The sequence below is a fragment of the Gossypium arboreum genome, chromosome 3 (assembly GCF_025698485.1).
Source record: "Gossypium arboreum isolate Shixiya-1 chromosome 3, ASM2569848v2, whole genome shotgun sequence".
Taxonomy (NCBI): Eukaryota; Viridiplantae; Streptophyta; class Magnoliopsida; order Malvales; family Malvaceae; genus Gossypium; species Gossypium arboreum.
This window is the reverse complement of record NC_069072.1, coordinates 6541848-6686026: the sequence shown is the minus strand read 5'-3', so window position 1 is coordinate 6686026 and position 144179 is coordinate 6541848. Positions and strand designations below refer to the sequence as shown.

Below are 144179 nucleotides of genomic sequence, written 5' to 3'. Positions count from 1 at the left end.
GTAAGTTCTTTCCTTCTTTCCTTTGTTCTTCATCCTTTTTTTTTTTTTTTGTGATGAAGTGATTAACCGCCTGTCATCATCACTAATCGATATATCTTATCTTATCAACAGGCTAAGAGGGTTAAAGATAGAAAAGGTATCCCATTAAGCAGCCATGGTAAGTTGTTGGATACAAGTGCTGATGAATCAGTAAACAAGGTTTCAGCCGCCGAGGGAGTTCAAGGTACTGTTTCAAAGCCTAACTCAGTCCCAAATTCAACGCAAAAAACAAGCAAACATCAAGAACCAGAGATGAAGCCGAAACAAGAAGGAATCCAGAAGAGTTGTTCAAGTTCAAGTTTAAGCAATGCCATATTTATGCTTGTTATTAGTCTGGTAGTGACCATATTCTGGGGCAAAATTTGTGCAATACTTCTTACATCAATTTGGCTGTACTTTCTCCCTCACCACCAACAGCCTGCAGGAGTTATTGAGAACCTGGAAAGCATTACAAAAAGCTCGGAAAAGAAGTCAAAAGATTATTACAGAAAGAAGGTCATAATGGAAGGGTTACTTCAAAGGAAACAAAGCAAAGGGGCATTCAATTTTTGACATTAAAATTTTCTGTTCGCAACAGACAAAATACACAAGCATCAGTTTCTTCTTTCTTGTGCAGTAAATTTTTTTTCTTTTTATTTGGGGAAGATTTCAGAGCATTCATTATTTATTAAATTCTTTCATTCCAATTCCCCTGTTCTTTTTTTTTTTTTTTTGGGGGACGAAATATATGGTTAGATATTGAAAGCAATACAAACAAAATCTCAAAAGATTTGTTATCATTAGAAAAAAAAAAAAACAAACCCAATCCCGTTTCAGCTTGCTGCTTGTTGACTCATTAAGGATTAAATACAATACGTGGGCTGGGAACTGAATTTCTGCAATGCGTATACTGTATGGTTTTGTTGTACTTGATGTACCTTAAGCTCAAGTTACTCAGACCCACAACTTTAAAAATGATCAGATGTTAAAGAATTTAACTAAAAGTGATCCAACTCCACAATTACTAAAGAAAACTCTACATCAAATTGGATACCATGAAAATATATTTGGATATACTGAATTTTTAGTCAAAAAAGATTCGTGTAATTAAGAAGAAAATTGCAGGGAAAAAAGGAGAAGAGAACCTGATCCTAAGTGAAATTCGCTTCAATAAGATTGAATTGCATGTTTTTCACCTGTTTTGTTTGTTAACTATTGACTGGGAGTATCCTAGTATTGTCTAATTTTAACTTTAATACCAACATGCTAATAGTATTTCTACTTTAAAAGGGATAAGGTGACATTTAGTATCTAACCTTGACAAATTTTCTTAATTTTGATTTATGTAATGATGTGACACTCTGGTCGTATAAAAATTATATATATATTTTTAAAAAAATTAGATGATAACATGACACAATATTAAAGGAGGATACCTTATTTTATCCCTCTTTGTTTATCCAGACCTCAGAAGCATTGAATCTGGTATTAAAAGAACGACATTTAAGCAGGAGTTAATTATTGATAAATCGCTGATCTTCAATTATTCACCAAATTTTCTTTGCTAATCTAGACGTGGAATATTATTTTGCTTGGGTTAGTGGGCATGCATGCATGCTGCCAAACATCAAACACATCAACTTTCGTTCCCATAATATAACTGGTAGGAATTTATAGGAAGTTGTCTGCCTTTTATAGTTTTAATTACATTTCATAATTTTGAAGTCCATATGATTTATTCATCACATAAATGAAATAAAATAAACTATAATAATTAAAGTATGATATAGAATATCATATAATACAAGTCGTTTGAATCTCAAATCATTTAAATTACATATATTACATATATGAGAGTGTATAATGACACTTTAAAGATGGAAGGGATGAATGAAGTTAAATATGATTTAAAAAATATTCATATTTATATAATTAAAAAATCATATTTTATATTATAAAATATTTATAAATTGTAATATATTTTTATTTTTTAAATATTAATATAAATATTTTTAATAATATATTATTAAAATAATATTGAAGTACATATAATTATATTAATAATTTGTTATATTATTATATATACATAAATGACTTACTTTTTCAAAAAAATAAATTAATTATGAAAAGAATTATTTTCTAATTATTTTCCACTTTTTATGGAAGCAGAAAATATTATTGGTAAAGTGTTAAAAGGAAAAATTTCTCATGATTAGTTACGTGCTTCCTAATTAAGGTCCGCATGTAAAGGATGCACGTCCAATGCGTATAGAGAAATTATAAAATAATAACTATATAAATACGACAAAGAATGAAAAATAATAATAATAATAAAGCTTTATAAAATTGAATAAAGTTGAGAAACAATGATCTTTTTCTTTGTACAATAAATAAATATCATCGAAGAGAGGCATAAGGTACTTTTCTGCCCCCATTCACAAAAGCTGCCAGATTTGGCAATCTAGTGTTTAAAATTAAATGCACCCTTAGTTATGTTTTATAATATATTTTCAAAAATTTTCTCAAAAATTTTAAAAAATATATTTTTTTTCAGGTTCTTCTAGAGAAGATTAAGGCGAAGTAGATGTGTATGCTTGTAATGTATATATTAAGTAGATGGTGTATATACTAAGCTTAATGAAAGAGAACCAAAAAAGGGAAGATGGTACAGAGACATTCAAAATGGCTTTAATGAAAGGGACATTCTCATATCTAAACCCACCATTATCATCACCACCCTCGCCACATATTTTATTTTATTAGATGAATATGAATCTCCAAATGTATAGAAAATTGTTTTTGAAAAAAAAAAATTATATAGGTTCTAATTATACTTCACAACTCATAAATAGGAGGATAATATATTTCAACACATCCGAACTTATATCTTCCTATATTGACAACAATACACATACCAATTGAGTTAAAAATCAATTGATTAAATTAACGATATCTTGAATTAATACCAAAATTAAAAGTAAGAATTTTAAAAATTTAAATTTGAATTTTTATTATGAAAAGAAAAAAACCAACCCTTGGGTTTCACAGGATTCTCGACATTTTGGTCTCTCATTCACGTATTGAGATATATATAATTGGCTTAAGCTCTTTTAGGACTTAAAAAATTGAATGGTATTGGTAAAACTTTATAGCTTGATACTTATACGCCTAATCTTTGATTCTTATAATAGAAATTCATTGGCTTTGGCCCGCTCTTTTCATAAGCTAAAGTTGTCATTGTAATTTGGAATGGAAATCAATGGAGATTATTCCTTTTCTTTTCCCTTTATTCCAGGAAAATAAAAATGAGAGGACACATTAAAAATGAGTTCATAATTATGAAACTGGGCATCACTCACTCCTATGAGAAAATGCTTGAGCGGTAGTAAAGCTGACAACACCCTTAGGCTAAGAAGAACCTCACATCTCTGTACGTTGCACTTTAGGCCCAACACTCAACCATACATCTCTTGTGAGTTTGGGGCTTAAAAATAAGTTTTATTTACCGTATTGTGATTACCGGTAGAACTGTTTATGGGTTAGATCACTTTCTAGACTAACTTGAACAAATATTTATTATAGTATTTAGAAACTTGGCAAAAAAAGTAGTAAATTACAATTACGAAAAATAATTCATTTAAATGAGGTGACCAAATTTTAAAGTTGTCGAGATAATATATGAAAAATGAAATTAAGTAACACTTCAATAGCCATTAAGGCAATTTAAATACTTGTCATATTTAAGTTGACAATTTAATGAATAAGATCTTTGGACGTGTTAATATTGTTGTTATATTGAAGTTACTATGGTCCATCTATGGAAACTGATTAAAGATTGTATTGAATATGAGTGCATCAATTCAACCCTTTGAATGTGGAGATTCGATTAAGATTACATTGTTGAATTTGGAGAACAAATCTCCAATTGATTGTGCTTTTAATGTTTATGTTGTAATAGCTATTTTTAATGAGTTACTCTATATTCACTTAGATTTTATGTTAGCAAGCCGAAATTGATATATGCTTTGAGGTTTGTTTAAGTTATGTATGAAAGCTTATTAAATGTATTCTAATATGTTCATTTGAGGAATTGTCTTTGTGAGAGAGTGCAAACTCAATTGTAAACATTGTTGAATGTTTACTACCCAAGTTCTTAGGGGAGGATTTGGACGCGAATGTTCTAGTTTTTAGGTACAAATGTGAGATCTCTATTGGTGAGTGATAAAGTGCGAATTGATGCACACATGTTAGAGAAATAAACAATAATGTAAAATATTTATTTAAATCACAAGATAGAACCTGAACAACATAGATATATATACATATACATATATATATATATATATATATATATATATATATAATCTGAAAACAGAAATAAAAACTTGATTGAAATGTTATACTCATAGGTAGGCAGGAAAAAACTGAATGGTAGTTGAGGCTTATTTTTACAGTTTCCTTAAGACAAATTTGACCGCTCCTTCGGTGCTGGAAAAACGCTGGTCAGCTATCTCCCAAGATACAATAATGAGATGAGCATGATAGTAGCATTACTGCAGTGATCAACGAACTATAGCCTTGCTTTCTTCTATAACCAAAAAAAGGTTTGAAATAGGCAAGGAAAAGATCTCGAGATTTTGGAAAAAAAATTTGTGTATCTTTTCCTGCAAATTATTTGATTTTAAATAAAATTCAAAATGTTTTGAAAATTTTGACTAATGGAACCAATAACTTCCGTGAACTAAGGAGCCATTAATGTTTGAATTAAAGGAGCCATTAACCTCAATTTTGTCCTTTTAATTTCAGCAGTATTTGAAGAGATAAGCTCTGTTGAGGAAAATAAAATTATGTATTGGGCTAAAATACCTGTAAGCCTGAAAGGGCCCGACTGGTCTAGACAATTCGCATCACCCACGTCGTATAGGTGTGCCCCTAACCCCGATGAGTTTGGATTTGTACCCCTCTACGCGTGAAGGAGAGCATTAGTTTAGTCATTAAATAACTACTAAGTTGGTTCATATATATAACATATTCCGCACTTGATATCTAACCAATTTGTGACTAAGCTTTCCATTTTTCTCAACATAATTCACAAGTGGCTTACTTTGAGCATCAATTTCTCATTCATCACTCAACTATTTTGAGCATATGATATACCATTGTAAAGGTCTCATGGGGTAGAATATAAAACCATAATTTTATGATTCAAATATCCACCTTTACTAATCAAGAATATGCCTCAAAGCTTCCAAAAATCTATTTTTTCCAACACGAATCACTTATCGTGTTTGTGAATAAAGATAGTGAAATTATCCACTGAGTTAGGCTTCGCAAACATAGGGAAATTGAACTACGCAAACAAATATTTGGTGTTATTTAGTTTTGTTGGCACAATTTTTTGCACTGCCAAATTGTAGTGGCCACTACAGTCAAGCACTTTTATTACAATTTTCATATTAAGTAAATAAACAACTTAAGGTAGTAACAAAATTCAAATGTTTAATGATGGACAAAAAGGAGGGAAATAAAAAGAAAATGGTGATGATTTTATTAACTAATAATAAAAATTTCATTGAAAAACACTAAAAGAAGTGAAAAAAGAAATCAATGAAAATAAGAAAAGCTTCCTAGTCTACAACATTCCTACATTACCAGCCATTTCTTATCAATTAAATCCATAACTAATATTCATTAAAAATAACCCAGAATGAATTATTTCATTCTTAAAGTTATTTAATCACCTTTTGGATTGCCTTAAAATGCAAACACCTTATTTTTCTTATCATCATCATCTGTTAATGATGATGAAGGAAGGATAATAGATTCATGTTGAGCATTGATCAAACGTCTAATTCTCTTCTTGCTCACACCAAATGCATCGGCAAGTTCAAGGTTGTTCAAAGTGTGAAGAAGGGAATTTGCACCCACTAGGAACTGAGGTCGGTTCTTATGTGATGAAGTAGTGAATCCCAAGAACTTGAATGGCTCTGATTTTGATGCTATTTGACAGAAAGGGAAGTATCTTGGTACCCAAAACATATCGCCTTCTTTTACATAGGTATCCATTGCTAAGGTTCCATTTGGATACACTACCTGAACTCTACCACTTCCCCTTAATACAATGCTGTATTCTGTCGCTCTTGGATTCAAATGCGGTGCTAACATCGATCCCTGACAGTTTAAGCAATATCAATATCATGAAAGATAGGATGTTATGGAGAGAAATAATTGTTCTGTATTTATGTTATTTCTATTATTCATTGTTCTGTTTTGATGTAGTGATGCACAACATTTTGGACTAAAACCTTTAGTCAAACATTGCGTTACGAGTCAATATCTATGTCAAGTTAAAAAACAATGTGTTTTGAGCATTATTAGATTAATGAAACAGTGCGTATGGGGAGGGTACAGTTGTAACATAACGACTCTTTCAACCAACCCTATAGCCGTTGTTGATTTCCATATTTAAGCAGAGGATTGAGGATGGTAAAACGGTTATGAAAATTCAGTGAAGAATTTTATTTTATTTTTTCTTCTCTCGTTCTTCTCCTTTCTCTCTATATTATCTTCCTCTATTTTCTTTCATATTAAAGGTACCAGAGCCTTTCAATCCTCAATGGCTGAAGACAGTGTGACAAATTAAGTGCAGAAAGACATGGCCCATCTTAAATAGGAGGTCGTTCAGCTTCAAATAAAGATTTCTCAGTGGGAAACTAAGTTTGATGCTCACTTGAAGGAACTAAGAGATGACTTTCAAAGGAAAATCAAGTCTGAGTTGAAAACTTTATTTGAGCAATAACTAGGTGGTCACTCACATTTTGTTATTACTATTAGATCTTCTTAGGATAAGAGGAAAGGCATTTTAGGTGGCTCTCCACCTAGTTTTCCCAAAAGGTGACTCTAATTGTCTCACTTATGGTGGATTTAAGAAGTGTTGAACCACCTTCTCAGTTGAACCACTTGGAAAGACCTATGCACACTTATAAGCTTGAGTGTCTAAGGTTTGGTGGCACTAACTTTAGAAGCTGGTGGTCTAACCTGGAGCAGTACTTTGAAGTTGAAGGTGTGGTCGATAATGCTAAGGTGGGGACAATTATGTTGCATTTAGAGGGAAAAGCTCTTGATTGACATCATTTCTATACCCAGAAGTAAGGATGATTTCATCTACTCACCTGGTACAATTATGCTCACAGTCTTAAGGAACAGTTTGGATCTAAATTTTTCCTAGATCCTATGGCAAAATTGGTCCCCCTTAAGCAATAAGGTTTAGTTGACCATATCATGATACTTTTGTAAGTCTCATCAACCAATTACAATTACTTGAGAATTATGCTTTGAGTATCTTTATTAGTAATTTGAATATGGAGATTGGACAATACCTGTAACTGTTCAAGCCTAAAACACTAAAGGGATTTTTAGTTGTTAGACAAGTTAAGGGCATTATATTGAACAATCAGAAGAAGGATCTTTCAATAAGAGTTAGGGGGCAACCTTAATTGCTAGCCTTATTCCCTACTACAAGAGTTAGCCCTACCTTGAATCACACTCTTGTCTCTATTGGGGTTCTCTTATGTACAAGTAGTTAGAAAAGTCATACTAAATCCATCACACAAAATGAAATGAAGGATAGAAGGAAGAAGGGTCTATGTTTTTGGTGTGTAGCCAAGTACACTCCTGGTCACAAGTGCATGAAATCCTAGTTGTATCAACTTCTGTTGGACCTTCAATCAGATGGTGATGGTGAAGTAAGGAGTCCTCAATCTGAAGAATTTCAAGACTATTAGGAGCATCTTAAGATCACTTAGTAGGAGGAAGAGGCCCTCACACCTCATATTTTATCCTTACATTCAATCTAAGGATCTTATGGTTACAATACCATGAGGATAGCAGCTCAAATAAGGACTACTTGGGTAATCATATTGGTAAACTTAGGTAGTACTTACAATGTTATGGATGCCAAGCTGGTGAGGAAGCTTTTCTTACCAATTAAGCACTCTTGCAAGCTAAAAGTCACTATTGCTAATGAGGCCAGTATGTCAACCCAAGGGCATTATAGAATAATTTCTTAGGAAGCACAAGGGAATCAATTTGTTACTAATTTCATGATTTAATATTGGGGATCCAATGGTTACTGCCCTTAGGGTCCATTCTCTAAAACTTTGCTTTCATTACAATGCAATTCTTCTATCAAGGGCACACTTGCATCTTACAAGGCATAATGCCTAGTGCAATTCAAATCTTGTCTGCGACTCAGTCCTTCAAGTACTTCTCCATGTTAGGACAAGGTTATTGTACATTGGAGTTGACTCCAAGCAATCAAGCATCCTTGGTAGCAGTTGCCAAACCTTCTAGTGACGACCTCCAACAATTTCTAGTAGAATATGATGATGTGTTTTAGGTTCCTAGTGGATTACCCCCTTTTCGATTACAGGATCATTGAATTCCCCTTAGAGATGAGAATATAATGGTGAAAATATGGGCCTACCATTATCCAACAATTAAAAAAAGTGAGTTGGAAAGGTTGATACAGGAGATGTTACAAGTTGGCATTATCAGATATATCAATAGCTCATTTGCTTCTCCTATTATCATGGTAAAAAAGAAAGACGGCAATTGGAGACTTTGTGTGGATTATAGGTAGCTCAATCAGCTCACTGTTAAAGATAAGTTCCTCATTCCAGTGATAGATAAACTACTAGATGAGCTTGGACATGCTACATTCTTTTCCAAACTAGACTTGAGGTCTGGTTACCATCAAATTAGCATGTGAGAGCAATACATTCATAAAACAACTTTTAGAACACATGAATACCACTATGAGTTCCTAGTTATGTCTTTTCATCTTACAAATGCCCCATCTAGATTTCAAGCCTTGATGAATGATGTACATAAACCCCTTCTTAAGAAATCGATTCTAGTGTTCTTTGATGACATTTTGGTTTATTCAGTTGATTGGTCTGATCATCTGTCACACCTTAGGACAGTTTTACAGTTGCTATGGGAGCATCAATTATATGCCAAGAAAAATAAATGTAGTTTTGGCACCACTGAGATAGAATATTTGGGTCATATTATCTAAGATGGATCAGTGGTAATAGATGCTTCCAAGGTTAAGAGTGTGCTTAATTAGCCAATACTAGTCTTTCAAAGAACTAAAAGGATTCTTGAGGCTATATGGTTATTATAGAAGGTTCATCAAGCACTATGGTGCATTGGCTAAGCCCTTAACTAAATTGTTAAAGAAAGATACGGTGTGGGAATGGTCCAATTAAGTTAATGATGCTTTGGCGTGCATGCAACCAGTCATAGGCTTGCAGGACTCCTCTATTGGAAGGGTTTATCAATAGATGTTAAATAGTGGGTGTGAAAATGTGACATCTATCAAAAATGCAAAAGTGATAACTCTGCTTACTGTGGACTCTTGCAACCTCTACCAATTCTTGATAGAGCATGGTCAGTTGTGAGTATGGACTTCATTGAAGGCTTGCCAAATTCAAGGGGAAAGGATATTATACTGGCTATGGTTGATAGACTAACTAAGTATCGCCATTTTGTGGCTATGTCCCACCCCTTTACTGCTCTGAAAATATCTCAAGAGTACCTAAATTAGATCTACAAATTGTATGGCACTCTAAAATCCATCATTTCAGATAAGGACAAGATATTCATCAACCTCCATTTGTTAATTACCTATCACCTTAAAACTTATGGGCAAATAGAGGTATTCAATAGATGTTGGAGGGATATATCTCAAGTGCGTGAATGGTAAAAGACCTGGTAATTAGATGCTTTGGCTGCCCATAGTTGAATGGTGGTATAACACCACCTTCTATTCAACTATTTACTCCACCCCATTTGAGGCTTTATATGGCTAAGAGTCTCCTTATCGCCTACCTTACCTAGTTGGTTCATCTTCTGTGGACATAGTGGATAGAAGTCTCCAACAAAGAGACACAATAAGGAAGTTGCTTAAGTTTTATTTGAAAAGGGCCCAAGACAGCATGAAGCAAGCAGTTGATCGCAATAGCAATGACAGAGAATTCCAAGTTGGGGATTATGGGTATTTTAAGCTACAACCTTATATGCATCATACAGTAAGGAGACTCTTGAACCAAAAGTTGTCTCCCACATTTTTTGGTCCTTATGGTACTGAAGAAAAGGTGGGAAATGTGGCTTTTCGGCCAAAACTACCATTGGGTTCTCGGATTCATCCTACTTTTCATGTTTCTCAACTCAAGAAATGTGTAGGTAAGGCCCTAAGTCATACTAGTTTGCCATTGGTGGGTACTGATAGAGCTATGACCAAAGAACCAATTTGAGTAGTGGACAGACGCAAGGTGAAGAAAGGGAATCAGGCTGTCATAGAAGTCTTGGTAGAATGGGCCAACACATTCCTTAAAGATTCAACTTGGGAGAATCTGCAAAACCTACAGCAACGATTTCCAACGTTTGATCCTTGAGGGCAAGGATCTATTTTGGGGAAGGAGTAACTGTTATGGAGTGAAAAAATTATTTTGTATTTCTATTATTTCTGTTATTCATTGTTCTGTTTAGATGTATTGATGCAGAACGTTTTGGGCTAAAATCTTTAGTCAAAGGATGTGTTGCGAGTCGGTGTCTATTTCGAGTTAAAAAATGATGTGTTTTGAGCATTATTAGTTTAATGAAACGGTGCGTATGGGAAGGGTGCATCAGTAGCATATCGGCTCTTTCAACCAACTCCATAATCATTGCTGATTTCCATCTTTAAGCAGAGGATTGAGGGTGGTAAAACGATTATGAAAATTCAGTGAAGAATTTTGTTTTCTCCTTTCTCTCTGGTATTTTCCTCCATTTTCTTCCGTATCATATGAATGCGCTAAAACTTGGTACATTGATTGAGATTGATTACCGCTGTAAGATTGACAAGAAAAATGCCAATTCCAGCATTTTTGAGAGGCTTATATTCAGATCCATCAACTTCAGTTCTCCATCCATAGTTGTTCTTGAAATCAGGGCTTTTCTGGTATATGTTGTAGGATTTTGGAGCTTTATGCTTCTTATTACTGTCTTGAATTCCAAAAATATTGGGTAACAGTTTCCACCATGACCATTCTTTCTCTTCTTCAGTTCGTTCTTGGACCATTCTCTTTACGTGTTTCAGTCTATCTTGTTGCTCAAGTAATAAGAATTTTGTCCAAATGCTTGATCCATGAGAGTGGGTCAAATAAACAATTGGCCCCTCCTGTTGTTTTCTCAAAATGCCACTCACTTTCGACGCCGAGACCTGTAAAAATCATGGCTATTATTATGCTAACATTAGTGCACCACCAACCACGATGGTAGTAGCTACAGCTATAATGTATTTTGCTTACGTTGAATGCTGTTGATAAAGTTTCAGAGCCAAACCCAGCAAGGACTGATGTTGGATAGGTTCCTCCACCAATAAAGAAAGGCTGCAATGCATATATAGTAAATGCCCATGTTAGATACATTTTTGGATTCAACCCTCGCATTCGAGTCGAGTAACTTGTTATTATACCTGGAAAGTACCCATATTGAGGCTCTCAGAGGGATCAATGCTACAAATAATGTGAAGTCTCTGAGATTCCTCTGTGTTCAAAATGTAGAACGTTGAACCAGCTCGGATCTGATACACATCTCCATTCTTCAATTCCCTCTCCACCATGTGATCTTTGTAGATCAACCCTACCGTGGCTTGACCTGCATCGGTTCAAAGTCCCACGAAGCAAAAGATGATCAAAACTGAAAAAAGTAATAAATTGTAATAGAATCACAAATGAGAAACAAAAACTGACATACCAGCATGAATGAAGAGTATCAGATTAGAGTCAAGATAAAGAGGGAGGAAAAGGGTCCGAGGCTCCATTTTAATGAACCCTATGTGCAATAGTTTCTCAAAAATCCTTCCTCCATGGCTTCTTACAACCCTCATTTCTCCAGCATCGGTTTTTATCACAGACTCTGAGTTTGGCAACAAGAACCATTCCTGTTTTACGTCTCCTTCACCACTCTTTGGTTTCTCTCCTTTGAACCCTATTGCCATTGTTGCTCCATAGCCAAGAACAAGCACTACCAGCAAAAGCCACAATCTTTTACCCATCTTTTTGTTTCTTTAGCAACTGGTTTGGTTTGAGCTGAGGTGATCGAAGTGGTTTATGTAGAGAAGTGGGGGGAGACGCGTGTAAATCATCCATGGTTTGTCGGTTTAGGTGGCGGATAATGATTTAAAACTAGGTGAGAAACATCAGTTCTTTGCATGACAAAATCGACGTATGTTTTAGGAGTAACGATCCAATCCATATTTCTCGCTCTTTCTTTTTGTTTGTTGATTTAATTTTTCATTGCATATTTTCCCTTGAAATTCTACACGCAACTTTGAATTTATTTACTAAATCACATATAAATAACACAATATTTTTGTGGTCTTATCCTGCAAGGAATTGGATCTTCTTTTTCTTCTTCAAACCTCCTTTTTCTTTTAAGTGTAAAAAGGAAAAGTAAAGACATTTCTTTTAAAAGATGTCATTTTTATTGCTTAAATCTACTTTTTCTTTTTTGTATACGTATCTTTGGATTACGGTCATCTCACGCTCAGAAGTTATAAAAATCTAAAAAATATAAGTCAAAAAATCAAAAATATATTTAAAAATTCAAATAGTTAAAAAAATAAAAATATTTTATAATGTTTCATAATAAAATCAAGAAACATTTTCAGAAACATTTTTTATAATTTACATGATGTTATATTAAAAGTATATCTTTTAATAAAAATAGAAAAAATTAATCTTTCAAAAAATAAAAAAATAAATTTTTTATTAAAACGATTTTTTAAATTTATAAAAATTAAATGAAAATCATGAAAATATTCATTGAGTCGTGTACCTTTTTTTATTACATGTAATGTAATTTTATGTATCTTTTAGATTTTTAATAAATTTTTAAAATTTTGAATGATGATATTATTGTGATGTCAAATATTAGTTTCATTTTGAAATAGAGGTGACCACGGTCGAGCCAAAATAAAAATTTAGATCTATTTGTTAAGCTTGGCTCTAAATATGGGCTTAAAATTTTGCCTAAATCAATCTTGATAAAAATACTAAAACTCGGTCCAATCTAACCCGCCCATATTAATTTTTTATATTATTTTTTTATATAAATTTTAAATATATACCAAGCAATAACAATAAAATAATAGCAACATAATAATGAAATAGTAGTAAAATAGAGAGAAAATAACAAGAAAATATTATTAAAATAATAAAAAAGTAGATTTTTTTGTCATTTAGTGAATTCGGGCTGGACCAGGCTTAGGGTAAAAAAGTCTTACCTGAGGCCCAGTCCATTTTCAAAACAAACCTTTTTTTTTTATACAAACTCATTTTTCAAGCTTATATTTTTGCCCAAAACCTCCCACTTTTTGAACGGGCATTCAGGTCGAGTTGGGTAGCCTAGCCCATGAGCAAGTCTATTTTGAACTGCATAAAAAATTTAATACTATTTGTCCGAAGTACCATTTGGTCCATTTTGTGTAATGGAAGTATTAATTAAAAATAAGTACCAAAATGAATGTCTAGACCAAACATAGATACTAAAAAGTATATTTACCCTTTTTGAAAAGGGGTGAAAACGACGTTGTGCTGAAGCAGACCCAAAGCTGAAGCAATCTTTCTTTACCGTGGAGAAAAATAATAATAACAAAACTCAATTACAAAATCTGAAGTAACGATTATTTGTTTAGTTCCAAATCCAACGGTCATTTCCCCGCAAAAAACTCGTCAGATTCAAAACAAAAATGACTGAGTCGCCTCCAAACACTCCTCCCAATTCAAACTCTCAACATGAAACGATTCCCACTATCCCGATCGAGTTCGTGAGTGAAGAAGAAATGGCTCTCATCGAAGCAGCTTATGCAGCAACTCGTTCTTCCCTCTCTTCCTCCAGTTCTTCTTCAATTTGTTCACCCACTTCCCGCTTTCAAACCCGCTCCAGGACAATCCACTCCATTACCCTCTTATCTAAGCGTGGTTTAAATGGTTCCAGCGAGCTTGATATAGAGGATTCCGACTATTTAAAGAATCCCCAGAAGAGGATTAGAGTTGCTCAATCCTTTTTGCATCGGTTTAGAAGAAAACGGGCGTTATCCGTCACAGATATTACTGCCACGGTATTGAAATTTGTTTTTACGTTTTCAAGGATTTTTAGATTATGGGTTTGGTTTGCTTTCCAATTTTAGTTAGTTGTTAATTAAATGGAAATCTGCATAGGAATGGTGTGAAAAGCAAATGGAATTTTCCCTCCTCTTTGGGAAACGAAAAATCAGTAAAGCTATGAAAGCTGGTAAAGCTCGCCATGAGAAACTTGAAGAAGAGGTGCTGTTTTTAAGCTCATGAATTTTCAAATTTCCCTTAAATACGACTGCTCTTTACATGTTTGTCCAGCTTACTTGACATGTCTCGGTTAGAATCTTTATAGTTTATGCATTTACCTTCATATTCTCAAACTTTGGCTAAATTTTCTCTTCAATTCATTAGTTAAATTTGTTTCCTTATACGGTGCATTGTATATCAAATGCTGTATCACCCAAATTCTTCACTACACTAGTTTTTAACACATATTCCATGCATCATTTCTGAAACTTACCCGGTTAATGGTTAAATTGGATAACAAAACTTGGGTTGAATGGAAATACTTCCAAGTGACGCTTGTACATAGCTCTGAGGTTTACTTTCAAGCTTAAATTACCCTATATGTTCTAAAGTTGTTTGTTTCATTCATTTTGGTAATCTTGTCTAGAGTTCCATTGTCAACTTCTTTTTTTTTTTTTTTTTATTGTTCACTTTAGAAACACTTAATGTAAGGATTTGACATAAATTGTGTTTCTTTGCAGATTGTTAAAAAAGTAAAAGTTCATATCGAGTCAGCTGAAGATAGGTGGGCATTGAAGTTCATTAACTTCATAACTTGTGCAAATCAATTACTATTTGAAGGAATAACACGTGAGCTACCACTGTAAGTTCCAACAGTTTATGTTATCTCCACAATCAAAATCCATCTCTGGCTTTTCATGCTTCACATAACACTCAGCCTTATAAACAATTTTACTGTGCATGAAAGAAAAACATTTCATGCTTCACATAACACTCAGCCTTATAAACAATTTTATTGTGCATGAAAGAATAACATTTCATGCTTGAGCTCTAGGTTATTACATCTTTCACGTAATTTTTTCTTTGACAAATTGACTAAGAAAGTGGTTTAAAGAAACTTTCCAAGATTTTGTTTTTAGATCCTGTGTTACTAGAACTTGGGTGTGTGTCAGATATAGGTATGTGCCCAACACAAATAAAGCTTAATCTTTTAAAGCTTTCTATGTAAAGTTCCTTGGATGGTCATATCCTCATTCTCATGTCTAGATATGTGCCAAATATGGGTACTTAAAGAAAAATGAAGAGTAAAAACAACATAATTTAGATCCATAGTTCAAGATTGTCATATCTTGATTAGCAGAATTTTTTTTTTCTCTTAAGCATGTACTGGTGGGTAGTCTAGATCAAATGTCTGTAAAACTCAGATCATATTATCAAAATAGCAATTTTAATGAAATCTGGCTATATATATGTATATATATTATTTTTTAATTACTTTTCTTCCAGTTAAACATTCAAGTTAGTTTTTTCTTATCCCAATGATGCTTCTGGGCTTAATGAAATTTGTATGTAGACGAAGCAATCAAAGAGAAGTTTAATACTTACAAATTTTAAATTGGCATAGAAATGATACTGCACAATTTTTTCAGCATGCTTTTGTTTATCAAAGTTTTTGTTTGTTGAAAAGGTTAGTGAAATGACATTTAAATAATGGTTTGCTACGCAAATAAGAGCTATTGGTTTTCATTGTAATTTCCCTACCATGGACTTTGTTGCTTATATAATATCAGAGTAGGCTTTGTGGAAGGCATATGGCTAGTAGGAGTTATCGATGAGTTGCGAATGCCTGAAAATGGAAGTGATAGAAACCCGATATTAGTAGACACAAAGACTCGTGTACGAGACACTCTTCCTGCTGAACCACAAAGCAGAAATGGAAGGTTGGATATTTTACTGGCTTCTGTTATAATGCAATTATTATCAAGATTTGATATATATACAATGCATCAGAATCTTTCTAATGACTAGCCACTAGCATTTTTATCCACTTCTATTATATTGCTTGTACCAAATTTCATGAATCTAACTTATTTTCTGTGGCAGGCTTCAATTGATGTGCTACAAGTATTTGTGGGACACCTTGGTTGCAAATAGCTTCGCTTCTGGACAATTTTTCGATTTCTTTTCACTGAATCGTAACTACATGTTATCGAAGGATATCAGAGAGAGAACTGCTAGTTCAGGTTTTCCAGCTAAGGTAACTTTATGTATCTTATTTATTTATTTATTGCCATTTGATCTGCAATGGCCAGGGTATTTAGAGGGTGATGTACCATCTTTTTTATTAGACAAAATTGATGATACTTCTATTCATATCTTTTGGTTTTGGTGTATTGTTCATCAATGAGGATGGGTTAATCTTCTTTTTTGGTATAAAGGAGGTCGCATCTTAGTTTGGGAATAAGGGAAGGGGCTGCAAATACTAATATTCAAACTCCAAAAGGCACATCTTAGAGGTAGCTGCATAAACCAATTGAAGTGAACTCTGAGTTCAAGGATGGGTTAATCTGTTGCAAGCAAATAATTCTTACTATTTTTTGCATTATGGTGAAGGGTGAAACATAGAGTTAAGAGTAACCAAGGTAACCAATTTATCTTCATGGCATCAAGTTTAACTCAAATAGTTGTTTTTTCTCCTTGTATTCTGTGCAGACACTTGATGACGTGATTCAATATTACATAAACACATGTAGCATGCTTCCCATCTCTCACGACCGGCTACTATTGAGGTGAGTGAAAAACTAAAGAACTTTGACATGATAGTTGAATATTTTTGTTTTACCAGTGACATGATAACATTGAGGATATGATAGATGGAATAAAATGGACAATTGTTTTCAAAAATTATATGGGGCCTTTGATTCAGTTTTGTAAAACATGGTCTGTTTTGACAGTTGCTGAGATTGAAGTCAAACCAGAAACAGCTAAATGTTAAAATATATTTTGACACTTAACAGCCTTGTGTGCTCCGATGCCACTTTAATTTCTGTTTCACTGATATCTCTTACAACTGTCTTGACAATAACATAAATATAATAGGAAAGTGATGGTCACTAAACTAACTATAATTACAACAAAGGCAAGTCCGTGTAGAAATGCCCAGGCTGTGTGGATCCTGGAAACAGCTCTATTCGTCCGATTTTGGCTCGTTTTTCGCTCCTTTTGCTCCCAAATGCTCTCCGAAGTATAGAAACATGAATTTAAAGGATTAGGAGCATCAAATTCACTAATTTACATCATTAATCATCCAAAAATGCATTAAGAATGACTTAAAATATGTTACTTTTACAGCTTATAAGAAAGTTAAGAAACCTTTGTTATATTAAGACAAGAAGCCCTATTAGTAAACTTTTTATGGTATGAGATATATTCATTTTGTTGCAACGGAGGAATAGGAAAGTTAAGAAGAACCTTGATTTGTTGGATGTTACTTTTCAAGAATAACTACGTGAACCAACTTAGCTAGAGTTATATGTAAACCTTTTTTTTACCGAGCTGTATGATGTGGTTGCTTTGAAGCAGATATGAACTACAAAAAGATCAGTCAGTGCTGGGTGAAGATGAATTTGCATATGATCCTGATTGGCTCAAAAGACAAATTCAAAGCAATCTTGAATTCTGGTTAGGTGAACGAGAAGCCAGTTACACCCCGCAAGAAGAACGTTGGAAGTGTCGCCATTGTCAATTTGCTTCAATTTGCTCTGGAAACCCATTTCCTAATATTCCGCGAGGCTCTTCTTCTAGCTCTGATTATGGCAGCTCTTCAAGCTAGAAATGATAGTAGACAGTTCAATCCTAAATGTATAGATTATATTTCTACATTTTTTCTTATTTACTTCTTATGTAAACATTCATAGGTTGCAAGAATTGCTGTAAAATTTGCTCCAAAAATGTATGTAGGACTAGGTGAACAATTGTTGTAATTTATACAGTTAATTGTTATTTATGAATTATACAGATTTTTATTAAAACTTGAGTTTAAGGATTTCTATATTAAATTTATTATTCATATTGAAATCGATTAGGATCTATAGATACTTAGTTTTGGCTACCGTTTTAGGAAAGTATATTACCAAGATCTTTGTTGTGTTTTCTAGCAGTTTCGAAATACTAGCATGATGTATTCTATGTTTGTTCTTTTTCCATTTCCATTTTCCACTGTATTATTCCTTTTGTGTGTGGCTATATTGAATTAACAACATTGACTCATTTTTCTCCTAATTGTTGCCTTCTTTCATCTAGAATAAAGACAATATGCTACTAAGCCCTTTAATATGAATTATGACTATATATTAGCAGGAAGTTTTTGCTTCACACCATAATATAAACTCTGATTCTTAAATCTCTAGTTTGATACATATTTTATTTGATGAGTCAAGGTTGCTCAAACTATGAATATGGATAGTTAACAAGTACACGATAGCCACTGTGTCCGAAACCATGATGCTTGTGCTAATTACCCTCCTAGGAATTAAGCTAAGTGTAAGCTATATTCACTGCCAAATATAGACATCATGCATTTGCTTTTAGCATATTGTTTTCTAGGCTCATGAACTCATTCAGAATGAAATGCTCTTACTTAGAGTAGCAACAACTAAAGTATGGCCTGGGCCTGTGAACAGCTTATCGTTGAGTCAGGTAAGAAAAATATGTTCTCCTGGTCATCACTAATTTCTTGTATAAATCGTGGAATAGGGGCAGGCTTACATCCATAACCCCTTCCAGGATTTGAACTACTCCACCAATCGATGGCCTTTGGATTTCAGATCTTGGATACACCAACAAGCTACTTTACATGTTCTTGAGAGTTCTTCTAAATTGGCATCTCCATTCAGTCTGCTATCTAAGAGTTTGAGGAGATCCGTGCGTTCAATCAATTGTCTAGCAACCCAAACTGGAAAGAATGCACCTTCTTCATCAATTGTGTGTTGGCAGTTTCTCCTTTTTGATAGAAGTTCCAAAAGCATCATTCCAAAGCTGTAAACATCAGCTTTGTCTGTTTATTTAATCTAAGCTTACTACCCGGGAGCCAGGTGTCCGTTGGATGATCAAAACTTTGCCACAATATTGCCGATGAATTCAGATAGTCTTTCAAAACAAGATTCCCATCATCTAAAAGAACTGCTACTATAGAACTTGAGATGGCTGAGCCTGAGCCTGAGCCTGAGCCTGGGCTAACATTTGTAGACCAAATTGGCACTTGAGACTCATTGAACAGAACTAAGTTACCATCAGAGATTTTCAAAACCGATGAATATATATCATGGATAGGTTTATCCCTGTTTGCAACCCAAGCTATAGTGAGCGGGGACACTTTTTTGAACCACATCTCTATATAATAGTTGGAAGACATTCCTGGTCTGAAGAAACCAAGCTGGAAGACTCCAGCTGAATCAATGGTTTTATAACCAGAAAGAGATTGGTTTCTGGAGATGGTATCAACTGCAAAGCAGACTTGGGTTTGTAAAGACAAACACATGAGCAATAACAACACTGAAAACATGAACCAGGCGTCCACTAACTTCCTTGGTCTTCATAGCTACAACTGCAAGATAATTCACAGCGGTGGCTACAGCAACAGTAATATTTATTGAAGAAAATGCGATACGTATAAAATATATATATTGCAATTCAATAATAAGACCGGCAACTCGCAAGTAAGCTCTAGCATCGGTCACATTACGGGATGGGTGAATTCAAAGCTTATCCAATGGTTTAGATTACGTATTACTATTAGTTACACTATAATACGTCTCTTAATTTGCTTCAAGAAACTATAATAAAATTTTGATGAAGATTTTTATATTAATTGTTTCAATGCATGATTGATATAAGAAGTAAATTTTGATTGTTGTCACTAAATTACCAATACAAACCAATGTCTCAGATGTTACACAATTTATCACTAAAAAATAAGGTAACAAACAATTATACTTAAAACAAAGCTTTATAACCATAGAAACATGCATACCATGTTACATTTATATATCGCATGCTATGAAGCAATGCTTCGCTCAAATTATGCAAGCAACATGCTCCAATCTCCATAAAGAAAGCAACTATTAATAGGAATGGCCTTGCGTATTAGGAAAATAATGTAAAAACAGCTCTGAAATTACAACATATATACACATGATGAAACCAAACTACCCTAACTTATTTCCGGAAAATGTTTTTCAAGATTCATGAACTCATTGATGATGTGTTACTCTTAGCCTGAGAAGACGCAGTTGAGGTGTAGCTCGGTGTCTGTGAACTCTGGTTCGAAGATGACTCTGTGAAGAAGACTACATGGTCCGAATTGTCCCCAAACACTTGTAGAAACCTCGGAATTGGAGGCAGGTTCACATCCAAAACACCCTCCAGGATCTGAACTACTTGACCCATTGATGGCCTGCGAGCTTCATCATCTTGCACACACCAACAAGCCACTTTACATATTCTTGATAGCTCTTCTTCAGGGGCATCTCCATTCAATTGGGGGTCTAATAGGGTAAGCACATCATCGTCTTGGGTCATTACGCTAGCAGCCAAAGTCGGAAAGAATCTAACTTTGCCATCTTCAGATTGTTCAGAGTTTCTCCTTCCTGACACAAACTCAAACAACATCATCCCGTAGCTGTAGACATCAGCTTTAGCTGTAACCGGGACTCCTGAAATCCACTCGGGTGCAAGATAGCCCCTTGTCCCTCTCATAGTTGTCAGGACCCTGCTGAAGTCCCGCCCAATAAGCTTTGCCAGGCCAAAATCTGCGACTTTGGGACAGAATTCAGCATCCAAGAGAATGTTCTCTGGCTTAATGTCACAGTGAATAATACAATCTCTGCACTTCTCATGAAGATAAGCTAAGCCTCTAGCCGTACCAAGTGCAATCTGGTACCTTGTTTTCCACGTTAAAGCTTTAGATTTCTCTTCATGGAAAAGATGGGCATCCAAAGAACCATTTGGCATGTAATCATACACCAACAGCTTCCTTGTACCTTCAGAGCAGAACCCTCGAAGCCGCACTAGATTAACATGCTGGATCGTCCCAATTGTGCTGACCTCTGTGCGGAACTGCTTCTCTCCCTGATTGATGCTCTCAAGCTGCTTCACAGCGATGACACTCGAATCTGGCAACGTTCCTTTGAAAACAGAACCAAAGCCTCCTCCCCCAAGCTTTTCAGAGAAATTCTTGGTTGCACTCTGTAAATCCCTATATCCGAAAGCTAGAAGCGAGCCTTCAACAGCTTTCGGGTTTATCGTTGTCCGCCGCCTCCATCTCCAGATTCCAAATATTACAAGGACCAGGACTAAACTCACCGACCCTGCAGCTGCTCCAATAATGATTCCATTATTGTTGCTGGAACTGGAAAATTCAGATGCCGCTAATCGGAGATATAGAGTTTTGCCATCGCTAGCATCATCCGCAAGTTGTTGCAGATCCAAGAGTTGGCCTATCCAAATTCTACACCCATCACTGTCATAAGCATAAGCAGTGCAAGAGCAATTCTGAAGGCAGGTTGATTCACATTCCGATATGCTCGTAGCGGTCATAGGCTGAGCATTTTGAGGCAATTTCACGTTGGGGCTTGTTAGAAATTTATCAGGCTTTCCATTAGTAAGGGTGCGATTCTCCTCACACTGCAGCTTGGTTGTCCTTTCACACCCATCAGAAAAATCGCTCAGATTCCAAGCGGATTGCGACTTTTGATGGAAACCTCTCAAACAATTACAGAAAGGCAAACCTCCCTCGGTGCAGCTGCCAAAAGCCCCACAATAAGCATAAACCTGGCATTGTTGTCTCGGCTGTGACCAAAACAAATTCCACTCCTTGCTACCTTCCAACCAAGACAGTTGCTTAATCTGCCCCGAAATATCCATAACAAATCGAGATATGGTATCAGGATTATAAAGCGAATAAGTAAAATAACTCTCGTTTTCGTCTGAATGAAAGCTGAAGTTATAGATATAATTCAATCTCATTTCTGGAACTAAAGTGAAAATCCTTGCTTGTTCATCCCAAGGTCCACTCGTCCAGTATTGTCTGGTCCTATTCCACAGAATCAAATATTGATTGGTTCCTTCGGGATCTAGCTCCAGAGAGAAGAGACCCGGCGCAGGATCTTCTGAATTTTTCCATGAAATAAGAAGTTGACTTTGATTGGTTCGTTTATTTAAGCTAATCTTACCACCGGGAAGCCATGTGTGTGTGGGATGATCCAAACTTTGCCACAAAGGTGTTGTTGAATTGGGACCATCTCTTAGAACAAGATTCCCACTATCTTCAAGGACTGCTACTACAGAACTTGAGCTGCTTGAGCTAATATTGGTGGACCAAATTGGTACTTTGGACTCGTTGAACAAAACCAAGTTACCATCAGATAATTTTAGTTCTGAAGATTGTGTATCACGGACTGGTATCTCCCTGTTTGCAACCCAAACTGGGGTCTGTTCAGAGACCTTGCCGCCGTACCATATGCCTATGTAGTAGTTGGAAGACTTACCTGGTGTGAAGAAGCCCAACACGAAGTTTCCACCCAATGAAACAATGGTCTGATTACCGGAGAGAGACCGATTTGCTGAGATGGTGTCTGCCCCTAAGGAGAGTTGGCTATTGAAAGAAAACCACATAAAGACTAGTACAGAAAGCTTGAGCCATGGCTCCATGGTTGTAAGAGGATTTCGTGGCAGGGGAAAACACAGATATTTCAAAGGACAATTCAAAAGGCTATTTAAAACACGAGACTAAACATGTCGTGAGGAATTAATGGCTGCTATGGGGGGTAGTTTTATTGTTGCATCTCAATCAAAGCTAGTTGAAAAGACAAGTATGGCCTTTGTGTTTTTCCTTACAGAACATGGGCATTTTAGTAACCTCGTATCGAAACAGCAGAGCCTTTCGACTACAGCTATGAGCTATTAATCATTCTCGGTCATCGATAATACAAATCGAGGAGAAAAGTCAAAGGAATAGGTTGTTTTGAAAAGGTCAACTGGACCGCGTAGCACTTCTTCCCCCCTCCTTCATATACTTATGATTTACTCCAGTGCTGTTCGTTGGTTTTACACCTGCAAAGCTTACCTCTATCTACCTTAAATCCAAGTGCTTCAATATATGATGACAATTTAGATTTATATAATTTAATTTACTTATTAAATTCGGAAATTATTAAAATAGTAATTCTATATGAATTATAAAACTCATGAAGTTAGATTTTATCCAAAAAAAAAAAAAGATTAACGGAACTCCATTAGACCTGCTGTCGGCTTCTCTAAAATATCTAGATAAACATGAATTATTTATTAAAATAAACAAATATCCTTGAGTAAAATTTTAACACTCTTCAAATAAAGTTGGATTAATATATTACTTATCTTCGAAGTTACCTAATTATTATTTTTGATATTTAAGAATTTTTATATCAATTTAGTACTTAAACTTTTATATCAGTTTGTCCTAACCATTAATGCCATTAAAGAAAAAAAAGGTGGCGTGAAGCACTCTCATACAAATGCTTAATTGTTTTTGTAAAATAATTTTTTTAATTTCTAGAAATTTTATATAACTTTCCATATATTTAAGATTTTTTGAATTTGTTTGACAATTTTTTTATATTTTCTCTTTTCTTGTGTTTTGTGTATTTAGAAAATTAAAATATATTGTAAATAATTGACAATGAATATCTATAACCCCATTAAACCTTTATTAAAGTGATAAGATAAAATTCTCTAGTTCATTTATAAATATGAGAGTAACCTAGATGTTTCAATGAAACAATTAAGGCACATTTGCTTCATTGAATGTAAATAAACTTATAAATAAAGTTCATTGTAAGTGAAATTTGAATACGAGAAAAATTCTCCTAAACTTTTCATTTACCTTTTACTTGTTACTATTGTTTTCTTAATTTTTTATAACACATTATCAATATGATTATTTTTTATTGGTATTATATAGAAAGTAAAGTTTGATCCTGCATACAAATAACTATTAAGACTTATAAACCACCATTAGGTTTTCAATATTAAACAATTTAAAAAGAACAAAGTTGGTCAATTTTATAGGTATCACTTCTTATTCTAATTTCTTAAATTTGCGGCTCTTCACATATTAGGCAAGAACTATTTGTCATGGGCGTTAGATGCTGAAATTTACTTAGGTCTTTGGAATATAATTACCCAAGGTAATGAGGCGTCTAAACAAGATAAAGCCCAAGCTATGATTCTCCTTTATCATCATCTTCATGAACGATTGAAAACAAAATATTTAACTATAAAAGATCCACTTGATATGTGGTATAGTTTAAAAGAAAAATATTAACATCAGAAAACGATAATTTAAGATAAAATAATGAGTATAATAATGAGTATAATACTGCAATATTTAAGATAAGTTCTCAATTAAAATTATGTGAAGAAAAAATAACTGATGAGGACTGATTGGAGAAAATTTTCTCAACTTTTCACGTATCTAATGTGCTCATTCAGTTGCAATATAGTGAAAAAGGGTTTTAAGAAATACTCAAAACTAATCCCATACCTTTTGATGGCTGAGCAAAATAATGAGTTGTTAATGAAAAATCATGAAAGTCGTCTTATTTATTTTGCTCTATTTCCAAAAGTGAATGTGGCAATACACATTAATTATATAAATGAAAGAAATCGTAATTGTGTTCATAGTCGTGGTCGTGCCTGTGGCCATGGATGTGGTCGAGGACACTATAATTATCGTTTCCAAGGTGCTAATAATTATTATGACTACCAACATAAAAATAAAAGAGAAAAGAAAGAGAAAGATGATTGTCCAAGCAATCCTTTAAAAGGCATTGAATATTTGTGACATCGATGTAGTCTGAGCGGGAATTGTTCATGTACCTACTGTATGTCTGAACATCTTCTAAAGCTTTATCAAGCCTCCATCCAAAGGAAAAGAAAGAATATTGAAAAAAATTTGGCATACCGAAATGATAATGTAGAGGCTAATCTTGCTCACAATGATGATGGTTTTAAAAACTTTGTTGATATAACCCATTTTGATGTAGAAGATTTCTCTAAGGCTAGAAATCAAGAATTTTAAAATATATAATAATATTTTATATTTCTTTAATGATTTTATAATTCTTGTTATTCATGTTTGTGTGACTTTAGTATGTTTTGTTATAATTTTTGAGTATTTATAATATCTCTTATGATGTGTTTTGTTTTAATGAAAAATATGGATCTTATGGTTGAGACCAAAATCAAGAATGAAAACACATGTCTTGTAGATAGTGTTACAATGCATGCTATACTTAACGATAGAAGATATATATATTTTCATTTAATTGCAAGCAATAAAAATGTCAACACTATATCTAGTAGTACAAAATTATTTGAAGGCTCTGGAAGAGTTATGATATTATTACCCTAAGGGGTAATGTTTATTATAAATAATACGCTATTTTTGTCAAAGTCCTGGAGAAATTTGTTAAGTTTCAAAAATATCCAGTGAAATAGATATCATATTGAGACTACAAATGAGAAACTTATTGAGTGTTTGCAAATCTAATAGTTATATTTGGAAAGAAATGTGTTTTTGAAAAATTACATGCCTTATCTTTAGGCTTGTACTATACAACTATTAGTACAATTGAAACGCATGTTATAGTAAACCAAAAGTTTACTAAATCAAATATATTTACTATTTGGCATGATCGATTAGGCCATCCCAGATCATTAATTATACGAAAATAATTGAGAATTCACATGGTCATCCATTGAAGAACTAGAAGATTCTCCAATTCAAAGGATTCTCATGTGTTGTTTATTATCTTGGTAAATTAATTACTATTGCATCAACAGTTAAGATTGAGATAGAATCCCTTGCATTTTTGGAACATATTCAAGGTGATATATGTGGGCTCATTCATCTATCATGTGGATCATTCAGATATTTTATGGTTGTAACAGATATGTCTACTAATAGTCACATGTGTGTTTATTTTCAATTTGCAACCTGGCCTTTGTGGGACTACTTGCACAAGTAATTAAATTAAGGGCACAATTTTCAGATTATGCAATCAAGACAATTCGTCTTGATAATGCTAGTGAGTTCACGTCACAGGCTTTCAATTACTATTGTATGTCTATTGAAATAAAAATTGAAAATCCAGATTATATACAAAATGGGCAAGCTTAATAATTTATTAAACATCTTAATTTTTTACTAGAACATTACTTATGGGAATAAAGTTTTCTAGTTTTAGCATGGGGATATATTGTTTTACATGTTACAGCACTTGTATGCTAAACCAACAAGTTATCATAAATTCTCCTCATTAAATAGGTTTTTGGTCAGAAATCAAATATTTCCCATCTTAGAATTTTTGTATGAGTGATATATGTTCCAATTGCTCCAACACAACGCACAAAGATGGGTCCTCAAAGGAGATTGAGAATATATGTTAGGTATGAATCCCCTTTTATGATTAAGTATCTTGAACCAATGACTGGAAATCTATTTACGACATGGTTTGTCGATTGTCATTTTGATGAAACAATATTCTAACTTTATGGGGAGAAGGAAAACAACTGGTAAAAAAAATTACATTTGATGCATCATTATCATCTCATTTAAACCCTCAAATAAATTAAAGTGAATTGGAAGTTCAAAAGATAATACATTTGCAAAATATTACAAATCAACTTCCAAATGCATTTATTGACCTAAGAAGAGAATAAATCTCATATACTATCTGAAACTGCTCCAATAAGAATTGATGGTCCTATAAGACAATCTGCTAGTGTAAATGAATGTAAGTGAATCCTCATAAAAATAAAGGAATAAATACTCAAGATGGTTGTATTACAAAGGCAAATGCCCAAGAAAAGGCCAAAGACATAATTGATCAAAAAACCCCAAAAGAGGTTCAAGTACCTGAAAGTAGTGATAATAAAGAGATATTGATAAGTTATGTCACTACAGGAAAAAGATGGAACTGAAAAGATATAATTGTTGACAACATTTTTACTTATAGTATTGTTGTTGAAATAACAATAGAAAATGAGGATCTTGAACCTACATTTGTTGAGTAATGTAGAAATAGAAAAGATTGACCAAATTGGAAAGACTCAATACAAGCAAAATTAAATCGCTTGCTAAATGTGAGGTTTTTGGACCTACTTGAAACACCCCTAATCCACATCCATCACCGGAATAGGGTTATCGAGTATTATTGAGGTTTACATATCAAATACAGTTAACTTATTTCATTTACTATTTATATCCAAAATCAAACATACTGTATCTTAAATAGGCTCTCGAGTCCCAAAATACATATTAGAATCAAGTCGAGACTAAACCAGAAACTTAGAGAATTTTTCGTGAAATTTCAAAATTTTACCTAGGTGCAGGGGACACACGCCCGTCTAACCAGCCACACGCCCAAATGACACACCCGTGTCTTAGGCCGTGTGGGTATTCCATGTGAGGCACACGATCATGTCCCAGCCCGTGTCCATACCCGTGTAACTTTTTGACTTAGGTCACATGGCCATGCCACACGCCCATGTGCTAGGCCATGTGAACATTTTAATTTACATTAATTAGGTACAGAGGCCACACGGCCAAGTCACACGTCCGTGTGCCAGGCTGTGTGCCTCACATACTCGTGTCTCCACCCTTGTGAAAATACCTGAGCATTCTGTTTTGTGATTTTAAAGATGCAGGGGACACACGGCCAACCACAAGCCCGTGTGCATGGTCGTGTGTCACACACAACTGAGACACACGCCCGTGTCTCTGCCCATGTGGACAAAGTAAGGCCATTTCCAAGCCTTATTCCTCACCCAAACTTGTCTTCCACCTACATAAATGTTTCAACACTTTTACCAACCAATTCAAGACATTTAAATCAAGCCAAAATCAAAATTTAAGCATGACATATTATCACATATGTTGAAGTGTCCAACTTACCCCTTTTTGATCAAATACTTAATTAAGTATGTTTGTACCTAATAAACCAATCCAAGCACACTCATATACCAAACATAATACAACCTCATGCATAGATACATCAAACATATTATTACTAGCCATTCCAATGGCTAATTACAACCAAAACATTTCATCATTTGGCTAAACTTAGCTTATACATGCCATTGTACTAAAAATAATTTACTAAATATACCAAAGTGAGCTGATGGATAATGTGATCTTACTCCAACCCGCTTCCAACCTTTACGAACTTCCGAGTACTATAAAACAGAAAAAAAAAATAAAGTAAGCATTTAATGCTTAGTAAGTTCGTATAACAAGAATTTAACTTACCAAACATGTTCAAGTAAGCATACAAATCATGCATCCAAAACATTTTGACCAATTGCCTAAACACATGCTCTTATCAAACAAGTTAGTCATGTAATTCACATGAATATCAAGAAAACATATATGAGCTCACCGTGTAACAATTTCCAAGTATTTCAGGGATATTCGAGAAATAATTCATTTAAAACTTATATTTTCTCACATTAGAATTTTTGTCTGTTGAATCATTGAAATATCGATGGATACCCAGGTAGTACACACGAGGTGTACAAATCAGTGATCCGTCAATTCATATTTGGAGGTGCTCATTAAAGCACATAATCGGGAAGTACTCTCTCGAGCATATAACAGGAAGCTCATGTAAGTCATGTAACGAGAAGCTTATCCAGGCTATATAATAGAAAGCTCATAAGAGCTATAATCGGGAAGTTCATGCGAGCCAATAACGGGTAGCTCCGAAGAGCCATTAATAGGAAGCTCCAGATAGCCATATATCGAAAAGTTCAAGTGAGTCATATCGGGAAGCTCACAAAGAGCCAATTTAATGGGAAGCTCACAAAGAGCCTTTAATCAGGAAGCTCACGAAGAGCCATATAACAGAATACTCACAGAGAGCTGCGGTATGTCCGCAACACGTGCAGGATTAATATCGATCAGGATGCTCATAGGAACCATATAACAGGAAGCTTGAGAGGGCTTATAACGAGACGCTCTTTCGAGCTGTGGTGTGTTCGCAACATATGCAAGACCACAACCAATTCGGGAAACTTGTATTCATCGAATTTCATCTATTCAAACGGGACTTAACATTTATCGGGCATGTCGGTTATATAATTGTTTTCATATACATAAAAAATTCACAATTTACATATACAACATTCAATTCAAACATGTGAATATCCACAAATTAATTACACGAACTTACCTCGATAATTGTTCGTGTTCGTAGGCTACTAATCCGATACTTTTTGTTTTTCTCGATCCAATTCCGAACTAGGTCTATCCGAATTTATACGAGTAAAATTACCTCAATTTAATACAATTCACATTCAATTCCATCCAATTCACATCCTAGGAAAAATTACCATTTTGTCCCTTACTTTTAATAAATGACAATTCCATCCCTAGGCTCGGAAAATAAAATTCATATAATTTAATCCTTATTCCAAACCTAGCCGAATTTTTCCTATAACAATAATAGTCCATGTATTTCACAAAATCAAAAATTTTCCATGAATTTTACATCTTTTTAATTTAGTCCATAAATCACAATTTCATGAAAATTTCCTTTACAAAAGTTGTTTATCTATCAACAACATTTCATTTTCTACCATAAATTTTAAAATTTCAGCATACACAGCCATGGTAAAATTTTAATACTTTGATAACTTTGCAAATTTGTCCCCAAAATAGCTAGATTAGATTATTACAATCTCAGAAATATAAAAATTACAAAATACGGGACAAGATTACTTACCCTATTAAGCTTGCTTGAATTTCTTTCTCTTAGCTAGGGTTTCCATAGAAAATTTGGGGAAGATGATGAATTAAAATGATATTTTATCTTTTAATTAAATTATCATCTTTTATTTTTTCCACGTTCCAATTTAGTCCTTTTCTTTTCTTAAATTTCCATGGATGAATCATCATAAATATCTACTAACTTCTCTTAATGGTCTATTTGCCTTATAAGGACCTTAAATTTTAAATTCCATAGCTATTTAATCTTTTTAGCAACTAGATTTCAACTTTTGTACCCTATGCAATTTAGTCCTTTCTAGCAATTAAACATGTAATCGATAAAATTTTCTTAACAAAATTTTCATACGTCATCCCTATCATAATGCAGACCATGCAATAATATTAAAATAAATTTTCTTTCTAACTCAGATTTGTGGTCCCAAAACAACTATTTTGATTTCATTGAGAACGAGCTATTACACTACTGCCAAAACACCTAAAGATGTAAAGCCGATTGGGTACAAATGGGTATTTGTGTGAAAACAGAATGAGAAAAATGAAGTCATTAATTATAAAGCATGACTTATGGCACAAGGATTTTCGCAAAAGGCCCGATATTGATTATGAAGAGACATATTCTCTTGTGTTGGATGCAATCATGTTTAGATATCTTATAAGTCTGATAGTACATGAAAAACTTGATATGCGTCAAATGCATGTTGCTATAGACTATCTATATGGCTCACTAGATAGTGAAATTTATATGAAAATCCCTGAAAGACTAAGTATCCTAGAAGGATATATAGTTTCCCGGAAAGATTATTTAATAAAATTAAGAAAATCCTTATATAGATTAAAAGAATCTGGATGAATGTGGTATAATCATCTTAGTGAATATTTATTGAAAAAGATTATATAAATAACTTAATTTGCCCATGTATTTCTATAAAAGATCTAGATCAAAATTTGTGATAATTGCGTTTATATTGGTGATTTAAATATTATTGGAACTCTTGCAAAGCTTCAAGATACAATAAATTATTTAAAGAAAGATTTTGAAATGAAATATTTTGGAAAAACAAAGTTTTGTCTCCACCTGCAAATCGAGCATTTAAAGGATGGAATCCATGTCTATCAGTCATCTTATGCGAAAAAGATTTAAAAGAAATTTTACATGGATAAAGCACATCCATTGAGTACCCCAATGGTTGTAAGATTACTGGACGTGAATAAAGACCCTTTTCGTCTTTATGAGGATGATGAAGAGCTAATTGGTCCTGAAGTACCATATCTTATGTCGTAGGGGCATTAGTGTATTTAGCAAACAACTCACAACCTGATGTAACATTTTTTTGTAAGTTTTTTAACAAGATTTAACTCTTCTCCAACATGTAGACATTAGAATGGAAGGAACAATTTATTTTGAGTTATTTTATTCAAATAATTTAAATTCTCAATTAATTGGCTATGCAGATCCTAGATGCTTATCAGATCCTCATCAAGGTCGATTCCAAATAGGATATTTATTTACATGTGGAGGTACAACCATATCATGACCTTCAACAAAACAAACATTAGTCGTTGCCTCTTCAAATCATCCAGAAATAATTGCAATGCATGAGACTTGCCGAGAGTGTGTTTGGCTAAGACTAGTGACTCAACATATCCAGAAGATGTGCAATTTACCTGTGACATCCCTAATTTGACCCTAGTCGGAAAGTGGTTTCGGGACCACTAAACCGAGTCTTATAAGTAATTAAAAGTTATATTCTATGTTTATGATGTTAGTAAATGCATGTGTGAAAGTTTCATGCATTAATTTGATCATTTCTATGTGAATTTATTAAAATGGACTTGTATGAAACATTGTTGAAAGGTGATAGGCTAATCTTACAATGGTCTAATAGTACATGCATGCAAAAGAGTGGTTTTGCATGTCAATTTGCCCAAAAAAGGGAAGAGTGGCCGCCATGACAAGAATATGGGCAAGGGAACATGTTTCCAACATGTTTAGTTAGTGGATTATGTAGAAAAAATAAAGAAATGAAAAAAATGAGCATGGATGCCCCCCTTTGTTGCCGTGAGTAGAGGAAAAAGAAAGGAAAAATTTGTTCATCCATTCTCAAATCTTGGCTGAAAATACTAAGGGAAAAAGGAAGGATTTTTGCTTCATGCTTGGTTTAGAAGAGAACTAGAAGGAGATTTGGTCATACTTGTGTCAAGATTAAGGTATGTTTGAGGTTGTGTCATGAGATTCATGCATGTTTTAGTTGCTAACTTGATGTTCATGTTAGCCCATGGTTCAAATCCTTGTTATGCCATGGAAATGGTATTTGGCCAAGGTTGATATTGTGTTAAAGCCATTGCATGCTAAATGTGAAGCTTGTTGATGATACATGTAATGATGGATTGACTACTCTTGAAATTTCTTTTAGCATTCTTGAGTAAGACATGGAGTTTTCTTTGTTTAACCATGACCAAAAATTGAAAGGGGATGGTGTGGGATGTATTCGCCATGGCATGCTCATAAGTGCAATTTATGCTTGTTGCATGATAGGTAAAAATTTGTGTTTTGATATATGTGTATATGTGTTTGTACATGATGTTACAAATGGATGTGAAAATATATGCTAGATTGGGAAAATTTGATTAAATGTTCATGAGATGAAATTAGGTGATTAAAAGATGTTAGTTGACATTGTACATATATATATATATTCGCCATTAAAGTGAGTATGTAGGTAATGTTGAATCAAGTTTTGGTGCATATTCGGTTAGGTGTATAATCGACCAAATGGGCGATTAGTAAGAATGGTTGCCGAATATACAAGCATACATATGCATGTGTAGTTGAATTATGAATGTTTAGCAAGATGGTTAAACTAGTGATTTATTGATTAAGCTCAAGGAGTTAAAGAAGGAGAATCAAGCAAGGAAAGACGAAGGTCATCGAGTAGCCGACTTGGAACTATTTTACCCAACACGAAGTAAGTCATTAAGCACGTATTTGATATTGCTTAAATGATTGTAAAATTTATGCAATTGTGTTTAATGGGATGATATATATATATAAATGAAAATGTATGTGTATGGAGTGATGACATTTGTTGAATGTAAAAGAAATAGTGAAATGTGTAGAAAGTTTGCTTTCGGCACTAAGTGTGCGGGCAATACGTGTGTACGGTGACGAGATCGGCACTAAGTGTGCGTGCTGGAAATATATGGCACTAAGTGTGCAAGCTGAAAAAAATACTGACCTGGGTGTGCGAGCTCGGAGGTATGGCACTGTGTGTGGGGCTTAAATTACGTGGCACTAAGTGTGCGAAATCAAGTAATAAGCACTGTGTGTGCGTACTCTATATATATGGAGGGTGTGTCTCCATTGAATTGAGTATGGACAGCGGATCGGGTAAGTACCTCGAGCTCATGACGAATAGAGAATACGTTCATGCTTAGGGTTGAATTTGGTAAGCCTTAAATCTATGTGATGATTGAAATTGTATGGTTGTGCTGGAAAATGAGTTAATGTGTAAAATGCTTGATTATCTTGTTGTGTAGAATATGAAATGTGGATGTATGAATTGGTACGAGATTGGACCGAAAGGTCCGAGGTATTATGGTATAGATTCGATATGGACGAGTACCTAGCCTCATTTGTTGTACATGTAGTAGTAACTTTATCAGTGGATTGATGAATGCTTATGACTTACTGAGTTGTAAACTCACTCGGTGTTTTCTTGTCATCCATTTTAGGTCTCTTGGACTCGTGATTGTTATGCGTGCTCAGAACCGTCGTTGAAGTCATCACACCGGCTGAAATCTTGTGGTATTGTTTTTGTTGTTGAAGAACATTTGGCATGTATAGGCTATTATATTTTGTCGAATTGTGGGTTGTAAACTTTAAGCCATGTGAAAATGGCCTATGTGGTCGTCGAGTGGGATGCTAGAACCTATAGCCACGAGTCTTAGAAACTCAAATTTTGATAAGGTGGCCATAATTTGTGTCATGTATGATGGATGATTAAGGCCAAGGAAAAATTCATGAAATTGGCATAGTCTACTGCAGTAACTGTTGCGGACAGCAGCAGTGGGATGAGATTGAAAAATCACTAAAAATAGTAGAAGTAGAATTAAATAGTGAGTAAATTATGGAACTGAACCTTGATGAATCTATTTTTATATGGACAAAACGAAACGACCATATGAGCAGTATACTGAGAAATATTAAAGTTCTCGTGAGACAGGGCCAGAACGGTTTCTGGGTCCCCTGTCGCGACTTTGAAAATTTACCATAAATTATCCAGAAAGAATTAGGAGTCATTCCTTATATGTACAGATTCCATTTTGAGTCTAGTTTCATTAGAAACAAACGGAACCAGTATTAAAGCCCTGTACAGAGAGATATTCAAGTTGTAACGCGCGAAGGTCAGAGCAGTCGATCCCTGTAACATGGGTGACTTTAACTAATAAACTGTACCAATTGGCCCAACCAAAAATTCTAAAAATAAATCCATGGATGGGTATATGAGTCTAAATTCAGGGAAAATTTACGAAACCAGTTTCCGAGTTTTGAAACTCGAGATATGATTTTTAAGACGACGGTGACGCAGTTTTCCAGCCTGTTCAGAAATGCCAAATTGGTCGGTACTTTAAGAGGATTTGTCTCGTTAACCCCTCGTGTCCGACACCGGCGATGGTCTCGGGTTTGGGGTGTTACATTACCTCTACAAGAAAAGGCGCCAACCATACAAAGATAATGCAACATGTATAGCTCCATTAAAGGGATGATACATTGAAGGACATAAAACAAAACATATTTCACCAAAATTATTCTTCACTCGTGATTTTGAGAAAAAAAAGTGATATTGAAGTTTAACAAATTTGTTCTAGTGATAATTTAGCAGATTTGTTTATCAAGACATTACCAATCACAACATTTGAAAGTCTGGTATACAAAATTGGAATGCGCCGTCTCAAAAATGTTAAGTGACATCATCATTAGAGGGAATCCAAAATATGTTGCTCTCTTTTCCTTTAATTAATATCTTGTCCTATTGGGTTTTTCTGAAAAAAGTTTTTAACGAGGTGGTATATGATGGGAGACTATTACTATTGAATGTAAATGAGCTTATAAATGAAATTTGAATATGATAAAATTCTCTAGTACTTTTCAAATACCTTTTTCTTGTTACTATTGTTTTCTTAATTTTTCTATAACAAAATAAATATTTTTAAAGTTCTAGGATTTTATATAATTTGTATTATTTTTATAAAATTTTGAGAATTTTTCTAATTTTTGCTATCTTTATATGTTTTTGAAATTTATTTCAAGAAAATAAAGTTCGGTGACATTATTTTTAACGGCATTAACAGCTACGTCAAATTAATAATGAATTGAAAACTTCAAGTACTAAATTAATATAAAATATTGTGTAAATACCAAAATAAATTGGGGCGAACTTAGGAGAAAAATATTACATTAACTCAACAAATTTAAAGAGAAACACATGTAGGATTTACAATATAACAAAAGTTAAAATTAAAGATTTAAAATATATCACTGATAATACTGGATAAATAAATTGTATTAGTTTTATCTTTTAATAAATATATTGGTCTCTCCGTCCAATTAATTAACTCATTTTATTACTTCCCTAGGCAGAAGATTCAAAAGAAAATATGTTACGTGTTATCAGAAACGCAATACTACTGTCTAAGTCAATATTATATTCCATTCAAGACCTTTTACCCAAAATATGATTTATGACCTTTTCTTCCACTATCAACTGCAGTCACCACAAGAAATCCATTCAAGAACTTTCACCACAAGAAATATTTTTGCATGGAATATTCACATGTAAATATTTAATTAATTTTTAAAATTTTAAAATTTTTATAAAAAACATTTTCATCCTTTTTAAATACTTTAATGATTTTAATTTTAAAAAATGTTTTTTTATATTTTTTAATTTTTTAAAAATTAATTACATACGGACATGTCATCTACGTGACAATCCATTTGTATGTCAAATCAACAAAGTTAAAAAAAAAAAGTTAATTTCTCCATCTATTTTTGGTGATTTGACAAGAAATGCAAGTTCAAATACTAAAAATTAAATTAGATAATAAAATGACGTTTATGCCAGTTAAATTTAATCATCAGCCTTTTGAGAACAAGTTGAATTGAATTTTTTTAACAAAAAAAATTAAAATGTTAATTTTTTAAACATGATGGCCCGCATGGCAATCTATGTGTACTTTATGCTAATTTTTTGAATTATTATGAACTCTTTTTTTAAATATTTTTATATTTTCTAAATTATTTGTTGACATAATATATGAGACAAATAATGTCATGTCAGCATGAAATGCACATGATCTATCATGTCAACATCATTAAAAAATTAATGTTTTAGTTAGCATTTCTTTTAAAGAAAAGTAATTTGACTATTTTAAAATGTTAATAGAAAAATTTAGCTCAAAAAAGAATAAGGGCTAAATTGATAGAAAATATAAATGATGAGGGTTAAATTTATCATTATGCCAAAAGACTTTAACTTGATCACTTTATTTTAAATAAACTTTTAGGAAGGAATCAATTTACACCATTGTAAAATTAAAGTATTTTTACACCAATTTTGTAGGATTAATATTTTAAAGATCCAATCATCATATTTTATATTTTATTTATATAGATCATGCATGCTAAATTTGATATAAATAAAATTTTCTAATTATTTATTTTGTATAAAAAAATTTCAATCATTCAATAAATATTAATATATATGCTATTTTAAATTGATATGATAGGGATACTGGATTAGTTTGAAAATTTGCATGCATGACGAGTACTATTATATCCATGATAGTTGAATTGTTAAAATATTAATCATATAAAAATATATTTTTTACACTAACGTAAGTAAATCCCATATCAAAACTTTTATATTTTGATATTTTAAAATGTTGTTAAAAATTATTTAAACACTATTGATTCATTCATTAGCCTACTTTTATGGTTTTATGCTATTTTAGTATGATATTAGATATCTTTGTTGCCCTGAGCTTAGAGATAGTGATGGTTGATAAAGTTCTTGGACAAAATCTAATTTGTTTGATATATCCTGAAAAAAGTTTCTTTTGTGTTGTTAGATTTGGATTATGCTAAATGATGAAACAATGAGGTGTTCCAGCAGGACTGCATTTGCAACATTACCCACCACACCCAAATATCACTCAACTGCCTAATTGACTTTTTTTTCCCCTATCTTGTCTTACATTAAACCAAATCAAACTAGGCGGCGCTACCAAGACTCTGACATGAATGCGTGGCGGCATGTATGGTCCTGGTGTGGTGAAGCCCAGCAAGCTAAACCCAATATCTGGTCTACGAAAAAAGCTGCACAGTGAATTTGTTGTCATTTTTCTTATTTGAATCTTTCATTATGAATGCTGCAATTTCATTTTCTATTTCATTCTCACTTGTTGAATGAGTTTGATTTCGACTAATTGCCTGGTTTTTCTTAATCGTTCGATAGGAGTAAATTTTACTTCAAATTTTTTAATATTTATTTTAGGAAAATATTTTTAGTTCAAATTTAAATTTTATATAGATTCGAAATATTGTTACGTGTGTTTACACTGACTATATCTATCTAGAAATATGGACCGTGTAAATAATTATAAGTACAAGCTAGCCACTGTATTTAAAATTAAGACTTGTAAAATTGACTGTGAGGTGAAATCCTATTGAGTTGAGTGACTCGAGCTCAAATGAAAAAATATTTTTAAGTTTGAATTTGATTAAGTTTATTTACTAACTTTTTAATTAAAATTTGAGTTTGAAATCGACACAAAAATTAAGCATAGGATTATTATCAAGTTTAAAAACAAAAAATTATTTAAAATATATATTAAAAATGAAAAGTTCAATAAAACTCACGAACCATTCAAATCAAATATTACCAAGTTTGAATGCAGCTCAATCAATAAATTGAGCTCTACTCGATAAATATCGAATCGAGTTCGAATTTTGTTTTCAGTATTTTGTTTCCATGCCTCGTGAAATCATTCCAGGATGAAAGACTTCTACTTCGGAGTAGCAACAACTAAGCATGCCCTACGCCTTTGAACTCAGGCTTATGGTTGAGTCAGTCAACAAAAATCAGTGCTCCTCATCATTACTAATTTCTTGTAGAAATCGTGGAATTGGGGGCAAGCTTACATCCATAACCCCTTCTAGGATTTGAACTACCTGGCACATTGATGGCCTTTGGATTTCATTATCTTGGATACACCAACAAGCTAGTTTACATGTTCTAGAGAGTTCTTCTAAATTGGCATCTCCATTCAGTCTGTTATCTAAGAGTTTGAGGAGATAAGTGCCTTCATTCACTTGTCTAGCAGCCCAAACTGGAAACAATGTACCTTCCTCATCAACTGTTTGTTCGGAGTTTCTCCTTCCTGATACAAGTTCCAAAAGCATCATTCCAAAGCTGTAAACATCAGCTTTGGGTGTATAGCCACTCCTGATATCCACTCTGGTGCCAGATAACTCACTGTCCCTCTCATGGTGGACAGGACCCGACTAAACTCTCGTCCTAGAATATTTGCTAGTCCAAAATCTGCCAATTTTGAACAATTGTCAACATCTAAAAGAATGTTTTCTGGCTTTATGTCACAGTGAATGATACTGTATACACAATTCTCACGGAGATAAGCCTGTCCTCTTGCTGCACCAAGGGCAATTTGGCATCTTGTTTGCCATGAAATCGTATACTAACAACTTTCTCGAACCCTCCAAGCAGAACCCTCGAAGACGATCGAGATTAATATGATTGATCTTCCCAATTGTATTGACTTCTGCACGAAATTGTTTCTCTCCCTGATTGATGCTCTCAAGCTTCTTCACAACTATAGTACTTCCATCTGGCAAAGTCCCTCTGAAAACAGTACCAAAGGCTCCTTTTTCCCAATTTTTCAGAGAATTTATTGGTTGCCTTGTGTAAATATCTGTATCCAAAGACCATGAGTGGACCTTCTTCCGGTTCTGGAGTGATATTTGTGTCCTTCCTTTCATAATTGCAAGAATCATTAGGCCTACAAGTAGTAGTCCTACTGAAAAAGCAAATGCAATAACAATCACTCTCTTCCTATTTGTGGAACTAGATTCATTAGAAATATTAGAATCCATCATCTTGATATACAGAATTTTCCCTGTAATATCATCGTGTCCAAGTTGTTTCAGACTCAAGAGGTCTCCAATCCAAATAGAACACTGATTGTCTTCCTTAAGCATAAGAAGTACAAGAGCGATTCTTTAGACAGGTTGATTTGCATTCCATGCTGCTACCAGCTATCGTAATTTGTGGATGTGCAGGGAAAGTTGTGTTGCGGCTTTCTAAGAATTGGTCCCCCCTGCCAACACTAGCATTGTCGCACTGCAATTTAGTCTTCCTGATACACCCTTCAGAACAAACTTATCGGTTCCAATTCTGTTCAGAAGTTGGCTGAAAGCCAGTCAAACAATCACAAGACGAGTTCTCATTGCAGCTGCCAGAAGCCCCACAATAAGCATAAACCTGGCATTCTTGTCTCGGCAGTGACCAAAACACATTCCATTGCTTGTTGCTTTCTGAACATGACTGTTGCTTAATCAGCCCCGAAATATCGATAACAAATCGAGATATGGTATCAGGATTATAAAGCGAATAAGTAAAATGACTCTCCGTTTTCGTCCGAATGAAAGCTGAAGTTGTAGATATAATTCAATCTCATTTCTGGGACTAAGCTGAAAATACTTGCTGGTTCATCCCAAGGTCCACTTGTCCAGAAATACTCGGTCCTATTCCACAGTCCTATTCCACATAATAAGATATTGATAGGTTCCTCTGGGATCTAGCTCCAGAGAGAAGAAACCCGGCGCAGGATCTTCTGAATTTTTCCATGAAATAAGAAGTTGACTTTGTTTGGTTCGTTTATTTAAGCCAATCTTACCACCAGGAAGCCATGTGTGTGTTGGATGATCAAAACTTTGCCGCAAAGGTGTTGATGAATTAGGACCATCTCTTAAAAGAAGATTCCCTGTATCTTCAAGGACTGCTACTACAGAAGTAGAGTTGCTTGAGCTAATATTTTGGGACCAAATTGGTACTTGGGACTCGTTGAACAAACCTAAGTTACCATCAGATACTTTCAGTTCTGAAGAGTATATATCACGGACCGGTATCTCCCTGTTTGCAACCCAAACTGGGGTCTGTTCAGAGACCTTGTCGCCGTACCATATGCCTATGTAGTAGTTGGAAGACTTACCTGGTGTGAAGAAGCCCAACACGAAGTTTCCACCAGATGAAACAATGGTCTGATTACAGAAGAGAGATTTGCTGAGAATGTGTCTGCTCCTAAGGAGAGTAACCAAATAAAGAGTGGCAGGGATAGTTTCAAACATGGATTATTATTCCTGTTGTCCAAGGCTGTAAGAGGATTCCTGGGAGGGGAAAAAACACATATTTCAAAGGACAACCACAAAGCTATTTGAGACAAGGAAGAACAGGTATCAATCAAAGGTGGTTGAGAAGACAAGTATGGCCTGCCTTGTTTCCTCACAGAACATGGGCATTTTAGTTATCAAATCTTTTTCGATAAAAAGTAATGCATGTAATAAAATACTTGGCTTACGGCATTCTATAATTTTTGAAGCGGCATTGGCATTTTAGTTTTACAAATCACACAATGAGCAATTTCTAGCCGAACAGCACTTTAAATGCCGTACCAGTAAACAAATTAGCGCAAAGGCAGCTTGGTTTCTTGAGCTTTTTCTCCATTAAAATGCAGGTGCAGCAACGCTCCGGAACTAGAGTTCTCACATAAAATAAACAAATTAAAATCACAGTTGGAAACCCAAATACCAAATCCAGGGAAAATAGCAAGGTGCAATGGCGCAACTTCAAGTTTATGGGCCTGGTGGAGAAACTCATGATATCTCTAATTCATGATATACGTTTTCTAGAAGCTGTACTTGATCTAAAAGAATAATATGTATATTTGAAAAAAAATTAAAGAGAAATATTTTAAATTTTCTAGAATTTACATATTTTGAATTTTTTTCCAAATTTTCAATTTTTCAAATATCTAGAATGTTTTAGTTAAAATTTCAAATATTACAAATCTTCTAAAATTTCTTTTAATTTTTTTGTTCAATTTCTAAAACTCAAAATTAAAAATAAAAATGTCGATGTAGCGCATTCTAAAATTGTGGACTAAATTAGGTAGCGGAATAATAAGTAAAATACTTTTAGCGTGACAAAATATTAAGTATAAATATTTGTATGAATGTTGTTTAAAACGTAGCGGGTTAGTTTAACTCATAAAAAAAAAATGTGATAATAATTTATTTTACTCTTTTAATTTTATAAAAGAAATATTTTAATTTTTTTTTACTTTTACATTTTATTTTTATTAAATTTGAAAAAAAAAACCTTTACTGCACGTGAGAAAGTTAAAGAAATATTGGATGGCCCATTCGATATATAGTTCCCATTAGCGGCTCCCCATTGTCAGCAGTTTTTAGAGCTCACCGAAATTTCTGTGATCTTCAATTCCCAAACCCCAAAAAGGTCAACCAAAAACCTTTGTCTTCTGTTCCGATGAATCCACAACAACCCAATCCATCGGAACCCGACCTTCAGGTTCCATCCCTCGCTTCCCTCCGAATCCAGCCCTCTTCCCCACGTTTCCCTTTCTCTACCCCCATCGCCGGTTCTCAGCGTCGCATCGCCATCGCCGTTGACTTAAGCGACGAGAGTGCTTATGCCGTCCGCTGGGCTGTCCAGAATTACCTTCGTCCTGGAGACGCCGTCGTCCTCCTCCACGTACGTCCGACTTCCGTCCTTTACGGAGCCGACTGGGGCTCTATCAAACTCCAAATCACCCCCAACTCCACGAATAATCACGAAAACGCCACCGCCATCAGCGGCGATCACTCCGACGAAGAGTCGCAGCAGAAACTCGAGAACGACTTCGACGTTTTCACGACAACCAAAGCGAACACGCTGGCCCAGCCGTTAGTGGATGCTCAGATTCCGTTTAAAATCCACATAGTAAAAGACCATGACATGAAGGAGAGATTGTGTTTGGAAGTGGAGAGATTAGGGCTGAGTGCAGTGATCATGGGGAGCAGAGGATTCGGAGCCTCTAGAAGAACCTGCAAGGGAAGGCTAGGAAGCGTTAGTGATTATTGCGTCCACCACTGCATTTGTCCTGTGGTAGTGGTCCGGTACCCTGATGAGGAAAATGGAAATGGTGGAGCTGAGAAGGTGACGAAGAAGAACATTGTTGAAGATGTGGAGCTGCAGCCGGTACCTGAAGAGGAACAGGAGTGTCATGATGCGGAGGAGGGATACACAGGTTTGGGTTTTCGTTTTTGTAATTGATTTTGTCTGTGTTTGATGGTTATCAACTGGTTCCATTTCTGAGAGTTTTTATGGCTTTATGAACATGATGAAATGCTTGGTAGAAGTTCCAAATACTATAGTTTATGACTTGTGAGAAGTAAGAAGTACCAGCCTGAATTGAGGTTTTGCTTAGTTGTTAGGGTATTGGCTGGGAAAGATAATGAAAATAATGAAGATTATTAAACCATTGAAGGGATAGCACTAGTACATGATATTTTAGCCTAGAAATCATGATTATAGACATTTGGAATTAACCTGATGAAATGGCCTATGGACTTGGAGATGCGGAATTTAGTGCATAACACATAATACTTTAGGCCTTACATGTTATGTTTGGTGTTACCATTGTTTCTAGAGCTGCAGAAACATGCAAGGCCTTAGTATTATTTGTTTTTTGTAATCTTTAAGTTAAACAATTATGTATATTACTATAAAAATTACTTATCATTGATTCATATTTCTTGTTATCAGATGCTTAATATGACTTGGAGCACTGACGAGTGCCTACTGATTCAGGTAATTAATATGACTCCAAGCTTTAATCTGTTTAAGACCCATTTGTGAATTCTTTCTTTCCCTTCACACCTATGAATTGCCTTTTAATAGTAGCAGAGAACAAACGCTTTGTTCTTAATGTAAAACCCATATTGATAATGTGCCATTTAATGCATTATTAGTTTTCAAACCTATAGTTTGGCTTTACTTCTGTATATATCTAGTGAACTCCTTTGCTAATTAAGTGTCAGCTTTTATTTTGAATTACCGGATGTGGATGATTGATTACTGATATGGCTCCTGCAATGATATTGCAGCAAATGGTGAAAGGCAATCCAAAATGTGAAGACTTTGTTGTGTCAAAGAAGAGTGAGATCCTTGTGTGGTGTCGAACATGTATGCTTTGTATAGATGGATAGAAATAGGGCTCTTGGGTTTCTCTTGTGTACTTCCTGCTGATTGTGTTTCGACAATTAACTGTTCAATGTATATGTATATGTATATGGTTTGCCGTACTGGATTTCTTTGCTCAGGCATGTTAATAATACCGTAGGAATACAAGATTTTTGTACTTCAAAACTGCACCCTTTTTCAGGTGTTGCACTTTGTTTGGTATCATCATGGTCGAGTGAGCGGTCATCTATCTTTGGATGGGACAGGGGTCGGCAGCTTCTGCAGCCTGGTCATTTGGTTCAATGACCATGGCTAACCATACCTTATTGATGCCTGATTTGGTTGAATAGTTGGACTAGTGTAGAACCGAAACTGGCTGAGAACATGTTCATGATATGAAATGTGACGATGAATGCAACTAGATATGTATTAGCATGCCGGTCTTTCACCCATGCGCGTAGTTCCACCCACACTGAATGAGCAATACCGTTGTTTAGGGACTGAGAGCAAATCAAGTGAAAAATTGTGTTATTTTATCATTCTTTAACTTGAAATAAAATTTAAGTCTATTTGAATATAATTAATTCTATATTTAAAATCATATATATTTGAAAACAATAATTTTTAGAAAATTATTATTTTATAAAATTTTAAATTTTAACTTTTTAGAATTTTTGAAAGTATGAATTTGTGAATTTTATAAATATTTTAAAATTTTTTTTTGTTGAAAGATAAATTTACTCATTTTTAAATTAATAGGGATCAAAGGGTATTTACATTAATTTTTATTTGAATTGTAAAATACTACTCAAAACTCGTATTACTTGTTTGAGTTGACTCGTAAAAATTGAATAATTTAATTGGATTAACTCGAAATTTGAAAAAAAAATTAATTTTTTCAAATCAAATCGAGTTTTGCTTACCCTAAAGGTTGCTTGCAACTAGATCAATAAGACAAATAGGGTTCAATCACTATCTTGGACTTAATCTTGATAACTATTTTCACTTCGAGATCTGAATTTTTTTTATCCAAGTTAGACTTTGAACTTTGTAATTGTTCTTACATTGAGTGCTGAATTTTTTTTATCCAATTTGTTTGGTATATCATTTAAATTTAAGGATTAGTATTTGATACACTGACAGATACTTTTTATGGTGTACAAACTTCATTGGTAACGTACTAAATATTTTCCCTAAATTTAAATGCATTATATAATTAAATTAATTGATAAAGTACAATATGATTTTAAATGAAATAGAATAAAATAAAAATAATTGAATTCATTTTATTTACTTAAGTTTCACATTTCTTTTTTTTTGTAAAAAGGAATTATCTTGTCATGTTTATAGTGAGTTATGAAACTTATTTAAGATAATTAAGCGATTAAAAATTTTCAACAAAGCCTTAATCCTCGGCGATTGAGGCTTAAATGGAGAATAATTAAGGTATCATGAAGAAGGATATTCTAATTTCGATCTCACATTGGAGCAGTGCAAGTAAGAAAGCTCCGATTTGTGAATTTTGTCACTATTACCAGCAACCAACAAGAGAGAATGCAGCAACTTATGCAAGCAAAAAGGGTACAAAACATAAGAGATGAGATGCAACATTATTGTGTTCCACACATTTTCCCGCATACAAATAAGAAACTTACTAACAGTACAAGTATGAGAACTTCCATCCCATTTTGGCAAAATCTACTCTAAAAATGTCTAGTCACACCAAATACCTTGAGTGACATTTATTGCAGTTACGACAACCAACTTAACTCGAATGTGAAATAGTCTAAAACCAGATTCCACTCATCAAAGTAACTCTACTTCATAGAAGCCCCAGAGTTCCCTCGCTTTGGGTCCTTCGCATAGAAAGCTCTGATTTAAAGTTGAGAACTTTGCTACCAAGATCTACATGATGATTTCGACGATTATTTGTTGCCTTTGCTCCACTAGGAGGATAGCGCCCATGCCTGCCTCTTGACTGCATCGGGGAAGCCACTTGACTTTTGTGACCACGAGTGGATGAAGAGGATGGCCGGTAAGTAGAAGTACCATGGCTGTTCTTCCTAGTAGCTCTGTGTTCTGATCTAAGGCCACGATCAAATTGATGGGCACTGATGCCTAGCCTAACTGATCGTTCTGCACCATCCTTCACTGTGCTGACTTTAATAGCCTGCCGGTTAAAGTAAACCAAATTTGGAAGAAGCCCTTGCAAATGCTTCTTCAGATTTTCATCTCCAACATTCTTCTGTGCAGGGTTACCTTCCAAGCCAATGGCTTGCAAGGAATTATAGTTTGCTGCAAGCTGGCCAAGACATTTGGCAGTAGAGATTTTGTTGAAACGCAGATCCAAAACAGTCAATTTTAAGAGACGATGGAGACCCTCTACCTCACTTATCTTGTTTCCAGCCAAGTATAACTCTTTAAGAGAGGAACAAGAAGCCAAACCTTCAATGGATTATGTGAGAATAACAGGAAGTAGATTAGAAGATTAAAATATTGGAAGGTAAACGAGTATTATAGCAACGAAAATAGAACAGCTAATCCCGTGCAGTTTGTCACATACCATGACCAATTCTAAATATCCGATTGTAGCTCAGATTCAGCACACGAAGTCGAGTAAGCTCACGTAAACCCTCAATGGTGGATATATTATTCCTTGACAGATTCAACATGTGAAGTCCTCGAGGAAGAGCACCAGCAGTAATCCTTGCTGTAAGTACATGTACAAATAATGAGAAAGCAGATTTATACAATAGGACAGTTCTGTATACTCCAAATCATAAGACTTCAAAAGATGTCAAAATAGAAGTTAAATCCAAAACTGAAACTATTTGCAGTTGAAGATACCTACCTATTGCATTTCCAGATAGATTAAGCACCTTCAAGCTGACAAATGCACTGAGAAACGGTATAACAACCAAACCATGATTTGCCAGTTGAGCTGTGCTTGCTGAGGTACTCAAAGAAGATATATATCTTTTTGCAGCTTCCATGCCAGGAGTTACCTTAACATCCACCTTTGCAGCAGTCAAATCATTAGAGACAGCAGGCTCCGCTTTTACCCGATCATTGGGATAGGATAATTCAACTGAGTCTTCTGATGGGCGGACATGTTGAAGACCACTTACCCAATCCTCAATTCGCTTAATCTTAAAATCCTTGCCAGTCAATTCATTCTGATTCAGAACCCGCAATTCTTCTTGCAGCATTTTCATTGGGCTTACATCATCTGAAACTGGCACTATCCAGTCTTTTGCTGATGCGGAACAACTATAAGATTCAAATCCCTCATAAGAACTTTCAAAGTTAGTTTTATGATTTTTATGCATGCCATCATCTCTTTCTTGTTCTCGCATCACCTCGGTATCAACATCATGAATTAAGATCTCCTTTTGTCTCATGCTGAGAACATGTACATCCTCAGAGGATCTTGTACGGCGTGCCAAACATTTTGGAGGAGAATGTCCTCCAAAAAGGAGTGCTGATGCAACAATATTTGGCATAGAACATGATTTTACAATCACAGGTGCGTTATTGGGTGTATGATCACCAGAGGCATTGGCACACTCACAAGGCAAAGGTAAATTAGAGATATCACGGCCATCCTTTTCTGGAAGTAAAGAGTCTCCTATAGAGAAAACCAGTTCGTTATAGACATGGTTAGAGCTTACTTGAACAGATTCTGAGAATGAAGCATTTTGGCTCACTGCTATATGCTTTCTGCCATCTTCAACCAACCCATGGTCATGGGAATCAGATGAAAATCCTTGATCAGTCTCATCATCTGTATCATTTTGTCCAGGAACTCGTCCTTCCAGGCAAAGGCCACTTCCAAGAGATCTACACTTCTTAAGATAATGCGGATTCTGAAGGACCCTGGAACTGCTATCAAGAATGACTCTGTCTTTTACGTCCTCTGATTTCCAGCTAGGATAAGGAGAAGAAGAAACCGTAACAGGTTCGACACTTTCATGAATCTCAGCAGTTGTTTGTGTCTCTGGACAGAATGACTCCATGTTTGCAGCTTTAGTCGACTCCTTAGGGGCTTGAACTTGAGAAAAATCTTCTATAGTTGTATGCATCGCTTCAACAGATGGCTGAACAGTTTTCTGATGGCCAAGTGGATACTTGAGTCAGGAAACACTAAAGTATACAGCCCAAATTTAACTTAAGTTGTCAAGAACCAATAGCAAATCTTGGACTTACCTTTGGTTTCTGACTTCCGATATGAGCATTGAAGCAGGAAAACCTAACCATTGTGGTGATACAGATTAGCAATACATCCACACGAGACCTACCTTTTGTCTTACATAGAAATCTAGCTTCAAACTACTGTAATCATTAAGGTTCCAAAACCAGAGGAAAGCACCTAATTCTACTACCGTTAAAAAAGAAAGATAAGGTACAATCGAACTTCTGGGTACTTTAGCGAACACGGACATTAGCCATAATCAAGCGAAAGACCCTCTGAAACACGTCGCAGTCTCCAGATATGGGATGATCTTGATCTCCTTAAAACACAAAGCAGAATCAGCTCTTTGTTGTCCCCCCACACCCACTTTGAGGTGCGAGAAAATTTTAGCTTCGTTGCAGCGGCCAGAGTGAAAAAGAGTCTTTCACAACTAAGAAAACTGAATCCCTAACAAGCATAAGAGACACCTGCCTGCCTGACAATAATGAAAGAAAAAAACATAAAAAGGATCACATAATCTACAAGTAGATATTGAAGCAGAATAGTTTAAAGCCAAGTAATGAATAAAAAAGTGAAAACTTCAGATTGTTAGTCTCTAGATTGAAAAAATGCAAGATAAAATTCAAACATCAAAACAGAATAGACAATCAGATTACAATGCCTAATGCTTCTTGTTTTGATAATATTCTAGATGACAAAAGAAACAACTAAGCTATCTAACAAAGCTTCTTTGTCCAAAGAATTGGAGGAGAAAAAGAAAGAAACTTCCAATTCTTGTTATAAGGGCACGTTGTAAATAACTATCTAATGAGACTTCAACAAGATTCCACTATTATTTTATTCAATATATTCATTCAAGGCAATCAAACATCGTCAAAAACATCAAATTATAAATCCATATCAAAATCTTCAGATACAGAAAAGAGATATGAATGAATCAAGCTATGAAGGAGAAGACCAATCAACCAATGGTCAAACAACAAAAGAGATAATAATTAGATTTCATATGGAACATAAGAACGCAAGCCCAATCAGCTACCTTCAGTTTTAAAAGGAATATGCCACTGAAAACCAATCCAAAGAAAATCAATACAACATAATCTCATCATTGTTAGCCCTCATTCTAAACAAACATGAACCCAGGAAAAAAAAAACAGGTAGGAGATTCAGAACAACAAAGATCCCATGTATAGCACAAAAAAGAAACAGAATTATCTCAGAAACACAAAAGAAAAATCAAAACCAACCATTTATAAAAACACCCAAGGATAAAAACCACTCAAATCGCATGAAATGAAGAAAGACCCATTAATTTATTCTATGTTGGATGAAAGCACAAAGATTGCAAACAAAGGAACATTAACCCCAGAAAAAAAAATGGAAGAATGAACAATCTTACCTCTCAATAGCCAGATTATTACAAGCAAGGACTTTTGATTGTTCTCTAAGAGGGGAGAGAGAGGCAGCTTCTACTAGAAAATGGAGAAAAAAACACAATAAATAACAAGCACGTTGGTTTCTGTTATTACTTTATATATAATTTGTAAAACCATATACAGTTTTTTTTCCTTTTTGTTATTCGTTTCCTTTGAATGAATGGCGTAAGGTTAAGCTTGAACGCTAACCCTAAGCTTTGGCACTGATTTTATAACCCAAATCTACGGCCCTGATTTTTTTCCTTATTATAAATCTGAAACTATTAATTAATTATTAGCTTCCAATTTACATACACGTGGAGGGTATGAAATAATATCATTAATATTATTTTTATTTTTTAAAATAACTAATTACTCGCTAGACCTATTAAAAGGTAAAAAGGTAATAATAAAATTGGTAATAAATGTGAAAATTTAGGTGGATGGGAGATTGTGTAATTATTAAGAACCGCAAATAAAAAGGATGAGAGAGAGAGCAAAGGAAAGAAGGGATTGTTTGACCATGTATACAGCTCAACTCAGCCATAGGGAACATATACATGCCTCTTCCGCCCCAAATAAAGGCAAATTTGTGTATTCAAAACAAGCCAAAATGCCCTACAAATTATGGGTAACCACTTAAATATAAAAAGAATTGGTTCCAAAATATGATGCCATAATGATATTTGACATTTTCAAAAGGGATCTCATCCTTCAAATATTAGGTTTTAGGAGACAACTCAATTAAGAGATTTTATTTTGGACCACAAAATCTACAAAAGAATGCCTAGCTTCATAGCTAGTGCCTAATATTCCCTTTACAAAGGGATGGAATATAAATGTTTTAGGGCTTCAAACCTTAAAACTCTAGTTTTTAATTAAATTTAATACTAGGATTTTGACTCATATACCATCTTCTAACCAGACATTAAAATTTTAAAAAGGCTACTTTTGCAATTTACTTGTTTTCTTTTGTTTTTAACTTTAGTAATTTGTTTGATTTTAAAATCTTCAAAGTTAATTAATTTTCCTTTTAAATTTAAATATGTGTTATTAATCGAATTTTAATTGAGGTTTTGAATATTAAATTATTGTGTACTCAAAATTAGTGAAATTTCATTAATGATTTACTAATTACATTTTAAATTTTAAACCACACAAAAAAAATTCCTAAAATAAAAATAAATAAACTAAATTTCAAAAATTACTAGACCCACATTTAAACCATTTCAAAATTTCAACAACCAACCTATTTTATCAATACATTAGTGAAAATTATTTTTTTATTAACAACATAAAAGAAGAATAGTGATTAAAGCCTTGGTTAAGATTTCAATTATCAAGATTCAATCTCTGTTTATTGAATTTGGTTTCCTCCGATTTATATATATATACTGAATTAAACTAATCAAATATTCTATTAATAGTTCTAGAATAATCTTTGACAATGAGTAGACTTGATCATGGGTCAGGTCATTCAACTCAATTAAAAAGTTCGTCTAAAAAGTGGGAGGGTTTAGATAAAAATATAAGCCTCAAAACATGGGTTTTGACAAAAAAATAAAATATGTTTTTTAAACGGGTCGGGCCCTGGGTAAGTTTTTTTTACCTGAGCCAGACCTGAATTTGCAAAAAAAAAAAACTGTTGTTGTTTTGCCACTCTTTTGATGTTATTTCTGTATTATATTGCTACTATTTTATTATTGTTGTTTAGATATTTTATAAATATTATTTTATTGTTAATTTTGCTACTTTTGCTAAGTTACACCTATCTTAGTGTTATTTAAGTATAAAGATTTTTAAATTTATTTTCAATTTGTTGAGAAATATTTATTTTAATATTTTTAGTGTATTTGATGTATTATATTTTTAAAATTTATTTTATATAAAAATTAATATAAAAATTTTTAAAACGGAAGGGTCAAACTGGGCCCAACTCGAGTTCTAATATTTTTTATTTAGGTCGGGTATGAGAAATTTTTAAATTTATTTTTTGGAGTCAAGTCCAAGTTTAAAATTTTACCTTAACCCGACCCAAACTTCACCTATAATCAACTCTAACAGTGAGTCAACCGTTGAGATTAAATCAAATAGCTTACTCAGGATATTATAATTTAAGAAGTATATTTAAGCTTGATTTTAACTAGACATTTACTCAATTACGCAAAAATAAAATTTCTTAAAAACAAGAAAAGTATATTTAAAAAAAAACAAGGAAAGTAAGGGATTGAAAATACTTTGTATAGTTAATTTTAGGTTAAATTTTACTGTTTCATCTTGAAGTTTAAATTTGGTAACAATTTTTATACGGGAGTTTGAATGCTTTTTTGTTTAAATTAATCCTTGAACTTGGTAATTGTTCTCACATTGGAGCTTGAACTTTTTTTGTCTAAGTTAATCCCTAGATTTGGTCATTGTTCTCAATTGGGGCTTGGACTTGGCAATTATTCTTACATTGGGGCTTGAACTTTAAGGTTCTCAAGCAAATGTCAAGGACTAACTTAGACCAAAGAAAAGTTTAGGCCCTAATGTGGAAAAAATTACCAAGTTCAGGGACTAATGTAACGATTTGATTTTCAATGGTATAAAAAAAAGCAATTCTGAAACCTCGTTTCTGAAAACCGAGTCAATAATTATTAAATATTAATATTTATGAGAATGACATAATAATAAATTAAATTTTAATTTGGTAATTTTGTCGAATTAATAGTTAATTGTGGCTCAAGGACTAAATCTTAAAGCTCAATCACTATAAATTCTTAATTGACCAAAGGCTTGAGGATTAAAATAGTAATTAATCAAAGGTAGAAAAAGGCAATTGGACCATTTCTATATAAGAGAAAGTGGATGTTGATGGTGGAATCCACTATTATTGATTAGTATTATATTAAGTATAATAAACCATATTTATATTAATTAAGATTTAATTAACTTATATAAGTTAAATAGTGGAAAAAAAAAAGGGTCATCTTCCTCACTTATCTTTCCATTTCCGAATTTGAAAAAAGAAACCTAAGACTTGCAGTGACTTTTGACCATCAAATTGTAAGTATATTTAGGTCATTTGTTTGTAATTTTTATAGATTTGAGGTCATGGGAGCTTGATTTAGCTAGCACATGTATCGATTCGTAAAATTATTAAAGTTTTTGAAAGTTTTCATTGTTGATTTCTTGAATAACTAGGCTTGAAATTGATAGATTTTAAGCTTAGAATATGAAAAGGACTAGATTGTAAAGTTAATTTAGCTTATTGTTAACTTTGTTACATGAAGGGCCAATTTGAATAAATGTAAACTTATGAAATTATGTTAGAAATAGAAAGCTTAAGGTCCCTAGTGAGAATATTTGAAATCAAATTTAATCTGAGGCTAGGAATTGAAAGATATAACTATCCTAAGTTCAAGGACTAAATTGAATAAAATATAAAATTTTGGGGTTATAAAAAAATTAAGTTTATAAAGGTTCATGCATATCATAGTATAGTATGGAGATATTGGTATTGATTGATGATATAAAATGATTGTTTAGATCCAGAATCGGATCAAAGTAGAGTTGATCGTGGAAAAGCTAAAATTATGGATTAACCCCTAAAGTATCCACTTTACATATTTTGAACAGGTAAGTTCATATGAAACTTACCCTTCTATTTTGTTTTATGTATGAATTATATTTAAATTTATATTTATATATTAGAATCGAGTAGAATTAGTGAATTTGACACATGTGCTCGAAATGGACTGAATTGTAAATTCGTGTAAACATTGGCTATATGGAAACAATACAAGGTGTAAATATGATTATTGATTGATTATATGAGTCAAAAATGAAAAATAAAATTATGTGCAGGAATTGGAATTGACATTTATACGAAAAACGATGCCCGAGTGAACTTAGTAAAATGTTAGGATACGTATAACTTGCCATTAGGGTTATACGTACGATTGATCAGGTATTTTACATGTTATTTCGAGATCTAACATTTGTTACAGATTTTCAAGTTATACATATCATAAGTTTAGCCCCGGTAGGTAACCTTAATATAATGTCAACTTGTGTGAGCAACTTTATTATAATATCAGCTTGTGTGAGCAACTTATTCCCGTGTATCTAAGCTTGTTTTACTATAGTTCCATCAGGCGATATTCAGTTGAATGAAAATGGAAATTATACTATGGAATGACAATGAAATGGTATTTGGTGACAGTTGATATATGGATTGATACATGACTTTGTTTAAATTGTGGTATTACTTATGGCTCTAGAATATAACCAATACATTTAGTTTATAATGTTGTTATATGTATAGATATGTCATAAAGTGCCAAGGATAGTTAAGTTGGTTGTTGATGTCTTGCACACTTAATCAACATGTTAATATTCGCCTAGGCCCAGATTGGCCTAGAAGGTCATAAAACACATAAAAATGTTATTCACTAGGTCCTAAGAATGGAAACTTAGTAAAAACAATATTAATTTGCTATAAGACTAGCTCGTTAAGTATAGAATTGGACCTAATATGGTGCAACGAACTGTGACAGATCAGTTGCTTAATATATTAGTTAACTATGCCCTAATGATCAAGGTATGATTTAATTTCTATTTGAACTTACTAAGCATTCCTAATGCTTACCTTAGTTATTTACTTTTTTTAAAGATTTTCACCTAGTGAAACTGCCGAGTCGGATCAGCGAAGGAGCACACACTATCTTCAGGTGGTAGCTATATGTTCATTTTGAAACTAAGCTTGGTGGTATGTACACAATAGGGTCCTCTTGTGTACAAATGGTCAAGTTGGAATAGGTAGTCATATGGTAGCTTGGTAATGTTTAATTTTAAATGTTTAATATCCATGAAATTGATAACTTTATTTATGAATGGATGGTATATTATACTTTGAAATGAGACTAATTGGAATGGTTAGGTAGACTAATGAATTAGAAGTAGTAGGTTGAATGTTAATTGTGGTATATGGTTTGGTGTATAATTTAGTTAGATAGCATCAAGCTTATTGGATTGTTTAGTTCTTAAATTGTGTATTGATCATGTGAAAATAGTTTTGGAATTGTCGGATATGGAATATTGAATCGAAAAGTTTCATATGCTTGAATGGTGTAAGATTAGTTGCATGATATTGAAAGTAAATTGTAATGACCATGTAATTGAATTTAATTGATATATTCATTATTTGATTGAGATGGGTATGTGGTTTTTTTTATATGGAATGGTATGAAATTAGGATGCTTTTTATTGTAAGAAGATATATGAACCATCTAGGTTGTGTTGCAAGTTGTTGAATTGAGATCAAATGGTATTTTTTTCCAAAATAAGGACCTCATCACGACTACCAGCACTGAACGTCGCAACATGAGTTGAAATGAGTGACGCCGTGATGTTAATCTACTCGAAGTCACAATGTGACTTATTGTGTTGGCCATGTCAAGACGAGGAAATGAGGAAATTACGAAGTCTGCCCGTGAATTTCAAAACTTTACAATTTGATCAAAATTCATGCTCGAATTGGCAAAAGAGTTTTCAAAAGCTCATTTGGGTCTTGAAAACGATTGAATAATACATGATGAATGTGTTTGTTGCTTATTTATGTATGTGATTAATTAAATGATGTAAATTGTATGCAGTTGCTTCGACAAAGTATAACACTCCTAACTCATATTTGTTGTTGGAACAGGGTTACATAGCATTATCAAACAACCAAAATAGTAAACCATTCAATTCATACGTCAATGTAATACACATTCTAATTTCATTCAAAATATTTATATCGTCCCTTAATCAAGCCCTCGAGGCCCTAAAAATACAATAGAAACAATTCAAGACTAAATCGGAAACATTTAGAAAGTTTAGGAAAAAGCTAGAAAAAAATTTACACTGCAGGGGTTATACGACCGTGTGATCAGACCTTGTGGCTCACACAACTAAGACACACGTCTGTGTCTCAAGCCATGTAACATTCGAAATAGGGAAACATGGCCGTGTCTCAGCTCGTGCCCATGCTCGTGTAACTCATTAACTAAGGTCACACGGCCAAGCCACACGCCCGTGTGCCTGGCCGTGTGCTAGGCCGTGCAACTTTCAAAAAGCAACCACTAACAACCTATAGAGGACACACAACCGTGTCGCCTAACCATGCATCACACCCGGCTGAGACACACACCTGTGTCTTAGGCCATGTGGACAAGAAATTGGCCAAAATCAAGCCATTTCCTTCATCCACCTCAAACATGCACCTAAATATCATTTGCACATATGACCAAAACATCAAAACATGTTTAACCATGCATAAAATGATCAAATTTCATTCAACCAATATGCCATATAGGCACCCCAAATGCAAACATACAATTTACCTAAACATATACAAGTACTTACATATTTCATTCATCAACACATAATTCATTTACCATCTCAAAACCCATCATAAGTTGACCTATATCACTTCAACATAAACTCACCATATTTAACCACATTTATACCATTTCAAATAGCTCATATCTACTCAAAACATAACTCAACTTGGCCTCATTATAAACATACCAAATATGGTCATTCCAAGTATGCATCAATTTAACCATATTAACATCAACTAACAATGCATCAATATACCATAAGAACATCAACCATAATAACAATTATACATATCACAATAATTAGATCATTCAACACAAATCCACCTCTACATGTTATTATAACCTTGACAAAGATATCAAAATCTACCAATATTATCGTTGGATAGTGTGATAGATTTCTAATAAGCTTCCAAATTGATCGAGCCTTCGATAATCTGTAAAGTAAGGGAAAAATAACTATGTAAGCAATAAATGCTTAGCAAGCTCGTATAGACTTTAAATATAACATTCTATTTCAACAATGAATTTTATAGATTAAATATAAACCTATATCAATGCCTCAAGATTCTATTTCAACTCATAAATGAGTAAGTCTATCAACATCATATATATTTTCCATTCCTAACTTAATAGGATTTTATAAAACATTATACACCATCATTAACCTTTTCATAGAACTATGAATTACTTCCTTTACTTATATTTTATTCCATCTACTAAGCATAAATTTAAATAACAACATCAATTAACTAATTAGTATATTTATTCACATCCTAGGTAAGTTCATCTATAGCATATGTAATGTAACAGCCTGTTTTCAATGAAATCGGAACAGCGATTTCGGGACCACAAATCTGAGTCAAAAAGAAAATTTATTTTAACAATATTGCATCCTCTGCATTATGATAGGAAAGATGTATGAAAATTTTGATAAGAAAATTTTGCCGATTACATGTTTAATTATAGAAAGGACCAAATTGCATAATATGCAAAATTTGAGTTCTAGTAGATATAAGTATCAAATAGCTATTAAATTTAAAATTGGAAGTCCTTATATGGTAATTAGACCATTAAGAAAAGTTAGTAGATATTTTTATGATTCATCCATGAAAAATTAGAAAAGAAAAGGACTAAATTGAAAATTGAAATAAATAAAAATGATAAATAAATAAATATCTAATATTATCATTTTATATCATCTTCTTCCCCAAATTCTATGGAAACCCTAGGAAAGAGAAAGAAAATCAAGCAAGCCTAATTAGGTAAGTAACCTTATCCCGTTTTTAGTAATTTTTATATTTTTGAGATTGGAATAACCTAATCTAGCTATTTTGGGGATCAATTTGTAAAGTTATCAAAGTATTAAATTTTTTTCATGGATGAATATGCTGAAATTTTTAAATTTATGGTAGAAAATGGAAGGTTGTTGATAGATAAACAATTTTTGTAAAGTGAATTTTCATGAAATTGTTATTTAGGGACTAAATTGTTAAGATGTAAAATTCATGAAAAAAATTTCTAATTTTTATGAAATATATGTGCTATAAATGTTATATGTAAAAATCGGTTAGACTTGGAATAATGATTAAATTGCATGAATTTTATTTTCCGAGCCTAAGGACGAAATTGTTATTTATGGAAAGTATAGGGGTAAAATGGTAATTATTCCTAGGGTGTGAATTGAATTAAATTGAGTATGAAATGGATTAAATTGGTTTTAAATTCATTTATATTCATACAAATAGCTATAGTACGGAGTTGGATCGAGGAAAAAAAAGTATCGGAGTAGTAGATCTTTGTATACGAACGCTTATTGAGGTAAGTTCGTCTAACTAGATTATTTATATTAATATGTTTGGAATTGAATGTTGAATATGTGTGTATTGTATAAATATTTAATGTATAAAATTAATTACATGCTTGATATTGCTCGATAAGTATAAATCCGGGTTGAATAGATGGAATTCGATGGATATAGGATTTCCTGATTGGTTGTGGTCTTGCATATGTTGTAGACATACCATAATTTGAAAAAGCATCCTGTTATAAGCCCTATCGAGCTTCCCGTTATATATTTCTTGGGAGCATCCTGATTGGTAGTGAACCTGCATGTGTTACGGACTACCGCAGCTTTTTGTGAGCGTCCTGTTATATGATCGGTTGTGATACTTCATATATTGTGGACACAAACGCAGTTCTTTATGAGCGTCCTGTTTTAGACTCTTCTTGAGCTTTCTAATATGGCTCGCTTGAACATCCTGTTATATGGCTATCCGAAGCTCCCTGATAATAGCTCTTCGGAGTTACCTGTTAAGCTCAATGAGCTTCCTGTTTTAAACTCTTATGAGTTTTCTGTTATAGTCCGGATAAGCTTCCTGTTACATAGCTCACATGAGCATCTTATTATATGGCTTGAGACAGTGCTTCCTGATCATGTGCCCTAATTGGGTACCCCTAAATATGAGTTGACAGTTTACAGTATTGTACACTTTAAGTGTACTACATGTATATCCATCGATATTTCAAATAAATTCAACGGGAAAAGTTCTATTATGGCTAATTTGAACTTGAGATGATTTATCATAGAAAAGTATATATGTATGAAAGTTATTACATGATAAGCTCATCTTTATTACTTGAAAAGTATTTAGAATTTCATGACTAAATTGCTTCATTGAGTGTATGTGATTGGGCAATTGGTCAATTTGTTAGGATGCATGCTATTTACATGATTACTTAAATTGAATATAAACAGTAAGTTAAATTCCTGTTATGCGAACTTACTAAGCATTAAATGCTTACTTTGTTTTATTTTCCTCTGTTTTATAGTGCTCAGAAGCTCATAAAGGTTGGAATCGGTCGAAGTACTATCACACTATCCTTTAGCTCATTTTGGTATTAATAATAAACTTATTTTGGTATAATGGCATGTATAAGCTAACTTAGTCAGTGTTGGCATTTAAATGGTTGATTGTAATATAGCCATTAGAATGACTAATGATGATATGTTTAGTGAACATATATATATAAGGTTATAATATGGTTAATATATGTGTGCTTGATATGGTTAGATTGAATTATGGTAAACATATGTGTTTTACAAAAGGTGAATTTGAATACATATGATGATATATCATGTATAATGTTAATGTTGGTTTGGTTTTAATGTCTTGAATTGGTTAGTATATGTATGCAAGAATTAATGTAGGCACAAGGCAAAATTTGGGTGAGAAATAAGGTTTGGAAATGGCATTATTTTGTCCATACGGGTAGACACACAAGGGCATGTCTCAATCGTGTGTGAAACACAGCCATACACACGGGCGTGTGGTTTGGCTGTATGTCCCCTACATCTTAAGAATTGAGAAACAAAATGCTCAGAATTGGTCACACGGGTAGAGATACGGGCGTGTGTCTCAACCATGTGAAACACACGGCCAGATACATGGGCGTGTGTCTTGGCCATGTGAATCTTGCACCTATATTTGAAAATTAAATTGTCTACACGGCCTAGCACACGGGTGTGTAGCTGGCTGTGTAACCCAAGTCAGTAGCTACCCTAATTTGAATACGGGCTGGAACACGGCCGTGTGCCTTACATCGAATGTCCACACGGCCTAAGACACAAGCGTGTCACTTGGTCGTGTGAGCCACATAGGCATGTGTCCCCTGCACCTAAGAAAAATTTTGAAAATTTTGCGAAAAATTCTTTGAGTTCTCAATTTAGTCCCGACTTGTTTCTAATGTATAAATTGGACCTCGAGGGTCCAATTAAGAGACAATACGATTGAACATGATTGGTTTCAGATATAAATAGTAAATGACATAAATTTATTATATTTGTTCTGTAAACTCCGGTAATGCTCTGTAATCGTGTTCCAGCAACAGATACGGGTTAGGGGTGTTACACGTAATTTCTCATACATAAGTACATCATTCAAATCATCAATCCCTTTTTCATCATATCACATTTCAATAATGAACTTATTATATTACCTTTTCTTACCCGTCTCTTTTGTATAATACCAGACATAAGTATAAATATCAATCATAATCTCAAGTTTGATATAAGTCTAATCACCATCATCAATACACAAGTTATTGCATTTATGTATACAACTCATTTGAGGTCAATCACATGATAAATCATTTTGTAAGAAAATACACCTTTTGAATCATACCACCTTTTCATGAACATAAGCATATTCCCTTTTTTTTTTGTCATTCACCATTTTAATGTATATCATTAATATTAAACATGATATGATGTAACCATAACCTTAGCATAAACCTAAGCATCATCCACAATCTCAACTGTTGAATTCATTTGTGTTCAGATTAATATTCAATAAATAACCAATCTTTCAAATTCATTAAATAGATTACCTTAACGAGATTTTCCATTTGAAGAACAACTTACAGATAAGAGTATATCGTCAGATAGACCGAACACACCATACAGAAGCTCATAAGAGCTTATCCAATCGAAATACGCCAAACAAAAGCTCATAAGAGTTGGTCCACCCGAAACACGTCAACAGAAGCTCATAAAAGCTTAATAGAAGCTCATAAGAGTTGATCCACCCAAATTACGCCAAACAAAAAGTATAACGTGAGAGTTTGCAACAAATACTGAACCTCAGTTTACTTGAGTAATATACAAATATCTCCCTCCAATACCATCTCCACCCCAAACCCCCATAACACACCAAAACACAAATGTACTCTATCCTGCGTTCAATTCAAACCGAACATTAAATTCAATATTATATAACTCATATAATGATTCATTTCCAAAAATGGAACATATATGTATTATATCATGTAATACCAGTCACCATGTATATAAATGTTAAATTTTAACCTTATGAACTTACCTGGATTGAATTGCAGAAATGTTAAAGTATAAAGGCATTTTGGTAATTTTTCATTCTCCTCGATTTTCCACCCGATCTTGATCTAAATTAATAATTTCATTCAATCTATTAATTTAGACAGTAAAAAAATGTATTTTATGCAATTTAGTCATTTTGACATTTTTACCAAATTGCCCCAAAATTTTACTTTTATTCAATTTAGACCCTAATCCTAAAACATGCAAATTAACCATTTTTACCCAAAATTGAGCGAAGCCAAATACTTCTGGCATCCAATACAGCCCATTATTGCAACAATTACACATCAAATATTTGTACTTTTTCTATTTCAATAATTTAGTCCCTAATCGAAAAATTCATCAAAAATCACTTAATAAAATACTTTTAAATAACAACTAATATCTCAAATTCATCATTTAACATCTAAAATCACAAGGTTCATCAATGGAAACATTCAAAATCTTTAACAGTTTCAAAATCAAAGGTACGGGCTAGCTAGACCTAGTTGCAACGATCTCAAAAACATAAAAATTATTAGAAACAGTATAGCTTAGGAACTGACATGTACAAAATAAAACATGGTCGAACCTAGCTTCCATAGCCATGGCTATCAGTTGAAAAACAAAAGAGAAAGGAAGATGACAACCATTATTATTTTTACTTATGTTTTATTTATCAAGTTACCATTTTAACATTGGTTAATAAATAAATGAAACACCAAAGTCATGTCCATATTTGTGCACTAACTTCTTAAATGATCCAATTACCATTTAAGTACCTTTTACTTTATTCAATGAACCATTTAATCACTCAAATCAAGTAGTGATCAAATTTTACATCTTTTACGATTTAGTCCTTTTTAATTAATTAACTATCGAAATATTAAAAATTTTCAACAAAACTTTAATATCACTTTAATGACACTCCATAAATATTTATAAAAATATTTACGACTCGTTTTATAGAAACGAGGTCCCGATACCTCATTTTCTAAAACCACTTAACCTTAGGGTCTTACCATTTGAACTAAATTAATCATTCATATCACATAAGTTACCATAACAAAAACCATTTTAAAACCACATTTGACTCATAAATATTAAATACTAATATTTGTGAACTTACTCGTCGAATTTGGTGGTCCCGAAACTACTGTTTTCGACACAACTGAAAAATGGGCTATTATACAAAGAATGTAATATTTCGTAGCTTGGATATGACGATCGAGTCAGGCGAAAGGTGTTACAACTACCTTGGAAAACAATAGAAAATTAACTAATTAAAATAAAAGACCAAAATCTTAAAAATTCAACATAAAATCAAAAGATTTAATAAATGTATAATCAAAACACCTAATCTATATTTCAAATCCATAAAATCTAAAGGGTGAACCAACCCAAAAATAATAGAGAATCAGTTCGTTCTCAATGATTCAACATGACGAGGCTCGGATTCTATTTGTTAGAACCGTAAAAACAATATATGATATAAAATTTTATTAACCAGGATCTATCATATCAAATCATTAATAATAAATCAAGAACAAAACTAGATGCAGAAGTGTACCTAAATTCATCAATTTCTTGAATTCTTCGGATCTTATGGACACAAGTCATCTAGAGAAGATAACTCTCTCTTTTCTAAATATAAGATGTTAGAAAAGTTGCTTATGTGTAATTTAGGGACCATAACCCTAATATATAACTTTTGCACATTAACTCTAATTTCTAATCAGTCCATCATTAATTAGAAATTAATTACTAGAGTATCTATGCATATTTGGCCTATACTTTATTTAATAACTCATATCTAATAAACTTTAACCAAATTAGATCATTTTAATTTGGGCTAACCCTTTACGATAGTAAATAATAACATGTAATTACTCTTATTATATATGTAATGTCCATATTTTTAACATAATAACCATTACATACATAAACTAAAATGACATGGCTTTTTTAGTATTATGTAAAAATAGTAAATTAATGTAGCATTACACATGTGATGATATGTTTGTCACATAAAATTTTGAAAATAGTATAATTTAAATTTGTAGATTTAATGTCTACCATTAAGATAAAGCCTGAAATTTTAAAATTTAAGAAGTACACAATTTACGTGCGTAACTTATATATAATATAAGGACTAACAACAAAATTTAACCCTTAATTGGAGTCAAATTTGATAGCTCGAATAATTGGAAATCTTTATAAGATTACCAAATGAATTAACAACAAAGAGAACGTTTTGGGAAAACTAGAACAACTACATTAAAAACCGAAGAAGATTAAAAAGAGATTAAGACATCTAGTTGGACTATTTTACTAAAAAACGTTCATTTTCAACATTATTTACGGAAATGGGCCACTTAAAATATTATTTACCAGAATAGGCCAAAAAACTCAAAACGCGTCTACGTGGAAGCATTTTAAGGGAAAATTTTAGAAAAGCGCGTTGACAGGATGTGCTTTATCCCGTGTCAACAAAAACACGCTAATGTGGGCACGCTTTTACTGGTGCTCGAACTAAATTTTCAAAAGAGATTATTTTTTTAAAATATTATAAAAATAGACCAATTTTTTGAAAATTTACGAGAATAAACCTTTATAAAAACCCAAAGTTGCAACACCATTTTTTTTATTTTAAGATGCCACCAATTAATATGGAAATAAAACTTATAAAACAAATTTTTATATAGACCCAAAGTCTCATTTCACTTATTTTCTTAAGCAATATGCGATGTGAGATATGTGTATATATAGAGCAATGAATAATAGGTTTGCAATTTGTTCCTAGACAATGTGAGATTCCTTCTTCTTTTAACAAAATATATGAGAATAGTATGTTTTGAACAGTAAAACTCGGTCACGCTATGCTGTCAGTCGACACTGACCCCAACAGTACACCCTTCATGAGCAAATCGTTTCAACTGAAAAAATTACTTTTAAGTGGTGTATTAACATAAAATACTGAAACATATCAAAGAAAATACTAGTGTTGTCGTTGCCTAACACATTGATGGCATCAATTTAAAAATAAAAAAAATAAGTTGTCATGTTTGTAGGAGTCACTAGTCACATCGACAAACGGGGTGCCACTTGGTAGGGTGGTGACACCGCTCTTGACCAGTCGGCCCCGAGTCAGACTCCAAATTTTTTTTTTGTCCTCTTCTACTAAATCAACACAAGGTCCCTACTCCCCCACTTTGCAAACGGTAAAAAAGAAGTTGGTGTTTGAGTTTTAAGGTAACTTGTAGAAGAGATACGTTAGTGCTTAACTTTGTGATTTTTTATTTGTTATTGTTATTTATGCTTATAAGTATGTTATTTAAATAAATATAATAATGTTAATGTTTTTTTGTATTAGCCCTCACTCTGACTTAGATATAGGAGCATTACTTTCACAAGATAATGAGGCTACAGGACTCCAAATATGGTAGAAAGAAGAATGGATTCTACTTAAGTTGATTCATAATGTTATCGTGGTGAATGTTGTCAATGTTATGGAGGTACTCATGGTGCAAATATGTTTATGTCATTTCAAAAAACCAAAAAAAAAAAAAAAGAAAGAAGTGAGAGAAGAGAAACAATAAAAGATAAAAATAAATTGTTTTGGGCTAATTATAAAGAGATCCCTAACTTTAGTCAAAAGAAAAAAAAATTGACATGTTTGTCAGTCACTCAATAGGCTAATGTGCCATATCAATAGTCCGTTAGTAGATTAACAAAATTTTTAACATCAATAATTAATTTAAACAAGGGTAAACTACAAAAATAGTAACTTTTGTTTATTTCAGGTTACATTTTAGTCACTTATGTTTGAAATGTTACGTTTTAGTCACTTATGTTATTATTTTGTTACGAAATGATCACTCTTCCGTTGAGTTCCATTATCTCCTTAACGGTAATCCTATGTGGCAGTCCAACTAGATTTTAAGTGCCAACTTGGATTTCCTAATGGGATGAGGATATATTTTTTATTAAATAAATTTAATTAATTAAAATTTTAAACCCTAAATCTTAGTTAAAAAACCTTTCATCTCCCCCCCTTTTTTTAGTTTTCTTTTTCAATTGACTAAAAAATCTATTATCATCAAAAAAATTTATTCACGTACGGAAACAAAAGAGGATTCAATGGAGGGTCCAAGTATGTCTTCTTCACCAACAAATTTATGTTCTAAAACTTAAAATGAAGTGGTTGTCGACAAATAAGAAGATGGTAATCATTTTTGTTCCTGATCATTGTATTTTCCAGTTCTTCACGTTCTTGAATAATTAGTTTCTCAATCCGATTTTTTTTATCTGAATCAGCTTGTTTGTTCACAATCCCTTTGTGGGTATCCCTTTTTTTCTGATTTGAAATTCTTTTAGTTGTTAATATTCATATTAAGAATTTTAATTTAGGGTTTTCATTAATCAATAAAAAATCCAATCTTTTATTTTTCAGTATTGAATAAAAGAGATAGAGGAATGCAAAGAAGACATACCTGAACCCTCCATTGAATCCATCTTTATGAAGTAGTCAATTTGATTTCAACTATTTTGATCTTAATAATAGTTTTTCCAATCAAATGAAAAAAAAAACCATTGAAAAAAAGAAGAGACTGAAGAAAAATTAAAAAATTAAAAAGAGGAGATGAACAGATTTTTTAGTTAAGGCTTAGGTTTAAAAATTTTAATTAATTAAATTTTTTAATTAAAAATCTATTTTTATCCCATTTAAAAATCCAAGTTAGCATCTAAAATCTAGTTGGACTGCCACGTAGGATTACCGTTAGAGAGATAACAGAACTTAACGGTAGAGTGATCGCTTCGTAACAAAATAGTAACATAAGTGACTAAAACGTAACATTTCAAACATAAGTGACTATTTTTGTAGATTACCTTTTAAACAATTATATTAATTAGAATAATTATATTAAAAAAATAGAATGATCAAAATAAAACAGACCTATTTTAGAATATAATGAATGTAGTTTACTCTGAAAATTAATATATTTATATATTCATATTATATTTTTTATCAAATATATTTTGTGATGCGTTGGATTTTTACGCTAAAAGGACACGTAGACTACGACATACCAAGTCCAGTTACCTATCGGCTATTTACTTCTTTTCTACTCTTTTTTCCAAAATGTCAAAAAAAAGGAAGCCTAAGGGTTAGGCATAAGTCAAGATGGCCGAGTTGGTCTAAGGCGCCAGTTTCAGGTACTGGTCCGAAAGGGCATGGGTTCGAATCCCATTCTTGACAATTTTTTTAATCTCTTTTCAACAAGAATAACACTTACCATTGTTGGCTGAGTGACTACAAGTAGTAACAAGTACTTGACTTCGTTATTCAATTAAATTATATAAAGTAATTATGTCCTTCCAAACAAGCCATATCCCACTAGTCTCCGCCCACTGATGCGAGGCTCTAGAAAAGCACATAAATTCAGATAAAAATCCATGGCGTATTCCTTAATAATTCTAGGAGAACGAGGGTGGTTGAACATTCAACATAATTAGCATGACTAAAAGGAAAAGAAGCAACGTAATCACTCACTAACTGCAAACCACTATTCTCGACTTCCACCATACTAACAACCCGTGAAGCTCCTGCACACTGCTCATCAATTCGAGCAATCAACATATCGTTGACATCTCCAGCTCATCAACTCTGGCGAATTAACTCCTCGGCGCAGTCATCCCGGATCACCCTCTGTCAAGGGTTTGTGACATTCATGGCCCCCCAACCGTACACATAAAGTAATCTCGATTGAGCATTACAAGTCGATACAAATGTACAAAGTGCAATGATAAAAACACATCAATGCACATATAAATCAAAATAAAAATCTACATGATAAAATTATTGAAAAGTAACATATGACATGATTTCTAGATACCCTCACACCTCACATTTGTGTGAATATACATATATATCTATACACAAATTAACACCATACATGTATATATAACATTATCTCAAAATATGACTATATATTTATATATGCATGTTATATAATCATGTCTAATCTTACGCATACCTATAATTAATTTCGGAGGAGGAATTTGATTTTTGATGCTTTCACTTTCATGACAAACAAACAATGGAAATTTGTGTTATGATGGGATAATTAAGTCATTTTTCTTTACTAAAATAAAATAAGAATGGCAACTGATAAAAGGGAAGGATGATAATATATTTAAATTAATTTATGAAAAGTAGAATTATTTAACTATTTCTTTAAAAATGAATTTGGGTTTAGTTTGTATACATCATTTAATATAATTTGGTGTCTATTATTATAATGTTATTAGTTAATAGATTTGTTCATGGGTCAGGTCATCCGACTCGGTCTAAAAGGTAGCTCAAAATGTGAGAGGATTTGGGTAAAAATATAGACTTAAAAAATGAGTTTGTACTTAAGAGGCTAATGTAATTTTTTTCTTAAAAAATATCTATTTCAACTCTTGATGATGATATTTTTATGTTAAAATAGTATTTTAAGAGGAATTCACGCTAACATTTTAACCATAAAATTAACGATATTCGTTGTTTAAACTAACTAATAACATTATAAAGTAAATGGATCAAATTGTGTTAAAAATTAAAGTATAACAATTAAATCTCAAAATTAAATATAATGTAAGTACCAAAATCAAAATTTGATCATTTTCTTATTGTAAAAGAGACACATGTATGCATGTAAATACTAATGGCATCCCTTTTGTTTATACTATATTTAATATTTTGACTGAGTTAGTGTCACTCATTAACTAAATCTAACTCATTCATAAAATTATCAAAATTCTTAATTTTACAAAACAATAGATATTATTTCAAGAGCAATTTTGTTTTTCATATAAAATATAAAAAAAATACTTGCACATAATGGGATTCAAACCCAAAATATTATTTGCAAGTGTCTTTTTAATTGTTTAATTATTATTTTATTATATGCAAAATTTGGTACATTGCCAATAGAGTTTTTAAACTCCACAAGCAAGGTTAAGGGCAATGTCTTATAGAGGTATAATATAATATTAAAAATAAATATTTAGAAAAAAGAAACACATGATAATTTTTAAAATGCAAGTGTATCAAATACTAACCCATTTATTATGGGAAAATATTTGATACAATGATAGTAGAGTTTTAGATTTCATGAGTAAAATTAAGAAATTGACAAATATCATATAAAATATATTAAAATATTAAAAAAATTTAAAAGACACATTTCAAAATTTTAAATCAGGTTGTGAAAAAATAGCATGCAAAAAAGTAGGTTGCTTTGTTAAAATAAATCAAATCAGGTCCTTTTGGGATACTACTTTTCTTCCACTAATTTAATTAAAGCAATAAAAATACTGAAATAAATTTAAGAAAATTTTCTTTCAGCATCTTAACATCTATTTTCAAATATATTTGTTAGAAATTCATGTTTTTTTTTTTTTTTAGAATTTAGAATTTAAAATTTTAAATAATTTATATGCATGCCCTATGTTGGACCAATTTTCTTTGCCTAGCCCACTAATCAAACCCATTAACCACTAGCCCAATCCTATAACCCAAAACAGCCCAAAACCAAAACAAAATCCACCCCAAATACCCCTATCCCCACGTGCCTCCACCATCCACTGCACCTCCAAGACGTGCGCTATCAACAGTCCCTCTTTGTCACGCCTTGTGCTTCCGAGATATCCGCAACAACACCTGTAACAGGAAGCAAACATATAGCAACCAATAGAAGAGTTTATTTGTTTTTCTAGGCTATAAAAGCCATTTTAAACATTGTAAACGGGGCTCTTTCTTTTTTTTACTCATTATATAAGTACACTAGCAGAAATTATAGAGAAAAGATCGGAAGTAACTCAAAAATCTAGTCTCAGGATTGAAAGGTGATTTTTCATTCTTCTTCCTGTAACTTTTTTGATTCGTATTTTTTTCCATTTTTTTATTTTGTTTATAGACTGATTTTAAGTAAAAAGAAAGAAAGGAGGGCTTACCCGGTCGTGATTCGTGAACCGACGATGGGGTGGAGGTGCGTGGCACCGATGATCCTCCAGGGTGGCGCAGGCTAGGTTGAACTCCTAGCAAAAATGGAGAGGGAGCAAGGAAGAAAAAGCATTCTGCTTCTTTTTTGAAAAACACTAGAAATAAAAAATAAAATTGGTTCTTAAAAATGGCAGATGCCATTCAACAGCTTTTAAAGTGGTGGGGCCTACGCGTTTTGCCCTTAAAGGGTCAATTTGTGCACTAAGTCCCGTGCATTTTCTTGCTGCACAAATCTGCTTCACTTTTGTTTTTGAATTTCACCCAGCAGTTTTGTGCAGCTTTTAATTTGGTCCATATTAAATGCTAGGTTCAAGAATTTAGGAAAATTACATTTTTAGACCCCCTTGTTCCACGCGCGCTCCAATAAGATCCTCCTTTCCCCTTTTATTTATGTTTTACCCTAGAACTTCCGTTGTGATTCCAATTAAGCCCTATTTTGTTTATTTTAGACACTTTTATCACAAATTTTTTTTGGTATTATTATTAATCTATTATTACTTTTTTTACTATCATTTATTAAATTATTTTCCTATTATTTATTGTATTATTTTTTACACTATTATTTATTATGCTTATTATATTATTTTCATTATTTTTATTTATTTTCATTTAATTTAATCAATTTGAGTTATGTTTTACATTATTATATCATTTTATATTACATGCTTATTATAGTTTTTTTAGCAAAGTTAATTATTTTATGTATAAATCTTCATCATATTTATTATATTATTTGTTATATTATTATTTTTACTAATAAGCATTTTTATACTATTTAGTTTTTTTAGGCTCATAATTTTAAATATAGTTTATTATACTTCTTATTTTCTTCATTATTTTTACTATTTACTACCATTTTTTATTACTTATAACTTATATATATATATACATTTTTTCCCTAAAAGTTTTTTTCCTTCAAATATATTCTTTAATGGACTTATCATATTGTTTTTTATATACACCATTTTTTTATCAGTTATTTTATACTAAATTATTATTTATTACTCCTCACTATATATTATTATTGATTTCATATTGCTTGCTGTCCATATTCTTTTATATATATATATATATATGTATTATATTTTATTCATACATTTGTTTCTTTTAAATCCCATTTCAAAGTATACCTCGGTCTTCAAAATATTTTCTTATGTTATTTTGCATATATATTCAATTTAAATTATGCCTTTTACTTTATATGCATATCTTCTGATCCTGTTATGATTTAGTCGTATTATATTGTTGCATTAGATTATTGTTATATATTTCACAATGGCATACCTGTTTCCTTATATGGTATAACGACTCAAATTTAAACTCACTTAAGCCAGTTCTTAGTTTTTTCGTTTTTTCCAAAAAATAAATTAAATAAATACATTTTTTAATTGACTTTAGATCGTTTTCGAAAGTCTTATAAAACAAGGCAATGTTTCGCGTTTGGAAGTCCGAAAGAGTCATGCCCTAACGTGCTGGGTTGTGGTTTTTTCGGTCATCTAAATGTTTAAATATCCTTCTAGTCTCAGGTTTCGGAAAATTAAGGGACTATTTGGGTCTTGAGGGTTAAAATGTTGCATCCTAACGTGTTGGGTGTGACATTTTGTCCTTTTGGAACAAATAAGCCTTAATATCCCAAAACGAACCGTTCAAATATTTTCTAAAAGAATTATATTTTAAAATCTCTTAAAATTTTCAACAATAAGGACATTATTAATCAATTTGGTACCGATTTTGGGCGTTACGAGGGTGCTAATCCTTCCTCGTACGTAATTGATTCCCGAACCTGTTTTCTTAACATTCGTAGACCAAAATGCTTTATAAGGTGACCCAATTACACCTCAAAAAGAATTGGTGGCGACTCCATCCATGTTTTTAAAGTCGATCCACGTTTTAAAATTAAAAATGCTTTTGACAACTTGGCGACTCCACTGGGGACCTTAACAGAGAGTCAAGCCGTAAAATTGATTAATTTCTGTCCTTTTATCGAAAATGGAAATTGTGTTTTGAAATTATTTTTTCTTCCGTCACATTTGTTAGTATCATTTTTATTTTCTCTTATGTTATTCCTGCATCATACTGCATGTCCGTTGTGGTCGCGCCCTTAAGTGGGAGTGAGAAGCTGTGCCTTCGTGAGGTTTTCACCTCCGCATGGGCTAGTGGATCGCCTCCGGGATATATCCGTACCTATGGTTTCGTGAGTTTTTCACCTCTGCATGGCCATAGGGAAATGTATCCCCCTGAACTGAACTTGATCCATATGAACCTATAATGGGTGAGGATTAAGGAATCTGCTGGTTCAGGTACCCTTTCCTTAGAACTGAACCGCATATAATAACCTTTAGGGACCTACCCTAAGTAGAGCCATGCCAAATTCTAGTGATTACCTAAATAGGTTTTTGATTATTTCTTGCTTGCTTTGATTTTTACTATTTGATACTAACTTATTGTGTTTTATTTTTGCCATGATTGCATGTCATTTCATATCTAGGAAGGTGTCAATACCTGTTCAATTACTAAGTTAGAGAGCTTGTCATGGAGAGTGGACTTCTTGATAAAGTGGGGGATAACGCGGTTGTCCGTGCATGGTCAGAGAATGCTCAGCTCGAGAAAGGGGATAGCCTGGCCGAGGGGTATGCGTCGGAGTTGTGGGACTTCACCCGTATTAGTGTGACACAGAATGAGCTCCAAGAATTGAAGGATATATGGGCCTGCTGGAATGACGAGACCAAGAAATTATTCTACTACAACTACGGTGATCTGCCTTACCTGCTCGACATTAAGGTAGACAAGTACTTGTTTCGAGCTATGACTCAGTTCTGGAACCCCGCATATAGTTGTTTCACCTTCGGAAAAGTGGACTTGGTGCCAACCGTGGAGGAGTATTCAGCCCTGTTACGTTGTCCAAGGTTTCAAACGGACAGAGTGTATGTTAAGGTCCCTAATGTACCAAGTTTTGTAAAGAAGCTAATGAACGTCATTGGGATGAGTGAGCAGTGGGTTACAGCCCGGATTAAACAAAAAGGTGAGGGGAAATGCATTCCTTGGGTGAACTTGAGAGGCTTGATCCTGGCACATCCAGATGCAAAAAAAAAGGTTGACGTTTTCGCCTTGAGTATTTTTGGGTTAGTGATCTTTCCCAAAGCGTTACGATAGATCGACGAAGCAGTCACTGATTTATTTGATCGACTTGCCAAGTGGGCTACATCGGTACCAGTAATTCTAGCAGAGACATTCAGATCTTTAAATGTGTATCGATTTGGTTCTATGGCCACTTTTGGAAAGTTCACAGAAGGCCAAATCGAGTGTTTTTTTTTTTTAAATTATTCCCCTTTGAAAGAGATAATAGCTAAGCCCATGAGGGACGGCATATCAGAAGAAAGGTGGATGAAAATTCTCCAAAATCTCCAAGAAAAAGATGTGGAATGGAAGGCCCCTTGGATGGTTCCCGATGAAGTCCTCTACCGGTGCGAAAATTTTGGTTGGGTACCTCTGCTTGGAGTTTGGGAAGCTGTTGGGTATGCCCCTTTGCTGGTGTTAAGGCAGTATGAGTTAGAGCAATTTGTACCTGCGACACATGGGTTAGCTCATAGTGAATTTTTGTATAAAGGGGATAATTATAAGAAGAGATTTCGAGAAATTGCCGATGCTTGGAAACAGACACACCGAATGAAGAAGTTGACTGGATGCCCAATGACGACTCCTGAGTACAGTAGGTGGTTGAGTAAGAGGATCAATGATAATATTCCGAGGCCAAGTCTAGAAGGCGTCCAATCGATGGAAGAACACTTACGAGTAATTCCTTCCGAGCTGGAAATTATAAAACAAGAGTTTAAAAGGAGAAATTCAGAGTTAGGAAAGAAGATAGAACAGTTGGAGGAAGAGAAGATGCATCTAAGGTTAGATATCGACGTTCAGAAACTCGAGGCTGAGAAACTGCAAAAGGGGAAAAGAAAAGCTGAGGAGGACTTGGACGCTTTGAAGACCGATTACCGCAGCTACATAAGTCAATGAGAAATGCTAGACTGGGAAAGACGTCAGAGCAATGGCGACAAGAGGTCCAAGAGGAAAGGTCTAAAGCCGAACAATGGGAAAAAAGATTTCATGATACTTGTGCACGAGAGAGCGTCTTAAAAAAGAGTTTGGTTGAAAGCCAGAATGAAAAATAAATGTTAAGAGCTCGAGTAGAGGAGTTAGAGATGGCGCTTCATCAATCTCGTAGTCGCAACTCTGCAGTAGAGCTGAAGGCAAGCTTAAATAGGATCGAGGATTTGAGAGGGAAGATAGAAGAACTTGAGACCGTACTTCAGAATCGTGAACTTCAAATTCAACTTCTTGAGTCAGATAATGAGCATTGAAAAGAGCTGCTACATAGATCTCAGAACCAGGTCAGGGACAGAGATCACATCATGGGTGAGGCCGTGGCTCAGATTCGAAAGGTAGCGGAGCATTTGCAAACTCTAGCAGTTCAAGCTGACGTGTTGTGTGTAAAGTATGAACTAGAGTCAGATCGAGGTCGAGAGCTAGCTGGGCTTCTCGAGAGAGTTAAAACTTTGGGCATAAGGGCTAGGCTGTATATATAATCCGTTTTATGTAAAGTTTTCTGTTTTCTAATAAAGTTCTTTTAAAAGAAATTGAATCAGAATTGACGCATTTTTAGTTTTGCATTCATTTCATACATTTACATCACATCGCATCATATGCATTAAGTTACACAAAAGAACCCTATTAATTAGTGATAATTTATCTAGTTACCCTGGAACATCGCTACTATACACGGAGGAAGACAATGGATATGGATCAGAGGTTAGAGAAATTAGAATAAAGGCAGGAGCAACTGCAAGCTCAGATGCAAGAATAGCTGGCTAGGATCCAGCAGGAGATGAAGGATCAAATGCTAGAGTCCTAGAAAAACATGCTGGAGTCACAGAACAACATGATGAGCCAGCTAACACAGCTGTTGAAGGGGGTCTGACAAAGGAAAAGGCCCTATGGGTGATAGTGAGGACGACAATGAAGACTCCACATATCCTCCTAGATTTGCCCCAGCAAGTGCCCAACCACCCAAGGTGTCTGTTAATATTAGACCTCAGTATCAATCTGGTACTTCAGCACTAGGGAATCTCCCAACAGGCTCAAGTTCTAATCCAAGAGATAATTTGGCAAAACCAACTGTCCCCGACCTCAACGATGTTGAAGAAAAGGAAAAAGCAAAGGCTGAGCTCCCAAAACAGTTCGATGACCGTTGCAAGTGGTTAGAGGAGAGGTTCAAGGCATTAGAAGGTACAAATTATTATTGCGGGGTTGATGCTAAGGAATTGAGTTTGTACTGGACTTAGTACTCCCTCCGAAATTTAAGATGCCAGAATTTGAAAGGTATTATAGAACCAGCTGCCCGGAGGCTCACATTACAATGTTCTGCCGGAGAATGACGGAGTATGTCAACAATGATCAGCTGATGATTCACTGTTTTCAGGATAATTTGATTGGGGCTGCGGCGAAATGGTACAATCAGTTAAGTTGTACCCAAATCAAATCGTGAAAAGACTTAGCTCAGGCCTTCATGAAGCAATATGGCCATGTAACGGATATCGCGCCTGACAAGATCACGTTACAAAACATGGAGAAGAAATTGGGTGAAAGTTTTAGGAAGTACGCCCAGAGGTGGAGGGAAGTTGCCATACAAGTTCAACCACCACTGCTGGAAAAAGAAATGACCATACTGTTTATCAATACATTGAAGGCACTTTTCATCAATCATATGCTGGGAAGCGCAACTAAGAGTTTCACAGACATAGTGATGTCAGGCGAAATGATAGAAAATGCGATAAGATGTGGGAAGATAGAAACAGGGGAAAGCACAAGAAGGTCAGCCCCAAAGAAAAGAGAAAATGATGTAGGTAATGTGAGCTCAGGGTATTCAAAACCTGTCACAGTTAACCAATCGAGAACGATAGCCACAGACCAACAGGCCGCACCAAGGCGAGAGCCTAACACAAGACAGAATACAGAGAGGTTCCAGTTCACTCCCATACCAGTGACGTATAGGGAGCTCTACAAAAAGTTATTTGATGCACACGTAGTAGCCCTTTTCCACTTAGAACCGTTACAACCCCCATACCCTAAATGGTATGATGCAAATGCTCAGTGCGAATACCATGCGGGGATTACAAGGCACTCGATAGAAAATTGTACCTCGTTCAAAAGGTGTGTAGAAAGGCTTATCAAAGCAGGTGTTGTAAAATTCGATGATACACTTGGTATGGGAAATCCGTTGCGCAGTCATACTGATAAAGGGGTAAACGCGATAATTGAGAATATGGAGAGGAAAGTCAAGCTGAATATCGCGGAGGTGAGAACCCCATTGAAGCTAGTTTGGAAGGAAATGCAGAAGAGAGGTTTAGTCCCGCAAGAGTTGAGGGATAAAATCCAAGATACACAGAACTAATGTGAGTTCCATCATGAGAAAGATCACGAGATCCAGAATTGTATTGAGTTCAAGGCCCTAGTATAGGGTCTAATGGATAATAAGGAATTGGAATTCCTCGAGTTTATCGAAGAGGAAGATGTATGCTCTCCAGGAGGAGAGTCGAGTGAAGAAGGCTGCAGAGCTAGCCGTCCAGTGATAATTATTTCGAAACCCAGAGTTAGTGAAGTAGAAGCAAGAGTTACACCAAGAGTTATAATCCAGAAGCCAACAGTTTCCCCTTATAAAGATAGTCATAGAGTGCCTTGGAATTATAATTGTAGTATAGCAGTTGCAGAGAAGGAGGGTTCGATTAACACACCAAACACAGAAGTCGAACCAGCAAAAGGGAAACCCGTCATGCTCAAGCAAGAAGTAGAGAGATTAGAACCACTAGTTAATGAGCCAGTAATGGAAAATGAAACCAAAGAGTTCTTGAAGTTCCTAAGACACAGCGGGTATAGTGTTGTGGAACAACTACACCAGCAACTGGATCACGTATCGATATTGGCTCTGCTGTTAAATTCGGAGGTCCACCGCAACGCATTGATGAAAGTGTTGAACGAAACCTATGTTGCGGATGACATTTCGGTTAACAAACTGGATCGTCTTGTCGGCAGCATAAGTGCTGACAATTTCATCTCCTTCAACGATGATGAGATACCATCAGGGGGTAGGGGGTCTACTAAGGTTCTGCATATCACTACACGTTGCAAGGGGTATACGCTACCCGGAGTACTAGTTGATAATGGATCTGTATTGAATGTGTTGCCTTGGGCTACGTTAAACCGTTTACCTATAGACAATTCCCATATGAAGACGTGTCAGAACATAGTAAGAGCATTTGATGGCACAGAAAGAAAAGTAATGGGAAGGATAGAGGTACCTCTTCAGATTGGCCCAAACGCTGCATGCAGGTAGATTTCCTCGTGATAGATATTAAGCCTTCCTATAACTGTCTATTAGGAAGACCTTGGATTCACTCAGCTGGGGTAGTGCAATCCTCGCTGCACCAGAAGCTAAAGATGGTTACTGAGGGTCAGCTAATAACAATAAATACGGAGGAGGACATTATTGCGTCAGTTACCAGTGATGCACCCTACGTAGAGAATGACAACGAAGCGGTTGAATGTTTATTTCAATCGTTAGAGTTTGTAAATGCAATGTTTATAGCTGAAGGAAGCAGGATTCCGATACCTAAGATGTCAGGTGCTACGAAAATGAGCCTGCAGCTTACAGTTGGGAAAGGGGCATTACCTGGCAAAGGACTTGGGAGGCACCTCCGTGGATAAGTTAGAGTGTCAGCCTTGGTTGGCAAGTGGGATCGCTTCGGTTTGGGATTCAGGCCAGATGCAAGCCAAGTGAATAAGGAGTTTGAAAGGAAACAAGAACAGCGGAGAGCAAGATTGAGTGGGATAGAAGTCAGGTGGGAACCGATGAGCTTCCCCCATATTTTCCAAACATTTGTATTTGGAGGGTTTATTCATTCTGTACCGGAGAGGATAAAAGAAGGAATAGTCGAGGATGTGATAGGAATTTGGAACATCAACGCCATGTTTGAAGAGGAAGCAATGGAAAGGAATTTATCGAGCATTTTCCCGTATGAGCCTGGGAGTGTTTTGAATAACTGAACTGTGGAAGAAATTCCTGTAATCTTTAGAGCTAACACAGGGTAATATTCAAAACCTACTTGTTGTCTTCTAGCCTAGGGACAATAAGAATCTTTTGTGAAATAGGCTCATGTTTAAACATTATTATTTTTAATAAAAAATGTATTATCATATATCAGTTCGAGCAATTATTTTTTCTTCCTTTTCATTTCATAAACAATCATAACATACAAAGGAATTATTCATTTCGTTTTCTTTGGGTATTCCCTTATACTCATAATAGGCCCCCAGATGTCAACGTCATGAGTAATGCTGATACGAGCCCGAAATTTCCTTTCAAGTGAGACATGTGCTTTGAGGGACTTCAGGATTTTGAAGAGGACGAGGATTGTGGTTTATCTCCCGATTTGTTAAGGATGGTGGAGCGAGAAGAAGAGCAGATCCTACCACACAAAGAGACTACTGAGATTGTGGCCCTGAAAAATGGGAGGGAAGTTAAAATTGGCACTTGCGTTAACGAGAAAACAAAACAGAACCTTATTGAGCTATTACAAGAATTCAAGGACGTCTTTGCATGGTCATATCAAGATATGCCTGGTTTAAGTACCGATATCGCAGTACACCGTGTCCCTATAAAAAAGGAGTGCAAGCCAGTTTAGTAGAAGCTCCGAAGGATGAGACCCGATGTAGCAATGAAAATAAAGGAAGAAGTCAAGAAGCAGTTTAATGCTGGACTCCTACACGTGGTCAATTATTCAAAATGGGTGGCCAATGCCGTCCCTGTCCCTGAGAAAGATGGGAAAGTACGGATATGTGTAGATTACAAAGATTTAAATAAGGCCAGCCCAAATGATAACTTTCCATTGCCTCACATAGACACTTTAGTAGATAATACGGTAGGCTATTCACTGTTCTCCTTTATGGATGGGTTCTCCGGGTAGAATCAAATTAAGATGCATCCTGAGGATATGGAAAAAACAACATTCATAACTTTATGGGGAACGTTTTGCTACAAGGTGATGCCCTTCGGGTTAAAAAATGCAGGAGCCACATACCAAAGAGCCATGGTAACCTTGTTCCATGACATGATGCACAAGGAAATTGAGGTCTACGTTGATGATATGATTGCAAAATCCCGAACTGAAGAGGAGCATGTGCGAGTGTTGAGAAAATTGTTCCTGAGGTTGAGGAAATTCCAATTAAAGCTCAATCCGTCAAAATGCACCTTCGGAGCTAGGTCCGAAAAGTTACTCGGCTTCGTAGTCAGTGAGAAAGGAATAGAAGTCGACCCTGATAAAGTCAAGGCTATTCAGGAGCTGTCACCGCCACAAACTCAGAAAGAAGTTCGAGGTTTTCTAGGGAGACTAAACTATATCGCACGATTTATTTCGCAATTGACTGAGAAGTGTGACCTCATATTCCGTCTTCTTAAAAAGCATAATCCTGGGGTATGGGATAATTAATGCCAAAAAACCTTTGAAAAGATTAAACAATATTTGTCCAGTCCCCTAGTGCTAACACCACCAAGCCCTGGTAAACCATTGATACTGTACTTAACAGTATTTGATAATTCGATGGGGTGTGTGCTTGGCCAACACGATGAGACTGGGAGAAAAGAAAAAGTGATATATTACCTCAGTAAAAAATTCACTGAGTGTGAAATGAGGTATCTGCAGTTGAGAAGCTATGCTGTGCTTTGGTTTAGACAACACAAAAGTTGAGGCAATACATGTTGTACCATACAACTTGGCTAATTTCAAAGTTAGACCCTTTCAAATACATGATGGAATCAACCGCTTTAAATGGAAGGATGGCTCGATGGCAGATTCTGCTCTCTGAATTTGATATAGTCTATGTAAACCAAAAAGTTGTGAAGGGGAGTGCAATAGCAAACTTCCTAGCCAGTAGAGCTTTGGAGGACTATAAACCTTTGAATTCCAGTTTCCCCAATGAAGATCTAATGTATGTAGCAATCGCTGAAGAAGACATGTATGAAGATCATTCTTGGAAATTAAATTTTGACGGAGCATCAAATGTCGTTGGAAATGGAGTTGGGACAGTACTGATATCCCCAAATGGAGACCATTATCCATTCACTTGTAAGCTGGATTTTGACTGCACAAACAACATGGCAGAATACGAGGCATGTATCATAGGAATTCGGGCAGCTATAGACCGCGAAATCAAAGTATTAGAAGTGTATGGAGATTCCGCATTGGTAATTTATCAGCTTAAAGGCGAGTGGGAAACGAGAGATCCCAAATTGATCAGTTACCGAAAGTTAATCCTGGAGTTAATTGAAGAGTTTGATGATATTACCTTTCATTACCTCCCGCGAGACGAGAATCAGATGGCTGACGCCTTGGCTACACTGGCTTCCATGATCAAAATAAATAAACAGGAGGATATGAAGCTAATTCAAATGAGTATCTGTGAGGCTCCGGCTCACTGCTGTAATATCGACGAAGAGGAAGAGAGAGATGATCATCCTTGGTATCATGATATCTTTCAATATGTGAAGAGCCGTGCGTACCCAGATCAAGCAACCGAAAATGATAAAAGAATATTGAGGAGGTTAGCCAGTGACTATGTCTTGGACGGTGAGGTCCTATATAAGAAAAGAAAGGATCAGGTGTTGCTAAGATGTGTTGACGCTGTTGAGGCAAAGAAAATTCTACAGGAAGTCCATGATGGCATCTGTGGGACGCATGCCAATGGTTTTACAATGGCTCGACAAATCATGAGACTCGAATATTACTGGCCCACAATGGAAGGAGGTTGCATCAATTACGCTAAGAAGTGCCATAAGTGTCAAATTTATGGAGACAAGATCCATGTCCCTCCTTCACCCCTCCATGTTATGACTTCCCCATGGCCATTCTCAATGTGGGGTATGGATGTCATTGGGCCGATTTCGCCAAAGGCTTCCAACGGACATCGATTCATTTTTGTGGTCATTGACTACTTTACCAAATGGGTGGAGGCTGCTTCGTACGTCAATGTTACAAAGTCGACGGTCAGCAAGTTCCTGAAGAAGGAGATCGTATGTCGTTATGGTATGCCAGAAAGAATCGTATCTAACAACGCATTGAATCTGAACAATAGCGCAATAGCAGAAGTCTGCAGTCGGTTCAACATTAAACATCACAACTCGTTGCCATACCGCCCAAAAATGAATGGGGCGGTTGAGGCAGCCAATAAGAATATCAAGAAGATTGTAGGGAAAATGGCGGAGACCTACAAAGATTGGCATGAAAAGCTCCCATTTGCCCTTTATGCTTATCGGACATCTGTCAGAACTTCTACCGGGGTAACACCTTTCTCATTGGTTTATGGGATGGAGGCAGTTTTACCTATTGAGGTCGAAATCCCTTCTCTCTGAGTTTTATTAGAGTTGAAGTTAGACGAAGCAGAATGAATCCAATCTCGTTACGATCAACTAAACTTGATTGAAGAGAGGAGGCTGAAGGCTATTCGTCATGGTCAAATGTACCAGAGGAGAATGATGCGAGCCTACAACAAAAAAGTTCGCCCTAGGGTGTTCCATGAAGGGGACTTAGTATTGAAAAAGATTCTCCCTATGCAAAAAGATTTCAGGGGTAAATGGATGCCAAATTGGGAAGGACCCTATGCGGTAAAAAAGGCTTTCTCTGGAGGGGCATTGATACTAGCAGAGATGGATGGCAAGAGCTTGTCTAACCCGATAAATTTGGATTCTGTCAAAAGATATTTTGCTTGAAGCAGTTGAGGTGAAAACCCGTAAAGGGCGCCAAAAAAATAAAAAAATAAAATAAAAAAGAAAAAAGTGAGAGGCCAAGGTGAAAACCCGTAAAAGGGCGCCTTGAAACCAAAGGGGTTTTGAATTGAAAACCCACAAAGGGCAATTCAAAAATTGATCCAGACTGGGGCAAGTAGTAGTCTCGTTACACTAGAATCGACAAAGAAGGGATGGGCTACATTTTGGGGCATCGACAAATGCTATAGATCCCTTGAACACATGTCAAGTGTAGAATGGTCTTCGAGTAGTTTGTTCAGAGAAGCTCAAACTGCGGAATCTGGGGCATCTATTTGTTCTTTTTATCCATTTTTTTTTCAAATAATCAATGCTTTCTTTCTTTAGTACATCTTTCGTGAGCTAGAACTCGAATAAATTTCAGTTCCATTTACCCTTATGATCTTTTTCAAGCGTTTTACATTGAAATAATGATTAATTAACTAACAATGTTCTCAAAAGAGGTTTTACGTATTACTCTGAAAGATTTCTAAACAATACAAGATCCTGAAACAGGACAATTATTTAAAACTCACCAGGCTTAAAGAACTAGAAACGTGTGAAGGAAAAAGGGACTTACAGTATCCTCAAGCCCTTTTTTATCAAGCTGGATGAGAAGGCATACGTCAAGGATGTTACCATAGCAAACAGCAAGCGATAACAGCCTAAAAAATTAAATGATCATTCTCATGACATTTTGCATTTATGCATTTAAATATCTATAAGACATCTAGTTAGGAGCATTTGATTAATCATGGCATCCTAAACATCTAGCATAAGCATAAAATCACTCTTCTACAGATAGGATCCCCTAGTGGACAATGTAGCAGGATTGATTAAAAAGACAGATATCATCAGCCTTATCTTTACTGAGCAGGAGTGGAGCAGGTTAAACATACCCGATCTTATCTTCACTGAGCAGGAGTGAAGCAGATCGAGTTTTGGAGAATCTTATCTCCACGTACCGGCGATGGAGCAGATTCCAATCATCAACCTTATCTTCACTGAGTAGGAGTGGAGCAGGCTAAATATACCAGATATTATCTTCATTGAGCAAGAGTGAAGCAGATCGAATTTTGGAGAATCTTATCTCCACGTACCGGCGATAGAGCAGATTCCAATCATCAACCTTATCTTCACTGAGCAGGAGTGGAGCAGGCTAAATATACCAGATCTTATCTTCATTGAGCAGGAGTGAAGTAGATCGAATTTTGGATAATCTTATCTCTACGTACCGGCGATGGAGCAGATTCCAATCATCAACCTTATCTTCACTGAGCAGGAATGGAGCAGGCTAAATATACCAGATCTTATCTTTATTGAGCAAGAGTGAAGCAGATCGAATTTTGGAGAATCTTATCTCCACGTAACGGCGATTAAACAGATTCCAATCATCAGCTTTATCTTCACTGAGCAGGAGTGGAGCAGGCTAAATATACCAGGTCTTATCTTCGCTGAGCAGGAGCGGAGCAAACCAAATTTCGGTGAATCTTATCTCCATTGATCGACAATGGAGCAGATTTCAACCACCAATCTTATCTTCACTAAGCAGGAGTGGAGCAGACCAGATTTCAGCAGATCCCACCCCACTGAACAGGAATGGAATGGATCAAGTTTCAATAAATCGTATATCTACAAAGCAGTAATGAATCATCTGGAAGTAATAGGATGCAATGGGTTAAAACGAGGCTACTTGAAGAAAAGAGGCAATCAAGAAGTCAAGACATGATGGGGCCAGGCAAAATTGGCCCTTCTAAGTCTTTGCTCTATTCTTGTTACACGACAATGAGCAAAGAGGGGCAGCTGTTGGACCAATTTTCTTTGCCTAGCCCACTAATCAAACCCATTAACCACTAGCCCAATCCTATAACCCAAAACAGCCCAAAACCAAAACAAAATCCACCCCAAATACCCCCATCCCCACGTGCCTCCACCATCCACTGCACCTCCAGAGGCGTGCGCTACCAGTGATCCCTCTTTGTCACGCCTTGTGCTTCCGAGATATCCGCAACAACACCGTAATGAGAAGCAAACAGATAACAACCAATAGAAGAGTTTATTTGTTTTTCTAGGCTATAAAAGCCATTTTAAACATTGTAAACGGGGCTCTTTCTTTTTTTTTGCTCATTATATAAGTACACCAGCAGAAATTATAGAGAAAAGATCGGAAGTAAATCAAAAATCTAGTCTCAGGATTGAAAGGTGATTTTTCATTCTTCTTCCTGTAACTTTTTTGATTCGTATTTTTTTCCTTTTTTTATTTTGTTTATAGACTGATTTTAAGTAAAAAGAAAGAAAGGAGGGCTTACCCGGTCGTGATCCGTGAACCGGTGATGGGGTGGAGGTGCGTGGCACCGATGATCCTCCAGAGTGGCGCAAGCTAGGTTGAACTCCTAGCAAAAATAGAGAGGGAGCAAGGAAGAAGAAGCATTCTCCTTCTTTTTTGAAAAACACTAGAAATAAAAAATAAAATTGGTTCTTAAAAATGGCAGATGCCATTCAATAGCTTTTAAAGTGGTAGGGCCCACGCGTTTTGCCCTTAAAGGGTCAATTTACGCACTAAGTCCCCGTGCATTTTCTTGCTGCCCAAATCTGCTTCACTTTTGTTTTTAAATTTCACCCAGCAATTTTGTGCAGCTTTTAATTTGGTCCATATTAAATGCTAGGTTCAAGAATTTGGGTAAATTACATTTTTAAACCCCCTTGTTCCACGCGCGTTGTAACATTCCGAAATAGGGCCTAAACGGAACAGTGGTTGCGAAACCACAAATTCAGGGTAAAAAAAAATATTTTATTATTATTTTGAGGTTCATGGTATGATTACATGATTGTGTGAAAATTTCGTGATAAAATTCTATGCATAAAGTGCTTAAATTGAGGTTAGGGACTAAATCGAATAATTTGCAAAACTTGCATTCTAGAAGTTTTTAGTATGAAATTATTTTGGAATATTAATTAGGAGATCTTAAATGGTAATTTGACCAATTTTAAGTTCATGGACAAAATTAGGACATGGAAGGAATTTTTGAAAGTTTAGTAAGGAGGGGCATTTTGGTCATTTGGTTATTAACATTAATAAAAAGGTGAAAAAGATGATAAAATTGTATCATCTTCTTCAAGTTACCAGCAGAACCTTACCTCTCTCCATAGCTGGGGTTTCTTCAACTTTCAAGCTTCATAGTAAGTGATTCCAAGCCCCGTTTTTAATGATTTTTACGTTTTTGAAGTCCCGGTAGCTCGATAAAGCTTATGCTAGCAATAATTTAAGTTAGGAATCAAATTTGGAAAAATACCCATAGGTTGAATTTGTGTATTTTGATGTTTTATGATGGAATATGAGGTTTTAAATTATGTTAGACAACTTGTGCTACTTGGTTTTAAATGAAAACGAGTAAAAAGACTTAATCGGTAAAAATACCTAATAGTCATAAGTACATGTTAGTGTGTGAATTTGATGTTGCCATAGAAGGGAAAAATGATCAGCATGTCATAAAACATAAGAAAATAGGATGAAGTTTAGGGGAAAAAATGTAATTTTGCCAAAGTTTGAGTAAAGGGTTGTTTTGATAAATGTTGATATTAAATAAGCTAAATTTGCTATTATAGATCAAGAAGAGCGAAATTGAGAGTAGATCGGGAAAAGAAAAAGTAAAGGACTAAATTGTAAAGTTTAGTCACATTTTGTATCGAGGTAAGTTTACGATAAATAAATGCAATATTCTTTTATTTTACATTATTATTGTCAATTTCAGCATTTATATATTTATGTTATGAAAATATTTAAAGTCGAATTTAAGGTGAAGTGACAGAGGAAAAGTGTTAGAAAGCCCGGTTGAACCCTAGGAAGGTTAGGATATTAGGGTTGACGAGACGTAACGAAATAAGCCATGTAAGTCCATATTAGAAATATGGCTTTAGAGACAGATTGAGCCATGTAAGTCCATATTATATATGGCATTGGAGACAGAATAATTCATGTAAGTCCATGTCAAAGACATGGCATTGGCGAGATATTGATAGACGAGAACGACCCTAGTATCCTTAGTATTCCGAGTGGTTCAACGGGTCGATACGAGTTAAATTACAGTGAATTAACAGCAAAGGAAAAGTAGATTATACTTATGAAAAGGAAAGGTCGTAAGAAAGAAGGTAAGGGAATAAAGAAGAAGATAGAAATTGAGAAGTAAAGAAATTTATGATGTTAGATGATATTATGCATAATTATCCATTATGTTGAATGTTGTGATTTATTTGCTTGTAAGCTTACTAAGCCTAGTGCTTAATCTCTTTATTTTCTTCTTCTTATAGTACTTATCTAGCCACTCGGGATCGAAGGAAACGTCGGAGGCCGATCACACTATCAAAGAAATAACTCGGTATAATTAGACGTTTTGTTTTGTATATGGCATGTATAGAAACTTAGCCACTTTTGGTATAATATGAACAATGAATGATGTATAAATACTTGCTAGTGATTAGCTAATAAAATGGCCGATGATATGCATGTTTATTAATATGTATGATTGAATGGTGATTATCACATGAAAATTATGAAAATGTGAAAGTAACCTAAAAACAGATTCAAGTAACAGCAATGACGTAACTTTGAAAAATCACTAAAATTGTATAAACATAGTTTGAAGATGAATAATATATGAAATTAAATCTTATTATGTCTATTTTCTTATGGAATAAGAAAAATAGGTAAAGGTATTATATTTCATGATATATCTGAGTTTTAGTGAAACAGGGTCAGAGCGATTTCTAGAACCCCTTTTTCAACTTTGGAAATTCACCATAAATTGTACAAAACTAATTAGAAGGTATACTTTATATGGTTATAATCCTTGTTGAGTCTAGTTTTAATAGAAACAAACGGCGTAGTGATATGAATTTTGTACAGGAAGAAACATGGTTCGTAGTAACAAGAAGTTAGTGCAGTCGAGTTTTGAAACAGGGGAAACTTTAACTAATAAACTGTACTAATTGGCCAAGTCAAAAATCTATGAAAAAAATTAGTAGATAGATATATGAGTCTAGTTTTAGGAAAAATTTACGGATCTTAATTTCGAGTTTCGGAACTCAAGATATGAATTTTTAGGCGACTCTGACGCAGAATGGCAGCACATTCGAAATGCTTAAATAAACAATTTAAACCTATTTAAGGGATAGAATAAGTTTAGTAATGCCTCGTGCTCGATTCTGGCAACAGTCTCGGGTAAGGAGTGTTACACGTGTTCCAATGAGATCCTCCCTTCCCCTTTTATTTATGTTTTACCCCAGAACTTCCATTGTGATTCCAATTAAGCCTTATTTTGTTTATTTTAGACACTTTTATCACAAATTTTTTTTGGTATTATTATTAATCTATTATTACTTTTTTTACTATCATTTATTAAATTATTTTCCTATTATTTATTGTATTATTTTTTACACTATTATTTATTATGCTTATTATATTATTTTCATTATTTTTATTTATTTTCATTTAATTTAATCAATTTGAGTTATGTTTTACATTATTATATCATTTTATATTACATGCTTATTATAGTTTTTTTAGCAAAGTTAATTATTTTATGTATAAATCTTCATCATATTTATTATATTATTTGTTATATTATTATTTTTACTAATAAGTATTTTTATACTATTTAGTTTTTTTAAGCTCATAATTTTAAATATAGTTTATTATACTTCTTATTTTCTTCATTATTTTTACTATTTACTACCATTTTTTATTACTTATAACTTATATATATATACATTTTTTCCCTAAAAGTTTTTTCCTTCAAATATATTCTTTAATGGACTTATCATATTGTTTTTATATACACCATTTTTTTATCAGTTATTTTATACTAAATTATTATTATTTATTACTCCTCACTATATATTATTATTGATTTCATATTGCTTGCTGTCCATATTCTTTTTATATATATATATGTATTATATTTTATTCATACATTTGTTTCTTTTAAATTTCATTTCAAAGTATACCTCGGTCTTCAAAATATTTTCTTATGTTATTTTGCATATATATTCAATTTAAATTATGCCTTTTACTTTATATGCATATCTTGATCCTGTTATGATTTAGTCGTATTATATTGTTGCATTAGATTATTGTTATATATTTCACAATGGCATACCTGTTTCCTTATATGGTATAACGACTCAAATTTAAACTCACTTAAGCTAGTTCTTAGTTTTTTCGTTTTTTTCAAAAAATAAATTAAATAAATACATTTTTTAATTGACTTTAGATCGTTTTCGAAAGTCTTATAAAACAAGGCAATGTTTCGCGCTTGAAAGTCCGAAAGAGTCATGCCCTAACGTGCTGGGTTGTGGTTTTTTTCGGTCATCTAAATGTTTAAATATCCTTCTAGTCTCAGGTTTCGAAAAATTAAAGGACTATTTGGGTCTTGAGGGTTAAAATGTTGCATCCTAATGTGCTGGGTGTGACATTTTGTCCTTTTGGAACAAATAAGCCTTAATATCCCAAAACGAACCGTTCAAATATTTTCTAAAAGAATTATATTTTAAAATCTCTTAAAATTTTCAACAATAAGGACATTATTAATCAATTTGGTAGCGATTTTGGGCGTTACGAGGGTGCTAATCCTTCCTTGTACGTAATTGATTCTCGAACCTGTTTTCTTAACATTCATAGACCAAAATGCTTTATAAGGTGACCCAATTACACCTCAAAAAGAATTGGTGGCGACTCCATCCATATTTTTAAAGTCGATCCACGTTTTAAAATTAAAAATAGTTTCGACACCTTATTTCATCAATGGCTTTGATGTTTTCTTATTCTGTCTACTTTTATACAAAAACAACATAAATTTGAAAGATAAAATATTTATATGAACTTTAATTTTGATTAGTTTAAGAATATAATTAGAATATATACTTGAAAAAGAGTGAAGTTGTGTGGCTAAATATGTTGTTTATATTCTACAGGATTTGTTCTGTGTGATATAAAAAGGATTTTCAAGTGGAATAATATTATTTTATGGAATTAATATAACCATATACATTATATAAATTTGAGTTTATGAATTATCTTTTTTTTTTCAATTATAAGGTTTGTATTCACACACTTGAACTTTAATGGTGAATATCTCTTAACCACCAGATTAATCACATTTAACAAAATATTTAAAATTTGTAAAATTAATGAATTATCTAAATTATAACATTAATTTATGAAATATTTCTTTTATGATTACAATATACATGGAAAAAGGGAAAAAAGATTATATGGTTTAAATTAATATTATCCGAATATTAAATAGGAACTCTAACCACTATTTCAAACAAGTCTCGATAAAATTATATATTAAATAAATATATTATTTTCAGTATATTGTTTTTAAGTTTGTTTTATATCTTGGCACACACTATTGTAAAGTAAAAAATCTATAAATACATAAAAAAATGGAAATAGATATGGTACTGTTTGATAAAAAAATTAAAGCGGATTTTGGATAAATAATTTTCTTAGAAAATTTTAGGATATTAGAATTTTATAAGTTGAAAAAATAATTGTAAAAGAAAATTAATGATGTAAATAGATAAATAAAAATATGTCATATGGATATCATAGGGTTTTAAAATTTTATAAATATTTTAAATAATATAAAATTTAAAATATATTAGAAATAAATAAAAATATATTTTGAAGTTTAATTTTTTACAGCTGGATTATGTGTATTAAATAAAATAATATTATAAAAATTTGAAAAATTATATTTGTTTAGGTGGAATTTCACTAATACATATCCACAAATTCTTTACAAATTTTGAAATTCTTTTAGATAAATAAATTCATTTTAAAAATTTAAAAATCTTGGTTGATATGAGTGGATTATAAAATATTACTTATTTAATTGATATTTTTTAAAAATTAGTAATTTGAATAATTGAAATAATTGTATTTTATTAATTATTTTAATAGTATGATTTATATATAATCATTTTATTTGAAATTAGGTGGGTGAATCGGAAGTCAATTGACATATTAATGATGTGAACTAAAAAAATCAAACGTCCAATTTTAAAAAAACATTTTAAATAACTATGTACACCATTTATCAAATAATTATATCTGGTTTAAATCGGTATCACCTAAATCCATTTTTATCTTTTATTAGGCCCAACCCAACACACACACACAAAGGAAGCCCAACTAGCATTTGAGTCTTTCCTCTTTTGGACTAGCGATTAGCAGAGTACATCGATGGCAATGGCTTCCAGATTAACCCTTCTCAGGCGAATCTCTAAACTTCTCTTATCTCCTTCGCTTTCGCCTTCCCCACCCCTCCGCTCTTCTCGTCTTCTTTTTCTTCTTCGAAATGCTTCCAGGACCAACGTTTCTCCTTGGCCATTCGCCTCTTCTAGAAGCTTCTGCTCTGACCCTCTTAATCTCCCCCAGGATTCTCAGGGACCTGCTTCCATTGATTATCGGTAAATATACCATCTTTCGAGTTACCCGTTAAATTTTGATTATAAAATCATTTTAGGTATGATCCTTTTTGCCCCTAATGCTTATTGTTGTAACAGTTCGGTTTTGCCGGAAGATGAATTTCATAGATTAGCTAATTCTACAATCCATAACCTTCAAGAGAAATTAGAGGTAAGTTAACCCTTTTTTTTTCATTTAAATTATTATTATTATTATTTTAAATTTAGTTTTGGGTTTGTGACAGGAATATGGTGATATTGTTGAAATTGATGGTTTCGATGTAGATTATGGGGTAAGTGTTAAAAAAAAACTTGATTTTTGGCTTTGGAAATGACTTGGCTTCTTTGTGGAAGTTAACATATTTTCTTGGATTTAGTAGAATGAAGTATTGACACTAAAACTTGGGGCTCTGGGCACCTATGTGATGAATAAGCAGACCCCTAATCGACAAATTTGGTTATCTTCACCTATAAGGTATGATTGTTTCTTGTTCTTCTTTATTATTTGGTTTTGTGAAATCCTGTATATGGCATTGTCTTCTTTGGAATTGAAGGTGCTGTTTTGTTTATATTTGTCTTTCCTTCAACTGAAATTGATTCCTCATTTAGTCTTTGACACATTGTAATTTTCATTTGTCTATTAACTAAGGCTTCAGATGTATACGTGAAAAGTTGGGTTAGTTTCCAGAAAAATGTTATTATGTTTTTCAAACCATTCATGTAGATTTCAGCTGGTGATTATTTTGTAAGATAGAAAGAAAATATATCAGGTTTTGTATGAATAAAAGTGCTCGACTAGCTGAGTCTGAGTTTTCTAGATCATTCATGGGTACATATTTGTAAAAAAAAGCAGCTATGCAACTAAAAGATGCTTTCTGAAGAGGCCTTTGTTAGTTATTTCCAAAGGTGTTTGCTCAAAACTTTCAAACTAAAACTGTATATTTTCTTGAGGAAAAACAAAGAGAAATGTAGAACACTTTAGTGATTTTAAATCAACGTTCTTCACGAACATCTGTAAACATTCAATATATATATAACTAGCATATCATTTTGAACTTAAAACCATACTGCTATTTAGCCTATAAAGAGTGGCTGGTTAATGTTGGCATCATATCATATTATCTCTGATTTATCAACTTCAGTTGCCATTTCCTTTTTCTTGCTTGCCCTTTAGAGTGATGCCACCACAAGGCAGGAAAAAGTTTGAACCTTCCTACATGCAATTTTTTTTCTTTAGATGAAAAATGAGGGTAGGAATTGTAGGGAATCAAGTTCCACCTATTTTAAGAGAAACAGAGATATTTACCAGTGGTGACATTTTCTCCTTATCTTGAACTACTTAGTTACATTCCAACTGCTTTGAACCCTTTATTTGATTTTTTTTTTCTACATTGACATTTTACTATTACATGGAATCACTTAGATGTAGAAGATAATTTTTCTAATATTCATCTGATTTTATGTTTGGACTTTAGCTGACAACAATGTTTAACTACCGGCAGTTCAAAAGAAAGTGCTTGTGTGTGTGTTTACCCAATTTCTTTGCGACAATCATGTTTTTGTCTGTTTTGACGAATTATCATTTTTTATCTTCATTTAATGTTATCTGTGCAGTGGTCCATCTAGATTTGACTGGGATCATGATACTCAAGCTTGGGTGTATCGACGAACTAAAGCAAATTTGTTCAAACTTTTGGAAAGTGAATTGGAGCAACTATGTGGTGAACCAGTCAATCTTTCATAGACTGTTGTAGATCCTATGATATACTCAAATACTTTCAAAGCTTTGAAGCTTATTGCACACATCTAAAGCAGTTGATTTTCTTCAACAAACTATCTCTCAAGATTCTTAAACCCCCTCCTGGGTTTTACCATGTGTCAACTTAGAAATTAGAACTGGTCCCCAATAAATTACGGTTCAACAAACATGTGTTTTCACCTAACTTCTCCTGTTGCAGAAACTCCTGCTGTACTTTGTTTAAAGACCATGACCACCTCTAAAGAAAATGGCAAGGTCATTGGCGGTTTGATCCTGAGTTACAAGTGTAGAGGATTGTGTGATATGGTACTTGCTTGATTGTTCCTGTTCACCCTCGTGATTGTACTTATCTTGAGAACGTGGGTGTCATTGTTTCTTGCAACAGGTTGCCAAATAAAGTAGCCCAAGCAACTTTATCAACTACTAAACAGAGAACCACCGGAGAAAATACGCACACAGATATTATAGTCAAGGTTTGTGAGCCTAGGCATTATGAGTAGTAGCATCAAAGACTCTCATGGTTTGAACAATTAGGTAAAGAATTGATGGAATCTTGTGGTGTTTATGTCACTTAACAGTAGTGCCTATTATTGATGCAGAGGGTCTTACTCTTATCAAATATATCTATCACTTTTAATACTAGTTGGCTGCTTTAAGACGGTGGGGCCTGTTTGCCAAATTTGGCCAGAAAAACGACATAAATGCTGGAATAGATTTCATTGTTATCTCACAGTCTTCAAGTAAACCGTGCATTGGCATTGGCCTTGGCCTTAAAAGCATATATATCGCCTAAAGATATGTGAAGACAAGATAAGGCAGGTATACCATCTATATTTAGTGCCTAATCTACGGTTCCTATAGCTTGAAACAATGATGTATAAAACAAAATTTATCCCTATTCCTGATAATTTAGTTGACCGTAATGCCCAAATATGTTCAAAGTTGGGTCTATTGTCTGAAGGGTATCAAAGCATCCTATGGTTTCAATGTTTAGCTGACACTTGTTTAAATTATAGGCGGATAGAAATATAGAGTCGGTTGGATTGAATTGAACGGTTTATTTGTTTTGGAACTTTTTTGAAACGTAAATTAATAATAACTTTAATCATACACAAAAATTTGGATAAATTACACTATTAGTGGTTAAGTTTTTGTTTTGGTTACTTAACTAAAACAAGTTATAATTTGGTCACTGAATTATTTAAAATTTTTTATTTAAATCATTAGATTGTTAAAATCGATGTTATATGACTTTTTTCTGTTTGCACTGTCTGTGCCAATCGAAGGCTCTTTTTCTCTTTTACAGTTTAATTTTTGTTATGAAATAATTTTGGATTTTTTCTCTTTTACAGTTTAATTTTTGTTATGAAATAATTTTGGATATCATGGATCTGCGAATTAAAATTTAAATAGTTTTTTTTTAATCTCCAACACTAACCATTAGATCAATATGGATCCAGTGTATGTTCCTTTACTTGTTACTTGTTGATAGGTATTGATCTACCATACCGATTGTCGAATCATCAGTTGGAGCTCACTGGTAGAATTAAAAAAAAAAAAACTTAACAATCCATTGACTTAAATAAAAACTTGTGAATAATTTAGTGCCTTAAATGAATATTTTTGAATAGTTCAGTGAACAAATTGTACCTTTTTTAGTTTAGTGAACAAAATAAAATTTACCCATAATTTAGTAATTAATAGTGTAATTTACACTAAAATTTTTAAAAATAAGAAGAAAAATTATGTTTTAAAAATCGAAGATGAAATAAATCAAAACATAATGAAAAACTCAAATTTTATTTAAAATTCAAAATTAAATAAAAATATGGTTTTCCAACTTTAACCAGTATTCAATTCTCAGTTCCTTTTACTGATTTCAACCAATTCTTTAAGCTTTCAATTTAACTTAAATTTGTTGACCACCAAACCAGAATTCAACCAGTTGAAATCGTGGATATGGGTAGTCAGTTAGTACAATATGGAGTTTTATCTCATTTAGTTTTTCAACTTAGAGTGGTTTGGATCACCATCTTATAAATTTTTAAATTTTTTAAAAAAAGCATAATTTTAAAATGCTAGTATTTGTTATTATTTGTTTGGGTAAATACTTTTTTTTAATTTAGATTATTGAAATTTTATAACTCAAAAATTAATTATAAAAAAGAACAATGACATAAAAATGTGAATCATTAAAATTTTAAAATATGAATAAAGTGTGAAAGAAGAATAGTTAAGACATCGGAGATTCAAAATTTTGCATCATTATTGATGAAGCTCCTAATTGAATCGGAAAAAGGATAAATAACTCTTGTTTTTAGATTTTGTTGATAGGGATGGATCTATGAGGGAATTTTTCTTTGATCTTATGTTAAAGATACATCAACTTTAAATCTTAAGAATGAAACACATGTTATTCTTTCTTGTCATAGTCCTGATTGTGAAAGTTACAATAGGGCTAGTAATTTATGCAGGGAATGTAAAGGACTGCAAGCGTTATTCTTCAGTGATTGTCCTTCTGCTTAAATTATGCATTGTTTAAACCATTACCTACAATTTGCTTTTGTTGTTTCAACTAGAGAGGTACATTATGTTCATGAGTTTTCCAATAATTTGAGTTTCATTATGAATTTTGCTAATGCCTCCTGCAAACAAGTTGCTTAAGAAGCTAAAATTGTAGATATGTTAGCTATTAATAAGTTTTTAATTATAGAAAAGATGCAAACCAAGTTGGCACTTTAAAGTGAGCTAAAGATGCTTGTTGGGGTTCTCATTTTCATTATATACCCAACCTTATAACAATGTTTGATACATCAATATATTAAAGTTGAAGGATCCACTTATTCTCAACAAGAGGATGCTAGTGATGCATCCAAACTGATTTAGTCATTTGAGTTCATTTTTTTTTGCATTTGACGAAGAGGTCATGGGCATTACTGATATGGTATGTCAAGCTTTTTGACAAAAATCTTGAGACATTTAAAATGTTAAGCATTTGGTTTCTAAGTATAAAATTGTTGATTTAAAATTAAAGATAAAACAATTAGACTAATTTACTTAAAGATGTGTTGTTATTTTTTGAAAAGCGTGATTTGAGTATTCTTGATTTGAATGCACGGTATTTTAAAGGTAAACGTTGATAACACCAACAAAATTAAGTTACTTCATACACAATTATCATTTTGACATAATCAATGAAGTAAATGATTTTTAGTTGCAAGAGCTAAATGATAGGTTTAACATTCAAGAAATGGATCTTCGGAAGTTAACTTTGCTTTGGATCCAAATAAAGAGTATAAATCTTTCAATATTAATGATATTTTTACTTTTGTTGAAAAATATTATCCTTTTGGTTTTACTAAGCAAGAGAAGTTGAATATGAGATTTCAATTGAAACATTTTGAGTGTGACACGTATAATGATGTGAAACTATAAAGAATTGATCTGCATGTCACAAATGTGCCTTGTTTTGACAAAGATAAGAAAATAAAAAGTGCGTTATCTACTTGGCGAATTGATTACACTTGTTTTAACTCTTCTAGTGTTTACAACTAGTGAGCGATTATTTTTAGTTACAAAAATTGTCAAAACAAGACTACATAAGAAGATGGACGATGAGTTTTTTTTTACAAACAACTTGATTGTAAACATTAAAAGAAAGAGTGTTGAAATGAAGACTTCATATTCAATTCTTGAATATTTTTAAAATATTTTTTAAAGAGAATTGCTTGAATCATTTATTCTGTTTCCTTGTACTTTGATCTATAAATTATTGAAATTTATGATTTTATAAGTTTTTATTCATGTTAGTGAAGTAATTGTATATATGTTTTTATATTGATAAAGCATGATAATATGCCATAATTATAATATATACAAACTGTTTTAAATTGATCATTAGATTAAAATGCCAAGATCTACTATTGTACCAAGTAAAGCGATAAGTAATATTACATTTCAATAATTTTACATTCCAATAGTCAAATGTATGCTTAGAATGTAAGTATACATATACTTAACTTCTCGAAAAGCTTTAACTTGACCTAAGATATAAATGATATAAGGTAAGACTTTTATCCCTTCAGTACATAATCTTCTTTCATTTGCCTTTGTACCTTTTGTTTTCCCTCAAATACCTATAATCAAACATGTTCGATGTGTTATCTCTCAACTTTTTTCAAAGGGTAAACTACAAGTTTGGTCATTTATTTTGACTAAAATTATATTTTGATCATTGAACTTTAAAACATTACTATATGATCACTAACATTATTGACATATTATGTTATATCACTCAGTTATTAACTCCCATTAAGAGTATAATGACAAGATGATGTGGCACATTAATATTATACTTTAGATGATATTTTAGGTCAAATTCTATAACTGATCCCTATAATTTTTCTTTCGAGTGAAATTATTTCTTTTCTTTAATTCTTTTAACTTTCCTTTTATTTCTTTATTTTCCTTCTCTTATTCTTTTTCCTTTCTTTTCACTCTTTTTCAAATTGAGGGTTGAAATTATTTTACGTGGGGATAACTTTATACATTTTAAGCTTTGTGGGACAACCAATAAAGTCCTAAAATAACCATTCAATAGCCCCATTGTATAGTTGTTCTAGTCATTTTCTGAATACCTTCAAAATATTTATTTTAAAAATAGTCTTGGCAAAAAAAAATAATGAAAAAGGTAGTTGTCAAAAGTAAAAATTTCATCATAAAATGAAAATAATAAAATAATAAACTAAAATTTTTGAAGAATATGATCCAAAAAAATATAGGATTTCAAAATTAGGGATTAAAGAGAGTAGTCAATGAGAAATAACATATCAAGAACCCAAAGGGTTAGAGGCAGTGAGTTTTGGTGAAAAAAAGTTGAAAGCACGAAATTTTCTTACATATCTATATTTTTGGGTTTTTTAAAAAGAAAAATAAATTGAAAATATGAAAAAGAGAGATTACGAAGGGAGGAAAAAAGAGGTAGTAAGGGGAAATTGTAACACCCCTTACTCGAACCAACCATCGGGTCTAGACTATACAATGTTACATACCAATTTAAAATTTAACTGATACTTTCAATATTATGATCCATAATAATAAAAGAAAGAAGTCAAAGAATATATTTGATACAACAACTAAGTAAATTCAAAATTTTCAAAAATCTATGTTGATGATAAAACTTTAATTTAATATACAACAATGTCACCAAAGTAAACTTTAACTTATTAAAGTTAAAGACCCTGAGACTCTAAAAATTTGTAAATTTATATTGAACTTTAACTTATTTAACTTATTAAAGTTAGACTTTAACTTAGTATTGAAAATTTGTATTTTGACCACTAAATTTCATTTACAAAAAAGACCCTGAGACTCTGCATCTGGGTCGCCCCACTATATGCATATTACAACTAAGAAACAATTCTATCGTTGCATGATAAACTCTGGCCTAGTCCCTTCTCGAACTCTCAAAATCCCCTATTTACCTGCAATACATAATAACACAAGTTCTAAGGAATTTAATGAGTTTGCATACCTTATTGACACAACACTAACACGTTTGCACTTCGTGACTAGGGCTTCATGATTGTTTTGCTTGTATTAGGACAGTACGCCAATCTCATTGTCCTATTAATTACATCATATACACTAATCTACTAAACTTGACAAATTTCCTTTAGTGTTACCATCACTTATTTATTCTTGCAAACTGGAGAATAATCCATCATATTTGATTGTAGTTGATATGTTGTTGACGACTTGAAAGTGGAAGATTTCATAATTGGTTATACTAAGTGTAACACCCCCTAACCCTTATCCGCCATCGGAACAGGGTTATGGACCATTATCGAACATTTCAGATCAAATACGTACATTACACAACCGACTAACATGAACATCAGAAATAACCACTTTGTGCCTTTCATGAGCTCTCGAGGCCCAAAATACGTATTAGAAACAAATAGGGACCAATTTGAACGCTCTAGGAATTTTTTCGTGAAATTTTCAAAATTTTTCCTAGAAACAGGGCACACATGCCCATGTCAATTTGGGACACGCCTGTGTGGTCTTGGGACACACTTGTGTCTCAAACCGTGTCCTACCCCGTGTAACTCTCTGAATTAGGTCGCACGGCCGGCCATACGCCCATATGCTAGGCCGTGTGCCTCATACAGCTGAGGCATACACCCGTGTATCTACCCGTGTATAAATTCCCGACATTTAGTTTTGAAAATTTTAAATACCAGGGGACACATGGTCCTGTTACACGCCCGTGTGTCTGGCTGTGTGAACTCAATATGAGCCTTAAACATTAAGGTTACCATTCCTTGCAATCTTACACATCAAGCAACTCAAAACCATTTATTCAACCAATTTAAAACTCAATTAAACACACTCTAAACATGTTAAAATAGACATTCTAAGTACCTAACCAATGTACCTTCAAAGGCACTCTACATAATTTATTCAAACACGTATGTATAAATTTTCACTAAATAATCTTGGAACCAACTATCATTATACCTATATGTTCACAAATAACCAATATTATTTTATGCACCCTTTTATGTTTATTCGACTACTACTTTACCTCTCATCATTCAATCATATCAACATTTTAAGGCAATTATGTAAACACCACAATACCAAACATAAGCCAAATACATGACTAATTTTAATAAAACATCTATAGACTAACCTTTAGTCAAAATAACCTATACATGCCATTATAACCAGAATCTAGTCACCTATAATTACCAATAAAACCAATGGATAGTGTGATATAGCTCCGATAAGCTTCCAACCCATTCGAGCTTTCGATAACCTGTAAGGTAAATAAATTAAACAAATATGTAAGCAATGATTGCTTAGTAAGCCCGTATAGTCTTTAATCATACTAATTTATTTCAATTATAAAACTTTACATTTCAAAAATAATCCAATATTATTACCGTAATTCTCATAAACTATTCTCACTAATTCACAAGGTGAACTAATCCATAATATCACACATAGACTTATATCCTCAAGCTTAGTAAAAAAAATTTATAACTTTAATTCTTCCACACTTATTCCATATGCATATCATACAAGTTATATGCATATCATTTAGCCACGGCTACAAATTAATGCATTTAACCAAGCCTTATTCTAATTGGACACAGAATAAATCGTTCCATAAGAAATTGCATAATTTAAACCTTACCATTCCTTCATGAACACTAACTTATTCTCATTTAAATACTTACCATTTCAATGCATCAAATAAATAAACAAATTATTATTCAGCTAATAGTTTGGCAATTGCCTATACATCAAGCAACAACAATAGTTAGCGTACTTACAGATCTTACATATAAATTTAATATTGATAAACTTATTTTCTCGACATGTTACTATATACATGCTTTCCTTGTATCAACATAAACAAAGATAATCACATATTTACATGTCACTTTTAATATATATTAAGTAAATACCATTTCCATGTCATGTTTCAATATATCATGTAAATATCATTTCCAAGTATTTTAAGTATATACCGATAATAATCATAAGTTTTTCAATATTAATTCACAAATATTTACAGATCACTCATAATACATCCAATTCTCATTAATTTGTTATCTTAAATGGCTTTTCACAATTTGTTTCACATTTCATTATACAATTGCAATTTCCATTCCATAGTCATTTCTTGAGTATATAACTCATATATTTCATAAATTTGCAATATATTTCAAATTTTATTTTCAATTCACTATTTCACTTTCACTTCTTATATCATACCATTTCAATATCAATTATAAAACTTTATTATTCATTTACCCCTATTAACACGACTCGAACTCGGACGGATACACTGATCCAACCAAAACACACTAGTTTGGCACCCAGTGCTTCATCGGATAATTCGAAATAATAGTTTGACACCCAATGTCTCATCGGCTATGCCGAAGTAATTTGGTACCTAGTATCTCATCAAATTTATCCGAAGTAACAATTTGACACCCAGTGTCTCATCGACTCAAAGTCGAAGTAATCCCTGAACACTTTCAATCCTATGGCATGCCAATTGTATCCAACTTAACCCGATACAGTTAATAGGGTTTAAAATCACTTTTCAATTTCAACCAATATTCATTTTAATTCAATAATCACAAATCCTCAAGAATTCAACTCAGTATCATAATATGAAATGCTCATCTCATTCCACTTATCATACACATTAAATAATAATCACAACAATTTATATTTCATGTACCATCATTTTCATAAATTTCGCATATATTTATTTCAGTAACTATTCATAATCATAAATATACATATTTTTTCCAAATCTCTAACCAAGTCTTTCCAAGTCGGAGAATGACTTATGGATATGAGTACATCGTTTTCTTTGTGCCATGGTTCAACTATGGTCTTACACATACATTGCCATGGCCTTGCCATGGTCTTACATTTGTAGTGCCATAACCCAGTTATGGTCTTTTTATTAAAATGCCATAGCCTAGCTATGGTCTTACATTTAAACATTTCCATGGTTCAACCATGATCTTATCTGTCAATTCATCCTTTGCACTAAACGATTGTACTCAATCCAGCGTTCCATTCTTCTCGATCATTTCAATTCAATTTCATAGTTTCAATAATAATTTATTTTTAACAATAAATATAAATAAATGTATATTACCATTCATCAATTTAACACGTAAACATTAAGATTTAACTATACGAACTTACCTGGGGTAATTTGTGGAAGTTGTAGTAATTTAGGGACTATTAGGCTAATTTCTCCTTTTTCACGTTTGTCTTTAGATTCTTGATCTATAATATAAAATTTTTCATTCATTAGCATCTAATTCAATTCTGATTCACTTTACAATTTATACCCTTTAATTTTTAAAATTACATATTTACCCTAAATTTTATAATTTTTATAATTTAGTCCCTTATCAGTTATCCTATCAATTGAGCTAATTTTTCTTAATTGACAATTTACCTAATTATTTTAGGCCACTATACAGCCATTAATGTTCATAATTTCAACACGAAACGCTAATTCTTAACTTTTTTCACAATTTGGTCCTAAAATCAATATCTATCAAAATTACTTAATAAAATCATCAAATAACAAAATTAAAGCTTCAAATCCATGTTAATTCATCATAAACATCCACTACTCATCAATGGTAACTTCCAAAGTTACCCATAAAATAAAAAATTAATGAATTAGATAGTTGAACCTAATTGCAAAAATCTTTAAAACACAAAAATTACAAGAAAAGAATTAAATTGACTAACCAATTAAACTTTGAACCCAAGAAATCCCTAACGCTGTGGCTTCCTTTCGTCTTTCTCTTTTTCTTTTTCTTTCTTTTTCGTTTGGTTTTCTATTCTGTTTCTTTCTTTATTTGTTTTTATAATATAATATAATATAGTATAATATAATATAATATATATACTTAAACATTTATAATATATATAATAATATATATATAATAATATATATATAATAAACTTATAAATATCTAACTTATGTCCCCTCAACTTTAAGTAATGGCATAATTCCTTCTTTGGTCCCTTTAATTTTTCTTTAATCTATAATTCAACTTTTACTCTATATGCAATTTAGTCTTTATACCTAATTACTTTTAATTCAAGCAAATTAACTGAACCAATACCTAATTAACTATACAATTAGCTTCGTAAATATTTACGAGTCTGATTTACAGGAATGGAGTCCCGAGAATGCGTTTTTTTTTAGTCCTTTTTAATTAATTAACTATCCAAACGTTAAAATTTCCTAATGAAACTTTCATACTAACTCAATGACACTTCTTAAATATTTATAAAACTATTTATGGCTCGATTTATAAAATCGAGGTCTCGATACCCCATTTTCGAAACTAATTAACTCAATAATTCTTTTAAAAATAAAATTCACTAATTCAAAAATATTTCTAAAGTCACACTTAACTCATAAATAATGATTAATAAAATTTTTCGGACTCACTCGTCGGATTTAGTGATCTCGAATCACTGTTTCCAACACCATTGAAAATTAGGCTGTTACACTAAGCCTAGCATACAAACAACTTCTACTGATGAGATCTCATAGATGTATTACTAGAATATTGATCTAATAGTGAATGATTTCTTGGCGGATTTCCCCTGTTAATTCTATTTTTCATTAACTGCCTGCATAGTTTTTTATGCATCTATTTCCTCGAGAGGGAAATCCTCACAGATTCATACTTGTAAAATTGGAAAAGATAATCCATAAATAATTCTCATAGCACACATTGCACCAATGATTACAGATATTCAAATAAGACCATTCTTGGCGAATAATCTCTGTTGCGAGCTGTTAATAATAGTTTTTTTTATCGAAATCAAACTCGTATTACGATCCTCTTGGATCAATAAGGAAGGCACCCTTACGGCTAAATATAGAAAGTCTACTCATCCCAATCAAGTAGACAGATCAGACAGTACATATCATTACGCTTCTATTTCATAATCAAATAGTCCACTCTTGCTGGTTATCTCTTTGAAACAGATAACTTGTAGGCAGATTCTTAACAACAAATCTTCTATTTGTGGAATCATACATATGAGACAGTCGTGGAGGACTTTCTTATATTTTTTATACGGTTTCACATAAACAGATATGTCACTTATAGTAATGGATTTCTAGAAAATGAATTCATTCTTGGTAGACTTATACAAGCGGATCTCTTCGTGCAAAATCCCATTTTTAATATAGCCCTGACAAATTTCCACTTTTACGATAGTATTGACGGACTTCCCTATTTAAGGCATTCCTGATGGACTTCCATATATCAAATAGTACTCATGGACTTCCACATTTATGGTAATGCCATGGCCATGGCCTTCTATTCGTCCCATAAAAGGGCTCTCATACGTCCCACGAGGGGCACTCAAACGTCCCATAAAGGGCTTTTATATACTGGTGCGCACTTTTCTCCATAAAAATCTAAACTCCTTTAATGGCTCAATCCAACAGAACCTCCCTCAAAGCTACTGTAAAAATAAATGCATATGTGATCTCCGTGCATGTCTATCCGACCCTCTGCAAAGCCACAGTTATAATTAACATGCACATCACACAAATATTCCACCAATAAATGCTATCTATCATATAATGTATCTCATATCCATCATTCTATCTACACATGTAACAGTCCGGTTTTGACCTTAGTCGGAACAGTGATTTCGAGACCGCAAATCTAACTTTGAAAAAATATTTTAATATTATTTTCTGTGTCCATGATGAATGAATTTGCATCTGTGAAATTTTTGTGATTTAATTTGTCTATTTCTGTGCTTAATTATGAAAAAGGATCTACTCGCGTAAAACGCAAAAGTTGCATGCTAATTGTAAATAGGGTAAATTGGCCCTGGCTTTTAAAGTATTTTCCTTGCATGTCAAATAGACCATTAATATTAATGGTGGACAAAGATAGACATTAGTGGGTGGAATATTAATGTTTTAATCCAAGGGTAATCTGGTGAAATTCATATTATGGTATTATTAATAAAACAAAAGCATGAAATAAGGCCATATTCATGCTATTCCACCTAAAATACAAATAAAAAAGAAAAGAAAAAGCTTACTTAGGGTTCGGCACATCAGAAGCTTAATTCGGGTAAGTGTTTTGCTCGATTTTTTATAAGTTCTACGTTTCTGTGATCGTTGCTTCGTGTTTTTCAAAACCCATGTTTGAATTTTTGTTTCTTTTGAAGCTTATGAATTGTGTCATTGATGATTATATGAACTTTGTAATATTTTTATAAGGATTATGTAAGAAAAGTGTGAGATTATCATGCTTTGTTCATGGATTTTGTTGGAATAGAGCTATTTGGGCTAATTTGTGAAAATGAGGTTCTAAAGGACTAAATTGTGAATTAAATATGTTAATTGGGCTTGTATAGAAGCTATGTATATTCGGCCAAGCTATAGTCTTGGTGAATTTTGCATATGTGTGATTTTGTGAAAACGGACTAAATTGTCAAAGTGTGAAAATGTAAGGGCTGAAATGTAAAGTGTCCTAAATATGTGTTTATAGATTATTTTGAATGAAATGAGTGATTTAATGGTTGAATTTGAATTTTATTAGATCAAGAACAAAGAAAATCGGACTTAGATCGAGGGAAGTCCAAAATAGTTGAATAGTCGACTCGTTCCGTCCGAAATCTGTACGAGGTAAGTCAAATTACAATTACGTGTTAAATTGACTAAAATTATGCACATACAAACTGTAATCTGTATTGGAAGGCCTTGAGAGCCTGATGAATGAATTCCGATTAAATTCTGATAATATGCTAGTATCTGAAAAACTCTGTATGTATCTAAAGGAATGTGAACATCGATCTGAGATATCGTGTAAGACTGTGTCTGGGATACAGGCCTCTATTTGAGTTTACATGTAAGACCATGTTTAGGACATCGGCATCGTATCTGATTTCGTGTAAGACCCTGTCTAGGACAAAGGCATCGATACTGAATTACATGTAAAACCACGTTTGGGATGTCAGCATTGTACCCGTTTATGAGCTTCTGTATCGTTTCTGAACCGTCTGATGATAGAGTATGAGATATGGGAATGAATATATAAAATGTATAATCTACACAGGTACGTTTGTATCGTACTAAATTTCTGAATATGAAAGACTCTATTTCTGTGAAATAATGAATGTGAAGTATGTATGGAATTTCGTAATGAAGCATAACATGTATACAAGCGAATGAGCATGGTTAGGCTCATGAATTACTCTGTGAAATGGCTATAAATTTATGTTATTGACTCTCACTTTATATGCTTTTATAGTTAAACTAATTGTATTTGGCCTACTAAGCTCTATGTAGCTTACTCTGTATGATTTCTATCTATTTTACAGTTATCGTAGCTACTGAAGGCTCGGGGACAGTCGAGGATTGTCACCACCTATCGAACTCATATTTGGTACTTTTGAAAGTGCAAATATTTTAAGTATGGCATGTACAGGCTAGAATGTCTATGTATTAAACTTTGATATGTATATATGTTATGCGGTGAGAGTTGGCTAACAAATGATATGTTTGTGCATAGTTTTGGTATTTGGTTGGTGATGTCGAATGATGTATGCTTTGTAATGTTTTATGATCTAATATGAATTGGTCATTTTAAGTATGGAATTGGTTGAAAATTGTGGCATGAATGTTGTTTAATGTTGATTGTAGGAATGGCCTAAATAGGGGTGGCAAGTTGGCTTAAATCAAGCCTGCATTGTACCACACGGTTAGGAACCACGGGCGTGTCTTGTGGCCGTGTATGTAAAGTAGTAACCTTTTAAGTTTCACAAGGCTATAGCACATGGGTGTGTTATATGGCCGTGGGCTCAAGTCAGTAGCTAGCTATGTTTCACACGACTATAGCACACGGGCGTGTCTGTTGGCCGTGGGTGAAAGTCAGTATGTATGCCTTCTTTGGCACGGCTAGTTCACATGGGTGTGTCTAGTGCCCGTGTGAGGCACACGGCATGGTCACACGGGCGTGTGACTTCAACAGAATTGAAAAATTTTCTGAGTTCTGAAATTTATTGATATGTTCGGTTTAATCTTGATTGCCCTTAAAAGTATGTTTTAGGTCTTGTAAACCATCATAAGGGATGAATGGTTGATTATTGCATATGTATTAATGTTATGTGATTCTGAATTAGTCTGAAATATTCTGTTTGTTTGGTAATGCCTCGTAACCCTAATCCGATGACGGTTACGGGTTAGGCGTGTTACAACGCATCATATTCATATTTACTCATCGTACAATTGCATCTCATTAAGCAATATATATCACGCCAAACCACTTGTCTATCCAATCATGATTAAACTCATAACCAAACGATATTTGCATTCAACAACACATGCACACACAAGATATTAACATTTTGCCACAAGTTGATTCACCATTGGTAAAACATTAATTCAAACATATTTAGTATATTAATGACATAAGATACATCCATTTAAGACTTGAGTCTGAAAACTCATCTGAAAGTTGACGTCAAATCCATCTACTATGCTTCTCCCTTGCTACATAAGCCTCTAGCAGTTTACAAACATAACCACCATTTCAGAATTCCAATAAAGATAATTCATCATCATAAGAAACATATTTTGCTTACTTACAGAGGCTATTTAAATAATTAACAGAACAAATTCGACGGATAACTAAAATTCTTAACCTTCTTTTCTTTTCTTAAATCTGTTAGCACAGAAAGGGTAAGAAGCTTACCAACTTATGAAATTACTAGTTTCTAAGTCTCAAACCTTTAATTCTTCCTCTATGCACAAACGCCCTGTAAGCTTCTTCTCTTCCATGGCAAACTAGAGGAAAGATGAAGAAGGAGCAGAAAAATGAAAGAACAATTTCAGAGAATAACACATCCCTTATATATAATCCTCTCGCACATCATCAAAATATCAAATCAACAACCACTAGGAATAATAGTAATCATCCTATCTCCCACTAAGGACTATCTAGTTCTTAAGTAATTGGACTGAAGTTAAAATTCAATTTTTTTCTCAACTAGCCTACCAAAAATGTTTATTTGTAAAAAAAACCCGCTAGATTAGAAAACTTTTCAATTTAATACGCAAGTCACCCATATAACTTAAGACCTTAACAAGTCCGAATGTGACAAAAATGCTTAGGTTTTCTTTGGGGAAAGAAGAGGATCCTTTATCCCTCATGTTTTGGGATATATATATATAAAGGGTACCTTCTTGTCCCATTGTGCCACATAGCCGACAGTACGAAGTGTGTTATGGGTAGTACTATGTGGTCTTTCCCTAACATTCTCTTTATTGATGTTATTATGCCTTAGTGGTCCTTGTGGAGGGTCTATAATAGATGGTTTCTGGGATAACTTATGTGATTTCCAAGGGGTTGGTTGCGTATTGTTTTCTAGTTGAGGGACACCACAAAGGGTATCTAGTGAAAGGTTGGCCATAAGCCACATCCAGGTAAAAGGTCATTACCAAGTTGTCCGAGCTCTGCCACATATCCTTGTTAGAGCAAGAGTATAGCAACTCTTAATGAAAGTTAATGGTTGAGTAACTATAACGTAATAAATTAATAATGTTAATAATCTTACAATAATTTTTTAAAGTTAGATGATCTAAATATAGTTTTAAACAATCATAAGTGGCAATACATCCCATAAAAACAAAGTTAAAAAAAAAGTTGGTGGGTTTTGTTGCTTCAACCTAATAATGTTGTTTTGTTTAGACGCACGTACTTGAAAATGAAGGTGACTAGTATTTTTTAAAAATAAAAATAGTTAAATCACTATTTGGGGTCTAAACTTAGTAATTATTCTTAAATTAAGGTTTAAATTTTTTTGTCTAAGTTAGGTCCTAAATTTGGTAATTGTTTCCACATTGAAACCTAGAGTTGACAATTTTTCTCACATTAGGACTTGAATTTGACAATTATTCCCACATTAAAGCTTGAATTTTAGGGTTTTCAACTACTAACTTGGATAAAGAAAAGTTGAAGTCCTAATGTAGAAATATTTGTCAAGTTTAGAGTCTAACTTGAATAAAAAAAATTAAGCCCATTGTAAGAATAATTTGTCAAGTTTAGAGCCTAAATTAAAAAAAATATATATTAGACTCTAATGTGAAAAAAAAATCAGATTCAAGTCTCCAAATATGATTTAACCCCAAATAAAAATCGAATTGATTTTGTTCGTGAAGGGTTTTTTTTGTCCATATTTGAACACCTTCAAATCTTGTTCCATTTTTCAAGAATATTATTTACAGCTGAGCTGAGGTTACCCAAGTGAATGGCCTAAAATTGAAACGTGAGCTACAAGACAGAATCCTCAACCCACAAGCAATCAAGCATAGTCAACCAGTGAATTGTATTTAAAAAAAAAAACACTTACGTACATATATATTCACATAAATACATACATATTGAAATGTATTATCCAGTCGTTGTCTAGGATGGTGAGGTCATGGTCAGCTGCAGAATCCTAAGATCAATCAAAGACCCCATTATATCTCGACGGTTGTTGAGAAGATTTTTAAGTGGCGCGCAACCACCACCACTCCTCCCCCACAAAATTCCCACCACACACTCGCCACTTGATCCTTTTCTTTTCATCCAAGCGATTCAACACACAGGGCCTACCAGTCCTTTATTTAGAATTCAAACTACAAGTGTCTTAATTTTAATCTAATTGGTTGATTAGAGCTAAAGCAGCTCTCCTTTCCACCACAATTTCTATTTGAGGATCACGATTTTTTGACTATATTTTATGTTGGGGTCGATGATTATGATTATGAATTATTTTAATTAGTAAGTTTGAAGCCTCGATAAAGTTGCATCCCAGGTGATGTGATGGGCGGCCGTAATCTCTCTACTGTTCACCAAACACAAGATACAAATCCTTTTGTTTATTGCATTAAATTCTTAGTGGTGCTGGACCATATATCATCACCTCCCAGATATTTTGCCTCCATTTCATTTAACTAAAACATCAAATATCTTTTTTTCTTTGAATAAAGTAATTTAAACACACGTTACGAACTCCTCCACCTCACCATTCATTTTTTTTTATTAATTCATGAATTTAGAGACGAAGTCAAAAAATTTATTTATGAGGATTAAAATTAAATTATATATATTTATGATGATAAAATATAATTTTATTATTTTAATATCTATATTTTATAATTTTAAAATATTAATTTAAATTTTATTATTTTTAAGAGGTCAAAATGTAATTTAATTTTTACTAATTTAAATTTTTATAAATTTTAAAAGAGCCTAAATAAAAAAATTATTTTAAAGGAGCCTAGAGCCCTTGCCAGCCCTCTTGACTACACACTTGTATGAGTTTAACATTAATTGACTAACTGATCATATAAAAAATATATATTTATAGATAAAATAATATATATTAAGGTAGTTGGTTCACTTAAGAATTTTATTTAAAAATAAAAACCAATCAATTTGACTATAACCATGGCAAAATTAAAAAGTTATTTTAAGAGTAAAAATAAATAAATAAAAGAGATAAAATATAATTTTAACATTATTTCTTATAATTTCTTAAAAATTAATGGGGATAGAACTGATTTAATCCACATTGACTTAAGCATACGAGACAGTTAAATGGGTTAAGTTGACTATAATAGATTTCAACTCACCCTGATGCCAACAAGTAATAAATTGGAAAAAGATTTCCTTCATTCAAAAAAAAAAGAATGGAGAGCAAAACCTATAAATACAAACAAAGCATGACCCTAAATTTGATTTAGAGGTGATTTATTCAAATAACATCGAAAGCACTGGTACTAGTACTACTGGGATTAAATATTCTAAAATAATTATCACAGTAATAATGGAATTTATAAAATTAGTTGACATACTTGTAAAGTTGATAAATAATTCAAATTTCTTAAACTATTTTTATGCCAAATAATTTTTAATAAATTAAAAATTATTAAAATTGATAGTAGTGTTTAAGACAAATTTTATTTTATTTTATTTTTGTTATCTAGTAAGTTATTTTATTTTATTAACTCATAAACTAAAATTGTCCTACATGGAAAAAAAAATCAAAATGATGAGAAGCCAAATTAAAAACTCCCAAGAGACATGAATGCTATTATCCTACACAATTGTTTCAAATGTAGAGGAGATTTAAAGAAATTGTGAAGGCATTGTGATTGGAATTGCATGGCAAATGGAAAGCGAGCCCAGTTTGGGATGCTAACTGCAGTGGGGACAATCGACCACCCAAAGAGACCAAGTCAATGCCACTTCCTCGCCCAGTTGCAACCACTATCCTTTATTGACCGAAGTATTGTCAAAAAAAAAAATGACCCACACTGGGTGGTAGCTCAATTTGTTATGTTATGTGAAAATTCTCGAGGATTAGACGTGTGGGCGCGCGCATGAAATGGAAATGTACGTATTAGGAAAATACACAGCAAGTACATGCACCAGTGGTATGACCAACTTGCTTGTTTTGGGAGAAGATTGATTGGAATTTGAAAGGAAGTGGTTGACACGCATAATGCTCTCCACCCACAAAAAAATCATTCAAAGAGGGCAAAGAATAGGTCCCAATGGACCAAGGCTACATGCAACTAAACTAAACCACGGGCATACGTGCCTTGTGATATATAGTCCATGGCATTTCGCTGACAAAAAGACCTGACATCCATAGGATTAGTAAAACGGTGGGCGGGTAGCCAGCCAACCAGCCCCATTAGTGGATGTCGTTCAAAGCTTCAAGTACAGACCCTTATCTGCACCTCGACTTGCTCCACACATCCTTAAGGCTGCTTACTGCTAAGGCTGTGCCTCACCCTCTAACCACATTCACCTTTCATATTTTATACGTACATATATATCTTAATTTCAAAGAAAAGAAAAGAAAACCCTAGTTAAATATAATAATTATACAGAAAGGAGGTGAATCCAAACACCAAAAGGAAAGATGAAGCTTTGTAGCATTTAGCACTCCTAAAAATTCTTGGATTAGTACAAATAAAGCAGTACAAGGCCTACAGGGTCAACATTCCCATCAATGATTAATCAAAGCCTATTGTTAGAAAAGGTTAGAGAAAATCAGAAATAGCAGGCCAAACCAACTCAAATCGGACGGCTAAGGGATTACAAGTACTAACAAATTTTAAGATATTTTTACTGGATTTTCTCAAACTCTAATTTTTGCCTAATGACTCCGTACTCGTCGCGCCTCTCGAATCGGACTGCAACTGAACCGTGCCCTCCGGTTTGATCTGTTGGTCCTTCGATAGCCTCATAGTCCTGGAGTCAACCGAAACGCCTCCACCCTCTGCTCTGCACCGCGTCGCCACAACAGTATGGTAGCCGTACCTCCGTTTTGAAGATAAACGATCCGGATCGTCCTGTTAACACCAATCAAATGAAATATTAACCGTTGATTTCATGTAACAACAAGGTTAAACAATCTGAACGACCAAGGACAAACAAAAAAGGAATTTGAAATGGAAGACAAAGGGAAAACAAGAAGTGAACAGAGATCGAAAGAGAGAACAAACCTCAGAGTGAAGATCTGAAGCATTCCCTCTCGACCTTTTCAATGAAAACAAATTTGTTGATCTAGAGACCTCTCTTTCACCACCAGAATAATTATCGCTACTAGAAGAACTAGGCGCCGGCGGAGGTGTATTTGCTACTGTGGACCACGGCACCACCTGATTATCTCCGTCCTCCACATCATCTCCAACAGACACGTCATCATCAGAATCATCTCCTTCATCGTCTTCTCCGTCACCATCATCGTCATTTTCCGCCTCGCTCTCTTCTCGATCACCGCCGTCGATGCACCTCTCACAGACGGAGACCGTGCGACCAAGCTTGGAACCAGTGGCTCTCCATGGAGTGAGAGACTGACAAGCGTGACAGAGCAGACACCTCACATGTCTCGCCACAAGGAAGTTAGCCCCGTGGACTACAGCGTCACAATCCCAGCACAAACTGGCTTGGTCCGATTCACAAGACGTTGTCGCCGCTAACTTACAGAGCTCACAACTCTTCATCTCCTTCCTCCTTCAACCAACACAAAAAAAAAAAATTTTTTTTTTTTTGGGCTTGAATCTCCCAGCAAGTTCCTTCTCCTTTCGTTTTCTTGGAGAATTTTGTTTACGTTTCTTAGTTTCTCTTTCTTGTGTGTCACAGAGAATGGGCGATTGAGAGAGAGAGAGAGAGAGAATAAAAAACGAGAAACTTGCAGTGGCTTCTAGGAACAGCCTTGCCTTTAGCTTTAAATTACAAGCTTGCCTTAGCAATCCTCCCCCGTAATTAACCAACCAAACACCACCACTCGCATGATATTAGGCTAGTAGTGTTTAGGAGACAGAAATAATTAATTTCTTAAATATTTATATTATTATATATAGATGGAGATAAATTAGAAAAGACCATTCCACCCTGCTGTTTCATTTCAAATTTGTTTAAAAAGCACAAGTATAAAAAAAGAAAAGGATGGGGGTAAAGAAGTAATTTAGGGAATGAGTACGGAGAAAGAAAGAAAACGGAAAGGAATGGTAAGTGTGTGTAGGTTTTTTTTTGTGTGTGAAGAGAAGTAGAAAGACAAAGGGTGTGGTGCGACGTACTGCCAGGTGTTGAAAGGTAAGGTAACAAAATGCTGTGTGGTGCAACGTGGTGGAGCGCTTTGGACTTCGGCTCAGTTTCCTCGGTCAGTTGCATTTGCTTTGGGAAGGAAAGGAAGTTTGTTTTTAAAATTTATATTTTATTTAAATGAAAAAATTGAAGCAGGCACGACAGTGGTTTGGGTTCGAGGGTGACGTGTCGGTCGGGAGTGGAGATTCGGATTCGCTTAGCTGGCATTGATCCGAAGCGGAGCTCTGGATTACCCACGTGGCGAGCACTTGATTTGGGATCATGACGTGTACGGTTTGGGTCCCCTTATGTCGGCGATATTTTCTGCTTCGAATCCTCCCTCGACTTTAATCGCTCACCGTCTGTCAGTAAATTTATGCTGTGTGGACACTACAGCAATCAATTGCATTAACCACTCTTATTAATTTACCAAATTAAATACGATTTTAACATTATACCACTGTTTTCTATTTCCCAACGGATGTGAAAATATTTTAATCAATTGTAAAAATTAATATATTTTTAATAATAATTTATATTTTTTAAATAAGATAATTCGAATTTAAATTATTTTTTAACACATATCAACTCTTAATTAATAAAACTATTACTTTAAGTTCAAATGATAATTAATATTATTGTAATTTTTTTCATATTTTATATAATTTTTAAATAAAATAATTAAAGATCATACTTATATTTAATAAAATTTATATTCAAACTCCTTACCACTCACTTATTTTACTTACTTTTACAAGTGATTTTTTAATTTATATTCAAATTCCTTACCACCCACTTATTTTACTTACTTTTACAAGTGATTTTTATTTATTTATACGATTAGAAATAGTAAAATTGTAGTAAAAAGGAAAAATGAATGTAAGTGGTGCTCTTATTCTAAATTAAGATTGGCTTCTATGCGTAATTTTCATCCACTCAAAATTCAAATGAATTGTAAGGTGTAACTCCTATAAAAGTAATGAATTTAATTTTATAAATCTCATTAATTAACATTTAGCCTGATAAGATATTGTCTCTTTTGGGGCTTATATGACCCTCACAACTTTATTTATGAGATTACTCATATACTTTCAAAAAATCTCTTATCACTTAAGTATTATTATCCCTTTATATAGCTCAGGTTTCTCTCGTGTTTTGTCAATGTGTAAATTAAAGTTTAACTTTTTCATTTTTAATTTCTATATTTTTAAAAATTTAAAATTTCAATCCTCGAACAATAATTGTTAAATTCATTAAATTCTATTGTTCCTAAAGTTTAATGCACTGAGCATATTGTTAGATGTGTAATGTCATGTCAGTTTTTTATTTTCACGTGTTACTTACTAAAAAAACTTAGTTAGTAGATTAGCAATTGTCGTTGACGTCAAGACAAAAATTTCAAAATTTGAAGAGTATAAGGATTTAGAATGATCCAATTGGAAAATATGCACCAAATCTACAATTATACAAGACTAAACTTTAAAAATTCGAAAAAAGTATAAAAATTAAAATTGATAAAATTAAAATATAGGTCTAAATCCACAACTTTCACAAAGTACAATGATTAATAATAGAATTTAACCTAAATAAATTCTTCATATTAATTTTAAAAATATGCAGGTATTTATTATTATTATTATTATTATTATTATTAGAGATGAGATTATACCATACTGCAATATAGGTAAAAGAAAAAAAAGTCAAAATACATTTATAAAATATACATGTAAAAATATAAAGTTGAATGGTAAAATTTTAATAAGAAATAATAGTCTCTTTATAGAAGCAATTTTATTTCAAGTTGTGGTTTAAATTATTTTATGTAATTATTTTAAATAAAAATATTAAAAGATAAAAATATTTTTATAATAATACTTGTTAGGTTTAAAAATAGTAATGTAGTTAGTATCTAATTAATTCATTATATCAATTCAATTTATAATTTTAAATATTTGATAATTTTCGAAATAAAAAATTAAATAAATTTAAAGATATTTAATACCAACAAACATTTATTATACTAAATATTTCAAAAGATTAAATCTACAAAAATATTTAAAATATAAAATATCGAAGAAGTAGATAGTTATGCCCAAATATACTTGAAGCTACCTGTAGCACCCAATGCATAGGGGAATGAGTTCTGGACACAAAGCAGTGGATGTTGGTTTTTTCCATTTCTACTAATAGAGTCTCGGGTCATAGCTCAAGACGGGTGCGGGTATCAACTGAACGATTGGGTCGATTGGCTGGAAGGAAACCTTAAGTCAAAAGAGTTGCTGCAGAGGCCGAAACTCCCTTGGTTTCTCCTGTTCGCATTCATGCTATGGGAGATTTGGATTGCTACAAACTCCATAGTGTTTAGGAATGAAATTAGACTTAATTCCATCCTCGAAAGGGCTGTTCAGAAAGCATGAATACTCTGCTATGGCGTTTTAAGGAATTAAGAAGTGTCAACAACAGAATGTATTCCTGTTCAGTGGAGGAAACCGGAACCTGGGTTTGTGAAAATCAACACGGATGGCTCTGCTATAAGAAATCCGGGCAAGCGGGAGCTGGTACTGTCATTAGAGACTACTATGGAAATTGGTTAACAGGCTCGTATAGATATATCCCACTGAATTATGAGTATTGCGGGATGGCCTTAAATTGGCACTTAAAAAAAATTTGGTGAAAGTTGGAAATTGGGATTGATGCATTTAGGGGTGAGCAAAACTCGATTCGACTCGAAAAAATTGAAACAAAATTCGAATTTCGAGTTAAACGAATCGAGTTAATCGAGTTATTCGAGTCAATTCGAATTTTTTTTTCGAATTTCGAGTTCGAATCGAGTTAAACTTTTGAATTCGAAGAACTCGAATAATTCAAATAATTCAAATATTAAACTATAGTATTTTACATTTTTACCCTAAACGCCCAAATCTTTTTACTTTTCTCTCAAAACTTTTATTCCTTCCTACTTTCCCCCCAAAACTTTTACTCCCCTTCTATCCCAACCCCCTAATCTACCCAAAATCCATTTCCCACCAAAATTTTACTCTCCCATTTACTTTTTCTCAAAATTTTACTCCTAAAAACTCTTAAAACTTTTTATTTTCACCCATAATTTTTACTCCCTCCCACTTTCCCCCTAAAACTTTTACTTCCTTCTAATCCCACATCCCATCTTCCCCAAATCCATCCCCCAAATTTTTTTTTAATATTTTCTCTCCAAAATTTTACTCCCCCTATTTACTTTCCCTCAAACTTTTATCCCCAAAACTTTTTATTTTCCCCTTAAATTTTTACTTCTCACCTTTTACTCTCAAATAAAAATCAAAATTATCCAAAAAATCACTAAACATAAATAGTAATAATTTTATTTATATCTACTATTTATATTATTAAATTAAATTTCACATTTTATATTATTTATATTATTAAATTGTTTAGTGATATTGAATATTTATATTAAAATTAAATTATTAATTATACCATTAAATATTCATGTTAAAATTTTATATTAATATCAATTTCACATTTTATCTTTAAAATAACTTTTATTAAAAATCACATTTTTAAATTTAATATATTTTTAATTCCAAAATACATAGTGACAAGAATCTAAAGATAATTGAAAAAACTAAGCAAGCAAATAAGCTAACCCGTATATAAAAGATTAATAAATAAATTATGAGGTGATGAAAGTTAATAAAAATTTTGATTAAGGTGGACAAATTTTATTACGATGGATGACACTGGTTACAAGGACCCAAAATTATTTTTTAAAATTTAACTCGAACAAATATATTCGATTCGATTCGATTCGAATTCCATTTCACTCTACTCGATTCGAGAAAATTTCAAATCAAATTAGGATGATAAAATATGATTCGTCAACTCGATTAACTCGAAATTTTTTCATTCGATTCGATCGAACGCTCATGCTCACCCCTAGATGCATCTGCTGTCATTAGTCTTGTTTTGAATCTTTGCACACTAATCTCCTGTTACAAATTGCAGGACTCTCCTACTCAGGTTCCAGCAATGGACATTGAATGCCATGGCAAGGAAAGGAAGCAGTTTTCAAACTTTGTCTTCCTCGGATAGCTATCTGCATGCGGATTCATGTTTTATTTGCAATGGAGATCTTTTGTCCTATTTTGTGGCTGACGCCACTTGCTCTGTTCTGCGGAAGCAGGCCCATTCAGTAACTTAAACTACTGCAGATGGACCCATAAACGTGGGCTCAGATTTGTAAAATTCCACCAGAGGTATCAACCGCTATTTTGGATATCAGCTTCCTAGTGTTTGGATTATGTCAAATTTGGATGTGTTCGATGGGCACAAATAAATTTTCATAATTTTGGCATTTATAATATATAAACATTCTGTAATTTTAATTGTATTTATACTTCTTTTGTATATTTCAATTTTTTCAAATTAAATTTAAATCTGGAATATTGTACATGATTATTGGATAATAAATAAGATAAAGAATTAGTAATAGTACTTATTCATATTTGTAGAGGGTTTTTTTATTTTTTTAATTGTCCTATCAATAGTATTTTCGTAAATATTATACATCGGTAAGATTTTGAGTTGTTCCAGGCTTATATATGGACATTGTTAAGAAGTTTTACTATTAAATATCTTTTTTTTGAATGTAGATACTTCCTCCTTATTTATTTAATGAACAAATTATGCATTTACACTTAAAATTCTTTTTGCTAAAATACTTTAAGCGGGTGTAATTTTCATTTTATCGTCGTTATATCCATTATATATATAATTTATCTTCTGTTTTTTCTCGTTCAACCTCTTTCAATCTCACTACCCACCATTTTAACATGTTGATGCTAATTTTCTCTTTACATCCTTTTTAATTTTCTTTTTCAAGGCTTATAAATAGAGGGCTGAATATTTCATTTGGAACTTTTGATCATTTGAAAAACTTAACACTCTAAAATTTTCTTTACAATTTTTTTCTGCAATAACAACAAACACCATAACTCAAATCCTTCTCAATCCCTTATTGCATCTATTACCACAACTTGTCGCTGCATTTGTTTTTCAAAATATACTTTGATCTTCCTCTTTACCATCTTTCCACGTGTTTTTATATTGCTAGATAATGATGTCACCTCACCTTCTAAAAAAATCCTCTACAATATTTAATGTGGTTTATAATCTAATTTAAAGTTTCATTATTAAATAGTTGTATTGATAATATATTATTCATATAATTGTGTAGTGTTTATAAATATAATTTTAAAACTCACATAAAAAAAAATGTATATTCTGCTTTTTATTTTAAATAAAAGCAAATAATTATAATCTTGTTTATTCGGTTATAGACTTGGTCTTTTACGTGGGCAAAATAGGTTTGATCTTTCCAATTTCCACCGGTCTTGTCAGTTTCGGAATTTTGGATCCATATACGTCTTTGGGTTCCAACTGTATTTTGGACTTAATTGATTTTTGGGTCCACAAGTAAGTTAATTTCAATAGAATTGTCAAATGTCTCCAATTTTTCTTTTTGTCATTCAAAATTTTAAAAAATATATATTACTATTTGTATTTAGATTTGATAATGGGTCAAGTCGGGTCGATGTAAAAGTTCAGTTTCGCTTTCTAGATCCAAAGCCTGGTTTGAAAAATGAGCTTAAAATTTTTATCATGTTTAGTTTAAATAAAAATGTTAAATCTAAACCCAATCCAACCCACCAGTATTAAAAGATTTATATTATTTTTATATAAAAAATTTTAAAATGTAATACATTAAAACATTAAAATTAATGTTTTCCAATAAATTGAAAATATAATAAGGTAGTTGTAACTTAACAAGCAAATGTCTATCAAATAGTAGCAAAATTAATAATAAAATAATAGTTATACAATATCTAAAAAATAACAATAAAATAGTAATAATATAATAACAAAATGACATCAAAACAACAACAACAAAAAAAAGAGCCAAATTTGGGTCGGGCCGGATCCGGACAAAAAATCTTACTTGAGGCCTAACTCGTTTAGAAAACAAGCATTATTTTGTTGTTTAAATTTATTTTTCGAACATATAATTTTATAAAAATACTCTCATTATTCGAACGAACCTTCGTGTTTGACAAAAACACCTTGTCAATTAGTAAGGTTTAAAAACAAATAAAAGTAAATGCACACATGTTTTGTACGGTGAAGAGTAGTAATTTTGCAGTAAATAGGAAATTTGTATGTTGTTTGTATGGTGAAGAATAGTTTTGGGTGTCCTTTTAACGTTAAAGGAAACCGCGTGAGATTATGTTGAACACGGAAACAAAACATTGTTTGGCAAAGAGGGAGCATCAAAGCAAAGCAGCAGTATGTTAAATCTCATAACAAAGAGCCTCGTAAAATAGACTTGAATGCACCCAAAAAAGAAAAGGGGGGGAGGGGTGGTTGCATCTTCTGCTTTAAACCAATAGCTGTACGATGTGAAGTGTGAACTGAGCACCAAAGGCCTCTCAGTCTCAATCACTAGTTCCGGGGCTTTAAGTTTTTTGGGTCCACTTCAATCCTTATCAGAATCAAACATTCTCAATTCAATTTGAAATGGTTAAAAAAATTTAATTGAGATATTCGGTCAGTCTATGTGGCATACGATAATGTTATCCTCCGGAACAACTTAAAAATCTTTAAAAATATAAAATTATCAATAAATTTTAAATACTAGTTTTAGCTCCGGTTTACAATGAAAGTTATTTTAAATTAAATTTATATAACTAATATATTATAAAATTTTAATCATGAAATTTGTTTTTAAAAATAGTTTAGAATTAACTAATAACATTGAAAATACTTTATCCTTGGGTTAACTATATATATATATATATATATATTAGCTGATTGTATAAACGAACTTATGGAAGGATTTTAAAATAAATTATTAAGAAAATGAATTTTTAGATACAAAACACCTATGATCATAAACTTACAAAAAAAAATCTATATAAAAATTATTAATGTGTACAAATTTTAAATTTTTCCTAAATGTAACAAGCAAAATAATTCAAAAATGTAAAATATCATTATTTGAATACAAAAATTATTAACATATTTAAAAATAATTTTAGTTATAACATATATAAAAATAAAAATAATAACACAAATTTTCTTCTCTTTATTTATTTTTCTATTCTTTTCTTTTTCTTTCTTGGTCAAATTACAGTGTTGATCCCTCTATTAAGCTCAAATTTAGGATTAAATCCTATACTTTTAACTTTTGACGTAGTTTAATCTTCTATTTTATAATGTCATTATTCTAAATAACTAACAGTTTTAACTATTCTAGTTAAAATAATGATGTATATCATTTCTTAAAAACACCCATTCTAACTACATGGCTTAATCACCTTTTAATTAAACATACTAACATATAATTTCCTTTTTTGTTGTTGTAATAATAATTTTAAGGAAAAATCCAATTCAACATTTTAATTGAAATTGTTAACTGCTTCAATTATTTGGACCAACTAATTTATTATAAAAGACATTTACAAATTATATCAAATTAATTTATAAGGACTAAATCTCAAACTTCGATATAATAAAAGGTCCAAACCCACAAGTTGACATTATGCCTTTATTTTTTCCGTCCCTGCAAAGTGCAAATCCTTCTCTTCTCTCCCCAATACCCCGGCCAAATAGTTTTGTTTTAACAAAATTTAAAAATATATTAGACTTTTTAAAAATTATTTAAACACTATAAAATTTAAAAATTATTAGAAATTATAAAATATTGTAAAATTATAAAAAATTATTTTAAATATTAAATTTTAAAAATAGTAAAAATTATTATATTTTGAAATAAAGTATACATTCACTAATCATATTTAAAATATTAAAAAATGATACAAAAATGTTTATCATAATACAATCGATTTTTATATAAATTGTGTTTGATAAATATTTTAAAAAAATGAATAAATTTTATATCAACTTCTTAATATTTTAAAATACATCAATTTTAGTATTTTATTAGTGTTATTAACAACATGTTTATTTAATACAACTCCTATTTGATGTCTACAGTAAACTTCCTTCATGCATTATCATGCACATACTTTTTTTTTTACCAAAGTTCTTTAGAATGGTCAAATACTTAACAATAGTTCTTAAGATATTGGTCTAGAGATAAATAATTTATCTTAAGATAGTAAAAATTATTTGGAATAATTAAAAATTATTTAAATTATTATTTAATTGAAATAACATTATTTTTCATTATTTGAATAATTTGAGAAAAAAACTTATTCAAATTTATCACCTAAAAGGATCTACCAGTTATAAATTTGATTGATTGAATTATAAAACAATTATCGTAGATGATATCCTTCTATGAGACAAAGATCTTATGTTCAAGTTCTAGTAAATGTGATTTATAAAATATTAAAATATTAAAATTTCTATTTTTAAATTTTAGTAAATTTTATAAATTTTTTGTAAATTTACATTTTTTATATTTTTAATAAGTTTTATAATTTTTTATAAATATTTATTTTTAAAGATTTTTATGTTTTTTAGATGATAATGTCTCTATGACATTATCATGACATGTGGTAGATATGATTAACTGGATATCCTAGCCGTTAGTTTTTAACGTCCAAATGACTAAACTATAAACGTCTGATAATGTTAGAGATTGGAATGGGTAAAAAAAACTTTAAGGACCAAAGTGAGAAAAGCAGTATACTTTCAGGAATAAAGTGTGCAATAAGCCTTTAAATTATACCCATTTATTCATCTTAATATCTAATCTTTTTTCTTTGTTAGAAATAGAGGTATAAATGAGACACTGTTGCTCACAGGCTACTTGAGTTTGACTAGAAAAACAAATTCAAACTCAGTTTGATAATTATCGAGTTGAGCTCAAGCTATTGATTGAGCAGAATTAGAGCTTAGTAACACTTGATTTGAATGGCTCACGAACCTTATTGGTATTTTCATATTTTTATATTATTAAATTATGTTATTACCTTTCATATATATTATTAATCCTAACTTCAAATATCGAGCTGAGCTCGAGCTCAAGTTCACTTGAGTAAAAAGAACTGGTAAACGAGCTTAATTGAGTTCAAACTTGAGTAGCTTGATTATGTTTCAAACCAAGCTCAAGCTCAAAAATAGATGTTCGATTGGCTTGGGATGCTTATGTGCATTCCATCTAGTGGGAAAGAAATGGTAGATTATTTGGTAGACCTGCAACTTTTGTGGATCATCTATTAGCAAGAATTTGGCAAGTGGTTTGATGCCGTCTTACTGGAAGGCTTATTAATTCTTTGGATCATTATAATAGGCAGCTTTGTTTGAATTGGAATTTGCTAAAATGATTTTTGTTTTTCTTTGATTCTTTCGTTTGTTGTACAAACATTATTGTTCTTAATTCTTTGTAGCATGTTTACTACTTCTTGGATAAATACAAATACTTATTAAAAAATGTAAGTAAATGGATTTAATTTATATAAACTCTAACAATCATAGATGTTGAAGTTTTCTTATAATTAATTATTGTTAAAATCTCTCTTATCATCATTAAATGTGTAACATCCCATTTTTAGTGGTGTTAGAAATAATTGTTTGAAGATAACAATTTTGACCATAAATTCAGTATTTTATTAATTGTTTAATATTTATGGACTTAGTATAGTGTCATATTAAATTTTTGTTAAGAAATTTTAAAGTTTAAATAGTTAATTAAGTAAAAAGACTAAATCGTAAAAGTGCAAAAGTTAGTATCTATTAGTTAAAGTGTGGATTAGTTATAAAATGTAGATTAATGGACTTAATGGGTAAATAAACCATATAATTTGATATGGACAATTATGGACAAGGTTTGTTGGAATTTAAGTTAAATTAATAAGGATAAAATGGTAAATAGGTAATTATTATGAGAAAAACAAAAAGAGATGAGCTATCATCTTCTTCCACCAAATTTTCCCATAGCCAAATTCACCATTAGAGAGTTTAGGAAACTTCGGTCAACTCTAGTTCATTCATGTAAGTGATTTTTATTCATTTTTAATGATTTTTATGTTTTTGAGATCTATTTAGCTTAATCTAGCTAGTCTAGGGGTTAAATTGTGAAATTATTAAGAGTTTAGGGACTTACCATTAAATATTTAAGCGTGTTTGAGAACTTAATTGATAGATTATTAAGTTTGATTGTTAAATATGACTATTTTATAAAGTAATTTTTGTTGATTTTAATGTTAAATGACTAGATTATTTAAATGATAAAACTTCATGAAATTTTGGTGAATTTGTGATAAATGTAGGCTGTAGAGACACCCTGCGAAATTTGGCTAGCATGAATTTTCATTAAATGTGATTAATTTGTAAGTTTCAGGTTTAGAGACTAAATTGCATAAAGGTTAAAACGTGGAGGTAATTTTGTAAATTCATATTGATAAGGGTTATAGGCTTGAATTAATTATTTAAGCTATTTGAATTGTTTAATTGAATGAAAATTATTATTTAGATTAAGAAATGAACCAATCGGACGTTAATCGTGGAAAAGCTAAAGTAACGGAATAATTGTTAATCTCGTGTTAGAATAAGCTCTACCTAGGTAAGTTCATAATTTAATAAAAGTAATTTATTCGGTTTCTAGTTATAATTTTATTTACATCCATAAATTTGGTGATTGGATTCGTTGACTTGAGAAAACGAGAAAGACCATGGTTGAAATATATCATGACATCATACCCGAAATAAGAAAGATCATAGTTGAAAGATACTATGGCATTAAACCGGAATGGGCGAGAACCTAGTTGAAAGATACTACGGAACTATACCGAAAAATGAACAAGACCATGGTTGAAAGATAGTATGGCATTAAATGTGATTGAATCAAGACCATAGTTGAAATATACTACAGCACCACTTCGAGATTGTGTAAGACCTTGGTTGAAAGATACCATGACATTATCTGAACAATGAAATAATCGGAAAGGATCACAAATGGAATGATTATTGTCGAAACCATTCTTTTGAAAATGGGGATCGACTTTGTTTGAAAGTGAAAATTAAAATGGGAGTCGCCACCGATCTTTTATTAGGTGTGATCGGATCACCTTTGTTTTAATAAATCAATTTTAGTTTACTAAAACAGGGCCTTTGGTCTACGAAACTTGAGAGAATGAGTTTGGGAGTTAGTTACGTGCGAGGAAGGATTAGCACCCTCGACACGTAGTTACGTGCGAGGAAGGATTAGCACCCTCGACACGCCCAAAAATTGGTACCGAATTGATTAGTTAGTGTCTTAATGTCGAAAATTAAAAATCGGGAAAGGACTTGAAATACGATATTTTCTATTAATACTGATTTTAAAATTCTTGAATTGGCTTAAATCGATTTGTTTAAAGATTTCCTTATCTCGAGATATCGGAGTATCACATCCCATAAGTTAGGAATCAATACCATGAATTCCCGAGCACAAGGTCGCCTTTTAATTTATATTGGAAATCTGTGTATTTCAAAACTCAAAAGGATATTTAGCTATTTAGAACCAACGAGAGAACCGAAACCCGTAAGTTAGGGCACAATTCTTGACGTTCGAATCGCGAAACATTGCCTTATTTATTGAAATTAGTAAAAACATGAATAAAAATCTTTAAAGTAATGAACAACAGAATGATATAAAATGGGCGGGAGGCAAAAATAAACAGTTGGAAATACATTGAAACAAATAATAAATATGACAAAAATATTAAAACAATAACAATGCATGCGATATATTAAACGTAATAACAGCATCCAACGTGAAATAAAAACAATGAATATATACGTAATAAAAATATTGAGAGTATGTACGTAAAATATATATATATATATATATATATATATATATATATATATATATAAATAGTAATAGTGTTAGAAATATACTATATATAGTGTTTGAAGTATATACATAAGATAGTAAAATATATAACTAGTAATGTTAAAATACATATAATATATACATATCTATATAAAATAAATATTGAAAAATGTATGTACATGACGTATATGAAAAATATATACATAATAATATTAAAATAAAATAATAAATGATGACAATGAAAATAATAGGTATAGTAATAAATATAATGATATATGAAGATAATACTATGTATAAAAGTATATATATACTCGTATAATAAAATGTATATACTAGTATTAACAATATAATAGGATAAAATAGATATAATAATAATACATACATAATATGGTATTAAAGTATTTACATAGCATTTACATATTAGAAACAATAATGTTAAAAGTACCTATTAATAATATTATATAAATATAATAAATAATAATAATAATAATAATAATAATAATAATAATAATAATAATAATAATAATAATAATAATAATAATAGCAATAATAGTAAAAATACAAAAGATAGTATGACGTAATAATGAGGTAAGGAAAATAAAATATAATATATTAGATATATAAATATAATAGTAAATATAATAATGTTAAAAACACCATACATAAAGAGTATATATAAACATATATAATAAAATATACACTAATATTTATAAATAATAATAGTAAATGTAATAATAATAATATTAAGTATAGTATAAATAATATGTACATAACAAGAATAATAATAAGTAACAATAATAATAATAATAATATAGAAATTCAAAAAAGTAAACATAATATAATGATATTAAAATAAAATATACACTAATATTTATAAATAATAATAGTAAATATAATAATAATAATAATAATAATAATAATAATAATAATAATAATAATAATAATAATAATAATAATAATAATAATAATAATAATAAGTATAGTATAAATAATATGTACATAACAGAATAATAATAAGTAACAATAATAATAATAATAATATAGAAATTCAAAAAACTAAACATAATATAATAATATTAAAATAAAATAATTTAAAAATACTATGTAGATATAAATACATATACGTATGTAAATAAAATATACACTAATATAATAATAACGATAATTGAATAATATTTAAAATGAAATAAAATAACAAAGATAATACTGAAAATAAACTAAAATCTAAAAAGGACTAAATTTTGAACAAAAACAAAGTTTTGGGGTAATTTTAAAGAGAAATAAAGAAAAAGGATCAAAATGCTACACGCGCATAACCTAGGAGGACTAAAATAGCAAATATTCCTTCCCAATTTGGTGCCCATTTTCCTCTTAAGTCCTTCTGTATTGGGAGAATCTTTCTCAGTACGAGTTCTCCTTCGTGGAATTCTCTTGGCCGTACTTTCTTATCATGGGCCGCGATCATTCTCTTCTGGTACATCTGTCCTTGACAAATTGCCTTTAAACGTTTTTCTTCGATGATGTTTAACTGGTCATATCGAGCTCGAACCCATTCTGCTTCCTCTAGTTTCGACTCCATTAAGACTCGTAAAGAGGGGATTTCAACTTCGATGGGTAGCACAGCCTCCATTCCATAGACCAGAGAGAAAGGAGTTGCTCCCGTAGATGTCCGTACAGATGTGCGATATGCATACAAAGCAAATGGTAGCTTCTCGTGCTAGTCTTTATATGTCTCGGTCATTTTCCCAATAATCTTCTTAATATTCTTGTTGGCCGCTTCAACAGCTCCGTTCATTTTCGGGCGATAGGGCAATGAGTTATGATGTTTTATTTGAAATTGCTCACACACTTCCTTCATCATCTTATTGTTCAGATTCAAAGCGTTATCTGAAATGATTCTTTCAGGCAAACCATATCGACAAATGATTTCCTTTTTCAAAAATGTGCAAACTGCAGTCTTTGTCACATTGGCAAACGAAGCAGCTTCTATCCATTTTGTGAAGTAATCAATAACCACAAAAATGAACCAGTGTCCATTAGAAGCTTTTGGGGAAATTGGCCCTATAACATCCATGCCCCACATAGAAAAGGGCTATGGAGAAGCCATGACATGAAGGGGCGAAGGGGCTACATGAATCTTATCGCCATAAATTTGACATTTGTGGCATTTTCTTGCAAAACTAATGCAGTCGCTTTCCATCGTCAGCCAGTAGTAATAGAGTCTCATAATCTTCCTGGCCATAGTGAAGCCATTGGCATGTGTCCCACAAATTCCCTCGTGGACATCTTCAAGTATTTTTCTGGCTTCAACAGCATCTACGCATCTCAAGAGTACCTGATCTTTTCCTCTTTTGTACAGGATATCCCCATCAAGAACGAATCCAGCTGCCATTCTTCTAATTGACCTTTTGTCGTTCTCATTTGCTTGTTTGGGATACCTTTGATTCTTGATATATTCTAAGACATCATGGAACCATGGTCGTCCATCTGGTTCTTTTTCAATGCTGAAACAATGTGCTGGGACTTCATATATGCTCATTTGAAGAGGCATTATTTCTGTTTCTCTGTTTGCTTTAAACATTGAAGCCAAAGTGGCCAAGGTATCAGCCAATTGGTTTTCTTCTCGTGGGAGGTAATTAAAAGTTATTTCTTCGAATTCTTTAATCAACTCTGCCACTAGATCACTGTATTTAACTAGTTTTGAATCTTTCACTTCTCAATCTCCACGGATTTGGTAAATCACCAAGGCTGAGTCTCCGTATACCTCTAAAGTTTTGACGTTTCGTTCAATAGCTGCACGAAGTCCCATGATACATGCCTCATATTCCGCTATGTTATTGGTACAGAAGAAATTCAGCCTGGCAGTGAGTGGGTAATGGTTCCCTTCTGGCGATACTAAGACTGCTCCAATCCCATGTCCCAATGCGTTCGATGCACCATCAAAGCTCATCTTCCATGACTTCTTTTTTGATGACTCGCCCTCTTTTTCTGTAATGCACATCAAATCTTCATCCGGGAAATCAAATCTCAATGGCTCATATTCATCAATTGTTTGGGTTTCTAAGAAGTCAGCTATTGCGCTCCCTTTTATCGACTTCTGACTTACATAGGCAATGTCGTATTCCGATAGGAGGATCTGCCATCGTGCTATTCTTCTTGAGAGTGCCGGTGATTTCATCATGTATTTTATTGGGTTCAGCTTTGAGATTAACCATGTCGTATGATACAACATATATTGCCTGAGTCTCTGAGCTACCCAAACCAGAGCACAACAGTATTTTTCAATGGACAGATACTTCGCCTCATATTCAGTGAACTTTTTGCTGAGGTAGTAGATCACCTTTTCTTTCTTTCCTGACTCGTCGTGTTGCCCCAGAACGCAGCCCATTGAATTTTCAAACACAGTCAAATACAATATCAATGGTTTTCCTAGAGTTGGCGGTACTAGCACTGGAGGACTAGATAAATATTGTTTTATCTTATCAAAGGCCACCTGGCATTCCTCATTCCATTCTCCCGGGTTATGTTTTCGAAGAAGCCGAAAGATTGTGTCGCATTGGTTGGTAAGTTGAGCAATGAATCGGGCGATGTAGTTTAACCTCCCTAAAAATCCTCTGACTTCCTTTTGCGTGCGCGGAGGTGGTAACTCTTGAATGGCTTTTATTTTATCTAGATCAACCTCGATACCTCTTTCACTGACAATGAAGCCTAGCAACTTTCCCGAGGTAGCCCAAACGTACATTTGGCTGGATTAAGCTTTAGCTGAAACTTTCTCAGCCTTCCGAACAACTTTTTGAGGTTCACTACATGCTCTTCTTCGCCTTGGGACTTGGCAATCATATCGTTAACGTAGACCTCTATTTCTTTATGCATCATGTCATGGAATAGCGTCACCATAGCCCTCGATATGTTGCCCCAAAGATTCTTTAACCCAAATGGCATTACTTTGTAGCGAACGCTTCCCACATCGTTATGAAGGTAGTTTTCTCCATATCTTCCGGGGCCATTTTGATCTGATTGTACCCCGAGAATCCGTCCATGAAGGAAAATAACGAATGTTTTGCCGTGTTATCCAGCAATGTATCAATGTGCGGTAAGGGAAAATTATCTTTAGGACTTGCTCGATTCAGGTCACGATAATCTACACACATTCGTACTTTGCCGTCTTTCTTTGGTACCGGGACTATGTTAGCTACCCATTCTGGATATTTGGAGGCTTGTAGAAAGCCAGCATCAAATTGCTTCTTAACTTCTTCTCTTATTTTCAACAACATCTCAGGTCTCATCCGTCTTAGCTTTTGTTGAATGGGCTTGCATTCTGGCTTTAATGGGAGCTTGTAGACCGCTACATCTTCATCCAATCCTGGCATGTCCTGATATGACCATGCGAATACATCTTTGTACTCGCGGAGCAAAGCAATCAAATTATGCCTGGTGCCCCCTGAAATAGAAGCCCCAATCTTCACTTCTTGCTTCCTTTCTTCAGTTCCCAGATTTATTGTTTCAACAGATTCTTGATGAGGCAAAATCTGTTTATCCTCTTGTTCCACCATTCTTAGCAAGTCAGGAGATGAGACATAGTCTTCAGCATTTTTTTCGGCTTCGAATTCTCCTAAACAAACAACCTTCTCAAAATCGATTTCAAGACTCGTAACGGGTTTGTTCATGCTGTTGACATCTCAGCACCTGAAAGTTGAATGGAAAAGGAAACTATAGAAGGGCATCCAAGTATTGGAACCAACAAACGAAATGTTATGGCATGGTATGAGGCAAATGTAAGGATTGGCTATGAAATGAGAAAATGATTATGAAATTAGTGATAATGTGAAAGATTATGACAAAATACATCTTCATTGATATTCATTTGAATGATAAAGAGCGAATGCAGGCTCTTACAAAAGAATTCTATTATATCTAAGGACATAACAGAATGTTAACGTTTGAGCATTACTCTGAAGACTTATAAACTACAAGAAGATCCTCGGCAGTCTAATTGTTCAACCTAAAACCCAGGGGACAAGGACGTATCCTTGAGATGTCTTTACTTGCGTTAGCTCCTTTGTCAATGACTTTTATACTAATATTCTGAAAACCCTTTTCGATCATTAACATTGTGCCTTGTGCATTATCCCGCCCCGGGTATATCATTCCCGCAGACATAAATGTTCTTGATAAAATAGGGAATTCTATAGGCTCCTATTCTGGTTCTCGGCCTAAGGTTCTCGCGATCCTTCTTTCCTGATCTTTCTTCCACTGCCTTCTTCTTTGACGCATGTCCGGCTGGAAACCTAAACCGTATCAGGCCTTGTGGTGTACTGGCCTTAGAGCCCTGACTATTCCTTACAGATATTTCCCTAAACCTCTTCTCACTCGAGCTCCCCTTCCTACAGTCAACTTGACACCCATTCTGGTATTTCTCGACAGTTTTGGCACCGAAATTCTATTTCCCTTAGTGACAAAAGTGGCATTGACAAATTCAAGGGATCGGAAGGAACATTCCACTGCGTCTTTGCTTACTTCAAGATATGGCGCATCAGCAGAGATAGATGCGATAATGTCTTATTCTCCCTCGATAGTGACCAAACAACCATCCATGATGAACTTTACTTTTTGATGGAGAGAGGATGGAATTGCTCCAGCAGAATGGATCCAAGGCCTTCCTGTAAGCGCTTATCTGAGGTGTGATGTCCATGACTTGGAACTCGACATTGTAAATGTAAGGGCCCACTTCTAAAGGGATATCAATCTTTCCCATAACTTCACGCCTTGACCCATCGAATGCCTTTACCGTGGAATGACAGGGCCTTAAATAGGACAAATCTATCGGAATTCTGGAAAGCATGGCCAAAGGCATGACATTGAGTGCCGAGCCATTATCGATAAGCACATTTGGTATTATGTAGCCCTTGCAACGAGTCGTAACATGTAGTGCTTTCACGGAGCCTCTACCATTGGGTGGTATTTCATCATCACTAAAAGAAATGAAATTATCCGTATTCAAGTTGTTCACCCATCTGTGCAGCTTCTCCACGGATATATTGTTTGCCACGTAAGCTTGATTCAACACCTTCAGCAAAGTGTTCCAGTGTGGCTGCGAATTTAGCAGCAGAGATAAAACCGAGATTCGTGCTAGTTGCTTATTCAATTGTTCCACTACATTGTATTCACTGTGTTTGATAAATTTCAAGAACTCCTGTGCTTCCTCCTCATCCACAGGCTTTTTAGTTTCTTGCACGGGTGGAATTTCTTGCTCGACTTCGGCCTCATGCATCATTGCTTTCCCTTTTTACTTCCAGTCACTGTTCTTCTTCACTGGTTCGACCTCTTTCGAATAACATCTTCCACTTCGGGTAAAATGACCTACCTCTCCAACATCTCCAGTTATGGCTTTGAGCTTTTCATCTTCTGGTGTGACGATATTGATGTCATATTTTCATGGTACGGCTTTGTCGTCCTTGTACGAGAAAGGAGACGGTACTTCGATTATCATTTTTGGTTTCACCGGCTCTTTCGTCTTGTCGTAATAAATTACTAACGGTCGATCCGTGCTATAAGGGAGACCTGATGACTGGTTGTCAAAGGTGCATACTTCTTTTTCATTGGTCTCTTCCCTCTTGTTAAGGACCTTAATCTCCTTATTATCCATCCGGTCTTGAAGTAATCTTTTAAATTCCTCATACGACTGAATGTCGTGTCCTACAATTCCATAGAAATTGCAAAAACTTTGACCTTCTTCTCCGAGAATTCTATCGGGGTGACAAAGCAATCCTTTCTTAACCAGTACCTCCCAGATTTTCTGCAGAGGCGTCCTTATTTCTGAAACACATCTTTTGACTTTCCATTCGTCCTCTTTCCCTCAGGCCGACATTCCCTTCAAAGATGGTTAGGAATGGGTTCCCGCCATGCATCGGCACTATCGAATCGTAGAATACCCGCGTTAATGAATCCTTGAACTCTCCTCTTAAAGGCTAGGGAATTCTCCGTGGAATGCCCCTGGTTCCCTGCGTGGTATGCACAACTAGCGTTTAGATCATACCACTTTGGGTATGGAGGTTTAAGGGGTGCCATGTAATGGGGAGAAATTAGCTGTTTCTCCAAAATTTTTGGGGACAATTCCCCATAAGACACTGGGATAGGAGTAAATTGCGGTCTCTCGGGATTAGGCCTTGCTGGTCTTGGTTCGTTTCTGGGCTGGCTTTGAGCGGGTGCCGTGTTTTTTGGGAATGTAGTGATGGGTCTTTGGTTGTTCGTGGCTTATACGGGGTAGGAAGGAGGTGGTGCTTGGTAGTAAGGGGTTTGAGGGGGATAATAAAAATTTGGAGGTGGATAACTTCGAGGTCGGGGTTGGTTTGGATATGGATTAGGGGCATAACGGCTTTTCATTCCCACCATGTGGGCTTCTGATTCTTTCTTCTTCATGGGCACTATCCTTTTTGAACCTTCTGAACCTTCCATTCTATCACTTTTGACGGCGTTCTCTATAAGCTCACCGGATATTACAATATCCGCGAAGTCCTTCGTGGCGCTTCCCACTAGTTTGTCATAAAACGGCGTTTTTAAGGTGTTGATAAAAAGGACGGTTATCTCTGTTTTCGTTAGTGGGGGTTCCACTTGGGCTGAGACATCCCTCCATCTCTGCGCGTACTGTCTAAAAGTTTCTGACGGGTTTTTCTCCATCATTTGTAAAGTCATCCGATCAGGCACCATATCTGATACATGCTTGTACTGCTCACAGAATGCCGACGCCAAGTCTTTCCAAGATCGGATCCTTTCCTTACTGAGTTGGTTGTACCACCGAAGAGCCGATCCTACTAGACTATCTTGAAAATAATGTACAAGTAGCTTATCTTCATTCACGTAACCGGTCATTTTTCGGCAAAACATGACAAGATGTGCTTTTGGACATCTTGTCCCATCGTACTTTTCGAAATCAGGTACCTTGAACTTCAGAGGCAGGATTAGGTCAGGTACCAAACTGAGTTCTTTAGCACCTAGTACCGAGAAGGCTTCAGTGCCTTCTATTGCCTTGAGTCTTTCTTCTAACCTCCTATACTTCTCTTGAGTCTCGTGATCATCTATTTTCAACTTGGCTATTTCGACTGGATCATCTAAATCTGGAACTACAGGATTGGTAGGGGTTGCTCCGGGATTTGACATAAATGTTCCTTACCCTAGATGAGCAAATGGCATAGGTCATTGTTCCAAGCCTGTGGATTCCCCTTGAGTATACCCTCTTTGTGCTATGTGGGCATGTGGTGGAGTGAATCCTGGGGGATAGAGTGGATTCTAGTCATGATTAATTCTTGATTGAGGTTCCATACTGTTGGGGTTCTGCATGGGTCCTTTTCCTTTGACCAAAACTGACATCATTTACCATCATTCTAGCCATTTGATCCTTTTGTTCAAGTGATTCCTCTCGAGATCTTACTATTAAATCCCTCGTTTCTTGCTGTGACTTAGCCAGTTGCTCTTGTAATTCCATTTGAATTCTTTCCATCCTCTCAATCATTTCGTTGAATTTGGCCTCCATTACTCTAGCTTGTCGGCGCGTTCTATACGAATGACGTGGTTCCAGTCTTGTGGTATTACAACTGCAAATTGTATGCTTTAACCTTAGCGAATAATTATGGGACATGCACATGCAATGAATGAATGCAAAAAGAGGCGTTGATTCTAATTCAATTTCATTAGAAGAACTTTACTAGAAGAAAAATTTCTTTACATAGAACGGATGATTACATATACGACTTCTCCCTAATGCCCAAAGTCTTAACTTTCCTAAGAAGCCAAGCTAAGCTTCGGCCTCGGTTTGATTCTGACTCATACTTCAAACTCAATATATCAGCCCGAACTGCCAAGGTTTACAAGTGATCAGCTACCTCCCGAACCTGAGCTATAGCCTCGCCCATGACATAGTCTCTATCTCTAATCTGATTTTGAGAGTGGTGAAGCTGTTCTTTGTAATGGTCGTTGTTTGTCTCAAGAAGTTCCGCTCAACTTTTGCTATCTCGCAGTGCGGTCTCGAGTTCTTCTATTTTCCCTTTCAACTCTTCGATCCTGCTCAGACTAGCCTTTAGTTTAATTATCGAATTATGGCTACGATGTTCCTGAAGTAATCTTTCCAATTCAGCCACCCGAGTTCGTAACTTCTCCTTTTCATTATGGGTTTCTAACAAACTTTTCTTCAGAGTGTCCTCTCGTACTTGGGCATCTTGAAACCTTTTCTCCCAATGGTTGGCTCTAGTCTTTTCCTCTTTAATCTCTTGACGCCATTGTTCCGACATTTTACCTAATCTGGCAGTTTTTATCGTTATACAAAGCTTCTTGTAATCGGTTTTCAGACTATCTAAATCTTCCTCGGCCTTGTTCTTTCCTTTCCTTAACTTCTCAGCCTCTAGCTTGTGGATATCGACGTCTAACCCCAACTTCATTTTATCTTCTTCTAGCTGCTCTATCTTCTTCCCCAACTCCGAGTTTCTTTTCTCAAAATCTTGCTTAATGATCTCCAACTCGGATGGGATGACCCGTAAATGCTCCTCTATCGGTTGAGTGTTCCCTTGATTCTGCCTAGGGATGTTGTCGTTGACTCTCCTACCCCACCACCATTCATACTCGGGGGTCGTCATCAGGCCTACGGTGAATCCTTTCATTCTTCGAGTTTGGTTCCATGCATCTGATATCTCGCGAACCCTCTTCTTATAATTATTGTCTTTATAGGGGAACTCACATTGTGCCAACCCTTGTGTCACCGGTATAAACTGCCTTGATCGATACTGCCTTAACACCATCAGTGGAGCGTATCCAACGGCTCCCCATATTCCAGCCAGAGGGACCCAGTCAAAATCACCGCACCTATATAAGATCTCGTCAAGAATCAACCATGGAGCCCTCAATTCAACATCTTCGGCCCGTAAATTTTGGAGAATAGTTATCCACCTCTCTTCGGAGATATCGTCCCGCCTCGATGTGGCCACTAATTCTCTTAATGGGGAATAATCCTTAGAGAATACCCGATAGGAGACCTTCGGCACCTTCCAAAAATGACTATGGAACCAAGCTAAAAGAAGCTGTGCGCAACTAATAAATCTTCCTTCGCCCGCTCTCCGGCATGCATTCAAGGATCGAAAAGTTTCTGCTAGGAATTCCGGGACGGGTGTGGTACCTTTATCAAGTCGATCGAATAAATCTGAGACGGCTTCATCTAAGTGTCCAAGTGCTTTAGGAAAGATGATCAAACCATAGATGCTTAAGGCAAGAACATCAACCTTTTTCTTTGAATCTGGGTGTGCAAGGATCAAGTCCCTCAAATTCCTCCAAGGAATACATTTACTATCCCCTTTTTGCTTGATGCGGGCTGTAACCCATTGCTCGCTCATCCCTGTGATATTCATCAATTTCTTCAAAAAGGGAGGGACATTGACAGGTCTTGAATAAGCCTTATCAGCCTGAATCTTCGAGCAATTAAGTAACGCCATGTATTCCTCCACTGTAGGTACTAAATTAACTCCTCTGAAAGTGAAGCAACTGTAAGCGGGATTCCAAAATTGCACGAGGGCCCGAAACAAGTACTTGTCCACTTTTACATCGAGCAAATAGGGTAAGTCACCGTAGTTACAGTAAAAGAGTTGTTTGACTTCGCCATTCAAACTATTCCATATATCCTTTAACTCTTGCAGGTCGTTCTGAGTCACACTGATGTGAGTGAAATCCCATAACTCTGATTCATATCCCTCGATCAAACTATCTCCTTTCTCCTGTTGTGTTCTCTCAAACCACACTCGGACGGCCGCATTATCCTCCACTTTATCAAGAAATCCTTTTTCCATGCTAAACTCTTCTAATTAGTAATCGAACGTAAATCAACACCCTTTTATGATGAAATGTCATGCGAAAATAATCAAAATACAACAAGTCAGTATTATATACAAAGAATAGAATTCAAAGCAAATAAGGAGTAAATAAGCACCTAATCAGGTAACCACTAGGGTTCGGTGTGGGTCTACCTAGGGTAGGCTCCTATGGCTCATTACATGTAGTTTGGTTCTAAAGTAAAGGTACCTGAATCAACAGATTCCTCGATCCTCACCCATTATAGGTTCATACAGACTGAGTTCGATTCAGGGGAATACATTTCCTTACGGCTATACGAAGGTGAAAACCTCATGAAGACGCAGGTACGGATGTATCCCGAAAGCGATCCACTATCCTATACGGAGGTGAAGACCTCACAAAGGAGTAGTTTTTCACTTCTACTTAAGAGGGTGAAATTGACCAATAATGCGATGCGATATGCAAAGATCCCTCAAAGAATTAAACCACTTAAAGCAAGTATATTATGAAGAGAGTCGCGAAAATAATGACAACATGCAATGCAAGAATTTAAAACCGATTTTTGATTTTTGACAAAAGACAAAAAATAATCAATTTAAGGCTCGACTCTCGAGGTCCCCAGTGGAGTCGCCAAGCTGTCGAAACCATTCTTTTGAAAACGGGGATCGACTTTGTTTGAAAGTGAAAATTAAAATGGGAGTCGCCACCGATCTTTTATTAAGTGTGATCGGATCACCTTTGTTTTAATAAATCAATTTTAGTTTACTAAAACAGGGCCTTTGGTCTATGAAACTTGAGAGAATGAGTTCGGGAGTTAGTTACGTGCGAGGAAAGATTAGCACCCTCGACACGCCCAAAAATTGGTACCGAATTGATTAGTTAGTGTCTTAATGTCGAAAATTAAAAATCGGGAAAGGACTTGAAATACGATCTTTTCTATTAATACTAATTTTAAAATTCTTAAATTGGCTTAAATCGATTTGTTTAAAGATTTCCTTATCTCGAGATATTGGAGTATCACATCCCGTAAGTTAGGACACAATACCATGAATTCCCGAGCACAAGGTCGTCTTTTAATTTATATTGGAAATCCGTGTATTTCAAAACTCAAAAGGATATTTAGCTATTTAGAACTAACGAGAGAACCGAAACCCCGTAAGTTAGGGCACAATTCTTCGACGTTCCAGAATGCGAAACATTGCCTTATTTATTGAAATTAGTAAAAACATGAATAAAATTTTTTAAAGTAATGAACAACAGAATGATATAAAATGGGCGGGAGACAAAAATAAACAATAACAATGCATGCGATATATTAAACGTAATAACAGCATCCAACGTGAAATAAAAACAATGAATATATACATAATAAAAATATTGAGAGTATGTACGTAATATATATATATATATATATATATAAATAGTAATAGTAATAGTGTTAGAAATATACTATATATAGTGTTTGAAGTATATACATAAGATAGTAAAAATATATAACTAGTAATGTTAAAATACATATAATATATACATATATATATATAAAATAAATATTGAAAATGTATGTACATGACGATATGAAAAATATATACATAATAATATTAAAATAAAATAATAAATGATGACAAAGAAAATAATAGGTATAGTAATAAATATAATGATATATGAAAATAATACTATGTATAAAAGTATATATATACTGTATAATAAAATGTATATACTAGTATTAACAATATAATAGGATAAAAATAGATATAATAATAATACATACATAATATGGTATTAAAGTATTTACATAGCATTTACATATTAGAAACAATAATGTTAAAAGTACCTATTAATAATATTACATAAATATAATAATAATAATAATAATAATAATAATAATAATAATAATAATAATAATAATAATAATAATAATAATAATAATAATAATAATAATAGTAAAAATACAAAAGAAAGTATGACGTAATAATGAGGTAAGGAAAATAAAATAAAATATATTAGATATATAAATATAATAGTAAATATAATAATGTTAAAAATACCATACATAAAGAATATATATAAACATATATAATAAAATATACACTAATATTTATAAATAATAATAGTAAATGTAATAATAATAATAATAATATTAAGTATAGTATAAATAATATGCACATAACAAGAATAATAATAAGTAACAATAATAATAATAATAATATAGAAATTCAAAAAAGTAAACATAATATAATGATATTAAAATAAAATATACACTAATATTTATAAATAATAATAGTAAATATAATAATAATAATAGTAATAATAATGATAATAATAATAATATTAAGTATAGTATAAATAATATGTACATAATAGTAATAATAATAAGTAACAATAATAATAATAATAATATAGAAATTCAAAAAAACTAAACATAATATAATAATATTAAAATAAAATAATTTAAAAATACTATGTAGATATAAATACATATACGTATGTAAATAAAATATACACTAATATAATAATAACGATAATTGAATAATATTTAAAATGAAATAAAATAACAAAGATAATACGAAAATAAACTAAAATCTAAAAAGGACTAAATTTTGAACAAAAACAAAGTTTTGGGGTAATTTCAAAGAGAAATAAAGAAAAAGGATCAAAATGCTACACGCGCATAACCTGGGAGGACTAAAATAGCAAATATTCCTTCTCATCAAAACACAATATATCAGTGGGGACTAAATTGAAAAGCGCGACAACTTCATGGGGCAAATTTTAAAATAAAAAAACTTGATTGCAAAAGCTTGAAAACGCGGAAAGACCGTTCGCGCAAATTCCCCCTTTTCCAAAAACACGCGGATCCTGAGGCGGGTAGGATCGGGTCAAACCGGGTCGCATCAAAACGACGTCATTTTGGGGTTAAATGACAGCTCCCAAAACGACGTCGTTTTGGGAGGCTATGTAAAGGCCAAAATTAACAAAAAAAATCATTTGGTGAGGAGAGAAAGAAAAAAAAAGAGAGAAAGAAGAGAGAAGGGAGAGGGAGGAGGACTTCCGGCCATGGACCGATCCATCGGTCTCGATCGGGACCATCGCCGGCCATGCCACCATCCAACCCACCGCCCACGGTGGCGAAAAAATAAATTTTTTTTGCTTAATAATATATGTATATTTATATGTATATGTGATTGAGTAAACGAGAAAGGAGTAAAAGAAACCGATTTAAAAAAAAAGAAAATCACCTTAAGGTTTCGGCTACTGTTTTGGCGTTTTTGACTCTTTTTCTTTGGATTGCTTTGTTTATTTTTGTGTACTAACACATTGTTTGGCTTTTATTTCAAAGATCTGATATTTTTATTTCTCAAAATCGCCCCCCATGTACATTGATCTCATTTCGGCTTTTATAGCCTTTACAAGTTCTTTTTCTATTATTTTTTACTATTGTTGCGTGCTTGCTTCCTTCCTCTGTCTTTGCAGGTGCGGTGGGAGTGTGTGATGGTGCTGGTGGCAGACAACATGGGAGATTGGGGAGAGGCAAGTGGCTGAGTCAGCCGAATTTAGGGACTAAGGTTTGGTTGGGCTAGCTTAGGGTTAGGGGTAATAGTTGTAAATGGGTCAAGGGATTTGGGTGTAAATGGGCCATTCGGGTTTGGGTAGTTAAAAGGGGTAAATGGGTAATTGGGTTTATCTTATTGGGCTCCGGGTATTGTAATGTAAATGGGCTTATGGGGTTTAATGTGAATGGGCCCAAAATTGGCCTATAACAATTATTACATTAATTACCTAAGGTTTTCTGTGTGAATTGGAATCAATAAGTATGTAACACCTCTATTTCGTTTCCGTTGCCGGAATAGGATATCGAATGTTACCAGTCAACTTGGAATAGTTAATACGATTTACTTTCAATAATCAATTCAATTCCATAATTACAAGTAATCTTCATTATAAAAGAGATCATTTGGTTTTCGGTTTTAAATCGAGCTTTTGAAGCTCTAAAAATAAGTTACAAACATTCAGGGACCAAATCAGTACAAATCAGAACTTTCAGGAAAAAAATAAAAAATTTCAAGTTAGGGGTCACACAGTCGTGTGTCCAAGTCGAGTGATAGAGTCCAGCCCATGTGGCTTCAAACATGGATGTGTGGTTAACCTACATGCTCGTGTGCGACCTTACACGACCGTGTGCATGAGCTATGTAACTCTCTGATTTGGATCACACAACCATGTGCCAGTCTGTGTAACATTCAAAATACCCTCACACGGTCATGTCGCAGACCGTGTGGTTACTAATGTAAGATTTGCACCTATACTGTTTAAAAACACACTCTGGGCACACACCCGTGTAGGTTGCTTGTGTGCTTCACACGACCATGTGATTGCTCGTGTCCTAGGCCGTGTGAGCCCAAAAATGACTTATTCCATGCACAAGTTTCATCCATTTTCTTAGATACATAAAACATTTTCAAACACACAATTTTATAGGTTATTAGACACCCCTAGTGGCATCCAAAACATATAATAGAATCAATTCAAATGCCTAACCAATCTGCCATCATTGACACCTTAATACTTCATGAAGAAACACTTCCACTGCATCACTTACCACAATTCAATATAGGGTCATTGATTTTGCTTAAATCATTCATTTCAACTTAAGTAAACAAGCATACTTTCTTAGTTATTCAACCTAGCAACATAAATTTAAAAATATCACTTGCACAACTAGGATTCAATATCACACATACATAAGAGTTGTAACAGCCCATTTTCGGTAAAAATCAGAACAATAGTTTCAGGACCATAGATCCATGTCCGGAGAGAAAAATTATTTTAATAATATTTTATAATCTATAGTACAACAATAATATCATGTGAAAATTTTGTAAAGAAATTTTATTGATTAAATGTTTAATTTGATAAAGGACCAAATTGCACAAAGTGCAAAAGTTGGGTTCTAATAGCTAAAGTGATTAAATAGCTATAGAACTTTAAATTGGAGGTTCTTATATGGTAAATATACAATAATAAAATGCTTAGCCATTAAGGATGATGATTCATCCATGTAAAATTAGAAAAATGTTAAGGACTAAATTAGAAAGTGGAAAAGTTAAAAGATGATAATTAAATTAAATGAAAAATATCATTATTTTATATCATCTTCTTCCCTAAAAACACATGGAAACCCTAGGAAAGAGAAAGTAAGCTTTCGTGGCCAAATTAAGTAAGTATTCTAGTCCGTTTTTAATAATTTTTATATTTTTGAGATCGGGGTAACTTAATCTATCTATTTTGGGGATCAATTTGAAAATATATCAAAGTATAGAATTTTTTCCATGGATGAATATGCTGAAATTATGAAATTTGTGGTAGAAAATGAAAGGTTGTTGATTGATAAACAACTTTTATAAAGTGAATTTTGATGAAAACTTGATTTGGGGACTAAATTGTAAAAATGTGAAATCCATTGAAAAATTCTAGTTTTTATGAAATATATGGGCTGTAAATAGTACATGTAAAATTTTTTTAGGCTCGGAACAAGGATTAAATTGCATGAATTTCATTTTCTGAGCCTAGGGACGAAATCGTCATTTATCAAAAGTTTAGGGGTAAAATGATAATTTTGCCTAAGTTTTAAATTGGACTAAATTGAGTGTGAATTGCATTAAATTGATGTTAGATTTACTCGTATAGATTCGGATAAACCGAATATGGAGTTAGAACGAGGAAAGGAGAAAATGTCGAATTAGTAAACTTTATATATACGAACATTTATCGAGGTAAGTTCGTATAACTTAGCTATGCATGTTTTTATGCTTGAATTGAATTGTGTATGTGATTGTATAAATATATATGTGAAATGATTACATATCCGATAAAGCCCGATAAATGCTAAAAATGTTATTTTTGTGCTTGAGTTAAATGTGAAATGTGAATTACATAAATGCATAAATATATGAGATTGAATATGTACCTGACAATTGCCTGATAAATGTTAAATCTTGTTTGAATAAATAAAAGTCGATGGATAAAGGTGATTCCCGATGTGAAATGAGATCCTGCATGTGTTGCAGAAATGATTTAGCTCGGACAAGTAATCCATTGATCTCAATGTGAAAAGGATTTAGCCCAGACGGGTAATCCTCTGAAATGGACTCTCGAGAATATGTGTTTCAATTAGGATTTAGCCTGGACTGGTAATCCTAATTGATTGGATTTAGCCTGGACTGGTAATCCAACAAAGCCCTTAGAGTATATGTGCTACAGCTAGAATTTAGACTGGACTGGTAATTTTGCTGTATGATATGTGGCTCAAGAGTGTACCTAAAAGGTACTACTGGGTATGAATTGACGGATTATGGAATTGTGCACCTTGAGTGTACTACTTGTGTATCCATTGATGTTTGCAATAATTCAACGGGTAAAATACTGATATGAAAAGAAAAGAGATTTTTACACGTGTCTGCCTGAAATACATGAAAATGATTATACAAGATATGTAGAAATATGAGATGATGATAAGTGTATATGGAATTTATTTGATAAATATGTTTATCCATGATTATAGATTTGTACACCTTGAGTGTACTACACGTGTGACATTGACATTTCGAATGATTTAATGGGTAAAGTTTCGACATGAAATAATCTGAACTTGAGATGAAATATTATGAAAAAGTACTTGAAACACAAAGGTATGAGTTATACATGTTATATGAATACATGATGTGGAAAGCATATGTACTTGAAAATCTGATTGTTGATGAATTCATATATGTTTCTTGATGTTATTGTATAATGAGTGACTCAAAGGGTAATGAGGATATGTGTAGGGTTTGTGATCAAATGGTTTGATTATGCCTTGATTGTTTAGCTTGAATATGAATGGTTGGTAAGTTAATTACCAAGTTATACAGACTTACTAAGCATTATATGCTTACTTCGTTTTATTTTTCCCTGTTTTATAGTAAATCGGAAGCTCATTGGATTGGAAGCTCAACGGAGATCACTCACACTATCCAGCAACTCAATTTGGTATATAAGGTAAAAAAATTGTGGTTATAATGGCATGTATAGGTTAAAATGGCTAAAGAATGTCATGTAAATATTTGATAATGACCAGCTATTGGAATGGCTAGTTATAAACATATTTTAGTGTTTATGTTTTAAAGACTATATCATAATATATGTTTGAAATGGTTGATTGGTAGAAATCATATTGACATAAGGATGAATGAATTAAATTAGCACATTTGATACAAAATACATAAATGTGAACATTGTATAAGTAATTATGAGTACAAGATTGATATGGAAATATTTGTGGTGCTTAAAGGCACAATGGTTGAAGGTTTATATGGCCATGAAAATGTATTTCAGTTTTGATACAGGTATAAGGCAAAAAAAGGTGAGGAATAGGGCTTGGAAAATAGCCTTATTTCGTCCACATGGGCAGACACACGGGCATGTGTCTAGACCGTGTGTGACACATGGCCTGGGTACATGGGCATGTGATCTGGCCATGTCTCCCCTTTTTCTAAAATTTGCAAAACAAAATGTCCAGGATTTAGCACACGGGCAGAGACATGGGCGTGTGTCTCAGCCGTGTGGGTGACACGGTCTTAAACACGGGTGTACGATATGGACATGTAAAGTCTGCACCTATTTTCAAAAACTAAATTAGCCACACGGCCCAACACACGGGCGTGTGGCATGGTCGTGTGTGCAAGTCATAAAGCACCTTAAGTGAGACACAACCTGAAGCATGGGCATGTCTAAGGGTTACACAGGCGTGTCCTTAGACTACACGGGCGTGTGTAGTCACACGGTCTGACCACACAGGCGTGTGGGTACTATTCATAAGAGACATTTTGGAAATTTTGTGAAAAATTTTATGAGATCTCGATTGAGTCTTAACTAGAATTTAATGTTCATATTGGGCCTCGAGGGTCCAATCAAGGGACGTTATGATTGTTCTTGATAAATGACTAGTAAATGACATGATAAATTTGTAAATGTTCTATATTTACTGGTAATACTCTGTAACCCTGTTCTGGCTACGGATATGGGTTAGGGGTATTACAAGAGTTCTAGTACATGTCATATATACTAGACTAAAACAAAGTCTACCAAAGATCTCTTGGATAGTTTGATTTCTTATGTTGATCTGATCATCTAAGCCTTCAAAACGTAATTTACAAAATGAGACAAATGCAGGTAAGCCTGAATAAAGCTTAGTAAGTTCGTTTGTATATGTAACGACCCAAAATTTATGGTTATAAGAAAAGTGTATTTACGAGTCATTGTTTTCTAAAACGGATTCATAAATATTTATTAGAAATATTTACGAAGTTAATTGAGTGGTTAATTAGATTTTGGTTAGGTAAATTAACTTAAAATAAGGTTAATTAGATATAAGGACTAGATTGAATATAGAGTAAAAGTTGCATTGTAGAATGAAGAAAAATTTAAGGACTAAATAAGGAATTAAACCATAAATTGACATGTGTGTGGTAAAAATAATTTCCATGTGTATAAATAATATACATATATTAGTAATTATTATATATTTAGTTATAATTTAAGTAAATATTATTTTATTATTATTATTATATTATTATATTATATTAATTAAATAAAGTAAATAAAATAAATCAAATTATGACAATTTTATGGTAATAAAGAAATACATGTGTCATAATTTAAGTAAATACATTTGTATTATACACATGAATTTACTTATAATATAAGAAATAATAATTATTAAGTTAATATAATATTATAATAATATAATGAACAATTAATAAAAAGTAAATAAAAGAATAAAGAAACAAAAGAACGAGAAAGAAACATAATTGAAGAACGAAACAGGGGAAAGAAAAAGAGAAAGAAAAGAAAAAGGAAAAATTAGGATTTTGAAGTTTGAAGCTTAATTGGTAAGTCAATTTAGTAATTTTTCTTGTAATTTTGATGTTTTTGGAATCCTAGAGACAAATATTACTTGATTTATGTGAAAATTTTGAAAGTTAGTAGATTTTTAGATATTGTTCATGTTGAACAATTTGAAGAATTAGGGGTTAAATTGATAGAATTTCAAGTTAGAAATGGAAAAGGGATTGAATTGTTAAATAAACCACAAGTTCTGAATAGTAGGAACTAAATTGAAAGAAATTCAAAATTAGGGAATTATGATGAAAATTAGAGAGTTAAATTTAGTTTTAAGTGTTAATTGAGTGAAAAATAATGAATAAATTGTAAATAAAACAAAGTTAGTTTTGATTAGGAGTTAATTTAAGTGTGAGTAAAAATTGAATGTTGAATGTAAATTGAAAAATATTCAATATGAAATTGTAGTGTATTGATAATTTTAATTGTTTTAATTCCGTAGCTAATGTTGAACTGGAGATTTAACTAGGAAAGGAAAAGAGAAAGTCAACGAGGAGTGATCCAAGAATTTCGGTTTGTATTTCTATAACCGAACTCAATAGTTATTTTGATACATTATTATTTTTATGTATGGTTATTGAGAATAAGGTAAGTATTGATATTGTGTTATTGTGTTGACTTGTGAATATTTGGATTAAAATGTATATTAATTGTTGATGATGAATTGGAAAGTGATTGAAAAACCCTATTAATAGTATTGGATTAAGTCGGATATAGTTGGCATGCCATAGGATTGGAAGCGTTCAGGGATACTTCGACCTTGAGTCGATGAGGCACTATAAGTGTCGTACTGTTACTTCGGTTTAATCCAATGAGGTACTGAGTACCGTACTATTGCTGTTTTACTTCGGTAGAGCCGATGAGGCACTGAGTTCTGTACTGGTGTGTTGGTTGGATCTGTGTATCCGTCATTGTCCGAATCATGTTAATAGGGGTAGATAAATGCACTGAATGACTGATTGTTACTGAATGACTGATTGTTATTGAATGATTGATTGTTACTGAATGACTGATTGTTACTAAATAATGATGTTGCGTGATAAGTTTTATATTTATGATTGATTGTACCTGAAAACTAACTATTATCACGATAAACCCAAGCGCACCTATCGAACAGTAGTATAGCTTATAGCAAGACCGGAATGTCGAATCCACAGGAACTAAAAGTACTAGTATTAACCTTCTTTTTATTATCTAGTCTAAAAATAAGGGGATTTGCTTTATCTAAACTAATTAACTAAAAATGCACAAGAAGTAAATTGGGGAAATACTTTTGGGAAAAACTGATTGATTTAGACAATACCCAAGGAAGAATCCACCTAGACTTCACTTGTTATTTGACTCAGAATTAGACGATTTATTCACTTGACTTGATTCGTAGAAATCCCTAATTTATATTATTATCTCTCTCGAGACTAACAATGTCTAACCCTAGGTTGATTAATTGAAATCTCTTTCTAATTAAAACCCCTAGTGTTGCATTAACTCGATCTATTTATTCCCTTATTACGTTTGACCCTAATCCAGCAGATTTATGTCACCCTATGTCTAGGGGTGGAATCAACTCTGCTTAATTATTCTAGATCTACTCTTAGACAGGGACTTTTGCTCCTCTGAATAAGATCAATATACTGGAATATTAAAGTAAGAATTAAGAGCAAATAATTAAGAACAAATCAAGTATTTATCATATAATTCAGAAAATAATAACAAGATCCGTCTTAGGTTTCATCCCCCTTAGGTATTTAGGGGATTTAGTTCATATGTGTAAAAGAAAACATCTCAAAAGAATAAAGATAACAAAACATAAAGAAAACCCAAAAACACCTGAAGGAAATTGAAGAGAGATCTTCAGTCTTGAAGGAGAATCCAACTTCTAAGATGGATCAATCAGCTTTCTTCGAGTAATTCCTTGCCTCCTACTCTGTGTGTCCCCCTTAATCCTCCTCTAGGATGTTTATATAGGCTTTAGAATGCCTCAAAACCCTCAAAACCCTCAAAAATGCCCTTTTTCGAATAGAATTAGACTTGGGCTCGATAGGGACACGGCCGTGTACCACGCCCGCGTGCAAGTGCTTCAACTGTGTTAAA

The 144179-nt window shown here is 33.2% G+C and overlaps 9 protein-coding genes, 3 long non-coding RNA genes, 1 other non-coding gene and 1 pseudogene across 16 annotated transcripts in view; 6 read left to right on the top strand and 8 right to left on the bottom strand.

Annotated features, from left to right (window-relative positions):
- LOC108475846 (uncharacterized protein At5g23160-like) overlaps window positions 1-725 on the top strand; it is a 1480-nt gene extending 755 nt beyond the window's left edge. Inside the window, exon 2 of the mRNA XM_017777819.2 lies at window positions 112-725. Within this exon, the coding sequence (XP_017633308.2) occupies window positions 112-591 (480 nt within the window). The 3' untranslated portion in view covers window positions 592-725. The remainder of the gene's footprint in view (window positions 1-111) is intronic.
- A 5047-nt stretch (window positions 726-5772) lies between these two features.
- Window positions 5773-12386, bottom strand: LOC108474970 (vicilin-like seed storage protein At2g28490). The gene is made up of 5 exons (XM_017776997.2): window positions 11821-12386; window positions 11540-11721; window positions 11373-11453; window positions 10910-11284; window positions 5773-6189 (listed from the first exon to the last, which is right to left on the bottom strand). Exons 1-5 carry the CDS (start codon window positions 12119-12121, stop codon window positions 5773-5775), a joined length of 1356 nt encoding a protein of 451 aa, XP_017632486.1. The 5' UTR covers window positions 12122-12386.
- Window positions 12387-13686: 1300 nt separating this feature from the next.
- On the top strand, window positions 13687-18202 carry LOC108475530 (exonuclease V, chloroplastic). The gene is made up of 7 exons (XM_017777501.2): window positions 13687-14188; window positions 14289-14393; window positions 14912-15033; window positions 15962-16111; window positions 16275-16428; window positions 16884-16960; window positions 17754-18202. Exons 1-7 carry the CDS (start codon window positions 13817-13819, stop codon window positions 18001-18003), a joined length of 1230 nt encoding a protein of 409 aa, XP_017632990.2. The 5' UTR covers window positions 13687-13816; the 3' UTR covers window positions 18004-18202.
- Window positions 18203-20159: 1957 nt separating this feature from the next.
- On the bottom strand, window positions 20160-22970 carry LOC108476394 (G-type lectin S-receptor-like serine/threonine-protein kinase At2g19130). Its single transcript, XM_017778607.2, has one exon. The coding sequence runs from the start codon at window positions 22878-22880 to the stop codon at window positions 20415-20417; it is 2466 nt and encodes an 821-aa protein (XP_017634096.1). The 5' UTR covers window positions 22881-22970; the 3' UTR covers window positions 20160-20414.
- A 15058-nt stretch (window positions 22971-38028) lies between these two features.
- Window positions 38029-40466, bottom strand: LOC108474972 (G-type lectin S-receptor-like serine/threonine-protein kinase At2g19130; annotated as a pseudogene).
- A 1003-nt stretch (window positions 40467-41469) lies between these two features.
- Window positions 41470-43505, top strand: LOC108474574 (universal stress protein PHOS34-like). Its single transcript, XM_017776543.2, has 3 exons — window positions 41470-42384; window positions 42903-42947; window positions 43244-43505. Exons 1-2 carry the CDS (start codon window positions 41625-41627, stop codon window positions 42908-42910), a joined length of 768 nt encoding a protein of 255 aa, XP_017632032.1. The 5' UTR covers window positions 41470-41624; the 3' UTR covers window positions 42911-42947; window positions 43244-43505.
- Window positions 43506-44883: 1378 nt separating this feature from the next.
- Window positions 44884-49801, bottom strand: LOC108476086 (uncharacterized). 3 transcript variants are annotated; one of them, XM_017778161.2, is made up of 5 exons: window positions 48911-49801; window positions 47526-47986; window positions 46171-47428; window positions 45883-46029; window positions 44884-45764 (listed from the first exon to the last, which is right to left on the bottom strand). In XM_017778161.2, the coding sequence occupies exons 2-5, from the start codon at window positions 47574-47576 to the stop codon at window positions 45142-45144; spliced, it is 2079 nt and encodes a 692-aa protein (XP_017633650.1). In that variant the 5' UTR covers window positions 47577-47986; window positions 48911-49801; the 3' UTR covers window positions 44884-45141. The 3 variants fall into 3 exon arrangements, with proteins under 3 accessions (XP_017633650.1, XP_017633651.1, XP_052881431.1); XM_017778162.2 differs by having other exon boundaries at window positions 47526-47982; window positions 48911-49473; XM_053025471.1 differs by lacking the exon at window positions 48911-49801 and adding an exon at window positions 48759-48875.
- Window positions 49802-65343: 15542 nt separating this feature from the next.
- On the top strand, window positions 65344-65424 carry TRNAL-CAG (transfer RNA leucine (anticodon CAG)). Its single transcript has one exon. It is a non-coding gene; the product is annotated as a tRNA-Leu (tRNA).
- A 1979-nt stretch (window positions 65425-67403) lies between these two features.
- On the bottom strand, window positions 67404-68331 carry LOC128290641 (uncharacterized). Its single transcript, XR_008280424.1, has 2 exons — window positions 68166-68331; window positions 67404-67872 (listed from the first exon to the last, which is right to left on the bottom strand). It is a non-coding gene; the product is annotated as an uncharacterized LOC128290641 (long non-coding RNA).
- A 9077-nt stretch (window positions 68332-77408) lies between these two features.
- LOC108474973 (uncharacterized) lies at window positions 77409-80026 on the top strand. The gene is made up of 3 exons (XM_053026223.1): window positions 77409-77735; window positions 77993-79412; window positions 79743-80026. The coding sequence occupies exons 1-3, from the start codon at window positions 77409-77411 to the stop codon at window positions 80024-80026; spliced, it is 2031 nt and encodes a 676-aa protein (XP_052882183.1).
- An 8234-nt stretch (window positions 80027-88260) lies between these two features.
- Window positions 88261-91338, top strand: LOC108474646 (frataxin, mitochondrial). The gene is made up of 5 exons (XM_017776641.2): window positions 88261-88534; window positions 88631-88703; window positions 88777-88824; window positions 88912-89006; window positions 90146-91338. The coding sequence occupies exons 1-5, from the start codon at window positions 88308-88310 to the stop codon at window positions 90273-90275; spliced, it is 573 nt and encodes a 190-aa protein (XP_017632130.1). The 5' UTR covers window positions 88261-88307; the 3' UTR covers window positions 90276-91338.
- A 5513-nt stretch (window positions 91339-96851) lies between these two features.
- On the bottom strand, window positions 96852-99718 carry LOC128290283 (uncharacterized). Its single transcript, XR_008279975.1, has 2 exons — window positions 99594-99718; window positions 96852-97113 (listed from the first exon to the last, which is right to left on the bottom strand). It is a non-coding gene; the product is annotated as an uncharacterized LOC128290283 (long non-coding RNA).
- A 4652-nt stretch (window positions 99719-104370) lies between these two features.
- Window positions 104371-106468, bottom strand: LOC128290264 (uncharacterized). The gene is made up of 3 exons (XR_008279949.1): window positions 106273-106468; window positions 104623-104679; window positions 104371-104397 (listed from the first exon to the last, which is right to left on the bottom strand). It is a non-coding gene; the product is annotated as an uncharacterized LOC128290264 (long non-coding RNA).
- Window positions 106469-108828: 2360 nt separating this feature from the next.
- LOC108474595 (zinc finger protein CONSTANS-LIKE 3-like) lies at window positions 108829-110281 on the bottom strand. 2 transcript variants are annotated; one of them, XM_017776568.2, is made up of 2 exons: window positions 109399-110281; window positions 108829-109245 (listed from the first exon to the last, which is right to left on the bottom strand). In XM_017776568.2, the coding sequence occupies exons 1-2, from the start codon at window positions 109897-109899 to the stop codon at window positions 109039-109041; spliced, it is 708 nt and encodes a 235-aa protein (XP_017632057.1). In that variant the 5' UTR covers window positions 109900-110281; the 3' UTR covers window positions 108829-109038. The 2 variants fall into 2 exon arrangements, with proteins under 2 accessions (XP_017632057.1, XP_052881429.1); XM_053025469.1 differs by having other exon boundaries at window positions 109468-110281.
- Window positions 110282-144179: the final 33898 nt, after the last annotated feature.

Excerpts from the sequence above, each read along its gene's own strand:
- LOC108474595 (XM_017776568.2), bottom strand. The coding sequence starts at position 109,899 with ATGAAGAGTTGTGAGCTCTGTAAGTTAGCGGCGACAACGTCTTGTGAA. Across the intron at positions 109,246-109,398 it reads CTTCAGATCTTCACTCTGAG|GACGATCCGGATCGTTTATC; the intron begins GTTTGTTCTCTC and ends TGGTGTTAACAG.
- LOC108475530 (XM_017777501.2), top strand. The coding sequence starts at position 13,817 with ATGACTGAGTCGCCTCCAAACACTCCTCCCAATTCAAACTCTCAACAT. Across the intron at positions 15,034-15,961 it reads ATAACACGTGAGCTACCACT|AGTAGGCTTTGTGGAAGGCA; the intron begins GTAAGTTCCAAC and ends ATATAATATCAG. Across the intron at positions 16,961-17,753 it reads CACGACCGGCTACTATTGAG|ATATGAACTACAAAAAGATC; the intron begins GTGAGTGAAAAA and ends GCTTTGAAGCAG.
- LOC108476086 (XM_017778161.2), bottom strand. The coding sequence starts at position 47,576 with ATGGTTAGGTTTTCCTGCTTCAATGCTCATATCGGAAGTCAGAAACCA. Across the intron at positions 46,030-46,170 it reads TCTATCTGGAAATGCAATAG|CAAGGATTACTGCTGGTGCT; the intron begins GTAGGTATCTTC and ends ATGTACTTACAG. Across the intron at positions 45,765-45,882 it reads GATATTTAGAATTGGTCATG|GTTTGGCTTCTTGTTCCTCT; the intron begins GTATGTGACAAA and ends AATCCATTGAAG.
- LOC108474970 (XM_017776997.2), bottom strand. The coding sequence starts at position 12,121 with ATGGGTAAAAGATTGTGGCTTTTGCTGGTAGTGCTTGTTCTTGGCTAT. Across the intron at positions 11,722-11,820 it reads GATACTCTTCATTCATGCTG|GTCAAGCCACGGTAGGGTTG; the intron begins GTATGTCAGTTT and ends GAACCGATGCAG. Across the intron at positions 6,190-10,909 it reads TTCTTGTCAATCTTACAGCG|GGATCGATGTTAGCACCGCA; the intron begins GTAATCAATCTC and ends TTAAACTGTCAG.
- LOC108476394 (XM_017778607.2), bottom strand. The coding sequence starts at position 22,880 with ATGGAGCCATGGCTCAAGCTTTCTGTACTAGTCTTTATGTGGTTTTCT.
- LOC108474646 (XM_017776641.2), top strand. The coding sequence starts at position 88,308 with ATGGCAATGGCTTCCAGATTAACCCTTCTCAGGCGAATCTCTAAACTT. Across the intron at positions 88,704-88,776 it reads ACCTTCAAGAGAAATTAGAG|GAATATGGTGATATTGTTGA; the intron begins GTAAGTTAACCC and ends GGTTTGTGACAG. Across the intron at positions 88,825-88,911 it reads GTTTCGATGTAGATTATGGG|AATGAAGTATTGACACTAAA; the intron begins GTAAGTGTTAAA and ends TGGATTTAGTAG.
- LOC108474574 (XM_017776543.2), top strand. The coding sequence starts at position 41,625 with ATGAATCCACAACAACCCAATCCATCGGAACCCGACCTTCAGGTTCCA.
- LOC108474973 (XM_053026223.1), top strand. The coding sequence starts at position 77,409 with ATGATTGCAAAATCCCGAACTGAAGAGGAGCATGTGCGAGTGTTGAGA. Across the intron at positions 77,736-77,992 it reads TTAAAAAGCATAATCCTGGG|ACAACACAAAAGTTGAGGCA; the intron begins GTATGGGATAAT and ends GCTTTGGTTTAG. Across the intron at positions 79,413-79,742 it reads CGCAATAGCAGAAGTCTGCA|AGAGGAGGCTGAAGGCTATT; the intron begins GTCGGTTCAACA and ends ACTTGATTGAAG.